This window comes from Spea bombifrons, chromosome 8, assembly GCF_027358695.1.
Source record: "Spea bombifrons isolate aSpeBom1 chromosome 8, aSpeBom1.2.pri, whole genome shotgun sequence".
NCBI classification, from domain to species: Eukaryota; Metazoa; Chordata; class Amphibia; order Anura; family Pelobatidae; genus Spea; species Spea bombifrons.
The window spans coordinates 34,124,176-34,229,619 of NC_071094.1; the positions used below are offsets into that span (position 1 = coordinate 34,124,176).

General features: G+C 40.9%; 4 protein-coding genes and 1 long non-coding RNA gene across 7 annotated transcripts; 2 read left to right on the top strand and 3 right to left on the bottom strand.

Moving 5' to 3' along the window:
- The first annotated feature begins 13,308 nt into the window (after positions 1-13,308).
- RAP2C (RAP2C, member of RAS oncogene family) lies at positions 13,309-19,853 on the top strand. 2 transcript variants are annotated; one of them, XM_053473953.1, is made up of 4 exons: positions 13,309-13,465; positions 14,295-14,846; positions 17,355-17,675; positions 18,613-19,853. In XM_053473953.1, the coding sequence occupies exons 2-3, from the start codon at positions 14,574-14,576 to the stop codon at positions 17,631-17,633; spliced, it is 552 nt and encodes a 183-aa protein (XP_053329928.1). In that variant the 5' UTR covers positions 13,309-13,465; positions 14,295-14,573; the 3' UTR covers positions 17,634-17,675; positions 18,613-19,853. The 2 variants fall into 2 exon arrangements, with proteins under 2 accessions (XP_053329928.1, XP_053329929.1); XM_053473954.1 differs by having other exon boundaries at positions 14,298-14,846.
- A 5,290-nt stretch (positions 19,854-25,143) lies between these two features.
- On the top strand, positions 25,144-38,705 carry FRMD7 (FERM domain containing 7). Its single transcript, XM_053473949.1, has 12 exons — positions 25,144-25,200; positions 28,848-28,952; positions 30,071-30,113; positions 30,680-30,758; positions 31,169-31,266; positions 32,584-32,698; positions 33,559-33,706; positions 34,899-34,994; positions 35,716-35,879; positions 36,536-36,604; positions 36,686-36,761; positions 37,596-38,705. Exons 1-12 carry the CDS (start codon positions 25,144-25,146, stop codon positions 38,676-38,678), a joined length of 2,133 nt encoding a protein of 710 aa, XP_053329924.1. The 3' UTR covers positions 38,679-38,705.
- Positions 38,706-43,189: 4,484 nt separating this feature from the next.
- Positions 43,190-66,693, bottom strand: STK26 (serine/threonine kinase 26). Its single transcript, XM_053473952.1, has 11 exons — positions 66,394-66,693; positions 51,521-51,751; positions 50,190-50,246; positions 48,263-48,371; positions 48,019-48,176; positions 46,619-46,804; positions 45,596-45,735; positions 44,984-45,077; positions 44,340-44,402; positions 43,959-44,095; positions 43,190-43,732 (listed from the first exon to the last, which is right to left on the bottom strand). The coding sequence occupies exons 1-11, from the start codon at positions 66,433-66,435 to the stop codon at positions 43,711-43,713; spliced, it is 1,239 nt and encodes a 412-aa protein (XP_053329927.1). The 5' UTR covers positions 66,436-66,693; the 3' UTR covers positions 43,190-43,710.
- Positions 66,694-75,300: 8,607 nt separating this feature from the next.
- On the bottom strand, positions 75,301-78,797 carry LOC128503772 (uncharacterized). The gene is made up of 2 exons (XR_008355297.1): positions 78,746-78,797; positions 75,301-75,615 (listed from the first exon to the last, which is right to left on the bottom strand). It is a non-coding gene; the product is annotated as an uncharacterized LOC128503772 (long non-coding RNA).
- A 7,327-nt stretch (positions 78,798-86,124) lies between these two features.
- Positions 86,125-105,068, bottom strand: IL13RA1 (interleukin 13 receptor subunit alpha 1). Of its 2 annotated transcripts, none has more exons than XM_053473951.1 (11): positions 104,862-105,068; positions 97,886-98,022; positions 97,136-97,283; positions 96,206-96,326; positions 95,519-95,569; positions 94,415-94,608; positions 93,925-94,073; positions 91,712-91,847; positions 91,538-91,634; positions 91,214-91,295; positions 86,125-86,563 (listed from the first exon to the last, which is right to left on the bottom strand). In XM_053473951.1, exons 1-11 carry the CDS (start codon positions 104,974-104,976, stop codon positions 86,450-86,452), a joined length of 1,344 nt encoding a protein of 447 aa, XP_053329926.1. In that variant the 5' UTR covers positions 104,977-105,068; the 3' UTR covers positions 86,125-86,449. The 2 variants fall into 2 exon arrangements, with proteins under 2 accessions (XP_053329926.1, XP_053329925.1); XM_053473950.1 differs by having other exon boundaries at positions 97,136-97,286; positions 104,862-105,067.
- Positions 105,069-105,444: the final 376 nt, after the last annotated feature.

The window sequence follows — 105,444 nt, forward strand, 5'->3', positions numbered from 1 at the left end:
AAGAAACAAACATTTAGGGCAATGAAAGCTGAACTTAAATGATTCATATAAATGTGGCAACCAGCACTTTTACAAAACAACGATGTTAGAAATAGTGTTTTTGGCTGCTTCCCCATAAAAACCCTTTTTTCTCTTACAAGTTTTTTTTTTTTCCCCCGATGCCATTCAGCTTCCTTTTTTCAGACTTTCGCACTTCCTACTGTGCACTTGAAAGAGCTCCGCATGTTGTGTTTGTTGATGTTCCTCATCGAACCACTCCTTTCAAGCAAAACCCATCCCTTTGACCCATTAAAGGCTGCCAGTGTATGCAGCGTGCATAGTGCCCGTGTCCCAAGGCCCTAATTGTCCTGTGGCCTCCAAGCTGAGCAGTCCACCGGGAACACTGTTTAAAAATGCATCTGGAGATCTACAAACTCGTTAACAGTTCCAGGGTTGGGATGCTCACATAAGCAAGTGCGTCTCTTAATTGCAACCCTTGGAAAGAATTGAATACCAGTCTTGCCTTTCTTTGTTATTACATTGAAGAGTTGTAAATATTTGTTGCATTTTTCTGTTTCTTGTACTCCTCCCTGCTTCCTTTTTCATTTGACTCCAACACATACCCCACAGCGTTTATATGGATGTATGCATTAGCCTTTCCATGCACATATTGACTATTACAGCTTCTATAAAAAGGGTAACTGAATCTGCCGGGTTCTCTGCTCTGATTGCCCAATGGTGTGAATCCCCCGTTTATTTAAGAAATGAATATGCCTTTTACAATCTTAACTATGTAATTGCTGGCCCGGTCCATGACTATTGTTTGCGACCCCTGGGGACGAGATAGTCTGAAGAATGATATGTTTCAACAGCACGTTACTAGCTCTGCATCAGAGGGATCCCCAATTGTCTGATGTAAACATAGAGAAACATAACTTGAATTACTTTCAAAGTTTATGAAGGCTTCATTTTCATCCACTTTGGCTCCTGTTTTCCAAAATGCTGCAACGATTTCTGTAAAAAGTGAACTGATTAGAGTGTTTTTCTGTTTAAATTGATGTGTTATCAAAATGAGTTTTGCACAGTGTGTGCCAGTGCCTCATTAAGAATGGGATGTAGTTTGTACGAGACCCGACGCATCCACACGGTATATGGCTTTATGAACTTAAAGGATGTTGGATCTTTTCTTTCAGTGCTAAAAAGTTGGGTTTTTTTGTATATTCTGACACATAATTGTAATCTTTTTATATATATAAATATACACATATATATTAAACATCTGTCAGAGATGTATATATAGAATGTAACGTAATGGGTTTATTCCACAATGGCTGTTAATGGTCTCCAGTTGATGTGACCAGGTATAGATTGATGAGTATTGTGAATATGCCTCTTATATTCCTGCTGTTTTAAAGGTGCATTCATTCATGGAAATATTTAATTCTGGAAGAGTTATGAATTAAGTGTATAGTTGTTGGCAATATAGATTAAAAAATGTGCTTTTAAGTGCATCATGTTGGGTCAAAAGAAGAATGGATATTTAAATTATTATATTTAAATGATTTAACCTAGAAAAAAATAATTTATTGAGAAGTGGCGGTGAAATGCTTCTTTCATGTTCCCACTTTGGTCTGCTTGAAGCACTGCCATTAAAATCGGCAGGAGCTGACTGTGTACACACAGGGGGGTTCTTAGCACAGCAAATAGCTGGAGGACAGGGAAAGGGGCAAATGCAAGGGGGTCACCAAAAAAATGAAAAAAAGGAACCACTCTGCGATTATATGCATTAAAGTGCATATGACGGCTGGAGTGTCGCCTTAAAGTACTGGCCTGATTTGCCACTACATACTGGAGGACATTTTTTGGGGGGGGTTGTCCCAATTTCAGTGGCAGCTGGCTGAGGCATGACTTATACATGATTGTGTGTATTCATCAACACATTTCGATTCCATTATTAGGTTAATTTGAATATCCCTGATACTTTTAGAGTCTATTGCAATAATGTATCAATTTCCAAATGAATGCACCTTTATAACAAAACAGACCCCCTAGGCCTGTTAAAGATTAAAACGGGGCTTTGACCTTCTTCAGGGGGCATTAACCTGCAAAAAACTACAACAATATTATGATTTCAAGAGATAATTTTAATGATGAACTTTCAGGGTAGCTGTGCTGGGAGCTTTACAGGAAATGTTTCCATAAATCTATATATATATTTCTGGCAGAATTATTTTTGATTTTTTTTTGAGATAAGAATCAAAAGCTCAAAGCACTAAATTATTCACCAAATCTGAAACTATTCGGGCAAAAGAAAATGCCTTGTTAGGGTAGCACTATAAATACAGGTTGTGTAATGGCTCAAACTTAAACAAAAATGGTGTCAAACACCGCTAACGAGCATTTATAGTCGCTTAATAGTCACAAAACCGGTGACTCTAAACGTATAGGTTTTCTGATGAAAGTGCTATGTGTTAAAAAAAAAATCTCCCGTGTTAATGAACCTATGTTGTCATGTTTTTATTTATCCAAAGTTATTTCTGTTTGTCCAGTTCTCTCAGCCTTACGCAAACATTATGCAATATAGCTGAAACATGGATAATAACGGGTCTTAAGGAGGGAAAAACTAAATGATTTTATAAGGATATAAGAAGTGTGGTTAAGATGTCTGCTTCTGGATGACGATATAGGTAAATAAGAGGGAGGGAGTAAAAAAAAAAATGTTTTGAAACAGTATTTTTTTTTAATTTGTGATATGTGATGTCATAATCAGCCATGTATTTTTTTTTTCTTGATTTCTACTTGTACCCATATGTTATTGTAAGGTATGAAGTTATGGTGAAAGTGTTTCCCTCCAGCTGTTAATGAACCGTGGACACTGTAATTTTCAAATGGCTACGAAAGCATCATGATACCACACTTACCAAATTTACAATGTACCACAACAGGACACTGAAGCGGATATGATGTCACACGAGGGCCCACGCCCAATATGCAGATGGTGGTGTGATGTCACATTATGTGAGCTGATGCGGCATTCTGCCCACAGAACACTCTTTATCATCATCATATCTTGTCATAAGCAGTGCACAATTCAATTGGCAGTCCCGGTAAATGTGACTTTTGTCACAGCCAGAACATAAGCCCAGTTATCAAGACTGTCCAGACAAATTTGGGATTGTCGGCGGCGGCCATAGGATATGTAATGCACCAACGGCTTCAGGGCGACACTTTCGCCATCACTATGCAAACAAAAAAGCAGTTTAAATAATTTTTGAAAAAACATTATTTTTTGCTATGACCAATAATAGTGATCGTGAGAGGAAAGAATGCTATTTTCTCTTAGATACCGAGATATGTTTTTTTGGAAGTGTTACGTGTATTGTACATTTCTAGTCTTAAATAATCATTTTCATTTTGTATACGTAGCTGAAAGCACTTAAAACATTTGAGTTACACAGCTGTTCTGGTATATCCACAGTACGTTCCCTTATATATAATTTAGCCTCCAGTGGATGGGACAAAAAAGTGGAAACTTTTATATTGAAGGTTATGCCGTGCTCCAACAGAAATCTGTTTGCCTTACAAACGAGACTCAGAGGCCTTAACGTACCTACCATATTTTAGGGTCTTTGAGGTAGAGATGAGCTTGATGACTGTGGCTCTGTTGACAACGCTTGACAACAGAGCCAAAGGTTTCCTAATTTGTATAACTTTTTACGAGAATTGTCTTGCTGTTTTGTATAAAAGAAAACACGTTCTGCAGGATATTTCACTGCTAGGAGTTTCCTTATCTCCGCTTCTCAGCACCGACACTCAGGATGTATTAGCAGTGATACCAAGATCTCCGATATTAAAACTGACTAGTCTTAAGCCTATTAACTATTTATTAGCAATTATTCTGGCATGCAAAAAAACCCCCACAGTGGCTGCATTATTGCTTAGTCACAGTTTATCGTATCCTGTATTTCTTACACAGGGATTTATTCTTTTAACCCTAACAATTCTCGCTTAAAATTTGGGGTGGCATAAGACAAAATCTTGGAGGTAGGTGATTTAACATCTCTTTACCCAGCCAAGGTTGATGCTCTTCTGGCCTCTCCCCAGTACTTCAACAATGAAATCCGAACAATGGACTGGGAGGATTTTCCCCGAGTTTAAGAAGTCAAAGGGGAATCTCAAGAATGGAGAATTTTGGAGCTAAACAAAAAAAAAAAGACAAGACAATTTCAGCAGACTTTGGTCCAATAACATGACGTTTAGCAAATTAAGCTTGCATATACAATATATCCATTATTTATTTTGGAATTTCTGCATTGTAAGTCAGTGCCAACTTTTCAGATACATTCTTTCCAGAAACAAGAGTTGTCACGCTATCGAGGCCCCCAGCCATACATACATATTTTTCAAATGGAAAAAAAACCGGTAAATATAAAGCATAATATATGAAAGTGATTTGGAAAAAAAATAGCTGGTCACCTTTTTAAACATACTATTTTATTCACTCAACACTAGTAGGTTTAATTATGCATGGTATGGGACCAACAGAGCCCTTCTTCAGGAGTATTCACAGATTGACCCCCTAAAATGCAAAATGATGTTGGGTGACTTAAAAAAAAATTCAAACTCACCGCAATTCATCACCACTCTCCCAGTTCCGTGAATGAACGCTGTATTTACTCCAAACTGGAAATGTATTTTTATTCAGAAATAAGCTGTATCTTTTACTTGAGAGCAGAATGTATTAATAAGTTGGTCAGTTAATACCTTAAGTGAAGTGTAAACATTAAATTTATATGTTAGGAATATAGTAATGGATATTTTTACTTGCATATTGTTAAGAATATATTTAATCATACTCCTTTTGGATACCTGTTTCATTAACCAATGAAATTCTTGAATTGTTGAAGAAGTGGCACTATCTTAAGGTTTAATAAGTAATTTCACACAAACTCCCTGTGTGTATACCGACAGATCCCCGCAGAAGCATGATGTAGATAACAGATCCTAAAGTAGATTATATTAAGAGTTTGAGAACAAAATCTAATGTTTATGTAAAATTCTACAAGGCTAGATTCATTGATACATAATTATAGTGAATGGTTGTTGCAATAGCAGTTGGACTACAACATGAGCTACCTTTTGTATGCACTAGCTGTGATTCTTTTAAGTGAGGTGTAACAGTATGAGCTTGGTGATGTGCAGTTCGAGAATATCAAAAAGATGACCTAGCTTTACTGTTTTAAAGATTCCTGCAGCTCCACGTCCACCTCTGATGGCTTTAACCAGTAGTATCTGTTGCGGGTGAACGGGTCATTTTGTTGTAGCCGACACCTCCATCTAGGTAGACTAACTCTGTGTTCTATAATGTATGATTCAATCAAGATTCACCAAGTTTGCTATTTTGAGGGCAGAAAAAATAGGGAAGAAAAGATTTTACGGAATTCTGAAGGTATATAGTTCACTGTGTAGCTAGTATTTTTGGATTTCTTTGGTTCCAACTATAGTCTTGTTTTGGATTTATTGGAATGCCCGCTTTTAGACCTCTAAGTTTCTATTAACAGAATGCTAACTTTTACTTTACAAAATATTGCCACTTTTGTCTCTGAATAAATTGTACTATTTTGTTGTATATTGAGGCACCCTGGGATTGGAGCCAAAAGGGAGGGAGACCACAATCAGGTTCACATAGCTAGGAACTCTCCAGACCCAGAGATCTCGTTTTAGTCCCACTGACCATGACCATGAACACAACTTATGCAGCTCACGTAAAAGGTTCTGTCTCAGAGCTCTTTACCTTAATTGTGTGGGTCGTATAGGAACAGGGCACTGGGTGTAATAAATGCAGAACATCCAGAAATGGGAGATCAAGTTACCTGGAGCAAGAAAATAGGATAGATTTGGCAAGGTTAGATGCATTATTTTAAGACCCACAATCCACCCCAGTGATATACCTATGAATGAAACAGAACATCACAGATATTAGATAATATGAGCGGATTACTTCCAAAATAAGGCTAGATGTAACCGAATGGTCTTTCTGTATTGAATAGTACATTTACAAAATATGGATGGCACTTTTTGCTCACTTTTTGCCTCGTGTTGGGCATATAAAGAATTGAATTGCTTCCGGTCAAAAACTCTGCACCAAACATGCAAACTGCAAGGTAGTCCATAACTATTCCCAGCCCTTCAACTCCTCATAAACATAGATTTTCACTGAGTTCGAGGCTTCAGTTTTCATGAACGGTTCAGCGAAAAGACCCTCTTTGTTCACACCTGGTGTTGACCTTCAAGTGATATTTCATTGAAGTCCTATTCAAGGGGTGTCTAGGGTAACAGTTTGTAGGGGCTGTTAAATTATGGGCCTTGAAGTCAGGGTCTAGAGCTTCTAGAACCATTTGACATGGTTAGGGTTGTTCCACAAATAGGCCTTAATTTTTCATGTAGGTTATCGTTACATTGGCTCGTGTGTATGTTCTAATCCTGTCTGGGGGAAAAAAAGAAAATATAAAGAAAACAAAATATTTTAATACTAATTTATTTGAGTGACGTGTGTAAACATGCTGATTGACCTCTCTAAAGCTTCATTTCATGTTTAGAACTCATCCTCCGTGAAGGGGAACTAGTTGAAGTACCATGAATTTACAAAAGTTTTTCCTAAATGAAGTCAACAAAAATACATCAATTGGAAAAAAAAAAAATCAATATAACAGATCTACAGATCTGACAAGGGGTTTTAGTTTTATTTTATTTTAAATGGGGTTTTGTAGAAGATTAATTATAATCTTAATGGGCCTTTATTTCTGTTTGAGGAAGAAAACATGGTATGCATTTTTCCTGTTAACAGGAGCAAATAAAAAAAATAATAATCTGATTTTTTTTTTTCTTTCTTTCTTCATAATTCCGGCCCTATAACTAATAGATGCTGCATGTATAATATGTATATTAGGGATATTTTTATTCCCTAAACATGAAATGGTGCTTCAACAGTGTTGAAGATACAATATGCTGCAGTTGAACTGATTCAGTTAGTGTACGAATGTGTGAGACACAACTCTTTTGCACTTATGTACATAGTCCATAAACGGTAAAAATATATATATATATATCTTGGAACATATTTTGAATATTAAAAATCCATAAAAACAGGAAATGTTTGTAAAGAGATAGGTATTACTAAAGCTTCGAAGAAGGCGTTTTACTATTAAAAAACGGAAAAAATATCAAAAAGCATGCTGTTGCTTTGCTGTTGCAAAAGCTTTGTAGCTCGCCATAGCTTACTATGCAGCGTCTGGTAAATCCAGGTTTGTTGCATAAAGGCCTTTTTAATGTCCTGTGTTGCAAAACTGTAGTTCTAAAATTGGGGAAGAATATCATCCTGTTTTCTAGAAAGGATATGTATATATAAATGCCAGGCATACCGAGGCGTGAAGAGCACTGTACCCTATGCTATAAAATAAAACAATGTTAAAATACTTTTGGTCGCGGCATGAAGAGTGGAGGTGCGGGTAAAACAGACACCGGTAGGGCTAACCTGAAGCGGTGCCTCTGCCTGGAGTAGATCTAAAAAGCTGGCGGTCTAAGCACATCTGCCATTACGCCAGACTTCTACCAAGGATCTTTAAAGGTCTCTAAACATACAGATGAGTATTACATTTAGTAAAAACCATTACCTGTAAGTGGGATCTGTTTCATTTACATGGATGATCTCTTCTCTATTGCTAGGAATACAGTTCCAGGTCATTCTGGGGATTTGTACAATGGAAGAACTAACGTGAAAATCTTTAGCAAATGTTTAACCTCCCAGCTGCTGTTTTTGTCTTGAAAGAATAGGATTTTGCCTGTTACATGCCAGAACTGTGAGCCCCCCCCATAAATACATGCCATCAATGTCCCTTGGTCTCTATGAAACAGCCAGTGACCGGTTATATAAAACCTTACTCTTGGGTCTTGTACAAAAGCCAAATCCCTCCACATTCCACCCTTAATATAGGAACACTTCAAATAGTATACTTCATGGATCCATTAAAAAAAACAATAGGAGTGATAACCCCTTAAGAACATTATTTACAAAAACATAGTTACAATAATGTGTATAGAAACAGGGAGAAATGTGTATAAATTACATGGTGTAAATACATTATTATTTTTCTAAATGCCTTACTCGGTTACATAAATAACTATAGAGACACAAAGTCGCATAAAAAGTCAAACCGCTGCCACTAGCCACATCCCCGAAAACAAAGGTGTCCGGCTAACCATTAAAAATGTCGGAGAAATGCTGAAGAATTATCCAGGAAATGTCTCTTTCTTAAGAAAATTAACTTATTGCCATAGCAAAAAAATTCACATGACTCCATTTATCAAGCCTCCACATGACAATCATTTTGCACTATTATTACCCAAAATGCTTTCTGGTTAACCCCCTTTGCTACTGATATTCACGGTCTGTCTTTCTGTGCTCAAAAAGACATCTCGCTGTGTTTCAGGACTCACAAAAACATCAATTGCTGAAAAAGCTTTGGCTTTTCTTTCTTTCAACCTCACACACAATAAAATGACATAATCTGACACAGATGTTCTAAGGTTCTAGCTATATTCTACTGTACACCAAAAAACAGCTCTACAATAGTGATGGAATCCATAAGCGTTTGTTGCCGCGGCTCTTTGTGTCCTAGCAGATGAGGGTTTGATTGGTCAGTTAGTATGGAACATATACCATAAAATGGGCAAAGCATGTAGTATTTAGGAGCATTGAAGTCAACAGAAGTATGATTCACTGCAGAAACAGAAGGGGATTATAAGCTTGTTTATCAAATCGCAGTAAAGCCATAAGTACATAGGGGGGTATGACAAGCCTGCAAACCTGCCTTAGTGTTTCAATATGGGACACTCAGCTAAAGTAGTGAAAAGTCACTGGCCATGTCCCACCACTCAATATGTAGTGGCTTTACTTTACCAAGGCGCATTGGTTGTGTGACTAAAGTTGGCTATTCTGTTTTTTAGGGTCATTTTACTAAGTGGTAATTGTAGACACATTAGTGCAAACTGGAGTGATTTCTATCAAAGACAACATTAAAACCAATTAACCGTTAGTAAACCTCCTCCACTGTGCATCTAAGTGACACAGCTGTAGAGTTGTGCAGCCATGCATTATTATAACCGATGCATCCATTGCTGCTTCCAGTATTATTAATTGGTGGTACAGCGGCCACTTATAAAAGATGCAATAGTGCGGTATACATTATTTATTGGTGTCTGCCAGTAAGAACTATAGGGTATATGTAAAATAATTATGGCGCAAAGCAATTTGCACCAGAATTGTTTTGTTTTTTTAATATATAACCCCCCACATGCCTTTAATGGAGTTTGGGTGTGAAGTGCCCTATTGATGCTATTAAGCATTACGGAGCTTCACAGCAGTAGAACGAGCCGTATGATGCTACTTTATAATCAGCCTGAGTGTTCAAGTGTGTAGACTGTCTGCGATATAAAGCAAGGCAAATAATAAAAAGCACCTTGTTCTAGGAAACAGACGGACAGTTCTTATGGGTTTGTATGCGGAGCCATTTCTTTATAACTTGCAGGGCTTCAGCAATCATGCTAGCAGTTCTGTGGGAGAATCAAAATAGTCAATTCACAAGAATTATCCTTTTTTATAGCAAGGCTCTGATCCTTACACTAGCATAGATGATAACATGGGCCCGTCTGACATGGAAAGGGTTTTCTAGTCACCAGCAAAATGCGCTTTACGGTTGACAGCCAGGGGTATTTATTGAAAGTGATAAAGAACCATTCACAAACAGCTCAATTGTGTACTTCAGATTTAGAATGTAATAACATTCATTCCCTCAACTGCTACCATCAGGATATACGCTTGTCAGTTTCTCTTTTTTGCCAGATTATATCGCTGTAGTGCTTGTATGTGCTTTAGAAATGTGCATAATGCTACTCATTTTAGTATGTTTCTTCTATATTGTTGTTTATTTTTTGATCTTTTAATAAAGTATATAAAATTCTTGGTTACTGTGTTACTTTTCTCTACTCATCTCTGTCTGAAGCATCCACGGTGTTTATGGTATTGTCTGTTAATATTATCCAGCAAAAGCCAGGTGCTTGTTACATACATGGCCACTCTCTACACGGCATATTACACAAGAGTGGTTCAAACGCATGTTCATGTTACGGGTTTGAGGATTTTTACTCAATTTTATAGTGACCAAGGACTGCCATTAACTTATTCTCCTAAGCCCATTTTACGAGTTGATTGGCTAGCAAAACAGTAATTGAATTTCAGTTCAGATGTGGCAGGTTTTTCACTGTCTTATGACCTGCTGACTCCACAATACATGGTGTTTGATTTGCGTGTTTGTTAACGCTGATTAAACACAGAATGAGTAGAGCTGCTGCCTCAGCCATTTACAAAATTGTCACCTATGAAATCAACTTGTTGCCGGTCAGCCTGGCCACTGCTGCCGGTAGTATGTAAAACACATATCCTTCACAAACCCTGAATGCAGTGAATAAATTCAACATACTGTGGGCAGCATTTGTCAGATTTACCTGCAGTTTATAAAATCCCCATAGTTGTTAGGTCCAGTAACATGCTTCTATCTATCTATATATATATATATATATAATATAAAACTCTTAAAATGTATTGCCCGTATATGCACCGTAATGAATATAATAGTTGGGTGTTATCTTGTAATTGCCATACATTTGGCATATTCCCTACCCACAGCTCATTTTTCCTATCCCAAAACCAGCTGTAACATTAAAGTAGGTAAAATTGATGTTTGGTGATGTTGTTTGGGGACATTAGACTGTCCATTTAAGTGTCTGTTAACCTGCCGAAGCTCACTTCCGCGTGTCCCTGGGCTTCTCCGTAGAAGCTGCTTTCTGATCATACAGGAGCTGGCTGTGTCCAAAAAGTGCAGTCACAGCGAGGATCCTTGGAAGACCTGAAAAAGGTAAGCAGGGTGAGCCCTGGCAGGCAAGTAGATTGGCTTTTTTCTTACAAACTCTTTAGAGGTTCTTAAAACTTTGCTTTTGATAAAAGCAATGTGTGCTTGATCATTTTTTTCTTGCCTCTTTAAGTCACAGCGTGACTCAAACCTACTTTAAAGCGTATATTGAGCAAGTTAAGTGAGATAATGCATGCCTTTGATGGAGTGATTTGATGAGCGTCAAAACCACACAGCTTTAAAGGCAAGAATGCACTCCTTTTAAACAGGGCGGATACAGACAAGTGATATATAAAACACCCGTATCGCTCTGAGTAGTAGCTGAAAGCCACCAGACTTGTTTGAACCTTCCATTCATACAAAAGGCCCATTAACCCCAAGCCATTACCAAACCTATTTAATTACTCGCACATCCAGTAATCCTATATTAGTGTATTTAGATAAAATCATATAAATGACTGTATTTTAATGTAATCTGCATTTCAGAGCAAGCAACAGAAGAGGGGAAAAATATTACCTTACTATCCAAGGTGTTTAATAAACTCCCAAGAAGATCAGCCAGCTAGCTGCATACGCTCAGGCGGCTTGTGTGTTGGTACAAGCTGGGTCTTGAGATTGTTATTTCCCATTGTGAATATAAGTGTTACACGTACTGCTCTGACATCTGCTGGCTAATCAATGTGTTGTAGCTGAACATACCTTTTGAGATTGCATTGCATTTCCCCATTTACATGGAATAGGATAATACAATAACATGATTTCTGCTCAGAAACATCTAGCTTTATTATGCTTTTGTCGTGTGGCTGGCTCTCTTGACTTTACTATTGATTGATGTGGGAGAAAGAAGCTCTGTGACAGATCGATATAAGGTTTGCTTCACATTAGCCCAAAAGAATAATTAAAGGTAATGGATTTTTGTGCAGTCACTTAGTGTATTAAATATGCATTAGCACTCTCCAGTCTTACTATGCATCGCGAGTAATAATCCTGCCATACAGTAACAGCGGAACAAACTCTGCTTTGGCGTTTACGGTTACATAAAGCATATAATAACAACGTGCGGCCGAAGCATTGGCAATAATGATCCTTAGTAATCCAGCACAGGTAGGGACAACGTAGAGCTGCGACAAGCAAAGAGAGGCGCTTTCTGGTCCGAAGCAATGCTTAGGCTTGGCTTTGTAAAGAGCCAAACACGCCTTACGTGGCACGGTCTGTAAAATGTATGAAATATCAAAGATCAATGGCAACAAATAACTGAAGAAAATGAATGATTACAGGCCGGGCATCATTATCGTAACCAGGACTGTGTATCTCTTGTTGACACCTGCAGGAAGCGATCTAGTGAGTAATCCACAAATACAGCACTCAGAAATTACAAAAGAACACAAAGTATTTGAGAATCTAGGCTTCTACCGTTTCATTGCCATAAATCTTTAAAGAATATCCGGGCAACAAAGTATTTTTTATGTGGAACCGGTAGCGTTAACTTGTTGCCAAAGATGGAGGAGCAAGACGGAAAATTCCATAACACTATATCGATGTTATGAGGTAATATATATGTGCGGCCAATTATTATTATTATTTTTTTTTTGTGGAAAAAGGTCTGCAGGTGGGCACTGCCAGAAAAAGACAGCGGGCACGAATATCACTGCCTCTGCACGTGAATACCGCTCCCTAATGTAAACAAACCTGAAGCAATGTATTGATTTATTCACTGCCACCATGTTTCATAGCACTGCACTATAAGGGTTTATTCACTAACAATGAGAAATGTCATCTCACTGGTGTTACGCTGCATTGTGGGGCCAGCAGTGCTGCTCATAGAGGTTTGTTCGCTAAAGGGGCAGCTGCCAGGAGTTTTTTCACCGTTCACTATGGAGGGCCGTCACCAGTATTAAGGGCTGAGCTGGCCGTGAATAATGCATAAGCCAATGGGCAAGGAGGCTGAAGAAATCTAAATCATTTAACTATACATGACACAGGGCTGGCCACGCTCTTCGTGCAGGAGGCGCTCACAGGATCATATTTATTAAAAGGAAGCGAAGGACTCCGCTGCTCCACGAACTCTCCCTTTAACGAATATGCCCTCATGGTAGAGGCGGTGCGTTTACCCTCTGAACGCATAGTGGATGAGGCGAGCCACCTCTCACCCCTGCCCGGGTTCTCTTTAGAACGGATGTATTTCTCTCCAGACACCGCTGTTTTAGTGAATCACACAACCCTGTCCGAAACCTTAATACTGTAACGCGTGCCCCTCCCTTACACACCCTCCCAGCGGGCCGGAAGCGTTTCTAACAACTTCCGGATGTGTATTTCCGCCGCCGGTTGTCTTCATCCGCTTTTAGAATTTTTCTTCTACTTCCTTCCGGAGGCTCCGGACTCGGTGGTGGATCCGGGAACCACCCTGAGCTGCAAGGTGAGGAAGAGGCAGGGAGGCGGCACGAAGCACAGTGTCCGGTATCGGAGGCGAAGGCTGAGGGAGAGGCGGCGAATTGGCAGATCGTGTCTTGGCTTCCCAGGTATAGCCGATAGCGGTTTAGTGATGTGTGGCCCTCCAGGAAAGCGCAGACGCTTCCGTCCGCAGACACCTCGGCTGAGGGTTATTGAGCTTTCATAGCGAATTCTGTGGGCGGTTTTGAGGTCTTTATTTGTGTCACCGGGCTGTGAGGCGGTAATGGCCTCCCTCCCAAGCTGAGTGTTTATGGGAATGAAGCGTTTTATTGCCCCCTTTGCTTTCTGCTGTGTTGTGAGCTGCTCACCTTATCCTGTCACATAACACACGGGCTCCGTGGCCTTTTGTAATGGTTTCACCTTTGGTATATTATTCCGGTGGCATTACTGCCCAGTCTCTTCCCTGTGGGAGCACTGACTTCTTAGTGTGTGCCCACTTGTGCCATGCTTGATGGCTTGCTAATATGCCCAGTGCCTGGTGACTTAATAATGTTATACTTTTGGCGGCGCTGTAAGGTGGATGCTTTTGTGGTGCCCGACGGCGCTCTGAGGTGGGTGATTTTGCAGTGCCTGGTGGTTTGATACTTCTATGGTGACTGCAGGAAAGTTCTAGGCCCATCTCTTTTCCAAAATACCTTGATGATAGAAATACTACTGTTTTGTTTCTTGTTGTTTAACCGAATTTTGAAATGGCCCTATGGGGAAAAACCAAAAAATAGAGCTGTGAATAAAATCAGGGAGACTGGGTCAAAGAGCAGTGCGTTCTCTTTCTAGAATCATAAATCCGATGGCATTTTGTCGATGTCGATTTGCGTTAATCAAACGTAAAGTGCGGTGTTCACCTTCTTGCATATTTCTAAGACATCCTCTTACTTGCCTTATCTTCTGTTTATTTAGTAGATCTTTTGGGGGTCTGGAGGACTCCTTGAAGGATTCCTGTGGACACATCTCCAAACCCTTTTACGGGACACAAAACAGCAGTACCTAGCCTGTCACTAGTGTATGAAACAGGCCTCCCGCGTTTCTCCCCTGCCACCAGATCCTCGAGAAACGTTGTCTTGCCAGCAGACCCTCGGAGGAGGATATGAACACGCTGAACTTCAAGCCTACGCTGTAACGACCTTCCACGCTCCATTCTGTTGTGCATGTTCTGTGTGAGCCCACGCTTCCGGGCCCATGAGGGAATACAAGGTGGTGGTGTTGGGCAGCGGTGGGGTTGGAAAGTCGGCTCTGACTGTACAGTTTGTCACAGGCACCTTCATAGAGAAGTATGACCCTACAATTGAGGATTTCTACCGTAAGGAGATTGAGGTGGACTCTTCACCCTCTGTCCTGGAGATCCTGGACACAGCGGGTACTGAACAATTTGCCTCCATGAGGGACCTGTACATCAAGAATGGCCAGGGGTTCATCCTAGTGTATAGTCTGGTGAATCAGCAGTCGTTCCAGGTGAGTCAGTCTGATGCCGCAAAGGATTGTGTAAGCTATTTTCAACAGCCTTTTTTTTTGAATGACACAAATACATGTTGCGTGTGCGTTGGAGCCATTGATGACAGCTGGAATCCGTGATTTATTTATTTACATACACACAAGAGCATTGATCCGCGGACAATATGTGTGGCACTGCCAGTGGGTTTTATCTCTGACTATTAAATTGTTAGTTATGCAAAAACAAGATTCTGGTACAAAGTTCTAAATGTTTTCAAATCACCTCTTCAGCCACCGGGAATGTTCCTAGTCGCTGCACCATCCCATTGGTTACTATGGTGGTAAGGCCATTGGGCATATTGCACTAATATTTCTTTTTATATGGAAAGCCTCTGATAAATGTGCTTTGGCATATCTTAATGTGGGCCATAAACTAGTCTCTAACTTCATTACATTACATTGCTTTATGTGTTGCTGGTTTCACAGGCTTAAAGAATATACAAAATACACAGCAGAATCTCCTCCTGATGTAACTTTCGAAACTCCCAATATACATTAGAGACAAACATTAAGGGTGTTATGGATACAGTGTAAGTCTGGTGCGGAACCCAAAGTGTGATGTAAATGAATGTAACTTTATGCCTCACATTTTGACTCCCAAGTAAAGCGACATTCTATCAGTAAATGTCAGTATACCTCACAAGGACCCCATAGCCACTGCAGACCTCCGTAGTTAACACAGATCTTTTTTTTTGGTATCGGCTCGGGTTCCAGTAGTGTTTTCAGTGAGATGCACTGCGTTGGCATACTCTGGCTACCGACTGACAGAAGGCAGGTAGGACCACCAGGTATCTGAAACATTCCCATTCTTGTTCCCTGTGCTTTGCCCCTTGTTTCTGGGTTAAATGCTCATCCCCACTGCAGCTCCCATATCACTGGAATGGAACCCAGTGAAACGGGACAGGGTACCGGCAGCAGTTAGGAGAGTCACTTGGATGCCGAATAGGGGTTTCTATTGCAAGCCATTCTTTGTTGTTTTAAATGGAATCAGACATTTAATATTTTATTACAGAATATATATACGTTGCTTGTTTCTAATGTACGTAATGAGGTTTAGATTATTAATACAGGTGCACATGTGTAGGCATCCACCTAAATTGGCTTATTTTTGGTGCGGTCTGTAGACACCCTTCTAAAACATGTTATCCGACAGAATGCGTGTAGGTGAATGGTGACTCACGTGGGGGAAGATATAGTAGTTTTAGGAGGTATGTGCTATGAGTTTGCCCAGTCAGTCCTTCCAAACAAAGGGTGAAGCATCTGGAATGAAGCCTCTAAGAAACCCGACACTAGGGCTCCTTCATAAAGTTTCCCTTTTTCCTGCTATAATTTTTTTTTCTCAGTGTTTTCCTTTACAGCCAAACAGGAAAAACATGTATGCAGATAATGCTAGGAGCTGTTATTGACCCACATGTTTTTTGCATGCATTTTAATCTGCTTTAATGCTATCCACTAAAATAGTAAGTGCATCGGGGTCCATAGAGATCCTTGAACTAATTGCTAATTACTGCAGATTTGAGATCGTACATTCAGCGCAGAAGACAAGGCATTGTATCAGCCTGCACATAAAATGCCCCCTGGACTTTAAGTAGCAAAATGTTGTTGACCGTAAGGGGCAAGGAACGTTAGGCTTTGTAGATGAATTAATGACATTTTAGGACTTGGAAGAAACTTTCTTGACGTTATAGGTGTGTCATGTTTGTACTGCATTATATTTACGGTACTTCTGTTCTAATTGTGTATCAGTAGGTTCGATAACCCAGTTCTTTCATTAGCTAAAATATATTCTTCCCACAAGGAGTGGTAGTATTCTTCTAATGTGTGATTGAGTTTGTCGGCCCGGTGTTAGAAATGAAGTCCCTGGCAATCTAAAAATGCCGTATCCTAGGCTGCATCTGTGTTGTGACTTGTGCCATTTAAACACAAATCTCAAGTTGAGGAAGCAGTTTTAAAGTTCTTATTTGGCACTACTGAAAATAGGTCATTTTTGTACTTATATTCATTAAAATTAAAAAAATGCGTCCTATAAATATGTAAGAATTTGGCTACAATGTGATAAAAGTCCAGCCTCAGTGAGCTTCTCATTTGACCTCAATGCTTAGTAAACAAGCGGAGGTCATTTTGCTAATTTAACTTTGCATTAAGCAGGGCTAAACGTTTACATACACATCTTTCCATTAAAGGACAATGAAAACAATGCATTTTGAGCCTGTACATGTACGGGCTTTGTCATTAAGGGGTTAATATTGAAGTTAAAAAAAAAAAAAAAAAACTGGTAATGAGGGTGGTGTCAATGAGTGATTCTTATAGAGGCAAAGTTCCATATTTAACGAAGGGGAAAGGTTTTTGTTTTTTTCTCTCCCATCAGCTTTTTCATCTCCAGCTATGTATATTGTATGTATAAATCAACATGGGTTTTGTATACTTGGCACTTACAATATTTATTTCCACTTTCTGATTTATTTCTAGGACATCAAGCCAATGCGGGACCAAATAGTCAGAGTCAAGCGGTATGAAAAGGTGCCACTCATTCTAGTTGGGAACAAGGTAGATCTGGAGTCTGAGAGAGAGGTCATGGCAGCAGAAGGCCGATCTCTAGCACAGGAGTGGGGCTGTCCGTTCATGGAGACCTCGGCCAAGAGCAAGACAATGGTGGATGAACTGTTTGCTGAGATCGTCAGGCAAATGAACTATGCATCTTTGCCTGAGAAGCAGGATCAGTGTTGTACAACGTGCACTGTTCAATGAGAATCTTAAAGGAGGACCTCAAACACGGCCATAAAGAAACAGGTCGGTTCTGTACAAAGTATGGGGGATCTTTTCATATAACTAGGGTGGACATGAGCTGCAGCATTAAAGCCAAAATTGATTACTTAAAATTAACTGAAAACCTGTGATATCACTTGATTGTGATAGATAAGGAAATCTAGATTTCATAGAGTCTAGAGTGAATTAGGATCTTATCTTTCTGTGTGTTTTTGGATTGTTGGTGTGTATAATATACACACAGGTAAGTGTTTTGATGCGTGTGATTCATGTGTTGATTCAGTGACTAACTGGCTGGGTGTTTGTATTGCATATCATATTGAATTCATAAGTTTTAATGGTGATTTGAAATAGACTGACATGGGATTGTTTTAAAGCTTTGTCACAAATAGAGTATAGAATCTCCTAGTTCTTTTAAAGGATCTAGTACAGTGCATCCCACACCCCCTGGCAAATAAATGCTTGGTGATGGACTCCCATAATCCTTTCATTTACAAACCATTAGACTACTGGGACATGTTGACCACATCCAACTGCTGAGTTTGCTTACCCTCTATGTAATCCGTCTGTGATTTGCATCATGGACATAACAGGAGTTTACAGAGCGTGTGGCGGTCCCAACAGACACGGAGTTTGCCGCTTGTTTTTAGCCTGAGCACTTCTGACAAAGATGTGGCTCACCTCCCTGGAGCAATCGTTATATTAATGTAGCCTTGGGAATTATGACGGTCAGGTATTACCATCTTGTGTCTCGCTGCTTTTTGCTAGGTCCTGATTTATTTATATTGATCTCACATGTGCTTTGATTCTTTAACATGCATCCTAATGAATCATAGGCTACATTGGCCAGGCATAGCATTTTCAAGGGAATATATTGCAGTTAAAGCAAAGCTTATTCCTGTAGATTTTTTTTTGTTAAGCCACAGCTAATAATGAATGCATTTCACCTTCCTTTCCGCAGATAACTCAGAGGACATTTGCACAGCGACCGCTTCAGAGGACTTAACAGCCCAGGTTGCAGATCTGAGCCTTGAAAAACCTGTCTGCACAACAGCACATTGCCATAACTGTCATAGAACGCTCATGGTGTGTGACCATCACATCGCCCTCCTATCGCAGCTGTGCTTAGCACGTTTACTATAAGTTAAAGAGATCCCCATTAGTTTCTCTCCTCCTTATAGAACCTTTTCTAGCATTCTAAGTTCCTATTAATAGCTAATATGCAACAGTTCCTCTTTTTAATATTTTATTTTGTTAATCAGTTTCTGAAACATGTATTTATTAAATACTTACTCAGTATTACCTATATAATGCCTTTTTAAAGACAGTTTTAACAGAGGATGATAGAGCCTTAATCACATGGTTATTCCTGTATATTACCTCACGTATGCTCTTTAAACCTTTCAGTGTCAGGTGGCCAGCGACACATTTGTGAATTTTTTTTTTTTTTTTACACTGAAGGGGTTAACTTGAGCATTTATTTTCCTTTTTGAAGTGATCGGTGAATACTTTTCAGATTGTTTACGTTTAACAGTGTCAAGCGAAGCTGCCCGAAGCAAAGTGGACCTGCTTAGTGCTCTAAAGTTGGCGCCACATGCCCTTCTGCTGACAATTTAACCGCTGTCGCCAAACGGCAAACTGAAATCTGTACAAGACAGTAGAAGTGTAGAAGCTGTCGTTCACCAGCTGTCAGTCAAGAGCAGCTTTTAGATTATACGTGTTGAAAGCTTCCTCCTTTTTTATACTTCCGGCTTGTCGGTGGGCAGCTGCCTTTCATCTCCAGAGTAAATTACAATGGAATACTGACCAACACACCACTCTGGCACTGAAAGGCTTAAACTTACTCCTGGAGTCGTCCCAACCCATGAAATGTTTTAACTAAAGCCTTTCTACTATTATTAATAATGGTTCTTTGTTTAAGTGGTAGGTGGGCTTGTGCAGGAATCCAGTGGTTAGAATACAAATGTATTTTTTATTTTAGAAACCCAACTCCCCATTCCCTGCTTGCTTTTTTGTTTAGTTTTGTTTTTTGCTATTTCCCTGTTCCGTTTTGTAGCCTGCGTTTGACCGTTCCTTAGGACAGGGAAGTTAAACTTATTTTGGGTATCTCAATAGTAATGAGACTCAAGTTGATATTTTTTCCCCAAGCTGTGCACAAATAAGTCTATTGCAAATAAAATGATTTTACTTTTTTCTAGTTCATGGTGGTTGTGTTTTTGAGTACACTTAATATTGCTTCCCAGTTGCTTACCGCTCCTGCATTCATAGAGGCACAGGGTACTAACAATTCACTTGTGCTTTAACAAGCTGATTGCTTGATGTTTACCGGATCTGCACGTTTCTTTTTCCAGAATACTTGAACATTTTCTTAGGTATTTACAGTTTTACATGTGTGACATGCATACAGACCATGAATTGTACTTTCCTGGCAGTAGTAAGGCTTTAACAAAAATGATACTCACATAATGTTACATGTATTATAGTAATTGCCAAGCTTTTTTTTTTTTTCCTCAATCACGTGCAAAGTTTTTGTGTTTTTTTTTGTTTTTTTTTGTTTGTTTTTTTAAAGCACACCTAAATTGTATAGCAAATCAGATAACCAAAGTTAAAAAGCAGCATGGCCAAACATTTATTAATCAGTAAACTCCTTCGATTGTCTGAGCATGATGGTAGAGGTATGGCATTGCTGAAGTCATCTGCTATAAAAAGCGTATGTTAAAATTAGTTGCCTGGTCTCCTGATCATCCTGGTGGCAGATAACTTTTAAAGCTAGCACGAGAATCATATTGCACCATTGGGTAAACTACTAAACGCCACAAGATCGTCATGTCCTCAATGCTATTTCCCTTTTTTCTGAATACATTTGCGCACAGTTTTGTGGCTTGCCTCAGTGTTGAATCCGCTGGCCCGTTTGTTGTGTGAAAATGAGAGGGATTATAACATCTGCAGATGATTTCCATGGCCCGGGACGTTGTCCTGTCTAGCAGGTTAAGGTTCCAGCAGCAAATACTCTTGTGTTAGTCCTGAACCCAGCAGTAGGGCGTTTTCACATTTTCAGCCTCAAAAATATTATGTTATAGCCAATCGTATTGGTAGACTTGAGTTGCTGCCTTTCTAAATCAAAAGGAGTTGCCACCCCATACTTGATACTCTGTAACCGAAAATCAGCAAAAGTGGAATGAATTTCATGGGGCTGAGATATTATTGCAAAGTGTGTCTTAATCTCTGGAATGATCATAATGATCAGACTTAAAATAAGCCCGTTTGCAATAAAGATTTTACTGTAAGGAACTATCCAGTTTTTACCAATGGTGCAATTTAAATTTTTTGATAGACTGTGTAATCTGTGTTGCAATAAGGGTTATTCTCTTCTGTAAACCGAGCAATATGCTATACAAAGTAGGATCAGATTCATAGTACTATTTTAGAATATAGTTTTCTTTAGTTGCATTTTCAGGTCAGCCTACACCATAATAATAGAGGTATGTATCTTATGTGTGTTTCTCTAGTATCCATCATGCTCAATAATTATCTATTAATTGAGGCAAAAATACTTTTAGCCTGCACTTTAAATTCGCCAAATCTTTTCTTTTTTTTTTTCTCTCGAAAGTCTTAATGATTGGTTATTGTAAATGTATAGTTACAGCACATAGTAATAACAAATACAACAAAAAAAATCAGACTCCCCCTTGTCCTTTTATATCACAAAAGTGAAATTGCTTCCAAATGGTTTGTTGGGGGGGAAAGCTTCAACGTAACGTGCAGTTCATTGACAGTGTGGTAATTCTGTTTTAGGCAACTATTTAAGGTTTGTTTAAATATTAGATTGAATATGTTTTGATATATAAATGGTTTATTCAGCACATTAGATGGGAGATTGGGACCAAATGTTTCACAGCCTCCTAATGAAACTGCATGTGGTATGGCTATTGGAGGCCAAGCTATAGTATTCAAACAAACTTACTGTCTTAATTATGACATCAGTAGGGGGTCAGATTACTTTGCACAAACTCTGCAAAGGTGTCTCATACATGGACATTGTACTGTACTCTTGGTCGTGTAAAAAGAAAATGAACTGAAAACAAACCTGTGATGGAAATTGATTCAGTTTTGTCATTTTGTAAAGAAACCCTACAGTTCACCGTTTGTAATTTTTTTTTATATATATGAAATAAATCTGTATTAATTACTTGAGTCAGTAGTTTTATTTCAGGCAGCACATGGGCAAAGCAAGTTCTGTGAAACCTACTTACCCTATACACCGATCAGCCATAGCAATCTGACCACCGACAGATGAAGTGAATAACACTGATAATCTTGGGGGGAATATATTAGGCAGCAAGTATATATTTTGTTCTCAAAGTGGATGTGTTAAAAGCAGGAAAAGCATAAGGATCTGAGCGACTTTGACAAGGGCCAAGCTGTGATGGCTTGACGCAAATGATTCAAGAACGTAAAAAGTGGTGACCTGGCGATGGGGTCATCGGTGGCCAAGTCTCATTGATGCAAATGGGGGGGGGGGTGAAGGCCTGCCCTTATGGTCAAATGCTGAAAACGTTAATGCTGGTTCTGATAGGAAGGTGTCATTGCATTTTGTTGCATATGGGGCTGTGTTGCTGACCCCTGTCTGCTGCTGAAAGCGCCTACAATGACCTTATGAGTAAAAGAACTGGACCACCGATCGATGGAAGAAGGTGGCCTGGTCTGATGAATCGCGTTTTCTTTTACATCACGTGGATGGCCGGGTGCGTCACTCACCTGGAGAACACGCGGCACCCGGACGCATCCATGGAGACCGCACCTCACAACTTACAGGATCTGCTGGTAACGTCTTGGTGCAGATACTACAGCGCAGCTTCAGAGGTCTAGTGGAGTCCATGCCTCGACAGATCAGGGCTCTTTTGGCAGCAAAAGGAGGACCTACACAATATTAGGCAGGTGGTCATAATGTTTTGGCTGATCTGTGTATATTGTGCTAGTAAAGGGCTGTTTTACCTGAGGCATTCTTGGCACTTTGTCCACTCTAGTTCAGGACATAACCTAAACAAAGGTTGATTGGGGTATTAAAGACACACTCCTGACATTAAATGCACTTTAATGCATAGGATAACGGAGTGGTCCTTTTAAATTTTAGGTGGTGCCTCCCTTGCAAATCCTGTTTGTCAGGAGATGTTTGGCCAATATATACACAAACGATATATGCACACGTCTTATTAAAAGCTTGGGTCCTTTAGAAATGTAATGGTAGTAAAGGGACAGTCCCTCTTTAAAATCCAGTTACAATTAAATTTAAATCAAAAACATCCTAAATGTTCCCCCATATACATAGATCACTAAGGCACTAAATCAAAATTCTTGGTAATGTTTGGTGAATTTAAGTACTGCATATAATGTTCCCCACCCTGCGTTAAAAAAACATAAATTCTGTTGTCTTATATCATTTTAATAAGTTGCCTCATTTCTTGCTGTCTGGTGTGTGATGGAAAGGAAAAGGTGGCAATTTTCCAGATTTCCATATTATGAAACCTATAAAATAAATGTTCAAACTGTTTACATTTAGCCACTGGCCACATCAGGGGCGTACCTAGAGTATTTGGCACCCTCCCACACACACTTTAAAAATGGATAGTTTATATCATAATTTACAGGCACAGACATTGACAGTGGTACAGCATAACTTATCATTATATACTGAGGCACACATTGATGGGGGTACAGCATAACACCTATCACTATATACTGAGGCACACATTGACGGTGGTACAGCATAACACCTATAAAAATACATTGAGCCGGACATTGACAATAATGCAGCATAACACTTATCACTATATACTAAGCCAAACGTTGATATGGTGTAGGCCTACCTTCAGTGTCTGGCTTAGTATATAGCGGGGATGCACGGAAATGAAAACTCTGGGCCGAAACCAAAAATTCAGCATTCACTTGGCCGAAAATGACCCTGCCCTGCCTTTTATTAACACAGCAAAATTGGACAAAAAAATTAAATAACAATATTAATATATATGAATATATTTGGGTTCATAGTTTCCAAATGCGAATGCCACACCTGGAATCAACCCCAGGCCTTTAGCCTGCTTTAATAACGAAGGAATAGCCCACACCTGTCCATGAAACAGCTTTTGAATTAAAGAGCTGTAATTCCTAAACCCTTCCTTCAATTTGGATGTAAATACCCTCAAATTAAAGCTGAGAGACTGCACTTTAACTGCATTTTTAATTGTAACTTGAATTTATTTTGTGTATGTGTATATGCATCTAAATCATGTATTTTTTTGTGTGGGGGTGTAGGGGCCCCAGTTGCTTTATCCAGGGCCTACTATTCTGTTAAGACGGCCCTGAGGCTACTGCCATGATCACTTCCTCCTTACAAGTTGTGAGAGCAACAACCGCCTCTCTGCTTCTTCTCACCTGGCTACAATGAGAGGAGTATCAGCTAAACTGATACTCCTATATTTCCATCAAAAATATTTCCATCATGTGATAGCCTTTTAGACTTTATGGATAAAACTTTTAAAAAACTGTCCCTATCACTTGGTTTCATTCATTAATAATAATAATTACAAGCATGCAATGCCTCATTTTAGTCACTAGGTGTCAGTCACACTTCACCTAGCCAATATAGAACTTCCAGCTCTGACATGAAGAGCTTTGAAGAATACCTGAGTTTAATATTCAAATATAGGCTCTATGTTCTTAGAGGGACATTACGGAGTCACCTTCAAAGAATGAATATTACAATACTGTGTAAGTACTTAAAAATGCAGTCGTTAAACCTGTTAATAATAAAGTGACATACTTTCAGGAGAAGCTGCAGCTCCAGAGCAGCAGCTCAACCCGCCACCCCCAGCCCCGCCTTCCCTTTTTCATTATCAGGATAAAGCGCCACTAAAACCAGCGGGAGTGCTTTCTGTGTCGCCCCCCGGAACGCTCTCTGAGCCTTTGTTAAAGCTGACTGGCACGTGGGTTTATCACACGGATGCATGCAACATGTTGGTCAAAGCTGGCGGAAAGGGGCTAATGCATATAGTGAGATTCTGCAGAATCATACAAAACCATACAAAAAATAAAGGAACCACTCAGCTATCATATCCATTAAAATGCATATGGTGGCTGGAGCGCCCTATGAAGCAAATCAAAGAGCTCAGGCCATCAATGAGTATGCATGTCGGAATACTTTCCAGGTCCAGTTCTTGGGAGCTTTAGACCCAGGCATGTAAATTTAATTTGCAACATACTGAACATACGTGTAAGAGAAAGTGTCCTACACCGGAAAGCAACCGAGCTTCATATCAATGAGCAATGATGTTAAAGGGGTAGTTTGCATTTAAAGGGTAATTGTGCTGAGGATAGTGAATTGTCTACACACAGATAGTGTCTTGCTGCTGGGGATGTGCCAAGCCTATGACACGACACACACTGGGATGCAGCTTCACTGCCAGCAGATCACACCGACTCTCACGAGCCAAGGATGCTGCACTTGAAAGTTCAATTTCTGGACGACTCTCAGAAGACCTTTGTTGTTGATGTAAGTAAATCAATGACCGCTTCTAAATACACATTTGATTTTACTCTTGCTGGCGTGTATTTAAACATATGATGGAACGGTGCGTTAAAACTGTTTATCCTGATGGTCGTTATTGAAATTAAGGCTAAAAGGCTTCAAATTCTAGTCCACCCCCTCCAAGACACTATAACAATTTATCAACAAATTATAACTAGAATTACACAAAACTCTCTATTTTTACATATACAAAGCATGGTTTTATTGTGGGCTGTTTAATTCTGGGAGAGAAGTGGCTGATGCATCAGAATGATGATTATTATTACATTATATGGATGATAGGGGTTGTTTTGGTGTTTAAAATAAAATGAAATATTATGAAACAGATAACTATTACTTGTAGGCAAATATTGTGTTATTCAGAAAAAAATTGTGATAAACGGTTACTTATAAAATATGGACTCATTGATTATATGTGATATTGAATCACTCACCGGCTCTTGAGATATAGATTTTAAAAATACTCCACTTTTACATTTGCATTAAAAGCAAAACTATGTTAGAACAGATTTAATCGTGTATGATAATGGTATATAATATTAATTTTACCAATTTAAAAAAATAGCCTGCATATAATTTAATTTAATATATTACAATTAAATATTTAAGTGTTGCGTTATTTATATTAAACAGAAATCTAAATTTAGCATTAAATCTAATCTAATGTAAAGGTATTATACCACCTAAAAAGATTTTTCTATATGGTGATACTCCAACAAACGATTATGATATAATAGTCAAGTTTTCATATCTATGTATGTTAACATAAATAAAGTATATTGTATCGGAATGTACCGTATGTAAACTATGCCTAGGAATTCAATAACATTATAAACGTTTTGTGGGTTTGATTTCGCCATGCTTAATTTTCACTTCAGTTATTACCAGGCATAAAGTGATATATATCAATATATATATATGATACATAATGGCAAGTGAATTTATTAAGGTATATAAACGTAGCAGCACTCTGTCCACATGCATGTTATTCTAACTAATGATTCCATTAACGTTTATCCACCTCTTCTGGTTGATGAGCAGATTTTTTTGTAAAAAATCCACTCCGAGGCAATCGTTCCATTTCCTGCTGCAGCGACGGCGAAGATGAATAGAGGGATGAGGCCGTTTTGGAAAATAGATATTATTCCTTACGGCGAAATGTGAGCTACAGACAATTAAAAAAATATACAGCATATGTTTTTCAGTCCAGCGAACTTCTTCAGTTTTTTTTAACCCTTAATAAAATATAGAACGCTAGAAATGACACGGGCGTGTACATCTATAAAAGGAGACAATAGATTCTGCTGTATGGAAAGGCGGAAGATGAGATTTTTGTTTGGCAGAGCTTACAATCTAAAGCATAGGTGGGAGCTATTTAATAAATGAAAAGGGAAATTATAAAGGTATCCATCATACTGTAGATAAATTTAACTGAAATACAGCCAAGTATATTTGTGATAATGTTGTATACACTGGTAATTACATTCTTTAAAAAGCGTGTGTGCGCGTGTGTGCGCGTGTGTGCATGTGTGTGCGTGTGTGTGTGTGCGTGCACTCTCATTTATCCTGCGGGAATAATATCTATAATATGCTCAGGTTGCCCCCAACCGCCCCCACATTGTCAGCAATAATTAAATGGCGATTTGTTTTTGTGAAGCCTTAAATTGTTAAATGCGCAGTGCAGATGGGGCAAGTGGATCAAATAATAATCTTTAAGGACCCAGATCTGTTACTTGTGCCTAGTGCATTTGTGAGGAGGCTGGTGGCCTGGTACCAGCTGGGCCGGGTTGAACCAAACCACTGATTTAAATAGATTGATGCGTTATTGGTTTTCCATCATGAAGAAGATACAAAGAACAGATGGGAAATCATCAGTGAAGGCATGAGTGCAACAAGTAACTGGGTCAAATAACAGATAGAAGGTTCTCCAGGTGTTAACAATAAGGTTATCGCTTCCTCCTGGACCAGGAGGCTGAGCAGACAGAGGTGCAAAGGTCCGGGACAGTCCCATCTGTGATAAAAACATAACTGAAGGATTTTTTACATTATTTTTTTATTATTAATGATTCTTTATCATTTATATTTCCCATCTATCATAGTCAGGGCATGTTACGCTAATATGTAAATATCCATTACTTTCCAACAATCCTGTAGTGAAGATTGCCTCGGAGTGTTTGTGTCAGCGCATGTAGGACGTTGCCATGTGCCCTTGGTACACGCACACACACAACTGCGATTTTGAGCAATTTGTAACAAAATGGTATAGTTTAATTGCTGCTTCTTTTCTGTGCTCTGGTTTCTTTTGCAGAACAAGTACATTCTTCTGCCAGTTTGTTCCCGACTGGTAGTCTTCAACGGAAACTTGTAGCTTCAACTTATTGTTTTAATTCTTAGTTCAATTTCTTTGACAACTTCTTAAAACGGGTGACTTTACAAAGATTTTCACTGAACTCTGCAAATGAAACAATCTGGTGCGGAAAAGATTATAATTGTTTTAATTACACAAGGCCTCTTAATTTAGACAGGCTCTAGGATGACTGCAGCGAGCAGGCTGCTATTACACTGTCACTATACGAGAAGCTGAGCACAAAAGCATAGTAATTTTCCCCAACAGCCCTTGATTTCTGGAAAGCTGTTTCGCACATTACAGCAACAAACAGTTTAGCTCTTCAGCAGCGATGGCTTTCCCTCTATCCCCATAGATTAAAGCATTCATTCATTTCCATGCTAATTTGGATCTAATTTTGTTACCAGAGCCTCCCATCATTAGCGAGAAGTACGTCTCATCAGCCTTTTCTTTTCCCCTGGAATACCAGGGACTGTCAGGTCTCATTACAGAAACATTTGGAGAGGGTATATAATATGAAAGCCATACATTCATAATCTGTAATTATGTTTTTCGCAACCACAAGGGAGGTAAACAATATATTTTAGAGGCAACATGGATCAGATCTTCCATATAGAAGAGACATGATACATATTCAAAATATAACTGGAACAAACTAGCAATGAGATTTAAAACATTATTTGTAGTGTAGAGACTCTTGACAAATAATACAGCATTTAGAAGTTTTTATTCACCATTTAATAAGTAAACTTGGCTATTAGTATCCATGTGATATATTTCATATTCTCTTTAATTTGTTTGATGTTCCTGTTCATACATTCTCTGATATAATCAATATTAATTTGGAAGCGAGTTCTTTATACTTTTAGAGCCATACTAGTTACATATTAAATTAAGACATATAATATCTTATTGATCAGTCTCTATGTTTATATCAGATGACATTTGAGATAGCTCATAAGATCCTCCATCATTCACTGACTTGGGTTTCCACGGAATCCTTTAACTTTCCTTCTAGTTGGAAAACTATTTATTTGACACCCTTAAATGAAAGTGCCCTTCTTGGGGACTCTCTTGGGGCACCATGACCTTTGCTGATTAGTCCTCTCTTGCGCGTTTGCATTGCCTAACTTTTTATACTAAAATGTGCTGATTTATGTTACTTGGTCCTTGCAATGACCAAAACAGAAACATAAAAAAGAAATATTGTAAAATATTTATGTAAATTTGTCTAATGCTTGTTTTTTTCTAATTACATTTATAGCAAAAAGCTCCTGGGAAGGAACTGTTTAACATGAGTTGCAGTCATCTAAGCCTAACTGAGAAAGAATACTTTGGCTTAGAATTCCGAAATCACTCAGGAAATGAAGTAAGTGAATGACCTTCAAATAGCTAAAGGGCAAATGTAGAATTTATTTCTGCTTTCATACTGAAATGGTCTACGTGACCTTAGGCTTTCAACTGCTTGATCACATGAGTTATTTATAGCATACGATGTCAACCTGTCACAAGTAAGACTTCTTTCCATCAAATAATTATATATATATATATATATATATATATATATGCTGTACGTTTTTAATGTGACATTTGAACATACATTGTAATTCCTTCTTCATCTGCTCTGCTATAAAACTATTTACAAAGATAAATATGGAACGATGAGGTTGGAAGCATTTTGATGAATATTATGTTTTAAACACAAGGTTAAACATGCACTAAAAGACCAGTTGGAGTCATTTGCTTTTTGGCCCTTTTCGTAAAGTTCTGCTGCAGATCTTGCATTAATACATAAAACACTAACAGTCAGATTAAGAGAGATTACCTCCATACTTCATATTCCCATATCCTACTCTACTGTAAAGGTAAACTGTCCCTCATAGCTTCACAAAAAAAAAATTTAAAGTGCTTATCTTTAACGAATATCTCCTTTTCCCACGACTTTACCTCAGCCACAAACAGAATGTAATGTCCCCAGCGGTTCTGTGGCTTCATGGCCTTTTGGTTAGATCACGTAAATCTTTATGAGAGAGGGAAAGCTTCTCTGAGGTACTCATTAGGTGCCCCCTGGTTCAGTCTGCCAGGGCATATATTTCACTAGCCATGTTTGCGCTTTTTTTTTTTTGACACAGTAGAGCTGGGTCTCATTTCGAGGAGTACCCTAGAAGATCCGGACCTCCTTAGGCTTTGTCTGAGGAGGACCGGCATTTCCCCTGTGGGTTGTGCAGCTCTATGAGTGGAAGACTGGGGGCCCTGCTTCCCACTGTGGCCCTAGCGCTTGGAGCACCGATCACCTTTCCTCCATTAGAGAGTACCTCAGGCTTTACAAAAGAATTACTAAATTATAAGAGGGGTAAATTACATTGTTTAAAACTATAAGCCTGCAACTTTCTGGTACCAAAAAAAATAAATTAGTGCATTAAGTTTAGATTAAGTGTTGATGATAATTGAAATTAAAATGTTTGATTTTATTCAAATTCTTTGCAGGTATGGCTAGGACTTTTGAAGCCTATCACCAAACAGGTTAAAAGTAAGTTACGCAAACATTTCATTTGCATTGCATGTCTTAAACTGTGACATACGCCTGAGAAAATATCTCCAAATACCATTACAAAGCAAAAAAAAATGAACGCAGATAACGAGTCTGCTCTATGGTATATCGCTCCTCGTGTTACTACAGGGGGAAAACACTCTACTGTATATCAGGAGCAAAAATAGAACCAACAAACCCAGAAATATATATTTTAGCTTTCATGGGAATAATCGGTAGGGTGGGGTTGGTGAGCAGGGAAGCCCACGTCTAGACTCACTGATGCATTTGGGGTAAACCCCATGAATGGGGTAGATTTCTTACGCGTGTGCCTCACTTTTTAGTGTTGTACCTCTTGGAGACATAAAATATAGAATTCTTAATATATATGAGTATCAGTAATAATATAGTTTAAAAAGGTTAATTTTATTCTTTTGTCAGAAGCTGTGCTTGCATGGGTGAAAAATCTAGTAGTCAGGCTGACTTTCTGCATAGTCTCGCACGTGCTTTGCCAAATGATTGTCCGCAGATTTAATGTGCCGTTTGAATCGTGTTATTCTTTTAAGATCCTAAGGAGACAATTTTCAAATTTATGGTGAAATTCTTTCTGGTGGATCCGGGTCTGTTGCAAGGAGAGTTGACCAGGTATTTTGTTTCATTTTCTTTTATGAACTTAAGTTCTCCAAACTAATTAGGCTTGTAGACACATTCAGGATTAATCGATTTATTGTTCAGTGATCATTTAACTGATTGGGCTACTAAATACAATAACACTTGTATTATCTCACTAGCAATAGATGGTCCCACGTGAATACACTGATCCTCGTGTATAAATCTTTATTAACCTCACGTAACCCGGTTGACTGTGGATAAGTATTTTTTTAATACAGCAACAATTGCTTTTCACTAAAGTTTTTTAAACACTGAATGGGCTAAATATTCTGTACAGCGCATGGTAATATAATTTGAAACATAGTAACTGTTTTAAATGATACTGCCATTTAACGCAGTAAATATTAGTGGTGCGTTGACTTTGCTCATCATTCATTTCACAGGTATCTATTTGCACTCCAGATTAAAAAGGACTTGGCATCCGGGAGATTACCGTGCAATGACAACAGTGCTGCCTTAATGGTGTCTTATATTCTGCAGTGTAAGTGAGAAAATTAGTGTCGTGATACACAGTTTTACATTTTAGATGAGACATTTTTTGAAGATTATTCTGGACTACCGTGCCCATCGTAACCAGGTGCATTTACCCCTACAGCCACACATTGTACAAAAAATAAAATATAAAGTTAGGCAATATTTGTTGGGTAGAGTACTATAAGTGTTGTTTCGGAATCATGGCGAGCCACAGAAAAAAAAACTTTGGCATATATTCACTAAATAGAGAGTTTGAAGGAGAGTTTTAACTGCCTGAGATTACTACATGTGATAACATGAGCTGGCCCTTAATATTGCATAGCTAAATCAGAAGATTTTTTTTAAATCAACGTTTTGAAAATGAAGGTGCTCCAGAACTACAAATGCCCCAGAAGAAGAAGATTGGAGACCTGGTTACCCTGTGGCCTTTACCCACTTGGAGCACCAGCACCTTCTTCTTTCTTCACTGTGACAGTGGAAGCGCGGTTTACTCTAGGCGTCAAACAAAAAAATAAATTCGAGGGTATCATGTGGAACATGATTGTTTTACCCACTATAGAAAAAAATAAGCAATTCCATGGAAAGTCTTCAGATGTAAAAGCAATGAATTTCAGTTTTATTCTAGTACTAAGACACATGTATATTTTTGTATGTGCTTATGATTGGCATGTCATACATATGGTGATATGTACTAGTCTGACTTTAAGGTGTGATGAGCACCTGTACAGGTAACTATCATACTGCATATATACACTAATCACTATACCTGGGAACTTTCAGAGCCCCCTTCATGGGATGTGGCCAGGACTACCCGCTGACATCAGTAGGTGGTCCCTCTGATGTCGTAGGCGGTTCCTGTGGGTGGGAGTTCCTGCTGATGTCAGTGGGAGTTCCTGCTGATGTCGGTGGGAGTTCCTGCTGATGTCAGTGGGAGTTCCTGCTGATGTCAGTGGGAGTTCCTGCTGATGTCAGTGGGAGTTCCTGCTGATGCCGGTGGGAGTTCCTGCTGATGTCTGTGGGAGTTCCTGATGACAGCGCCGGAGGAAATGGGCAGGCAGTGGGGCATGTCAGGACCCAGTTACCGCAACCCGTAGGATTCGGGTGTTGACCTGGAGAAGCAGCAATTCTCCTGGAGTCTCCAGGCGAAACCCACAGAGTTCCCAGGTAACTTGTTATCACCGGAAAGAAAACAGTTTCCTACTGAATGATGTGGCCACAGTTCCCATCAAACTCCTTGCCTTGCTGTAATATTCTATTGAATAATAACACATCTGGAGGGGATTCAGACCTAGCTAATGATTTTCTTGTTCTTGTTTTAATGCAGCAGAGCTGGGGGATTATGATGAGGACACAACCAGGAATCACCTAGAACAGAACCAATATTTACCAAACCAAGAATACTTAGACAACAAGATCGTAAAATATTACCAACGTCATATGTAAGTATGTCCATCTTATAGAAAGTAAATGTAAAAAGGGCGTTGTGAACATGAAGTTGATATGGCTAAAGACATGGCTGCTTCTACTAATGGACCAAGTTGACCTCCCTTTACTCTTTATTAGCTGGCAACCTGAGTCACATAAAGTAGGCTTGTCTAAATTCTTTACTTCTGTTACTTCCCAGACACACTGCATGTAATACCAGGATTGCAATGGAAGGAGTTTTGCGGTCCAGGTTCTTTCATGCTTGCCTAACCAGTGCCATCCCCCACATAGTTTTTAATCAATATTTTTTTTTAAAAAAAACAAAATTAGTTGCTATGGTTTTGAACATGGATAACTTGAATAACTCAAAATACAAGTAAAACAGCTAACAATAACCAAATAGTTCTGATGCGTTCCCATTTAACATACCCTCTCCTTCACTCAGAACGCTCTCATTGTCCCGGATTGAGGCTGACCGGGACATGCGGTCACCCTACTCCAAACAAACGGCAAAATACATGATCTTTTGTGTTAGGACATGGCTTTACTGTTACTTTTTAATGTGACTATGTAGTCTATATTTATGTAAACAGGTATTTAGAAGAAGTTATTTTTGCCTTTTTCATGCACATTATTGTGACTAACAATACTGTAGATCATTGCGATATACTCATATACCCACCAATCATTCTGAGATCCCTGGAATGAGGGGCAGAGGGGCTTGAGTCACAAAGAGAGAATTCCCCCCCTAAAGACTGTCACAGTGCAATTAACATTTTAAATTGGGTGACATGCAAAGAGAAGCCACAGAGGATCACCCGATTTTTTAGAAAGGTTCTTCAATGCTACAAATACATTTTTGTTTTCTCTCTAGAGGGAAGTCTCCGGCTGAATCAGATATGCAGTTACTAGACATAGCACGCAAACTGGATATGTATGGAATCCATCCTCATCCTGCTAATGATGGGGAAGATTTGCAAATCAACCTTGCCGTGGCACACATGGGAGTCCTGGTTCTGCGGGTCAGTAAAATAAATCAATGCTATCAAAGAATTTGGGATAAGAGCACTCACTGAGGTGGTCCACTTTAGTGGATTATATGGGGCCATGGTCAATGCTATCATGGAGGCCACACTCACCTCTCATATTATAGATTTAAACCTCTTTAGTTTTAACAGTTTTTTGGACTATTTTTGGTAAAGATGATGGTTGGAAAGTGATACATAATATTGATCACCTGGTTTGGTGAAGTTGTAAATAACTGTCAGGACCACACTTTACTCAGAACAACGTGCTTAACCATACACAACAGATTCAAGGAGCATGACCCCTCTTTAGATCATAGAAAACAAGTTTTATCCACATCTGTATTCACCTTTTCACTTGGGATGACCTCAAACAATCCTCTAAGGGCCAAACACCATACAAAACAAACCTGAGAAGAACTCACTAATAGCATGCATCCCCACTTTGGAGCATCTCAAGTCTTAGCTCTCCATTGACAGTCTGATTCTACAACAAGTCCGGACACTAAAAACAAGATACTTCTGTACAAGGAAACCAACAACACTAGACATGCATTTTTCCCTTCATAGGCCTCAATGGGGTTTGGTCAGCATCCCTCTAATTTCTCCGGACTCACCTTTTCACTTGGGATGGGCTCCAAAGGGTCCCAAGATGGGCCAACCCCATATGGTCCACCCTTGCTCTCCCTTGGGTCTAGAAGTATAAAAACTGGGGCTCGTGCAGGCTAACAACATGTACATCTGAGGTTGTTGGGTATCTTGTGCAGAGGAAACTTGCCATGCATTTCAGTTCTAGTCTGCCTTTTTGGCAGAATCAGACTGATACGTCAATGGATATTTCTCAGTACAAGGGAGCTAAAACTTGAGATGCTCCCAAACAGAGATGCACTGAAGGGCAGGCTATTAATCGTCTGTCTGTCCTCAGTGCATTTATCTCAGACTTGTTCTGGATGGTCCTCTTTAGATCATGCTCTGACCAGTGTTGATGATCTTATTACAAACCTTTTTCATGCATAAATAAAGCACAGCCATAATGAGATGAAACAATAGGCACAGTAATTCTGTGTAGCAGGTATGACAATTTTGAAGAAGGAACCCCCAACATTTTGGGAATCCAGACATTCCTGTATTGATGATTATTCCCAATGATCTATAATCAACATATATGTCGGTGTTTATTTTAATTCAGGGAAACACCAAGATTAACACTTTCAACTGGGCTAATATTAGGAAGCTGAGTTTCAAGAGAAAACATTTTCTCATCAAGCTTCATCCACATATCGATGTGAGTAGGATTTTTATGTTATTTTCCACTTTATGCATTGTTATACCGTCTAACGCGACAAAAATTATCTAAAAAAATCAATTTGTCTTTTGGTAAGAGCCAAGCTGGTCATTCACACAGCACAACTAATATAGCAAGATTAATAGTATTATTTTCTTTTATATATATATAGCACCATAATTTACGCAGTGCTTCTTACAAATCATACAAATTATTGAGTTTAGGGGTTTCAGTCTTACCCATTGCCAACTGATGTATAAAATCAAGAAGTGGACAGCCATTGGCAGTAGAATGGGTCTTAAAGAAGGCTGTTTTTTTCGTCGTGTAAGCTAGTGAGCTAGTTAATACAAAGAAAGTCTAACTTTCCAAATGTGTGGAATCAGTTTGAGGAAGGGTCTGTCTTGTTCCAGCATGCCCATAGTTTTGGAATGGTATGTCTAGTAAGCTCATAGAGGTGTCCCCCTAATTTTAGTCATATAGTGTATACAAAGCCTGCGCTCTTCCTCATCACAGGTACATAGTTCGGAAGCCCAATTTTTGTTTTTTGTTTGTTGACGCTGTATTTTATTAGGGCTCACCTCTCATGTTCACCACCTCTCTTACTGCCACCCAGTAAAGTGGGCATAGCCATAGACATAGAGTATTTCAGTTTTTATGTGTAACTGTAACATAATGGTGTTTCCCCTGGCGTCCCCAGCTGATTAAATGACTTCTTCTGCAGACTTTGTGCAAGGACACATTAGTGTTCACCATGGAAAGCCGAGATGCATGTAAGGCTTTCTGGAAGACTTGCGTGGAATATCATGCCTTTTTCCGACTGTCAGAAGAACCCAAGCGTAAGCCAAGGCCTTTCTTATGTAGTAAAGGCTCCAATTTCAGATACAGGTAAAAGGCAGACTGGTTTACCAAATGCTGGTAATTGTATAATAAAAATGACATTGATCCTGGAGTTATAGGGTTTAATGGTGCAACATCTACTCTGCTGGATATATATAAAAACAGATTATGTATGCTTGTGGTGAGAAAAAAGCACTAATGCCCTCCACCATACAGCAAAATAAATAACGTTGGGATAATGGATGAGAAATCAGTATTTAAGTTACAGTCATATCTCAGAAGAAAAAAATCTGTTGGCACGTCGTGGATTTAATTATTTTTATTCCACCAAATACAATCTATACTTCCTGTTACTTTGTCTATAACTTGGTGGAAACATAAAAAGGCATTGAAAATGCACTCATATCAAATTCTGGTAATCTGCAGATTAGTTATAAACATGGGATTTAGAATATTTACGGTGATGACTTTCAAGGTCCACCATGGGCCATGTACGGTAATAAATATTTAAATTATATATATATATATATATAAAGGGTCAAAGACAACATGTTTCCTGCAGGCCCCACATTATACCACTGGCATTACTGAATTTGCCCTTAGCTGCCCATGCCTACTGGTTGCCAAATTATAAACAACAATTTTTTGTCATACGCACTTGAAATTGTAGATAATTATGTTTCTCTCTATTTCTCCATCATTAGTGGGAGGACTCAAAAACAACTATTTGATTCATGGACTAAAGGAAAGGCAAAGAATCAACCCTTTGAAAGGTAATGATTTCTTTGCATCATACTAGTTACATGATCATGTTGCCAAAATTATTGTAACCAAATTTGCTTTTGAATTTTTAGAAAACTCTTTCAAGCCAATCTTCACGAGAGGCAATGCAGGTCATCTCCAGATCTTCTGACTGAAGTAGCAAAGCAGGTATTTGCTTTAAATGTCCTCTGTACAGAGATCTGCTTGGTAATTAGAACACAAATATGTCTCTCGTATTACCTTTGTACCCCTTTGCAGGCAGAATTCTCTCGGAAAATGAATAAAAAAATAACACGGTAAAAATGGCCACTGCAGTCTGGACTTTGTCTTACGTATTGCACAATCAGGGTTGACGGTTTTATATATTAAATGTTTAGGCTAAATATTAGATATATAATACAAATATGTTATTTTAATCCTGGCACAGGATGTGTAATGTCACCTCCTCTGGCTTTATACGAGCACGAAAAGATACAATTGCAGCTTTTATTCTAATATTGTTCATGGCCATAACTGTGAAATCTCCAGTTGAAGTCCTGCTTCCCAGTTTTCCGGGTCACGTTCCTCTCTCTGTGGGGTCATCTACATCCCCTCCTGCTCCCCGCTATCTGGGCTAGCCGGCCTCAATGTATGGCTAGCTTCACACCACTTGCTGCAAGCCCTGCCTTTTCCCCCAGAAGACAGAGAGCTGCAGGTGGCCTATCCATAGAAGCACCCACACATGCTCATGGTGCCATCTGTATTGTAGATAAAAACGGAGTTAAGAGCTCTAGTGCAATAATGCAATCTAAAATGCTGTAATTTAGGACAAGTTTAATGGATAGTCTGCAACAATTTAATTTAAAGCACTTTTTTGTGCACACAAGATACAGGGCAGAATGTCTCTATTGCTTATAGGTGCATGCAAAAGTTGTGTCTTAATTACCTTTACGGTAGAGATGCTGTTCAACATAATCCACAAAATTAATACATTTTTATTTTTTGCTTTGCTCTCTCCACCAGCCCAATGACTTAAGGCTGGTATATACCAGTAGACCATGCTCCAGAAGTGTTAACAGCGTGGGCTGGGATTCCTTTCTGGACAGGAACAGAAGAAATTCAGCGGTTGAAGTAATTTTCACAGCAGAACTCAATCGTTCCAAACCAGAAGCAGAGTCTGCACCTTTGCAACAATCAAGGAGCAGCGCTTCATTTCCGGGTTGTAGTTACAGTGATACGATACACGAGGCCCCACGCCAACGCTCCGAGAGGAGAGTGAGGTCTTGTTATGAAGACAGTAGTTACTGGATGGAAAATATCAATAGCACTTCTGAAGATATTAACAGGGGACGCACCTGTTCCCCAAGGACTTACACAGACGTCACTTATGAACCATCTCCAGAAAGGCACCAGCTGTACCAGGGTTCTCCCGGTTTCTGCAGCTATACAGATGGACCATCTTTACTTGCCCCTCAAGCATCAGCTATTGTTGAGGAAATAATGAGGCTCACCAATCAGCCAACTTTTCCTGGAAAATCACCCAACCGAAGTCCAAACGCCAGAAGATTAAAGGAATATCACCAACCAGTATATCCCAGAACAAGTTGCCGGAATAGTGCGGATTACAAAACAAACATTCAAATAACTAGCAGTGAATCTAATAAAGAACTTAATCCCACAAGGTCCTTGAGTCACTCGGACATGAAATCTGCTTGGCTTCCTTATGGTTCAGAATTTAAGCCTTTAGGACCTTGTCCTGTATTTAGAACATCCAGTGTATCAAGAAGAACCCCACCAGTGCTACCCATACCACCACCACCGCCACCACCACCGCCACCTCCTCCTCCACCCCCTTCATTATTAAAAAACACACCGAGAGCCACTGAGAGATATGTGTACAGTGGGACCGAATCCAGCGACTCTGAAACAGAAATTATGAACCCATATTACTATGCTGTGTTTGGCAAAAATATAAGCCATCCAATGGCAAGAGCGAGGCTGTCCTCGGGAAGCCTTCAGCTAGAGGACGAGGAAGATATTCCATTAAATGTGAGTGGCTGGAGAAATAGAAAGCCCAGAATGGAAGAGAAATGGTTTCACACTTAAATGTAAATATATTTATCTTGGTCAGATGTAATTACGCTTTCAGTTGATTTTGTACAGACGCTGTAGAATTTACAAAAAATAAAATGAAGTACAAATGGCTGCACCGTGTAGTTCTGCTCATGTTTATTTGTGAATCAATCCAATGTGGGAGGTTTCCTTTCTCCAGGGAGGGGAGAAGGGTTTGGCCACACCTACTCTGGAGCTAGCCTCGCCCCATGGCCAAACAGCTCCACCTACCAAATTGGTTTGCCTATTATGCTGTAATCAATATATGTCAAATTCAAATGGTTTACATTAAATGTATTTTAGCAATAAGCAACTGTATGCAGAATTCAACACTTGGGGCACTTTGGGCCTGGGGCTATCCCTACTGTTTGATTTACAGAAGATTAGCTGCTAATCAGCAAGAGATTTATCAGCAAGAGATCAGATGCAATTAGAGGGCAAAAGTGTGATTAAATATGGTGAAAGAGAAAAAAAAAGTGTTTGAACACCGTATTTATATCCTGCTGATCTGTTTCTCTTTCTACATAATAGCATTATCACAGGAGGAAGTGTTGGCCCCTCTGGACAGGCCCATGATTCATTCTGGTACCTGTCCCACTCTGTGTTAGAATTCCCACGCGAGAGCGGTTTCTCTGCTTGGTTCTGTAGAATGGCGGCATCTGTCAGGAAAAAGTATGACTCCAATAAACTTTAACAAGAGCAACCTGCCTGCTTGATGAAACCCAAGACGATCTGGGGCAGGCAGTTAAGGAGAGGAAGGGTAAGGAGAGGAAAATAATTAGAGAAGAGGAGAAAGACAAAGATTTTAAGACACGCTAATGACGGGCACATATGCTAGTGTGTGTGTGTGTGTGTGTGTGTGTGTGTGTGTGTGTGTGTGTGTGTGTGTGTGTGTGTGTGTGTGTGTGTAAAAACATGGAGAAGCCACCACAGGGAGATGGTCAGCAGAACTAGTCTTCCCGTATACCGCCTATAAGACACGAGTTGTGCACCGGCCGAAACCTCTCATGCTCTGCTCGATCATTTCTTGAACGTATAGATCCTGCAGGTTGAGCTGCCAATAATAAAATGATATGAATTGAACATTACCTTGTTATTATGCAAGGCATGCTCATCAATTCATGCAGAGACATTAGGACGACCCATTACAACGTACAACGAATTCAGAAAATTTAAACCCAAACTCTCCTGCAATTAACTCTTTAGTGAATAAGCCCCAAAGAACACATCGGGTCATTAATGGCTGATGGCGACACACAAAATAAACACACACAAATGCAAATGCAATCTTTAACAGAATTTAAATATTTATTCTTAAACCATTTAAAATCCCCTGAAATATCGAAATAAGCTTACTCTATTAACAGATTTACAGGAGTAATTAACTATGAAGGATATATGGGTACCACTGTTTTTGTCATTTTTTATTTTTTTTTCCTCTATCTGTGAAGTTATTTTATAAAGCTTTCTTGATCAACTGTATTTACAACTTTTACTCCTTATATATTTATAAAAATATTTTATTCATAACATTGTTTTTGAAAAACTATTTTCAGACTTTGAGATATAAATTTGAAGTGAGTTTCAGTTAGCAAGCAGATAACGCAAACAGAAACGGTCATTAAAATAAAAAAGCAGAAAAAAAATAATTAAAAAGTCAACTTAATTGTGTAGGCACCACTGATTCTCTCGCTCCTTGGCATTTGCCAGTCCTGTTATTTCAAGTGTCTTTTCTCTGTTAAAACAGCCATTTACGTTCCGGTTAGACTAACCCACAGTAGAAATAAGCATGCTGTAATTTGGAGTAATGTGTGACCACTGACTAATTATCGGCTCCAGAGGGAGAAGGGACACATATATTCGGCTGAGGTTAGTAGAAGAGCACCTTCAAGTCAACAAGAAAAACATCCCCGGATCTTATTAACTTTGTAATATGGACCACAACTTCCATGACCTTTGACCTATCCCTCAGGTTCAAGAGATGATGGGAAATGCAGTCCAACATCTTAAACTGAGCTGGGGGGCCGCTTTACATTTTCATAATGTCTATTTTGCAGTTTTTATTTTGGACGAATGCACATTAAAGTACTCGGTACTCATGATAGTACAGTGATATGCATTCTTCCGTAGAAGGGGTGTCTGGGACAATAGAGAGTGCAAAGACCCCCCCACCGCTAAACGAAGGAGGCTTTCTAACCTTAATAAAGGCTATAATTGATGGTACAGGAGCCAAAGAGTTATTCTCTTAAGGGTTCAAAATACATCTTGCCCTTTGCGGCCCCTGTGGGATGGAGGCACCAGTTACATAGTAATAGCCAACTGCACCATACTATGTGCCCAGCCAAGACAAAGCACCAGGTAGGGGGCAACACTGAACTACTGCAGGGCTACTGTTTTCTTGGGGTTAGGATGAACAGTATATATATATTTTTTAAATGCCAGAGCTATAGCCCTCTGCCACCTGTTTAATTCCAACACAAGAACCTCATAATCGGCATAAGGGACGGTAGGTGCATTTAAATGAAAACCAACGCCAAAATTCAAGTTGCTCCTAGCATAAAGGTAATATTTTAAACACAGACAAATATCGGTAAACGCTTCCAAATCCTGACAGCACATTAAAGAGCCTCGAATGTTTATTTTAGTTGCCCTTCTCAGGGTCTCAGGAGGTGGCGCACTCATTCAGCAAAGAAAACTCGATGCCTCTCTCATGCTGGACGTTTCTGATGCGCATTCATACAGGTCGGGGGGGGTTTGCTTGTTTTATTATTTTTCTACACGCATCCTCTTCTGCATTGCTTGGGAGGTTAGCAAAACATCAGGGCAACCGCTCCCCCTACTGGTTAAACACAAAACAGCATTTAAAGCACAGTTCTGGAAGATCATGGAAATGTTTACAGATATATTTGTGAATGTAAGAAAAAGGTTCATTTTGTACAAGAGCAATTTGTATTTTTGGCTTAGTTTTCATTTTGACAAAACACTACCAGTTCGTCACAACAAATGAAGGATTTACGCTGCAAGTGAGAAAGCGAATTGCCTTACGTGTCCTGACACTACAGCATGCTCATTCGCATCAGAAACTGGAGGTCATTTTCTCTTAACACCGAGAGAGAATTTAGTTTAACAAAAAATATATCCAACACTGTAATGGCAATTTGACAAAAAAAAAGCAGTATGCGCCTGTCACGCACCGTTACATTTTATAGATTTGGCAGATTGTTTTAGGTTGTAAATTCTTCAGTGCAAGAGACCGGCCACCACTGCAGGGGAGAAATAACTTGCCGAAAGCCCTGGCACGTTTAATTCCGTTAACTCTATATATAAACCATGGCTCAAACCATAAAATGAACACATCCTGGCAAATTATATGTCCGCGTAAGTGTAGAATATATATATTTCATATATATCCTACTTTAAAGAACAAAAAGTTTACGTTCATGCTCAAATCAACTGATTGCATTCTATATACATGGGACGAATCAGACAGAACACATCCCATTTAGCAGTACCATAAATATAGCACTTATTATTTACAGTTCTGCCTGCTGCTTAGAAAGGATTTTTTGTTTTACTGCCAAACAACAAGTTTGCATGTGTGTGAAAGAGTTATCTATAACTTAGTTGCTTGAATATTAAATGCTAAATACATATTTAAAATTCACTTTCACAGGAGTATAAATACGCAATGGCGCTTTTAAGCACAAGGAAAAAAAAAATGGAATATATTACATTGGAAATGTGGTACTGGGGAATGCTGGTGCAAACCATTGTCTCTGGACTCTTCGCATGATACCCTGCCTTGACTGTAGCATATATTGTACATTTTACCTCTTACCTCCCCCCCGACAGCTTAACTCTTAATTGCCAGAAAACTCCACCGGCAGTCCGAGTTTAATTCCTCGAGACAAATACTTTGTCTATGGAAAATAAAAAGTTAAAAAAAAAAAGTATTGCTTTAATTGCCCTTTAAGAAAGCAAAACTACATTGCTTGAAAGACCTCATGAGACAACACAGCGTTCGAACACAGCAACTGCATTTTACGAACAAGTACTGCTACCGGAATGGATGCTCGGTCCAGGTGTAAGGTATAAAAGGTCTAAGGGGACGCATTATTAAATGCAACAGATCTTACAATCCTACCTGCATCGTATTGCAAACCATAAGGAGGTATGGATGTAAAATGTTCCAGCAGTTGGATGTTAAAACGAAACAAACGGGAGGTGGGGGCTGCGCTCTGGAGGATACATAGAAGGTTGTGACAATGTATCACGAAGTTAACTGAATGAGAGCAGTGATGTGATATGTGTTCTGGGTATGTGGCACTTGGCATTTCAGTCAAGCCGGAAAGGGAGAGGAAATAAACTTTAACCCCTGTGAGGCCAGTGGGGTTTCTTGTAAGCCCTCTGGTCCCACTAAGTTACAAGTTATGGCAATTGCTGGAGTAGAGCAACTACAGTTAAGTACAGACGAGAGTCTGCTCATGGTCTACACGAGCCAGAGGTGTCACAAGTAAATGCTTTACTGTACAGCAGCAACAATATACCCCTGCTAAGGTGAGGCGCACACGCGCACTTCCTACCACTTCTTAAAGAAATGGCAAAAGATTTCAGAAAGAAAAAAAAAAAAAAAAAGGAAAAAAGACCAGTAGATTCCATCAGTGTACAGTGCAACACAACCACCACAACATACTGTTACTTGCACGTCACTTAACTGAGCAATTGTTACCCAAGAGCAAAACATATCAACATTTACAGAATTAAACAAAGGATGAAAACAGTAATAAAAGTCAGTCTTTACAAAATAATTTCCTGAAAATATAAAACCATTTACACCATCACGAGAAAAAAAAAAAAAAATGGAGTTTCCTTCCAAACTGTCGATCATGAACAATGTTGTGTTTTGCAGAGATCCAAAAAGGCACAAGGAGCTGAAAAAGCTAAGCACGGCCAAGGCTTGGAGTAGTTTTGGTGGGTATGCCTCTCCCTTTCCGCTAACAGTGGTGTCATGCTCATCAGAAGACACTTAGGAGTCGCTGACGGAGAACCTGTTAAAGTGACCAAAACATACGTTTTAAGTTAATAAAAGGAACTATAGAATCGCTAACTTCATTCATTGGCAGACTTCTGGGCAAAACTCTACAGAACAACATTGGAAAGTATTTATTACGGAAGGATGGGAGGAAGCAGATGAAGGCCGTGACGGAGCATAGCTAGTTACTAACTCTGTAGCACTCTATCGCTAGCACTCTAGTTAATTATAAGGGTACTTACTTTTGGAATTTTTCCATTAGTTTCTTTACCATCTTGTCAGTAATTCCCGGGTACGTGGCCTCAGCTAGATTCATACTTTTTTCTAGTTCTTCAATCGCATTTTTCCTCACTGTGTTATTCCGGTCCTGCTGTTTAAGCTGAAAGAAGACACGGTCAGCCACGCAATTCTGTATATCAGAACTTTCCAACTTTCTTATCTAGAGGTTGCCATATCGTGCAGAAGCAAACCTTAAATCAGTAACCCGGTGCAATAAAGCCTATGGGTTTATCTGAGATGATGTGCAGTACAAAAGCCTTTGATATCCACATATGGCCCGCGACCTCTTACGCCTACATAACGTCACGGACCAGACAGACATAAGCATGGAGGAGAAAGTTTACCTCAGCAAACACTGGTGCAATGATCACTGATAAAGAGCTCAAGGTCTTCACAAGATCTTGGTCCTAAGCAAGAGAGGAAAGAAACCCATTAAGTGTCAGCGCAGCAAAACAAAAGCATAACGTTAGAGGGAAACTCAACATTTTTCCTTATATGCGACATTTATAACGACAGTACAGTAGCCAGCAACGTTTTCAAGAAAAGTAACTGATTTTTCGGTGTCCTTGTTTTAAGTCAGTGGGATTTGCCGGTAATAAATGCAGTGTCTTGACTTTCTTTGCCCGTTATCAGACACTAAGGAGCCAAACCTGCTTAACCCAACATCTGTACGCATTTTATCATTTCTGCCACAATACGTTGCTAGTATAAGGATGTTCCACAGCGTTTGCACCGTAAATATTAATGTGATTTCAGAGATTTTCTGGTCCAGTTTCGCTAATAGTAGAGGATCATGGGTTGGCAAATAAGAACTAGAGACACACTTCGCCATCAGTCCCAACTAAATGTGACGTGTTAACAGGAAAAAAATAAATAGTTCTTATAAAAAACAAGTGAAAAAGGCAAAAATGGAACAAGACACACAACATGTCAAGGCTCATAACTAATTTGCACATCGACAGCAAGGGGGGGGGGAAGCAAGACGTACTGTTCCATTCTGCATCTTCTTTGTATCGGGCTTCTTCCGAACAGTAGTAAAATTCCACTCTGGGTGCGAATTATTTTCTTTATCATTTGGCTCACTGCAGAAGATGGGAAAAAAAAAAAACTTGCATTAAAGCTACAGTTTTTCTATTAAGACGGCAGAGGGAAAGTTTAATTGATCACCAACTAATGATCCAGGGAACTGATTTCATGCAATAGGTAGGAGCCGTAGGCATCAACCAACGCCCTACTGCCTGGAAAGTAACATTTACTTCATTTGGCTTGGTATTTAAACCCAGGCTAGGCTTCTTATTGGTCAAAGATCAAAACTAACTAACACTAGGATTTACGGTCAAACTAAACTATTGATCATTGCTGGCTGCTCCAACACTGTTCTCACTATGGAGGTTATACTTAAATAATACAGGTAAATACACAGGTAAAGTGATTTTATAAAATCAGCAGGAGCTTTCCATCGACTGCTATGGCCATTGCTCTATTGACTTGCTAAATGCTAGAGATCGGCAAGATCTGAAAATATAAATCGCTCCTTAAATAATTACTCCAGAGCTCATAACACCAGACGCAGCAGCACATTGATTATCGAGCCACTTACGGGTCTGAATCAGAGCCCGAGTCGCTGTGCCCTTCTGCCTTCCATCTCTTAAACCTGTCAATCAGCTCTGTCAGGTGAGATGTCCTTTTGGCATTCTTCACGATAAACTTGTGCTTCAGCAGTTCTTTCGCTGTGGGGCGCTAGACATGAAAATGCAAGATAGCAATACTGTTAGATGCTCATGACTAATAAAACACAATATTCCAATACATTATAAGTTTGAGAGCAGTGCCCTCTTTAATATACCAGTTTCTCATAACCCTTGAATAATAATATTCATAATAAATAATAATCATATTAATGCAACTGTTGAGATGCCTGGCACTTCAAGCGTTTAAACAAGTGTAGAAAGCGATAAGCCATTGATTTCTTCACTCAGCTGGTGATGCTGTAATGCCTCGACCTTGAGGCATCCAGCAACTCCAAAAAAAATGAGAAGTAGGGGCATACGATCGCTCCCATTCATCATATTGAAAGTCTATATATGCTTTTCAATGATGGCGGCGTCCAGGGGTTAAAAAAGTACTTAGGAGGCAATCAATGATCCTACGCTTAGCCAGTGTCGTTGCACAAAAAAAATTAAAAAAAGGGGAACGATGGTTAAGGAAACAATGTAATTGGCTGAAAATCTCAGGATTTTGGGCACAACACCTACAGTAAAGGCGGCTCTAAACACTATTTTCTTCTTTGAAAGAGCGGGGCAGATGCCATACATTCCCAAGAAAGTTCTAAGTGATTTTTAAACGTTCCTTTTAAAACCACGGCCTTATTATTGGCTTTTGGGGTGTTTCCCCCCAAAGCCAAATGTCTGTACACTTTCTACAATACAGGTTCTCAATACACACAATTTGTTCTTTGACCATTTCTTCCTCGCTCCAGACTAGACCTCAGCAAATTATAGTGTCATTAAACAAACCAAAAACCAGATTATAAATATACCCAAAATTTGCTTTAATAAAGTATTAGTGTCTTTTGGAATTCAGAAGTTAAAAATAAAGAAATGAAAACAGGTAAAATACTCACAAATGTTGGGTCCTTGTTTAAGCAGGCATCAATAAACTCTTTGAAAGGTTTGCTGAAATCTCCTGTTAAAGTGGGTGGATTGTTTTTAGGGATGAGAAATAATACCCTCATAGGATGCATGTCTGAATTGGGGGGCTCGCCTTTGGCTAGTTCAATCGCGGTAATCCCCAGAGACCAAATATCGGCCTAAAAACACAAAGAACGTTATATAGTTCCTACTGCAAGCATGCACACACACTTACGCCGTTATTTAGTCACAGCCCTAAACGCCTGTTTTGGTGGCTCTAGATGTATAGCCCCCTTTCTATCCCCTTCAGTATTTATCTTTATAAAGGGTAAAACGGGAGGTGCTGGCATTCAGCACACCGCTTACTGTCAGACGCGTGCACCAGGTTCACACGCCTTCGATTCATTCTCCCTAACGGCCGATACAAAAAGTTTCGACACAGGGGCCGTAGTAATTGAGTGTTTATTGAAAAGGCACTAAATTATAAAGCAGCAATATTAACAAGAAGAAATGGGTTGTTACTTTATAAGGATATAAGAAACAAATTCTTAAAATGCTTAAGTAAAAAAATCCATATGCCGACGAGCAAGTCGTGTGACAAGCAGCTGAAGTCAATGTTTCCAACAAAACAATCAGTGCGATGGCTTTCATATCACCCCATTTCCCTCTGGGAAAGCGCTAATCATGCCGCTTCTCTCTAAGCTACCTACAGAAGGGACAGCGATGCCATCTGTGTTTGCTTCTGCCTGTTGCTGACCTGCTACCAACATTCCCAGCAGGAGCGCTGGGTGGTCGTGAAAAACACTTTTCCAACTAGTCCGTAGGTATGGGGGCACTTTTAAAACGTGTCACAGATTAATAAAGTGTTAAAATGCTTTACTGCACGTCACGTACACTTATCAGCTACATGACTGGTTTATGACACGTAGTATTGACCTGCCAGTCAAAAGCTGTGCATTACAAGGTACATTACTTTACATACGATTATTCACAGGAGCAAGACTTAACAACTCAAGCGCTGACGCACGGCTTCTTTATGTGATTTTGGGAGCGGACTGATTATGAGACAAGCAGTATCAGGAGACCATTGCTCAGGATTATAGATGGTTAGTAAAAGGACACTTTCACATAATGCCCTGACACACACACACACACACACACACACACACACTACCCTTTCACGACCATGAAATATATAAAGATGAATGAATTGTGCCGGACTGCAGTGCGCTGTAAAAGCCATCCACATGATGGATCCAGCGTGTTTGCATGGCCCAGCCCTCAAAAACAAGATACTCCATTGGCCCTATTCAACCACATTGGAAGGTTAATGTCTGGTTGCCCGGTCTGCGCCCCTCCGTGGTATTTATCCTCCGGCGTTATAGGAGCTCACCTTAGAATCATAAGCAGATTGCTGTATGACCTCTGGAGCCATCCAGAAAGGGGTGCCTACAAATGTGTTTCTCTTAATTTGTGTATCTGTAAGCTGTCCGGCAACACCAAAATCGGCCAGTTTCACATCTCCCTGTTCAGATAGCAGCACATTGGCAGCTGTAAGACAGAAGAGAACAAGATGTGGAATGCGCTCTCGCTGTAGTCGGTGGGGTAAACAGATCAGAAAGCGTCTCCATTCAAACCTTTGATGTCCCTGTGAATTTTATTCTCAGAATGCAGATAATCGAGACCTTTCAAGATTTCTTTCAACATGGTAGCAATCTGGAATTCATCAAACGGACCAACACGCAGCTGAAAAAAAAGGGAGAAACATCAGTTTACAGCTCTGGAAGTGGAGAAATGGACTTAAAACGTGAACATCTTGCATTAAACGCACAGGCGTGTGAGATGCTTCCCCTACCCCTCAGGAAGACAAAAGGGTTAAAATACACAAACATTTAAACCAAGAGATTGCGCAAGCCTTTGACAAGCGTAGCAGGAGCTACTGAAACTTTGGGAAGTCTCATAATATCTGCCCTTTGCCCATCTTGTAGAATAACTCGCACAGCACCGGTACAATACCTACAATTACAGCTGAAACTTGTATAAGACCGGCTTTAAAAGAATTCAATGATTAACCCGTGCGCAGGTTGTTTCGTGTTCAGGGAGAGTTTGCTAATAAATACTAGCACTGCTGGACTTTGCTCGGAATTTTAGCCTGATCTATACATACCAGCACCTCTTTGTATGAACAATAGCATACATGCCGGTGATTCCATGAAGCCATGTACCAGACCGTTAAAAACGTGTTTTGTTTTTTTTACCAAACTGGGCATTGTATAATTACAGGAAAAAGGTGTTGGCTATTGGTAATGTGATTGGACACAGAGTTACGTGCGTCTTGGCCTCTTATGAATGATGTACACATGGCTAGAAGAAAGAGGGCATTCAATAAAGCCGTGTTTGGCTTCCGAGTACCGGTGTAAGAGAGACAGCCCTGTTCTTTAACCATCAGAGCCGCCGCATGAAAGGACCTCTTTATTCCACACAGGTATCTCACGCCCAGCCCGTGGAAATAAGAACTCTGTAAACAAACTGTAAACTCCATTTCATTTCTTTCCAGTCCTTAAATAGACAAAAAAACATTTTGGCAGGCCATTTGTGGAACAAAAGTGTAAGGGACTGGATTTCAGACCAAACAAACACACTTATGTTCAGCAGGCTTATGGCTTTTAGGTATGGAAATCAGGAAGCGCTGAAAAGCTGCTTTGTGTCTCTCGTTTTCCGACACCGCGAAGCAGAACGACGGCACCGTGACAGACCTACACCCATCAGGAAGCGATGCACACGGAATCCAGCGGTATACACAAGCGTTCTATATCGAGATCACAACCCTACTGCTCGGAAGGGAAAGCAGCTATTTCACCCCATGTTCTGTATATGGAAAGGCAACATTTTCCCCGCATGTTCGTGGTCTACGATTTTTTTTTTTCTACACAAACCAAAGTTATGGCATTACTCTACACAATATCTATGGAAGCACGAAGTGTTTCTAAAAGTAAAGGATGTTAATTGTTGCGCTGTTAACAGACAAAGCCATGGAGGTTTAGGTTAAAATAAAGTTAACGTAATACGACGTCCAGAAGGCAGCACTCGTGTTGTCTGCCCACACCGAAGGAAGCCTCCATCAGAACCGAGTATGCGCCGGCTTTCTGGCTACCCCTGAATTACAATACAAACGATTTGCATCGTCACTCGAGAGGCAGGAACGGCCCATTCGTGCAAAGAAAATAAGACTGCTGTTTGCGAGCAGGTGTTGGAAAGGTGCAGTCATTGTCCGCGGATTACAGCGTCTGCCGCTAGGCTGGAAACGCCACACGGACCTCTAAACGGATGCAAGCACACAAGGCCACCGACTAAATCACACCGACGAAGACGTCCATGCAATGAAGTTGCTTCTAGTCAGCATCATGCAGCAGACGCTTGATTTTCACATTATATAACATAGGGGAAAATCCGGACGTTGTTTAAAAGCTGCAATGATTCATTTAACACAATCTTCCCAGGAGACGCCGATGTAAGCAATCTTATAAAGACAGTACAGGAGGAGAAAAATAAAAAGTTACTTACTAGATCTAAGGCAGACCCGCCGCCTAAATATTCCATTATGATCCATAACTTAGTGCCCTGGAAGACAATATTAAAGTCATATCATAAATTACACTGAGCCTTTTCAATATCAGTGAAATTAAGATACCAGAATTGAGATCAGACGATGAATATTGGTGTTACATTGTTATTATTGTATTCTATACAAAAACCAAAATAAAATAAACTTTTAAAACATATAGGATGCCAAAGGCAGCCATTCACAGGGAACAAGATGATTTCTTATTCAACAAATAGTGCTTTTTTAGCAGAGCATTAGTAGGAAAAGTAAAAACACAAGGTAAAGGGAAAAAAGTCATCAGTTTATTTTCACATTTCAGAGCGACTATGTTACAAGTAATAAGGAAATCGAAAATCTCCACGTACTCTTAGATACTAAGTTTCCACAAACAAGCAGATTTTTTTTTTTTTTTTTTTTTTTTTAAATATAGGGACTTTTCGACAGCAGCTTAAAATACACTTGGTTTGTTGGAGAAGCCAAAATTATTTTTAGGGCTTAGTGGATAAAATGACAAATCAAATTAAGGCTACAAAATGAAATTCACATATGGCAAGCTTGCATGAAACCTGTACCTTAGGAGCTGATGCTAAAATAAATGAATATAATCGTAATCCTAAAAACACAAAATACTGTTTTTTGGATAATATATTCAGCAAACCAAATCGCAATTTTCAATGATAAAATATTGCAGTATTCCTCTTGACGCTTTGGTCACCGTGGATCATTTTAACTCCTATGTCCTGCTTTCCACAACCATTAAGATCTTTGATTGCAAATCCTTCCTTGAAAGATGCTTTGAACATTCTGTAAGGTGTATTCTGGTAAGTAAGTAGCTTCTATACCAGGGGTGTCCAACCTGCGGCCCTCCAGCTGCTGCAGGACTACATCTCCCATACTCCTCAGCCAGCCCCTTAGCTGAAAGAGAATGAGATGTAGTCCTGCAGCATCTGGAGGGCCACAGGTTACACACCCCCTGTTCTATACAGTAGACGGTTCAGTATTTTCTACCAAACTAGGTTTTAGTGAGGTCATAACCTTTTGACCAAAAACGGTCGACAAACAACTGAGGGCTCAATGAAATAACACAGAGCTTTCTCCAGCTGAATGAAGTAGAGAGAAGCCTACTGCGGGACAAACGTACGGTAGCTGGTGGACCTAATGAACCGATAGCCAAAACTGTGCAACACCTTACCAATAACCCTCTAAATATCTCACATTCTGTACAATGTAGTGAGTTTAGGGCCATCACTGTGTGCTTTTGTGTAGAATTTGTGTGTAACAGTGGTGGTACCTTCAAGTAGGATCCGTAGTATTTAGTCACATACGGGCTGTCGCACTGGCTAAGGACTGTTATTTCTTGTTGTATATCTTCTATCTCATCCTCTGCTTCTTCCAGATCAATAATTTTAATGGCAACCACATGCTGAGTCCGGTTATCAATCCCTTTAAAGACTTCGCCAAAGGAACCCTTGCCGATGCGTTCGAGTTTTGTGAATAACTCTTCTGGATCAGCTCGGTGGTTCTACAAAATGAATAAAAGAAAGTTAAAAAAGAAAGATAAATGGGGATTCATTGTAGGTGTGAATGGGTTTGTGAGTTTATAGGTATTTAAAGTTTGGTTCATGGTGAAATATACACAGGACCTCCGACTGCCAGAAAACCAATCCCCGTATCGCTAAACAGGTAGGTCCTGCTGGCCTTCGCAGCCACGCCGTCTAACACGGACTACACGCGAGAAGTCAGAGACTGATGTCCTTTCCACATAAAAAACAACAAGTCTCAACCAGAGAGAAAAGATGGTCAGGAGCCAGGAGCCTTCCAGTTCCATGAAGACAGTTACAGAAAGTAATGGGAATTTAGATCGCATTTCTGCCCTCTTCACTGGAAGAACAAAAAATAAAATTAAACTTGAGGATTTAACAAAAGGTCATGATGTTAGAAATAAGGTCTTCATAAAGAAAACGAGCTGAGCTTCAAGGGTTTGAAATCAGGTTGGTCATCGGTACAAGGGATTTGGAAGGAAGACTTGCAGGAGTTTGTTTTAGAAGCCAAGATGCACACAAAAAAATATATATATTTATATAAAAACACGCAATTTAGGTTCCATCAGTGACTACACGATTCCTGGATTGCCCCAATATGCTGCGAAAAACGTGGTTTTACCATATTTACCAGCCCCGAGAGCTTCCGTAAAATAATTAAACCATCTCGTGTTTTTCTAACCAAGAAAACAGAATTCTACCAATCCACATAAAAAAAAAGCTTTATTAATCTAGAATCCATACTTTGAGTGAACCTATTAATGAATTGGAGAAGCTGCAGCATTAGTGCAGGAAACACACTTTCTACGCTTCCTACTTTCAGCAGAGACAAGGAGGGCGAGGAGGAAAACGAGAGCCATCCTACTGCAAGAGAATGTATTACAAATGGACTAATATGCGGTTCACTCACATCAATGGCGGACTGTAGCCTACATTATACACTGAAGTGTTTGCTATAATGTTTACAGATTAAAAAAAGATATAGATTATATATATATATATATATATATATATATATATATATATATATATATATATATATATATATATACACACATATACATACATACAACTCCATATGTATGTATCATAGACGGAGCCATCCTAGCTTCTTGTTCTCAGCATTAGTGCGATTATTAAAACCCTGCTAACTCTGGCAGCCAAAACGAGCAAGAGAGTGCAATTCAGAACAGGACTTCTTTTCCCGCAGGTCACAGCTTTCCTATAAAGTTAGCCGCAAGTTTAAAACCCAATATATCCAAAAAGCAGAGAATGTAGTTCTAATTGTAGACAAAAGCTACCTAAAATTCTTCTCCGCTATCTCCCTGTTTAACTGCTTCTAATTAGGGCTGCAACTAACGATTATTTTAATAAAATTTACATTAACATTCTTATTTTGTTATGATGTAATAAAAAACAATATTTTCAAAGTACAAGAACCCAAACACAATATTTATGAAACAAAATAACCCCAAACATTCTGAAAAGAGGTGGACTATTACTGTTCAAGAAACTTTGCCCCAGCACTTTGCACTTTGCACCCAGCACTTTGCACCCAGCACTTTGCACCCAGCACTTTGCACCCAGCACTTTGCACCCAGCCCTGGCACTTTGCACCCAGCACTTTGCACCCAGCACTTTGCCCCAGCCCTGGCACTTTGCATCCAGCACTTTGCACCCAGCATTCAGCACTTTGCACCAGCACTTTGCACTTTGCACCCAGCCCTGGCACTTTGCACCCAGCACTTTGCACCCAGCCCTGGCACTTTGCACCCAGCACTGGCACTTTGCACCCAGCACTTTGCACTGTGCCCCTGCACCCAGTCTCTAACTCTGCCCTGCACCCAGCCCTGCCCCCACATTCTGCCCTGCCCCCACACTCACACTCTGCCCTGCACCCACTCTGCCCTGCACCCACACTCACACCCTGCCCTGCATCCCCACCCCCACTCTGCCCTGCACCCAGTCTCCCACTCTGCTCTGCACCCACACTCACACCCTGCATCCCCACCCCCACTCTGCCCTGCACCCAGTCTCCTGCCCTGCACCCCCCACCCCCACTCTGCCCTGCACCCCCACCCCCACTCTGCCCTGCACCCCCACCCCCACTCACGAACCGCTCTGTGCGAATGGAGCCACTCGCACAGAGCGAACCGCTCTGTGCGAATGGAGCCACTCGCACAGAGCGAACCGCTCTGTGCGAATGGAGCCACTCGCACAGAGCGAACCGCTCTGTGCGAATGGAGCCACTCGCACAGAGCGAACCGCTCTGTGCGAATGGAGCCACTCGCACAGAGCGAACCGCTCTGTGCGAATGGAGCCACTCGCACAGAGCGAACCGCTCTGTGCGAATGGAGCCACTCGCACAGAGCGAACCGCTCTGTGCGAATGGAGCCACTCGCACAGAGCGAACCGCTCTGTGCGAATGGAGCCACTCGCACAGAGCGAACCGCTCTGTGCGAGTGGAGCCACTCGCACAGAGCGAACCGCTCTGTGCGAGTGGAGCCACTCGCACAGAGCGAACCGCTCTGTGCGAGTGGAGCCACTCGCACAGAGCGAACCGCTCTGTGCGAGTGGCTCCATTCGCACAGAGCGATTCGCTCTGTGCGAGTGGCTCTGTGCGATCCGTGCACATAGACATGAAGAATACTTACCTCCGGAACGCGTCACATCCGTCACGTAGCTAAAAGAAGGCGGAGACTGCAGAGCGTGTAGCAGAAGCGGGGAACGCTCGCGGAGGTAAGTAAAAGGAGCCGAGTGCTCCAACAACGAATTGATCACTCGATTAATCGATAACGGAAATCGTTATCGATGATTTCCGTTATCGATTATTATCGATTTTATCGATTCGTTGTTTCAGCTCTACTTCTAATGCTGCCAATGCCAACCAGATTCAATACAAATATTCCTTCTATTATCTGGAGATATTGGGCAGATTTAGTAATTATAAAAAAAAATAAGAGGATCATCAGCGACTGCGTCACCCCCCACCCCACATACATGTTAGGGAGTATTCCTATATACCTGGGTAATAGAGGGACTATGGAGAAAAGAACGTGACCGTTTGCCCTGTTGAACACACACATGGAGTCTTATCTGTTGTTTGCAGGCTCAGTCACACCCTGCATCACCAATTACTGGAAACTGCTCTGAAACTAAAAGTATCTTCTGCCATGTGGCTAATTCTGCACCAAGAGATTTGTTTTGTCCCCAAGTTCCTTCGTTAAGTCCCGATCCTCCGTTACCAAACAGGAAGTCACAGAAGCGTTCTCAAGGTATTTTATCTTCCATGACACCCGACTGCTTAACACATTTACATATTGAGCAATACCAAGACTATTCATAACGCTCGTCCCTGCAGGTCAGCGTGAGGTCAGCGCGAGGTCAGATGAAGCCACTGAACTGCATTCTATGATGAGAACAGCGCACAATCATGTTGTGTGTACTCAGATATAAAGGGTCATTCATCATGAACATTGTTGGCTTGTGTTAAAGCAGGCCATGATAAGTCATGAGTCACGCCACCATTCTGTAAATGCAAATAACCATCCCGGCAATTACGCTGGCAAACGGCAGACAAACATCCAGACATCAACCCAGGGTGTGGGTTAAACGGGGCAGCCATGTGTCTACTTGTCTGAACAGCACTGCTTTGCACACAGAAAAGGTTAAGCATCTACATACATGCTTAATATATATTATATATACATATTATACATCCACTAATTTTAACTAGTGCCAATTTAACAAAGGTTTAAAAAAAAATCAAAGAGTTCAATAGAATATGAATTACACTGCAGAGTGGGTGGAAGTACGAGACCTTTACTGTTATAATTATAGTCTGTGATAATCCCGAGAACACAAGACAAGACAGGTTACTTAAGAAAATGAGACAAGGTTTCCACTCTGGGAAAATCTTTACCCCGACAACAAAACTCTGATCATTAAAGAGAGATCTCCAGTAACGCGGGCCCTAAGGGACACTCGGCTATAGACTGTATGCAAAATAAAAATGCCATGGTAATCAGGAAAGCCTAAGTGCAGGGTATTAAGGGGTTAAAAATTGCAGGAATCTGTAGGAGCCATAGCTACGTGTCCCTTAAACACAGTACGTGCAAAGGGACAACACAAGCAAATATAATAAGCAGACAGCGAGAATACAGAGCAGGTCACCGGCTAGATAGCAATATTGCATATAACAGTAACTGGCAGCTTAATATATTAACCCTTTTAGCTACACTAGCGGCATCTACCAAACAGAACACAGAGCCGAGAGCCAGGAAGTAGACATCGAGTGGAAACATCTTCTCACATACATGCAAACCATTTCCTAACTCTGTGCATCAGAGCGTTACTTCATCGCCCCTCTCCCTGCAGTCAGTAGCGGGGGGGGATGTTATATACACACACAATCTTTTATTTATATAGAGCCAGCAATTTACTCAAACCTTTTAAAATACATATTCTCAAGGGGTCTGACACTAGGACTGACAAAGACAAACTGATACATTAGGCAAAGAGAAGATATACATACACACACATACACATACACACCCCTAGTGATAACATAACTCATAACAGGACAAAAATAAATATTTTTGAACCGAGAATAAAGTGAGAGGTGGCAGTTTCAGTCGTCGTGCGCGGACCGAGTGCTCACAATGTTTCCTGATGACATTCTGCATACAGGTGTGGTGCTGTCATGTCAAAGGGCAACAGGCGCAAAGGAACCGGATAGACCACATTCTGTTGTACCGCGTCACTTGCTCTATTAACCCGAGTCGTGTAGAAGGTGGCATTAAACATTTATTCTTATGGCACAATTATGTGTGATAGCAAGAAACCACATTTTGTGAACCAGCAACCCCTGTTCTAAACAACCCTCATACTGAAACTAAGCATTCTTTTCCTAGAAGGAGGCACCCATTATATTATTTATATGGCGCCAACACTTTATGCAGAGCTTAATACGATACATATACTCAATGGAAAAACTGAATATTCTGGGTCCAAAACCCACCTCCACTTTGTACATAATTCACCAGAGAACATGAGACAGGTGTGATATTCATTTAGGATTTATATGCAGCATATGAGATCCAAGGATATGTTAAGGGAAGCTTTTAAGAATGACAACGGTCACTGCACCAAGCATGTTTGTTACCAAGATGTAGGAGGTCACCTAACATTATTGTGCTCCATACCATACTCTCGCCCTCAAAGCAAACTGTCTCAAAAACTCCTTCCTGGACTCCGCATGCTATATGTAGTGTCTAATACAAATTATCAAACCAGTAATAAAAACATAATGTGCTTCCTTAATTACACTCTCGACAACACATGAAGACAGCAGATCTTTTTTGTTGCTCAAGCGAGGGTAACAGGAGTCCAGCAGACGGGCAGCATTCGCATTTGCCGATTTGGCAGGCTATGACAATCTAGTACATGAAACCGGGTATTATGTTGAGCAAGTCCAAAAACCAAGGGTTTGCTCACAAACGTAGTGAGGGCTTACCACTAGGGAAGCAGATTTTGTACCCTCATAGATATGTGTGACGGGGCACGTGGGAGTAAAGTGCTCATTTCAATCATTGAAAGATCTCTTTCCAAGCCTGACACTCAAGGAACTGGAGAATGACAAATGGTAGATGGAGTTGCTTCAATAACCAAGCAGCCAGAGTAGCCAAGTACACACAGAATTATTCATAGAGAACCCTGCCCATGTATCAAACACATCAGGGTCTATTCACTAACGGGACAGTTTGCAGGAGAGTTGAGTTTCAGCTCCTTGACTTCATCGAGGTCCAACCCCAGTGATCTTCTGCTGCAGGCAGAACTTGGCCGGCTCATATAATGAAAAATCCGGGAGGTTTCTTGAACGCCTCCCCACCCATTGAATGATGCATTAATCAATCATGCCTTTCATACGTAATAGTGAAGTGACAGAGACCCCAAACTGCACCCAAATAGAGTCCTAGACCATTGATTCCCTAACCAGTTCTAAAACTCAATATTAAAGTCTGTGAAGCGGAGGAAGTAGGGTGCATTCCGGTGTTCCAAATACGACCGACATGAAGCAGAAGTACATAACATCTTAAAACTTTGGAACTAGTCTAACAGATATTTTTTAAGGTTTGTAAAAGCTTTTTAAGAATAGCGGTTTTCCCAAATGGACGCCAAAATCTGATATGCTTCTGATCAATGTGACAATTCCACTTAAAGCAGCCGCGCATTAATATAGTCAAGAGACTGTCGCGGCAGAGGAGCCCATAACTCTTATAGTTCTCATCAGGCCAGACCATTACTGTTAATATCAGATGTAAAACATTCGATGGTGCCACGGACCGGCCATTAATTACGTCACAAATACATGTTTTATGAAGAACACACAGTTCACGTGGGCAGGACACACACCGCATTAGATCCAAGTCTGGTCAATTTACAGAAGGCACACCCGGGACAGAAAGTCTTCCTGGACAAAATCATCAGGAAGAAAAGAGACAGGTAATTCAACTTGAACACGTCTGCGCTCTCGCCGTCTTTAAAAGGGATATTTTTTCACCACCGAGATAAGGTGTTCCTTTTAAAGTGGCTTTCCATGTAACAGAGCCGGAGATTGTGTTACTACGGCTGTTGGCACTTCTTATGACAGTCAACTAAAGAATGTTAATGAAACCGTAAAAGGACATCGACTTCTGACACGTAAATAGAACAGGTTAGGGCGGCGGTGACTTTTTAAATACCCAGAACACTAAAAGGAACCTTCAATAGAGCAGATTAGACTCCCGGTGTAACGGGCACTGATAGGATGCCTGACCGTTTAAATACAAAAAGAGACGATGCTGGCTTATTTGGAATTAGAAGGGGAAAAAACCCCAAACCCAGACAGCCTTTAGGATTAGATTCAACGAAGGCACGATTTAGTCCGGTTAGAATATACTACGTAATGGAGAATAACTCAGAGGAAAAAGCTAACCTGACCTGAACCGCTGAGGCTTTAGAGACTCTCCAGAAAGCTCTACAATAAGCAACGAACCATCAAGGGCTCTGGGGATGTTCCTAGTTCCCGAAAGGAATCGAGGAAACGCGCAGAATAGAGGCCAGCAAGACTTATTAATGTGAATCCAGCAAGGAGATAACAATGCTGGCAACCGACTAAAGGCAGCGCCGAATACAATAGAGCAAAACTATCCTGTGAGGACCCCCACAGTCCTGACCTTATTGTACCATTGAAATCACATTGCAGGGGGGCCATGTAACTTCCTAGCAGAAAAATATAAGTAATGTGGGACAGGCTGTAACAGCACACGACGGTTGCGGATGCTAGCTGGAAAACCTTTTCAGTGCAACATCGGTAGCAATATAAAGTAATGGGAAGGGTGGAGGGGGGTACGGCGGGGGCGCTGGGGTGTCAAAGTACACTAAAAATCTACAGATTAAAGGAACAGAAGCACTTTCCATGCATTGTTTAAAAATAGAGGCGTTTGAGCGAGGAGGAGCATGTATACCCTGCCAAGGGTAACAGGAGAGGGTCATTGTTATAAGGGGTAATTATATACAATTGGGATAGCAATATGCTTACCCCAATCATGTTTACAACGCCCTCACTGCATCAGCCTCTACCACTTCTACTGGAGAGCTGTTCTATTTATCTACCACCCACCTCAGTAAAACATCTTTACATTATAAGCAGGTATTTAATCAGCTAGTTGTAGATTATAACCTCTTCTTTGAAATGAACTTCCTTCCTGTGCTTTGTTAAATCCCTTTATGTGTTTATAGGTTTCTATCACCCCCCCCATCTCTCTTTTCACCCCCCAGCTGGGGACATTGAGATCCCTCAGTCTTTATTACACAAGCTCATTTTATACCACAGATGCAGACAACTTCCTTGACATTTTGCACTTTAACAGCCTTTTAAACCAAATACCACCAAAACAATCACAAAACAAGAAGTAAACACTACATTTATCCTAAATTTAGTTTTGGTAAAAAGTCATCAAGCGACAGCTCCTGGGGTTTTTAAACAAAGATGATACAATTTATTGGCAAAAAGATGTCGCTTAAGTGATCAGGACAGCAAAAGCCACTTTTCTCAAACAGAATGGTCCAGCCATACATCTTTTTCTATGTTGGCCTGAAAAAAAGCATATTTGGCTTTAAATACTATTAAGTGATATTTTAACAAATAAGACTTACTTAAAATAAAAAAAAAGTAGTTTATTAAAACATAAGATACACGCAGTCTTTCAGCAATTTTGTCTAGTATGGGAGGGGGGTTTACATTCTTCCCGCGTATCTATCTTCCCATCTTTTTCTCTCTCCATCCTTTTTTAGCTCTCTATACGCAATGCTATGGACGAGCCCTTGTCCTTGTTGCACAAAATACTAACGGGTGTGAATTCTTGGTCACGAGGGGCAGGGATACAGCTAAGATCAGACCATAAAGGCACTTTAAGCCCCACTGCATTACAGTCGATTTATCAATCTCCATGTTATTGCATGTGTGTAAGGAAAGAGACCTGCGCCTGGGGGAGGAGAAGCAGGGACGGCATGTTGAGACTTGTACCGAGCACAGTGTATAGAAACGTAGCAGACGTGACCACTTTTCAGTTTCGCTGCAAAAATGGCAGAAGCAAATACATGGGGTGCGTTGTATGACATCACATGGAGCGCAAAGGAAATTCTCATTTATACCCCAAATCACCAGCACCGTGTAGCGATCAGTTACGAGAACGCCGCCTCATGTATTACTTTAATGCATATAATGGTTTCTTTTAAATGTTTCCAGCTATATTTTTTTTGCAGATGTTTGTTGAATACATCTCCTTGTCTTCGATATACTTTTCCACCAGGCAGCTCCAGCGTTTGCCAAGCCAACACCGTCGTCTACCAAGACCCCCTCGCATGGAAAACGTTCCCAGGAACTGTACGATTACACCCCCTATTAACATATCTCTCTCATTGATTATTTTAGGCAGCCTTTGTGACAAATGAGGTAACTCCAGGGCAGGAAACTGACTACACGTGGTGGCTTGGGGCCAGTCCTTGGCCATATAGGGCCTTAGGCAAGAATTTGCTTTGTTGCCCCATACACGCCATGTTTAAATATATATATATATTTAGAAAGGCAATGTAGGCCTAGATCTCTTGCGTTTGCCGGCACCCCACCGAGGAGGCTTCCATTGCACCCATGCCACGTGCCAGACCAACTTGTGAGCCGTTTCTGGGGTGACTGCTGTGGTCTCTTCTGGTCGAGGTCTCCCAAATAACCGCCTGACCTGCCCAGCACTAAGACAAGCCATTGCTTTTGGACCATTTGACAGATCTCAGGTCCCACAGAGTTAAAGATTATACACTTTCAAACACAGAAATAACAATGTTGACTGACTGGGTTACAGGTAGTTTTAATGCATAAATGGCATGCTAAAGGCTGCTTCCCCTTTAAGAATCCATACTACGATGTTGCTACACAAACTGTGTTGGGGAACAGGTTTGTGTAATAATATATTAATTGTGCAACCGACTGTTGACATCACGGCTTTGATTCTATGCCAATGAACTAAAGAGCTCGAGGAGCTATTAACGCTACGGGCAGATTTACGTCTTCTCCCATAGCGGTTGCTACAGCTTGTGTATTTGTCACAGTGACCATTCCAACGCAGAGATGTACGAGCTGCCGACACGAACGCATTGCTTGGTCCCTGTAACCATTCCACATATATTCCAAGACAGATCCTAAATTCTGCACAGATCCATAAAGTATCAGCCTCTCGCAGCTCCGTACAAAGAAGCCGGCAAAGAGCGTCTGGGAAGCGCTGATTAGATACAGATCACCTCGACTCTGCATTTCAGAAACCGAGAAGCCGGCCGGGGACTGAAAGTCTCTGCAGCCACAGCTAAGGAGGTTAAGTAGCTTTTCTGGTCACCTTTTAGGAATGTGACTTGCTTGGCCTTAATCCTCTACATGATAAATACGTGGGGTACGACGTGGAGCCGGTCTGTTACACAGGAGCACCACTTTAAGTTTTTGGAGACAGAGAAATACTAGTCTTATTTCATATTCAGAAGTATACGTAGTGTTTACGGTCACTCTATATGCTTTATAGAACCATTTTAATGTCAAACGTCATTAATTCCAGGCATCGCTTCATATCCATCTTAACTTTTACCCCTTTTAGTCTCCATCCATCATAATCACTTTAATGCATATTAAAGAATACCCCCCATGCATTAGCTCTCTTTTCCACACCCTACCCCCAGATCATTGGCTTCTACCCCATTTTCTGTATGCCAGTCCGCAGACACGCAGGACATATGTACTCCTCTCCAACATATAAGTTGCATGCATGCGCAGAAAGCGCTCCCTCTGTGTCCAATGAGAATGATTTCCAGGCGGTTACTGGCTCCTTCAAGTAGCCAAAACCGGCACGAACAATTGATGGGTGATGTGCGCCAACTCACCCCAAAAGGTAACTGCGTGCGGCACTGGAGTCCTCCCTAACCCCAAAAACCCTATGTAACTTCGCACAGCATCTCACGTGGTGACCGAGTACCTTCTGTAAAAAAGTCCTATCCGGTAACTATTTCTGCATGGCATGAATAAAAACTGGCTGCGTAACATAAAACTTCAATTATAGCCCCAAAATCATTTAAGAATAATTTCACTTTTCTGATCATAAATCAGCTTGATTGCAATCAGTAATTTAGTCAACACATTTTTGGAGGAGGCCGGTCCCACCAGAGCTGATGAAGCATAATTACTTAGAACCCGTCAGGAATTGTTCGGAACACGTGTGTACGCCGTACACAATGACCACCAAGAAAATGACAACCTAGTGAATATACCAAAGTCAGGGGTCCTCAACTTGGCCAGCATTTTAAAGGACAGCTCCAACGTCTAGAGAATAAATAGTATTACAACTTATATCCTGGATGATGTTTATTTCCAAGCTTTTGAGGATATAACATTCATCACTTCAATATATATTGCTTTAATATACATTATACGCGTCTGCACATTAAAAAAGAAGCCAACCCAATCGTATTCCCAAATGAGCTGCCATCTTCATTACTGTTTTAATGACATGTATGATTACTCCTCCTCCTGTCTCTTGTCTCATTACGGATTGGCTGTGGCTGCCTTTGCTTAGAAGTTAATGGATACTCTAAATACGTTGTTAAAAGTTTTAAATGGGCAAAACGGGAATGACTTAACCCAATTTATGGGGATATAAGAGCTGCCGGGCAAAGACATGCAGCTAATATGGCGATTCGTACAAGACGTGGAAATATTAAGGCTGCAGGTGAAAATTTCCACATTTTTCTAAAGAAAAAACACAACATCCAAAGGAATGACACACAGGGACTTGGACTCATTTGTTGGGGGGGGGGAGGCTAGCATTACAGCCCACCTGGGTACACGGTGTATGAGGCAACAGCCACAAATAACACCCCTGCAGCACCTGGGAGCCGAAACAGGCCTCGGGTATAACAAGATATCCTGAAAAAGGTGAGAAAACCAGAATCCGAGGTTTGCGCAAATACAAAGCTCGTTGGCGCGCACTGATGTCACGCGCCTGCCGGAGACACACACACAATGATTTAAACTGTATTTACACATCCATGTGTAGCTCAGAGATTTGGGAGCCGCTATGGATAGAACGTCAGAAACGCGGCACAGCGGCTGAATGACACGTTACCATATTCTTTTATAGTGTCAGCGTGGGCAGAAAAGGATCAGGTTCAGACTGAATGGCACTTTTAAGTACAGTAAAAAAGTTCATCTTTGTATTGATAATTTTTTTTTTTTTTTTTTTTTTTATTGACAGGCCAAAACCTCTGACCGATGAGTATTCAGGCATAACAGGCAATATTTTACTTTAATTAATGAGGGATTATTCCTGCTACATGCGCTGACAGTACACTTTGGTACGGGAGACAGTGTAGCATTACATATTCATTATCAAGACCAGGGTTCAACAAACCCCAGGCACCAGGACGCCATGGCAACAAGAAATTGCCCCCTGTCCAGTATTGCCAATAATCCACCAACATACCACTGTAGCACGCACTGTTGTGTGTGTGTGTGTGTGTGTGTGTGTGTGTGTGTGTGTGTACATGCAAAAAGTCAACGATTCAATGAAGTTGCCAAGGGCTAAATCAGAAGAGATGGTGTTTTTTTCAAACAATAAAAACACTTTATTCCCAGTAACAAGCTGGCCCAGGAATATAAGAGCCACAAGCTAAGAGCACGCTGGTGCGTTCTGTCCAAACTGTCAGCAAACAAAGCTGCCCGAGGTAAAGAAACCTCACCATCCATACACCTGGGAAATATAAATTCATTGCAGTCCAGTCTTCTGGAATCAGCCAAACCCAGACTGCAGAACACAAAGCCCACATCGGAACCTTTACGCATCCGGAGATTTATCACCAATTATACACAAAACATACAAATATCTCATACAGACCTGGGCTCGTCACAGTATTATAGAGAACGGGGGTGAACCGTATGAGAATATTGCGATTACTGGGGCCTGAGCCAGCATAACACAAAAAACGACTGGATGGTGCAGTTTGGAACGCAACGAACAATTAATACAAACATTACAACTAGACCGGAAGGACGAAATCATACCCACATTGTCAAAGAAGCATTGGCACAAGTGACAAAACCGCTTCACAGAACTGTACTGCTGCAGAGTCACGGGTTCGCCAAATTAGCAGGACACACGAGATATTAAGCAGTCACGATTTAGCTGCTCCTCAAGGTACCTCTCGAGAATCTCAGCGCCAAGATCGAGCCAACGTATCTCCAGCCTACACCAAGACCAGACGTACTATCAACCCCAACGCTGGGGAAATATCTCACATGATAGACTTTACAAACCAAAGCTCCCTTAAGTTAAAAGTTGAGGCTCCTTATTAGGCACAAACAGAGCATCTTCACTACTGATTTTAGATCCGGCAGAAATAAAACATACTTCGTGTCACCCCTGCATGTACCCAATACCAATAACGGCCACCAGTGACATGACGTGCCTTTATCTGATCATAAATGAGAAAATCTCCATTGGTAGCCACTATTTTCCCACGGCTGGAAGCCGCACGCGTAAAAATAACCCATCATGATAAGCCCATCATCTATAACTATACCGGACACGACCAAGAACAATCTCATATGACTCAAGAACAAAAAATAAAAAGGTTATACGCTAGATCTATTTCATTTCTGAGTTATGACCTTGGAACACAAAGAATTCTGCTAATATTTGGTAATCCAACACCAGCGCCAACACCAGGGCTTTTTTGATCCCTAAGCCGTTTCAGCATTAAATCTGATTGCCTTTCAAAGCTTCACGTCACCTTGAAATAGCCAGGTTCCAGGTACGTCATTCTGTACAGCACAAACCCCGCTGTGACTAATTATTTCCAATGGTTTCATTGAAAATCCATGAATTCGCTGAATTGCAGGATTTGGAAACTTCATACACAAGCGTTACAAAATACAACAACAATTCTACATATTTCTATAAACAAACAAAAAAGTTGCAGTTATACACACACAATAGGCTATACTAACAACACAAAGCAATGCGGTGCTCAGACTTGGAAATCCGCATTTTCACCAATAAGAAGGAAAGCAAAGAAGCAGAAATACAATTCAAGGTTAGTTCAGAGCGACGACAGAGCGAGAACACAGGAATCCGGTACTGAGAAGATTCCAGGTAGTTGCAGATTAACTAGATCCACGCCAGGAGATCACTTTTAGATAAGAGAATACAAGGCATCTGTACCGATACGCGGCATTAGGGCACACGTATGTCACATATCTAACAAAAAAAGGATCAAAACAAGTACATTGAGGCCGAATTATTTCTAAGTTGTGTAAGAAATTGCACAATTTAAGATATAACACAAACGTTAAGACACAGAAGAGGAGGAGATGACGGAAGACAACGCAAATACTACAAAAAGTGTAAACGCTCTGGAAGACTACTTATAAAAGGTCTGCAAGACGGACCAAAAGAACATTTTTATAAACAAATATGCATTTAGGTACAAAGCGCCGAGTTTAAAGATGGAAAGAAAAGTAACTCATCACAGAGTTTCACTTGACTAACAATTATGAAGCACACACCAGAACTAATCATATAAGTAACAGCATAATACACATATAGCTACACGTATGAATACCCACACGCACATATAAGCAGTCCATGGAGAAAGTGTTATATATACACACTAATGCATATATATATATATATATATATACACACACACACAGCTCTACACTGTATGGAGATTAACTCTGAAGCATTCACCTGTAATACGCTGTGATATGAGACACAGCGTCAACAGAATTATAAACAGGCACCTATAGATTCCATTCTAAATATTAACCTGCTGCAAAGTTCTCATTGTGGAGCAATGGGCAGGAAAATTCTACTGGTTTCCATGGTGATTGCTCCAAATGTAACACTTTGCTCCAGCATTGCTCCGTATAGACAGGGCCCTGCGAGCGTTATGTTGGATGTGTCATAGGAGGCATTGCAAGGTGCGGGGCGGCTGACCCTATCCTGCCGCGGCCTGACAGCTACGACTCCCACTCCGTGCCTCTCACCTGCATCCCGGGGACTTGCACTGCTACCGGGGAGTGAGCCATGACGGCGGCTAGGCCTCCTGCTCCGGCTGTAGAAGAGAGAGGAGGACTGGCGGGGAGGGCTCCGGGGCTGGGCCCGCACTGCTACAGGCCCGAGTATCCGCGGCTCAGGAGCTGCACTGGCTGGTCAGGGGTATCCGGCTATCGGCCGGTGCTGTGAGCATGTCTCGGAGAACGGCAGGGACGGGGAGCTGGGAGAGCTCAGCAGGTTAGCGGCGCCATGTTGGGAGAGGACGGGAGGCTGCGGCAGCTGCTGATGCGCAGGGTGGAGCCGGAGGCCGACTAAACGCGATCATGTGGTGTGTTCGTGACGTCACGTAAGACCGCCCCGCTCCTGCTCTTTTCATAATTGTCATTAATATATGCAGATTGCAGGCATTGCGAAGGCGCAGAGCTCGGCACGCCTTCGGCGGCTCACTGCTTTCGCTTTGTAGAATGTATGTGATGTCTGCCTCTGTATAACAACAGCTATACCGCAAATAATGAAAGGGACAGTACAGCATTATATGCTATCCTCTTAACACTCTCTCCCCTGGCAAAGGCATGGATAGATTAGCAGGACCCCCCCCCCATGCATTTACCTCTTTCCTAACTCCCTATACCAGCCCCATGGCACACAGTATACTCAGTGCTGCGCGAGAATTCCTGGGCTTCTAACCACCATATGCAGAAATCACTCCCATTGGCTCCTGTGGGTGCGCTTTCCTGTCAGCGATTGGCTCCTTTCAAGGCACTAAAACGGATGCCAAAAAAAAGGTAAGTAGATTTTATCCCCCCCCCCCCCGCGCAACTAAATGAATTTATATTAAGGTGGTTTAAAGCGACAGGTTAGTGTCCCGTGCAGCCTCCTGGACAATCACATTTCAGTGCTTTGTAAGAAAATTAATAAATTAAACATGAAGAAGAGTTTGCTTACCTTTGGGAGAAGTTGCAGCTCCAGAGCTAAAGTGCAGCGGTCTGACGTTTCCGCAACGGGTGTCAGGAAAGCCCTCCGTTATAAATGAATGGGAACGCTAAACATGCACACAGAGTCCTGTTATACGGCCGGCGTGCTGACTGGAGGTGTATATACCATGTATATAAACCAAAACCTATTGCAAGGAGAGCACGTAAGGAAAAAAGGTATATACAAAGTAAATCTTTATTAAACAATATGATTTAAATACATATAAAAAACGTAAAAGAAACGTACGTTGGGGTTGGTACGTTTGGACTTGGCACCATTCATTACCAGGCTTTTTGCTGTTTTCAGCCTTGTTTCTAGGTTGGTTTGTAACTTTTGAGCACTGATGTACCGTTGCTGTATGTTATTTCATTTGTTCCTTTTCACTTTATCGCTGTGGTCATCCTTGTGTTTCTTATTTGTGCCTTCATATACATGCGTATTTCCATCCTAGTTCCTGTAGTCCTGTGCCTCTGTTCTTATGTACTTTCCTATATGTGTCGTGGTGCCGAGATGCTTTTATATTATATATAGTTTTTATATGTATTTAAATCATATTGTTTAATAAAGATTTACTTTGTATATACCTTTTTTCCTTACGTGCTCTCCTTGTATTAGGTGTTGGTGTTTATATATGTACAGTGCACGTACCTCTACCATTATTGGTAGTTTGTTCGTTTTTGGTGATTATTTTGATTTATATACCACGTATGTAGCAGACGGTACATTGGCCAACCGTCTCTTTCAAGCACACTAGTTGGTGGGCAGCGAAAGGGGCCAACGCATGTAGTGGGATTCTGCAGCGTCCCTCAATCCATTCCCAAGGGGACCTAACAAAAATGTAAAGGGACTTCTCTTCCATCTCCTCTCATTCCTCATTTCTCTTTTTCTCCCTCTCTTCTTCTTTCTGTCTTCTCTCCTTTCTCATTTTACCTGTTTTATTGCCTATTGTCTCCCTGTCTCCTCTGATACGTCTTTCATTAGAATCTTTTCTTTCTCCTTTCTCTCTGATGAACAAAAAAAACAAAATATGGAAAAAAAAATCTCTAAATTATACAAACACATCCCTGAGCAGCATAGGAGAGCTGGAGCAGCAGCCCGGAGAGTTCCCAGGTATGTTGTATGGGGCTTCGGACGTCGGCTCAGGCCGGTACACCCCATTAGTGTCCAAAGCATCACTCACCATAAATGCTTCATTCTTCGGTATATTGATGATATCTCCGGGTTCATATCGCTTGTTGATTTGCCTGCCCGCTTTATGTCAGCCACCTTAAGATACCGCAATTAATCCACTCTTTGTAGCTAACGCAGTTGCCACGTTGAGATAATTGGTATAATGTTCATCGCAGCTGTCTGCCTTCACTTACCCGATCTAACATATGTTTATTTGTAAGGAAGCACTGCTATGTGACATCATACAACCAACAAGCAATTAAGGATGCTTTGTGGGGGAGACGTTATAATGTTGAGTCACTAGTAATGGGATGATATTAAATATTTACAATTTTGTATACAAACTTGTGTTGCTAAAATGCATCTTCTGTTATTCAACTAAATCATCCATAAAGCAGAAATATGGTTCCTCATTAATTAAAAACTGGGCCATGTGTGTCGCAGTTATAATCGGTTATCTAACTGAGCAGACACTCAATATAATATCTAGTGGAAGAACAGTGCCATACATGTGTAGCTTAATACAAGACTCCTGGGAAGCTCCAGCCCTCGCACTCTTCTGGGAAGCCTTTCCCAAAGATTTTGGAGCATGTCTGTGGGAATCTTTGCCTACTCAGAAAAAGGGCATTTGTGAGGTCAGGCACTGATGTTGGACGAGAAGGCCCGGCTCGCAATCTCTGTTCCAGTTCATCCCAAAGGTGTTTGATGGGGTTGAGGTCAGGTCTCTGAAAGGCCGGTCAAGTTTTTCCACACCAAACTCATCCAACCGTGTCTTTATGGATGTTGTTTTGTGCGCTGGGACACAGTCATGCTAGAATAAAAAAGGGCCTTCCCCAAATCACAAAGTTGGGAGCAAACAATTGTCCAAAATGTCTGGGTATGTCCCTTTACTGGAAGTAAGGGCTCCAACCCATGAAAAGCAGCCCCAGACCATTATCCCTCCTGCACCAAAATTTACAGTTGGCACTGTGCATTCTAGTAGGTAGTGTTCTCCTAGCATCCCCCAAACCGAGACATATCCATCAGACTTCCAAATAGTTAAGCCTGATTTATCACTACAGAGAACACGTTTCCACTTCTCCAGAGTCCGGTGTTGGTGTGTCCACCTGTCCCATCCCATACCAGCTTCTTCTGCCTCCCCCTCTCACTGCTCTACCCCATATTTCCAATTGGGCCACCAAACCCCAAAGTCTGTAAAGGGGGCCCCAATCTCCAGATCACACAAGGGCCCAGACACATACCATACATGTTTAATGGGTGGCTAGGGGCAATGATATGGTCCATGACCGATCACGGAGGCCCCATACATGTGTATTGGTGTATCTCACTGATGGTGGCCCTGGTCTACAGTGACACTTTGTGAAAAGATACAGGCTGCCAGCAGACGACGTCACACCCCAGGGCTTTAGACTGCATGCACTAGACACCACAGAGGAACTCCTTATCATATAAACCAAACATAACCAAGATGCTTACTGTGACACTTTCCATACAAACTATTGATACACGGGGCAGGTTTGGACAATGAGAAGCCATCTAACTCCTATTGGGCCTCAGCCCACCAGATATAGTGTCATTGTCTGAGACAATATGTATTCACAAACATTGTGGTTTAGCTGACACTGTGCTATTACTGTGTATAAGCAGCAAAATTACAGATCCGAGCATCCTATTCTGCCAAAAAGGGATCAGTGAAGAGAACATAGACATTTTTGTGTTTTACAGAAACACCAGAACTGATTTTTTACATTTAGAAGAATAAAAAATAGGATACAAAATCTTTATCATTTTAATTTTTTTTTTATCCAGCATTACCATAAATATAAGTGCTGTATACACGTGTGTGAATTACCATTGTAAAAAACTAGTTTTATCATATTTTGCTACAAAAAAACCCTTTTCTTCCCTGCACGCCATTGCTGTCAGCCATGTGCTATTTGGGCCACTTTCATCAGTCAGATTGTCCAGTGTGTGTGATTAAGACTGAGCCATTCTACTGTTTACCACAGGCAGTATGATAAGGAGTCAGGGTGTTTGTCTAGTAGAATGGGGTAAGAGAACTGCTAGAACACATACAAATGGCTAATATGCAGCCTCCTGGAGACATTATATGATGCAAAAACGAGGAATTGTTCCAAAAAAACGTATTAAGTGTTTCAGTGAATAAGTCTTTTTTGGTAACTCTTTAACTCTACTGTGGAATTCTTAACACAGGGAGTACTTAGGACATGCAAACAATTGAGAAGCTCATTGTGTGTCTTCAGTGTTTTACTAAAATTGTTTAGCTTTAACTACTTTTTATATTTAAGGCCTGTCTAAGCACATTACATTTTTAGGCATACATTTTTATTGGGCATTTTCAAGGAACAACATTTTTAGCATTGCTTTGCATTTCATAATAGCATAATACATAATACTTTGGGTATACAAATGACATCAAAAAGGGCAGTAGCTCATTTTTGCCTCTTAAGTGTTTTTCTTCCCCCAAAAGCTGCAAACTTTCAGTGCCAGCCCACCCCCTGGCACCAAAAGGGTACTTCTGTGGATCTCGTCCTGCTTGCTTGGAGGACTTAGATTTAGGGGATAGGCAAAGTTTATTCTCCAATATATCATATTTTACATATTGCTGAAAAGGGCAGATAAAGCAATGCCTGTTATGTGCGATACATTCATTGAAGTCAGACTTCTACAAAATTCTATGTGTTCTAAAAACACGTCAGGTATGGCCTCCCTAACCTCTCTGGTTTAAACCCCAACCTAACTGGCAGAGCAACCTGGAAACTTTGAATTAATAGTGACGCTGACATAGTGGTAATACATGGCGTATTGGCACCTTTCTTTCAAAATTCCGATTAAACATAAGCAGTTTCCTGGGTAACCAAATGCCAAGGGGTATTTTGTGAGCATTAGCCATAATTCTTTGCACAGACTTGTCCAGATTATCCACCGCTTGGTCTTCTTAAACTTTGGTTTCTTTAGGTATGATACTTGCAAGAACTAAAAGACTCAGCTAATCATGTTTTGTACAATCCCCTTAATAAGATGCATAATTTTAATCGTTAAATAGATTTCCCACCCCAACCTCTCCCCGTCTTGCTTCTTGTAGGTTACAGGAGGGGACATGGTTTAGATAAGGGGTAGAGTTAACACCAAATAGACTTGAAAATGGTGGGAAGCGGGCAGAATCAAGATTAAACACTATGACCCCAAAGCCAGTAACCCCTTCTGATTTGCAGGAGCCTCTGGATGAAATCCGTTGAATTCCCATGTATGTTAGTAGTGTAAACACACATGACTCAGGAGAAAGAAAAGGCAAACAAGCCACAAGTCCTTGGAGCATGGGGGGCCTGAACTCCATTGTCTTGACGGCTTGGTCTGTTGTGAGATAACCTGCTCGCATTATAACTGATTAGATTCAGCCAGACAATGGAGAATAAGCTCTCCTTTCTGTCAGTGCCTCATTGTGGCATCATTATGGGCATCTGGGGTTAGTTGGTGCTGGTGAAGGTTGGCTCTAGCATGGATTGTCTCACACTTTTGTGAGTTAGCCTACCTCTTCTCTGTAGCGGTACATAATCATTGTTAAAGAAGTACAGCTCCGGTCCCCCATATTGCACGACATTTTATCTGTCCTCCGGGGGGATAACGGTGTGGGGGGAATAGACCAGTGTAGGACTATGTGGGCCCCAGCCAGGGTCCTTTAGAGGATGGGCCCCACACATTTGACCTAGCTGTACCTCCATGGTGTGTCCTGATCATTACGTAGAAAGTATGGTCTGCATATCATGTTAAACACATTGGTAAATTGCTATCTGTCTATTGTATTCTGTTCAATCCATCTGTACTGAAACCGTATATAATAGTGTACATTTATCATCTCTGGTGAGTCATCCCTGGAGGACACACCTAATGTTAGCTTTATTACTCTTTGTTAAACTTTGTGAAATTATTAAACAGCTGAGTCACGCTGCCATCTCTGCAGTTAACACCCAGTGTGTTAAAGACGTGCAATATCCATGTTGTCTTATGTGGCTCCACAGTCGCAGCCAAGACAACAAGGAACCCTGTTCTCTTCAGAACAATAAATTATTTTTCCTGACCGTGTATTGGTAAAACTGTGTGATCCTGCTTTTTAAAGTCACTAAGTCATTTTTCTGTAGCCCTAATGTAGCGCATGCTCAGTAAAAGTCTTTGAGACAGCAGCCACTCACATGTATGCTCTCAAAACATCAGTGTTCACAACCCCTGCGACCATGTGTCCATCTATTTAAAGCCATTAGGTGTGGGTAATACCCACAGCTAGTGGTACGGAGAGTGTAGAGATCATCCGATCGGATGATCACTCACACTTTCTATACTCACACTCACTTCCTGCATGCTGGATCAGTCTGTACACAGCATGGAGGAAGAGAGACACACCACTCCTACAGTTAAGTGCTGTGGGCAGGGACATAGGCAGGCTGTTTGGGAGCACTGACAAGCTGTTTGGTGGCAAAGATGGCACAGACAAACTTTGTGCCCAAACATCTTGTCAAAGTGCCCAAAGATAGCACAGATAATCTGGAGCATTGGTAAGCTGTTTGGGTACAGAGATGGCACAGACAAGCTGTTTGGGGCACTGACAAGTTATTTGGGAACAAAGATGGCACAGGCAAGGTGTTTAGTGACACAGGTAAGATGTTCGGAGGCAATGACAAGCTGTTCAGGACAAAGATGGCACAAACAAGCTGTTTGGGGACAAACAAGATGGCACAGGAACAGCTTCCACTGTTCTGGGAAGGATTTTCACAAGATTTTGGAGTGTTATAGCTGCAAAGGAGGGGGTAATGGACAAGTGTCGCAGTACCTTTGTCCATATAGTGTAGATATTTTATTGTTCCCTGTGAAGAAAACTTTTGATGTGCTTTATTGTCCACTGCTTTCTAATTTTGGGATAGAGTTCCATAGGAGACAGAGAGAAATGTTCTTTAACAACTTGTCTGCAAGTATGATTCCTGATTCCTTTTGTGTCTGGTTGAATTCCAAGAGGATTCGCTCTGAAGACAATGTATTGAAAGCCTATTATTGAAAAAGTGGTGTTCGTGCTGTTGTATTTCAGCATTCCCTAACCCACCCAAGGAAACCGCAGAGAATTGTGGCACTTTGCAATACTGTATTTTTCTTTTGCGGTGTTCTTTGCACTACATCTGCTTCTCCGGGAAGGCTAGCCTCAGGAAATATATTCTGTAATACAACAGGCTGCATTCTATTTACAGTGAGCATTACTGATCAGCAACAAGCTGAAAGAACTTGTAAAATCTGTGCTTTTCAGACCAAGAATTATTTTTGTCATTCCTCCATTTTTACTGGCAATGAAGAACATTGATTTTGCGGTCAGGTGATTCTCTGTTGGCTTGTGATGTGAAGCTGCTTTTTGACCCAGCAGACCATATTTCTGTCTGACCATTTAGGTGTAATCATGTATTTTATTTCATTAACATCTATACTGCTTGGATTGTCCAACTTTCCTGTTTGCCTTCCGATGGACTGACTACCCACGCATAACCAAGATGTGGATGCTTACAATCCATTACTCAGTTGTACGTTAATGGTGCACTATGGCGGCATATGGGAATTCATTAAAACCATCTCTAGACATTTCAGATGCCCCCTCCCTATAGTGTGTTCGATTGCAGATGGAGATATTTGCCACAAGCCAACTACAATTTGGCCCACCACGGCATGTGCATTCGATGCTCCCATTAACTCCACTGGGAGTGCTTTCCTGACAGTGATTGGCTACTTAAAGCAGCCAAGACCAGTGGGGGCATTATGCCACAGTTCTAGAGCTATACCATCTTAAAATGGTAAGTTTATTAATATATATTAAAGAACTTGATAAGTAAGTTATTCATGTATTTGAGGCCATTTGGATCAGTAAATTGTCCAAGCGTCTTTATCATTACCTGGAAACTTCCTGGGTCGGATGCCTGGAGCTCTCCCTCCTTTGGAGAGATGGGACTAAAGAGGACGAGGAACGGGCATGGTGAAACCCTGCTCCCCTGCCCAGAGAAAGAACTGACCCACAGACTATGGGCCGAACCTGGAAGGTTCCCTGGTACCCTCTTAACCCTTTTTAAATATACAAAATCTTCAGGCCCAATATTTATATCAAGGTGCTTTTTTTGCGGTGGGGGGGGCACGGCACACACATAAACACACATACACACATATGTATATATATCCTTTTTTGTAAGGCTTGCTCAATGGTTGGTGCTGTATGTGAAAGAAGTCTGACGAGATCACTCAAGCGGGTTCCCTGTGTGTGTGTGATCTTCTTATTGATTTATTAGGTTATTAGGTATTGATTTTAAAATATTTGATATAATCTTTATCTCCAGCAGTTCAGTACCTTGAGTGATAGAAACATTGGAATCATGTTTTTGTTACTGCAATATTCTTTGAAGCAACAGAATGGATGAAAATGTTATAAAAGCGTTTCCTGAACTGCGTAATATTTTTTTGAATATATTACAGGATATCCATTTTTTCCACTACAGGGAAGGGTTGATCAGAGGAAAGGAGTGAGACCTAAACGAGTCCTTCACAGTCTTCAATCCGATGCAAAGAACTGTGAAGGACTGCCTCATTTTTTCATAAACATGCAGTATAATTTTATTTAATGAATAAACTCTGTATTAAGCAACAATTGGAAATTATTCTAGCCTCGGTGCACGAATAATTATAATTTTAATAAAGACAGGAGGCGAGTATTTTGCATTACTTCCTTTACTCTCACAGTAGCAGCAAAGAAAGAGTTAACATAACAAGTGGAAACAACCAATAGAAATACATAACATAAGAGGTATATAAACCCCTAAGCCCTCCTCCTCTTCCTCTTTCGTCGCTGTGAACCGGACTGAAGAAAATGTCCATCAAAATCGGACGACCAACGCAGATCGATGAAAAACACCACCGGACTGAACAGTAACTAGCACTCGCCAGGAATCAGCGACAGCACCTCCAACGGAGCCAACGGAGCTCAAACACGGTGAGCTGAATCATCCACACCGGACGGTAAGTTCACGCTGAAATAAAGAGAGAAAACGTAACAGGACCAGATGCCAAATATACCTGAGAAAAGGCACCAACATGAAGACGAATCAACAGATCTATAACATCAGAAAATGAGCATACCCAAACACAGGGAAAACATGTACATCGAGCTATGAAAGCAATAAACACGTACCCACTTACCGGATAGGGAAGGGATGGGAGGGAAAATACTCGCCTCCTGTCTTTATTAAAATTATAATTATTCGTGCACCGAGGCTAGAATAATTTCCAATTTTAAGGCAAGACAGGAGGCTTCCTATTTTGCATTTTTAACGCCCGTAAGGAGAGCCACCGCTGCTGAAGATACAGGGCGAAAATAAAATTCCCGAAACGTGGAAGCCCGGGACCAATCCGCCGCCTTGAGGATATCATCCAGAGCAGCCCCAGACCGAAGGGCGCAAGATGCAGCAGCACCACGAACCGAATGAGCCCCAAAACCAGCATCCACGCCCGCTAGAACAAGGAGCCAACGGACCCAACGAGCTAAAGTCGGGGAAGAGACGGCTTTAAACGGCTTCACATAAGAAATGAGAAGCTGGGACACCGAAGGAGGACGTACCATAGCAGAACGCGACAAGTATGACTGAACACATCGGGCCACACAGATCCTAGGGTCATCCCTGAAATAGGGATAGGAAATTGACGAAGAAAAGGTCTTAGTTCTCCTATGAATCTGGAACACCAGACCCTCCGGGGAAAAAGAAATGGCGTGGGTATCAAGAGCCTTGACGTCTGAAACCCTACGAAAAGAAAGAAGACATAACAAGAGGGTAAGTTTTGCCGACAATTGGCGCAGAGAGAGAGACTCGTTGTCTGGCCAAGACCGCAGGAAATCGAGTACCACCGCCACATCCCACAGAGATGTATAGCGAGGTGCCGGGGGCCGAGATAACCGAATGCCGCGGAGTAAGCGGCAGACCAAAGGAGCCTTACCAACCGGCTCCCCCGACACACCGACATGACCGCCAGAAATGGCAGACCGAAAGACATTAATAGTACGATAGGATTTACCCGAAGAAAACAACTCAGCCAGAAAATTAAGGACAAAATCTAAAGAGGCTGAATGGGGATCCACTTGCCGTCCCACACACCAAGCAGCCCAATTTCGCCAAGCTGCGCGGTACGACTTTCGGGTACCTGGAGCCCAAGATTCTCGCAGCAAGGACTGAGCTGCGTCCGATAGGCCCGAGCCTGTTCCAGTTCCCCCGAGATCGTCCACGCCACAAGGAGAAGACGACCCTCCTGGATGAGGGGATGCAACTGACCTTCCGAACCCAACAGGAGAGAAGGAAAAGATGGAAGCGCCAGAGGATCCCGCACCGACAGTTGCAACAGAGCTGGGAACCACGGCTGCGCATGCCAGAGGGGGGTCACCAGGACCAGCGAGCCGCCGCCGCGCCGTAAGTGATGGACGACTCTCGGAATGAGGGCGAATGGGGGGAATGCATACGCACCCCGAGGGGGCCACACCTGCATAAAGGCGTCCGTCGCCAGGGCTTCTGGGTCCGGGAGCCAACTGAAAAAATCCCTCGTCTGACGGTTCGTCCTGGACGCGAACAAGTCTAGATGAAACGGTCCCCTCCGACGCTGGAGGTCCTGGAAGACCTGCCGGTGGAGTCTCCAGTCGCTCGCATCCCGCCAATGCCGAGAGAACCAATCTGCCAGAAGATTCTCGGTGCCCGGGAGATATTCCGCCTGGAGGGTGATATTGCGAGCTAGACAAAACTCGAAGATATCCTTCGTCACATCCGTGAGGCGCTTGGAGCGCGTGCCCCCCAGGCGATTGATGTACCGGACTGCTGAAAAGTTGTCCATCCGTAGAAGAAGACAGCAGTCTGAGCGGTCCCTGGCCAGGCTCCGGATCGCGAAGGACCCCGCAATCAACTCCAGACAGTTGATGTGGAGCGAACGCTCCTCCAGAGACCAGCGACCTCCGGTCGCCTCTGAGTCGGAGGCGGCACCCCATCCTAGAAGACTGGCGTCGGATTCGAGAACGAAGTCCGGTCGGGAACCGAAGATCGCCCGACCGTTCCACGCCTCCATGTGACGGAGCCACCAGAGAAGCTCGATGCGAACCTCCTGTGTAAGCCGAATCACCTGGTCGTAAGAGGGCAACTGTCGTAAGTGGTGGGCCTTGAGGCGTTGAAGCGCCCGATAGTGGAGAGGGGCGGGAAATATTGCCTGAATGGAGGACGAGAGGAGACCCACCACCCGAGCCAGGAGACGAAGGGAGCAAAAATCTCGGCGGAGAAGAGCCCGAATCTCCTTCCGAATGGAAACCACCTTGGACCGAGGAAGACGAAGCATAGCTGCTTGCGAGTCTATCTCGAAACCCAGAAACAAAATCCGTTGACTCGGGACCAGCTCTGACTTTAGGGTATTTACAATGAATCCGAGCTCGTGAAGTGTCCGAACGACAAAACCCGTCTGAGAGAGTAGAGTCTCTCGGCAGCTCGAAAATAACAGGATGTCGTCCAGATAAATTATGCACCTGACGCCCCTGGATCTGAAGAAAGCCATGACCGGCTTTAGGAGCTTGGTAAAGCACCATGGGGCTGAGCTGAGACCGAAAGGAAGAGCCCTGAACTGCCAAACCTGCGAGCCCCAGCGGAATTGGAGAAACCGCCTGTGATCCGGGTGTATAGGAACCGAAAGGTAAGCGTCTGTAAGGTCCAGCCTGGTGAACCAATCGCCCTCCGACATAAGGTCTCGGAGTAGATGAATGCCCTCCATCTTGAAGTGGCGATAGACTACGAAAGCATTTAGGGAACGCAGATTGATTACGGGACGAAAGTCGCCCGTGCGTTTGCGCACCAGGAAAATGGTGCTGAGGAAACCTACGGGACCGGGGGCTCGCTGAATGGCCCCTTTGTCGCGCAGGGCCCGGAGCTCCTTCGTTATGAGAGCCTGATTGGCCACGGATCGGAAGGCAGGGCGAGGTCTGCGAACCTGAAAGGGGGGAGAGACAAAGTCTATCTGGAAGCCCTGGACCGTTTGGAGGATCCAGGGGTCGGAAGAAATCCACGCCCAGTTGCGGAAAAAATGGGATATGCGACCCCCAACCCGCAGAGGAAAAGAAGGACAAGAAACAGTTTGACTTACCAAAGCTGGAGCGTCCTCTGGGAAATCCCTGAGCGCCTCTGCCTCTGTAACCTCCACGGGTGGAAAAGGGCCTCTGGTTGTAGGACGGTCGGAACGAAGACTGTGGCTGTGGGAAATTCCGGGGACCTTGTGCTGAAGTACGGCTGGCGACCCGGCCCCTCGGTCGTCCAGCCCTCCCGGAAAAACGAAGGTTCGGCTGAAACACCTTCTTCATGGACAGCTTCGCCTTGTTCCATGATGTCATAAGGGACACGTGGCGATTAAGCTCCTTCACGAAAGCGTCGCCAAAAAGCAAGCCGTTAGCAGCTGCTCCCAAATCCTTGGTGCCCAACTACGCTAGGCGAGGATCCATGCGTAGCAAGGCCGCCTTGCGACGCTCTGTGGCGATGGAAACATTGGCGTTCCCCAGGAGGCAGACCACGCGAAGGGCCCAATCGCGTATGACCTTGGGGTCTAGGGGAGTATTGTGCAGAAAAGCCCTGTCTGCTAGTGAAAGGATTTGGGTGACAGGTCCAACCATATCCAGGACTTTGTCCTGAGCGGACTTTAAGCCTTGTTCTAAACCCCGTCTAGGGTCTTTATTTTGTGCCGACAGGAGAGCGACCACATTGGGGTCAAATTCTGGAGTGAGGGCCACTTTATCCGGGATGGATGGGCGGGGACATTCCGCTCTAAGCTTATTACGCACCTCCTTAGGAAGAGGCTTCCGGAGCCATTTATGGAGGTAAAGGGCGATATGCTCGGGAGGAGCCCATTCTGTGGCCCTAGGGTGGCGCATAGTAGTGGGGTCGAACATAGAAGACCCAGTAGGGTCAAGGACCGGGAGGTCCGTGGACGTGGAGGCGGAATGGGATTGAGGGGGATCGGCACGGTGGGGCTCATCCACCAAATACTCACGGACGAACCCGGAGTCAACATCTCTGGACGAGGCCAGATTAATAGAAATATCAGACCCAATGGAGGAGTCTGCCCGCCATTCATCCACTATGGATAGTGGGTCATCAGGAGTGCCAGAAGTTTTAGGGCGTTTGGCTGGAGCCTTGCCCTTGCCCGCAGATATACTGTTGCCCTTCCAGGGTCGTTTAGAACCAGACGCTTCCCCATCTGATTTATCAGACTCAGAGTCTGAAGGGGCATTAGGGGGGCCGGATGGGACAGGGGGATGCCCTTGGGCAGGTAAACTAGCTGACATTTTATTAAAGAATGTCTCTACCGAAGTAGAGAATTTAGATTCCAGCCAGGCTAGAAAAGCGTCTTGTGAGGGCATGTTGTCCTGAGACATGACTGCGGGGAAAAAGAGAGGGCAGTGTAAGGGCAGATAACGTTAACCAAGGCACTCATATATATATATAAAATATAGCTGAATAAATCATCCACAGGTGCTCAGCCTGGGATAAATAGCCGATTGACAAAATCCCCAAAACAGCACTAAATAGTGTAACTATACCGCTAAACAGGTAACTGTTAAAGAAAAAACCTGTAAACAGAAAAAACGGAAAGAAATGAAAGAAAAATGGCGACCGGAGCCCACCAGAGGGCAGTGAAACCCGACCGCAATATAAGAAACGCTAGGGAGCAGTAATATGGCCGACGACCATAAGACAGAGGGAGAACCAAGATGGCGGCGGAAATCTCGTCACGCGAGACCTCGCCGCCATTGTGGCTTGGCGGCGAGGTCTCGCGTGACGAGATTTCCGCCGCCATCTTGGTTCTCCCTCTGTCTTATGGTCGTCGGCCATATTACTGCTCCCTAGCGCAAGAAGGCAGGAAAAAGCCCGCGAAACGCGGGTGCGCAGAAGGGAGGCACTAGGACGGAAGACGGAGAAGGCGGAAAGCGAAGAAAGGTAAGAGAGAAAAGACAGCGGAGAGAAAACGGGGAAAGAACCGGCAGATGCGAAAAAACGGAGGAAAGAAAGATATGGGGGGGGGGGGGGGGAAGGGACGGGACGACACCTCCGGGAAAAGGCCTGTAGGCCCGGGGTTCGGAAAACCCCGGGGAACCGAGGGTCCGGAGACCGAGGGAGAGGGGGGAGAAAAGGATAACCTGAAAATTAGAAACCAAAAAAGGTCCGTGGACCCGGACACTAAGACAACCCCAGTACTAAAACAGATAATACAACAGTGGAAAAATGAAATAATAATAATTAGGCAATAAATGCATAAAAGTATGTGAAAGAATACTTAATGTAGTATAAATTGGAGGAGGACTGACCTGCAGCTACGGTGAGCAGCAAAGAAAGAGGAAGAGGAGGAGGGCTTAGGGGTTTATATACCTCTTATGTTATGTATTTCTATTGGTTGTTTCCACTTGTTATGTTAACTCTTTCTTTGCTGCTACTGTGAGAGTAAAGGAAGTAATGCAAAATAGGAAGCCTCCTGTCTTGCCTTAAAATTAGTTTGCTCCTAATTAAACTCAGAAAATACTGGGGAGGAACATTATGGGTTTGTAGCAGGGTGAAACTAATGTTAAAATATATTATACTGCAAATCACCAGACCTGATAAATTACTCACTAAAAGGAATTGCCATGCCTTTCTGGAAAATTGCTTTATTTCATAATTTATACTCATTTATTGTTTACGGATCTAGATTGCAAGATCGTTTGAGCAGGGCCCTCCTCACTGTCTCTGTTAGTCAATTTGTTATGTTACATACTACTTGTTATGTCCTGTCTACCCATTGTACAGCGCTACGGAATATGATGGCACTATATAAAACAATAAATCATAATAAAAAGAGTTCCTACTCTTTGTTTTTACCTAAATCGCTAGCACCCCCTTGTGGTTATTGGAACAAAGTACACAAATGTAGTAATGTTTAAAAAAATGTTGAATACTTTTCCTGAATTTATTTTCCATAAAAAATAGTTGGAATGGGTTTTCTGCGGGTCCCGTTCGCCAGTTTACACCTCGCGGTTTTCTGGCCACCGTGGTAACTGATGGCTTCGGTTGTTTTGTTATTGAGTTGTATCTCAAGTTTTAAGCGATAACATTTTTGAGTTAGCATAAAGAAATATTGCGTAAGCTTCCACAAACTCAGGGCTCCCTTCTTCAGAGGGAATTCGTTTGTAGATGGAATCAATAAACATTCATGTAATTATTGATCTACGTCCCTGTTATATCATCAGTATAATTATGAAGGGTACTGGGCGCGACGGTCCGCTTACCAGCCCACTGCATCGTGTGTGAGAATGTGCCCTTGCACAACCAGCTCAGCGCCATGGCAGACCAAACCAGGGGGCTCTCTTGTATCCCTTGGGCTTGCAATCTTGATCTGGGGTCCCTGAAACTACTGACATAGGCATAGCCACATGCGTGCATTTGGCTGAATGCATCAGCTGCTCTGCAACGTGCAAGTAAATGCCTCCGTCTAGCTCAGGCAAGATTTTTGTTTGGTCTAACAAGACCCCCATGTGGATATGTATTAATATGGATATATATATATATATATATTGATTTCATGAGAGTGATTTAATGCATTGAAGTCAATATTAAAATAGATGAAATATATTTTTTACATTTTATATTGATTTTTATAGTGCCAATTTATTCCACTGTACAATGGGTTTAATAAAGTACTTACTAAATAATTTAATATGAAATCATTGCTGGTAAGGCTGTATGGGGCACAAGGCTTCCCCTTGCTGGAATGTAAAGATACATAATAATTAATACTATTACCCAACTTCATCTGTGTAATATCCTATCTGGCTGCATTGTTTTTTAAACTGACTAACAAATGGATTTATTCATATTCTTGGCTCCTGGTAAATAAAGAACAAGAAGTTGGGAAAGAGAGATAGTTGGATTTGACAAAGTTTTCACAATCAAATACATTTGCTTAACTACTTAGTTGTAGGTTGTTTTAGCCTTTTACCAGCAGAGGGAGACAAAGCACCTGATAATGCGATGAGCGCGAAAAAGAATGCATTAAATGTACTCACCGCAGACACATTTAGGTAATGTATCAGCTTGGGGTGCATAAAATGTTCTTTTGAAAATGTTATATTTTACAAAGGTCCTTGATTAAAGGGTCAGAACAATGACATTAGAAAAACGGTTCAAAATGTACTTTCCCAGATCCTACATTTTGCAGTTTAGCAAATGAATCTAATGAATCTATTTTATTTACTGACTAAATGACTGCATATGACAAATCCACCATAGACAAATGTATTTTAACCTCCCTTTCGCAGGATCTGCATGATTTAGCTATCTCTCTCTTTTCCTTTACCTTTCTTGTCAATTTAACTTTAGATTACATTAGGTTTATTTATATAGCGACAGCAGATTCCACAGTGGAAATATTTCACATTAATTTAAAATTACATTAGCTCAGGTTAAAGCACGCTGGTACAGAAGGAGAAGAGGGTCCTGCTTTTGCGAGCTTACAATTTATTTGATAGTTGAGAAGTAAGCAAGACAGCAGGAGAGGACTGCTTGGGTGAGGACGAGTTGTAGAGAGCGCAGTATGGTGAACTCTGTGTGGATCTTGCGGGTTCGTATAGTGAGCTGTTTGGGGGTATTAGGAGGGAAGGTTGTATGCTTCTCGGAATAGGTCTCGGAGTAAGATCCACTTCTGCTGGAATAGTTGACCTTCCCTCAGGGGCATTAGAAACATTCCAGTGATGGCGGTATTTGAGATAGTGGTGGCACCAGGGGTGGTTATGGTGGCCCCGCTAGCTTTTTATTCCGTGCCTCACAGTAGAATATCTTACAAGTAATTTTCACCGTTGATCCCACCGAGGCACCAGAACATGACCCCTCTGTGTGTCCTTTGCAGTGACTAACATTGAGCCTCACGTTGGTTGGTGGGGTGAAGAATATTTTACCATTACTACAGCCAGGATGGTTGCTAGTGCTGCTGCAGGCTTCTGCTTTTTTTTCTGACCCCAAGTAAGAAGGGTTCAGCCTACTTGGGACTGATATACCTGGGACCATCTGACGTTTTCATACAAGCCTGCTGCTGCCTCTCCCCCACTCAAGAAAACTGGAATCACTTGTCACAATGTTTACAAACATGATTTCTGGTAACAATAGGGTAGCTCCTAATTTCGGGGACAGATAATCACCCACGCAGGGTCAACCAATGTCACCTTAGGGCCAAAGGGTTAATTCATAAACTGGATCCAACATAAAAAGCCAGGTCAAGGAAGCCAGAGGTACACATAATCCAGGAGAACAAGCACAGGTTCACAGGTACACGTACAAAATTGAGAAATTTTGTTAAAAATAAACTTTTTCCAAATCCGAATGGTTCTTGGAAGATTAATGATCACTCATCTACTGATTCTATTACGCAGTTCTATTAGTTATGGTATCAATCTGGTGAAACACCAACGGGGATTATTGTTTTAAAAGAAAAAAAGAACACATTTAACACATTATTTATTTTTAATTATCACAAATAGTAAAAAAAAAAAAAAACACAAAACATTTAGACATTAAAAGTGTATAAAAGCAGAGATGAGTGAAATACTTGGAATTCAGTTGAATAAAAATGTTGTTAATTTCATTTTTGGCTCCCGCCAGTGTTTTAGGTACGTTAAGGATTTCCTAATATTTTGGAATTTGGACGAACACAACCCTTTTCATACTTGTGCAAACATGAATTACAGTAACTGATAAATAAAAGACATTGCCGAAGATAAAACGCTTATTGCAAGTCAAGATCCATTCATCTCCACGTACAATGATTTTCACCAAGTGCGATATTTGCATTTTTTTTTTACTGAGAAAAACATCATAATATTTATGTAAATGAGAAATGACGGGATAGTCTTTTTTTTATTGTTTATTACATTGTAGACAATAACAAACCATTCTCTCATTGTGCACGTTTTAATAATTCCCTTGTACCTGAAAAGTGAAATGTACTCGATCTGCATAGATGATTTCACTATACTACTTCATATGTTGAATCTGTATAAATAGCTGTTAAAATATAACATTCCATTATCCTATGTAGTAATTGAATTGAATTGAATTTATTATTGGATGGGGCAGGTTGCTATCAATTGTTTTCATTCTATAATGTGCCAAGCAACTATGGGAAGCAATTCGGTAAATTGTCTGTTAATACCAACGGGCGTAATTACCTCTGAGGATGCTCTGATTCTGAGATTTTGGGTAAATATCTGAAGCTTTTTTAACATTTTTTCTTACAGTTCCACATATGGCCACCAGGGTGTCCAGCATAAAAAAAGAGATTATTAATGTAAAAAGTAGTATTTACTCCCTGTTTGATGCTTTCTGTTCTCCGTACTTGATTTTGTGTGCTTTACCTTTCAATACATGTGTTTTGAACATGGTTAAATAATACACACTGTACCATCTGTAAATCTGCTATTGTTATCCCTACATCACTCAGCCGCACTTGAACCTTAACCTTAAATGTTGCCGGCCCATTGCGGCTTTTGTGATTCTTCTTCTATTCTCCGTAGCTTGTAAACGGTTTTATACACTTTATATTCAATTTAGATGGTTTGGTAGAAAGCAGGCGTTTCAGGGTCAAAAAGGGGTTAGCATTTTACCTTGTTTTTCTGTGACGAGACATTATTTTGTTATTACCTAATAATAGGTATTTTGGTGTGTAACATCTGGCAGTTGTTAGACATATGTGTATATATTGCGTATATATACACACATATACTATATATATATATATATATATATATATATATATATATATATAAAATCCAAAGTGCACAATTGCACACCAACCTTAATTACTCTGCCCGGTGCCTGGTAACTGAAGCAGTATTTTTGGAATCTCTCTATATATATAATATATAACAATATATAAATGCCCCTGAGGTGTGCAAAGTGTAAACAAGATTTAACTTAATATTTTGATAAAAAAATAACTCAATATCTATTTATACTAAGCCGAGATAACACAACTTTTAATGTGAACAATGTATCCAGACGCAATCTAGGGCTGGACACCGCCTTCTCTTGTACGCCTGTATGCAAGTTTGTATCTATTTAGCGCTAAACAGGTATTCTTTACAGTTCGCAGTATAACTGTAACGGTATAAGACGATGTACAAAAAGTGTCGTTACATAATAAGTACACCAGTCATACAGAGACCTTGATCGCAATACATTCAAAAAGATCAGGAGGGGGCATGCGCTCACATACTCTTGCCTAAAGCCTGGCTTGTACCCCGCTTGCACGCAATTCAAGCTACGGCACAGGTACTGTATAAGGTCGCATTACATGACCACGCTGTGCTTCACCACCCATTGTAGACTGGCACATGTTGGACTGGCCATGTTTGAAGAATGTGCCCCGTCCCTCCAAGGCCAGTCTGTCCCTGAGAAAAGCGGTCCGTGCCCCGTAGAGCTTGAGATTGGTACAAGTCTTTAGCGCTGCCATCACATTTTCTCACCATAGTTTATTACTCCTATTAGCTTGAATATTTTCCTAGTGCAAAAAACAAATAAGCAGCAGAACAGACCACGACTCGGACATCCGGCATCTTAACACAAACCAAAGCGTAATGTACGCTTGGTTACATGGTGGGTTAACCTTCTGTTGACCCACACAGCACAGGCCAATTGTTTAATTCATCAGGGTCTTCCGTAGTCGGATAGTCACGTAGTTCTGTTTATATTGCCGTGGAACAATATAAACCAGGGCCCAAGAATAGAAAACCCCCTCTTCACATTTTTCCACTTGACTCTGAGAGAGATTAAAGCGTCATTCTGTTTGGGATGAGCACGTGGTTGGTTCGACCGAAATAACCGAACAGACCTCTTCCTTTTGTGCCATGTTCCAAACATTAACTTTTTCATACCTACGTTTGATGAAGTGCTGTGGAAAAAAAACAAAGGCAAAATAAAATCAATCTCCAATATTAAGATGTGCTTAGTAGCGGCTTATTGTTAACGCGTAAACTTTTAAAGATGTTTACATTGTTGTTATAGCAGACTGATATAAAAATCACTTAAACTGCAAAAAAAAGCTTTTGAACAGCTATTTCAAAGAAGTAATATCCATCACTAAAGTGCATTAAAGTTCACGTAACATGCTTTACATAAAAACCATCACATACGTCCAAATTAATAAATACTTTGTTAACATTAAGTGACTTTGTTTACATTTAGTGAAAGACCATATTAGTTTTATGTCTCCTATGTCTGTAGCATTAATAAGTTGGATCTAGTTAGGGAGAAGGTTAATACAAACTGTGATTTAAAATTACAAAACAAAACAAAAAAGCAGGAAATTGGCATATTGTACACAGCACTCATTCTTACTTCCAAACTTCAAAAACTTTAAAAAGCATCATACCTTTCAAAACGGGAAGTGAAACTAAATACGTCTAAAACGTAGGTTAAGGAAAGGACGCTCACCCACTCAACCATTGATTTAAAGGAGCATAAATCATTTTTTAATTAAACAAGAAGGTTACATGATGCGGTACCAAGTTCCTAAATGTCCACAAAGAAAAGCGTCAACTTCTTGCTCTTCTTTATTTTTGGGGAGAGTTTGGGCAGGAGTGCTGCCTGTCAAATATCAATCTAGGAAACATGGTATTCATTCCATCGTTCTACAGAAAAGGCACTATTAGATATGATGGCACAAGACACCTTCATACGCAAAATGAAATGTCAATGTGTTCATTCTGGTGGAAAGTGGCCAGATGCGGAACTATGCTCCCAATTCCATCTTGGCAGATCATTAAATCTATAGAACATAACAAACTGTTTTAGCCACCACGTTGACCTCCATGATCCATCATAGGGTTTAGACATTGGGGATTTGGGCAGCCCTTTAATCTACTATAATACTTTTCTTATCATTTTTGTATTTGTCTTTGTCTTCTCCCATACCGTTTTCCCCAACCTGTAATTTTATTGTGTGTTTTATTAGGGTGTAGCCTATAAACTATAGCCTATAATCTAGGCTAACAATACAATGGCTTGGCTCTTTTACCCAAGAAGTTCCCTAAAGCTTCATTTTTTCAAAGTGTTATTTAACAAGGTAAAAACCAAAACCGAGATGTTACTAACACTAACTGATAACAGCTTGTTCTCCCACCCACCGTTTCCCTACGTACCCTCATTTTAATAAATCCATTCAATCGTGGTTAAAAAAATAAATAAATACAAAAAAGTATTAAAAAAGGAAGCAACGTACAATATCCAGGGGAGAAATGTCTGGCACAGCAAAGTTAGGTATATGAAAATGTTTTTATGTCCTAGGCAGTTTCTTTTGATTCTGTTAATAAAATGTGCTTTAGGTGTTAAATTCACTTTAGGTATTTACTCGGTGATACAATTATTTAAGAAATAGATTTCCTTTATCCTGATGCAACTATTTTTGAGAAACTGACAAACACATCATAGTTTCTCTAAGGACCCGATCTCCCCTCTCTTTAAAAACAACTTTTCCAGAAACTTCTTGAGGAACAGATGGTGAGTGCGCAGGGAAATAGCAGAAAATGCAAAATGTCACATACCCCCTCCCTAAATTATTTTGGCTAGAGTCTGGCTAATCAAAAGCAGCAATGGAGGGTTATTTTATTAAATGTAGCTTCTTGTAAAAGCTTACTGGTCTGTAAAATTGTATTTAATACACAAGGTCTCAGTAGAAATACTTAAATGTAGTCCTTTGTTTGTTCAAAATTCCTAAGTAATTCTTTTCTCATGCTGTTTATATTCTTTGGAAAGCACAATACCAGCATGGTATCTTTTTGTGCTCCGCTTCACCAAAATGATAACTTTGGTCCTTTTACAATATAGCGTCTCTCTCCAAGTGGGATTCCAAGTGCTTTCCAGGCCCACGTGCTCAGAATGAACTGAATTGGCAGCTGAATGATATATATATGTTACTATTACCCAATTCAGCAGACTCTGGAGTTAGGGCATTTACAAATCGAGCTATCCCACCACCAGCTGCTGCTGCTTCTTCTTTCTTCTTCCTCTTCTTCTTCTTACTATTACTACTACAATACCATTGGTATTATTATTACTATTACTATAATAGTAATAGTATTATTACAATATTATTATAACAATAATAATAATAATATTACTATTACTGTATTATTTAATGGGAAGGTTTAATATTCAATTTTGGCACCTTTCTGTAGGAAGTGGTTACAATATTTCCAAAGCGGACAGGAAAGCGATGTGCACATGTGAGTCTGTTACTTAACCTGCTTTCATACGGCTGGCATGTGAACTACTTCTAAGGAAATCAAGGTGTTCCTGTTACGCTACCACGTTCCGTTAAACCCAGCATTGATGTAGTTTAGCGTGGGTTTTATTTCTTTTGGTTCCTATAGCCTTTATCTGCAGGCCTGGAGGGTGCCAGCCCTGTCGGTTTCGCTATTATTGGTGACTTTCCCAAGATATAATCCCAGCTGCCGGTGTACCCACAGCACCTGCCTCCTGATGTCACTCAAATCTTTAATTACCAAAAAAATACGTATGACTTCCCATAACACGGGAGAGCTACCAGAACTACCAAAACAATGAGTCCAGGCCAGTGCTTTAATGAAGCATGCTCCAGGTGCTACAGATGGACATTTAAACTCCCTCAAGCCACACATTTAGAGAAATTGTTGAGGGGAGAGGAAGTTCCCCCGCGCTCCCTGGGTAATAAGCCATATACCATACCAACTAAGTGTCCTAACTTTCAAGAATTGTCCTGCTTTTGTAGGCAGTGGGGCTCATGGACTATTAGGGGTTGTTGTGTTGCAGCACGAGGCTTCCATGTGGCCTATGCTCACTCCAGGTCCCTGCTAACCCCCCCAGCACAGGTGTCCCCATTGGGATACGTAAAATGTTTGGGAAGGTATGCATACGCGCAAACAGAAGACTATCATATGGAGCAAGTGAAAAGGCTACATGTTGTATCTATTTTGAGAGCCTGTTGCCCCTGTATACAAACTGCCGGAGCAAACGCTAGATCTGTCGCATTTGCACTGTATGTAAGATCAAATACCCTCCCAGCCTGATCTTACCCCAATGAAACACACAGTGACCGCCTGGCTAGGAATTTACTCTTCTTTACCGACTTCCTTTATCTACCGCGAAGGTTGTGAAAGGGGAATTCTGTTCACATATTTTTGTGAACCAACGTGACATAATTTCCACAAAGTTGTTTCAACAAACTGTAACTAAACATAGATCAAAGTTCACACGAACGTGATGACTCCGTAACTTCCAGACACCCAACCACCCACCCATCTTATTTCGTTACACTAAATATTAATGCCAATTCTTACAATTGTAGCAACACCGCATTGCTAAATATACTCAGAATAGATACAAATAAAACGTAATAGTTGTGTAGTAGTAGTTCAGTTTGTATTACGCTTTATTTTCTAAAAGTGTGTTACTTAGTTATGTGTTCTGCGTATTTTCAGCTAAAAACTGAGGCTAGATCTTATTATGATGTTCCTCTTTTTTAATCAGATCCGTGAACTCGTCACATAAGCTTTTAGTGAGATAAAGAGACTAAAACGCCTATAAATTGTACAGAAAACCCTGAACAATTTTGATGACCTCTAATATCTATATTGATCTAAAAATGATTACACAATTTAGATCAGGCATAAAGAAATCATATTTTAATGGCGCTGTCCCTTTAAGGGCTGTTGTGTTTTTAAGTAAATATTTCTGTGCTGCAGACTAGAATATGATGTAAGAAGTCTAGATGGAGAGTCCGGCTGTTACTCATTTCCTCTACCAAAACTGTAAGTGTGCTTTGAGCACAGCCTGTATGTGTGTGAGAGAGTAATATATATATATATATATATATATATATATATATATATATATATATATATATATATATATACATACACACACATACACACATATATGGGGTAGTAGAAGCATTATTTATTACTCATCTACAGACACCAGACAAGCCAGAAGGCTTGTTTTTCCCTCAGAAATCTCATGGTGCTGCCACAACCACAAGGGATTCTGGGTAGGCGCATGCAAATAAGGCTAACAATTATCACCTTTTGCCTCTATATCCACAAGGCACAGCTAGTCCCCCCTGACGCATGGCTAGCCATGCCCCCAACTAAACTACTCCACCAGGAGAGGGAGAGCTCCAGCTAGTTCCCAGGCATGCATGTAACATAAGTGTTCGAAAACCCGGGGTGGAATATTTAAATTAAATACAGATTTTATTGGTTGTTGCACGCATTTATATATTATTTTTGTGTTAAGGATATTGTACTATATGTACATGACATTTATTATTGTCATTATTATTGTCATTTATTATTTAAGGCAAACACATTCAAGGATAAAAAAAATGTTAAAAATTAAATATACACAGATAAGCCTTAATATTATGACCACCTTTGTTATATGGTTGTAGGTCAGAGTTTTCACTCACATCATCACACTCTCACCTTAATTCAGGGATTTAATTTCCATATAATCACCTTTGACAGAGAATGTCATGTTCAAGAATGTAAGAATATTTTCTTACCTGGAAAGTGTTTGGATCCCCAAAGGACTTTTTAAGTACTTTTCCAGGGTCAGGTATTGGAGGACAAATAATGTATTTCAATCTGTGGAACACACAAAAAAAAGATTTATAAAAACACAACATTTATACATACATATTGTATCACCCGTTCATATGAGGTAACAATATTCTACATAGACAATTAATTCAATCCTAGATACCCATGGATCCCTGCTAGACAGATGTGGACAAGTTTTTTTTACCAATGGAGGAAAAATAACGGTCTGAATTCATCTAGCTGCCCCAGATATTGTATTTCTTTCAATATAACAAAAAAAAAAATACCTTTTCATACAAATGACAAGGAAGATTGCCAAAACGGTCAAGATAATGGGGATTAGGATTAGAAGGGTCAAACTGGTGGTCCGGCCACTGTCTTTGCCTACAAGACAACATGAGATGAAGTCGTACACATATGCCATAAAATTCTGCATGTGTTTTAAGAGGTTGTGATATTACCTTTGCATGTTTCTTCCTTGCTCCACTCGCTCCAGGGGTAAGACCCCAAGATTTCTCTTATTCTTCCACGTACTTTTACTGTGTAATCTGCATAGGGATAAATATCTGGAAATTCTTTGCTGTTGATGCCCGTCAACTGTTTTAAGAGAGGAAGATCCATCTTATTGTTAGAACAACGCAACAAACAGAGAGGAAGCCAAAGTGAATATCAGGTGGGTAATCACCACCTGCCGCCCCAGGCGGCACTTTTGAAGGGGCGGCACTTTGCCGCCCCAAGCGCTTTAGCGGTTTTTTTTTAAGCGGAGGAGAGAGAGGGGCGCCGAGTGGTTTTCGCTTACCCGCTCGGCGCTTCTCTCTCTCCTCTGCGGCGAGTCTCCCTGTTCGGTCCCGGTGCCGGTTTGTAATGCCGTCACTTCCGGCGCTCAGCATTACAAGCCGGCACCGTGGCAGAGCAGGGAGACTCGCCGCAGGACTGTTTAAAGTTAAGTACCTTTAAACAGGGGGGGGGTTAGGGTAGATAATGGCGTCGGCGAAGTTTAAAATGCCGCCCCCCCCGGCGTCGGGGGGGGGGGATTGCGGTATTTTAAACTTCGCCCCAGGCGGCATTAAGTCTTGGGCCGGCCCTGCCAACAACTGCCAACTCAGTTCAACTCCAAGGGAGTGAAACAAGGTCTTCACACCAGCACTCAAGTGCACAACCAGCCTGGTGTAACCAGCACCTTGCAGGTTTTATTTAAATACTGCAGGGCCAATGTCAGATGTCAGATTCATTTGGAATACAAAACATGGGTGTGGATGTCCCTTAAAAAGGGTTGAGTGCTTTGGAAAACCAAAATAAAATGACTTAAGCATTCTATAGAATGAAGCACCAACAAAAAGTGGGGTTTATTTCATATTGTTCCAATAAACTTCTGTAACCCCTTTGCCACTGCTCTCGTACTGGGTGGCCAAAAGTGTTGGGACACACCTCTTGGTTATTGAACTCAGGTGTTTCAATCAGACCCATTGCCACAGGTGTATAAAATCAAGCGCCTAGCCACGCAGTCTGCATTAACAAACATTTGTGACAAAAATGGGTCGTTCTGAAGAGCTCAGTGAATTCAAGCATGGTGCTGTGATAGGAGGCCACCTCTGCAATAAATCAGTTCATGAAGTTTCATCCCTGCTAGGTATTCCACGGCTAACTGGAAGCGGTAATATTGAAAAGTGGGAGCGTTTAGGGACAGCAGCAACTCAGCCATGAAGTGGAAGGTCACATAAAGTCATAGAGCGGGGTCACCGAGTGCTGAGGCTCATGGTGTGTAAAGGTCGCCAACCCTCTGTTGATTCTGTAGCTGAAGAGTTCCAAACTTCCACTCACATTAATATCAGCACAGTGAGAGCTTCACGGAATAGGTTTCCATGGCTGAGCAGCTGCATGCAAGCCTTTTTTTTATTCCAGCATGACTGTGCCCTAGCGCACAAAGCATGGTCCATAAAGTCATGGTTGGATGAGTTTGGTGTAGAGGAACTTGACTGGCCCACAAGGTTTGGACCAACCTTGTTTGCTGCCCCAGGTTAAACCACCCCTGAGCTGTTTTTGTAACATACACTATATGGACAAAAGTATTGAGACACCCGACCAATACACCAACAGGAACTTTTATGACACCGAATTTTAAATACGTAGACATTAATATGAAATTGGCTCCCCCTTTGCAGCTTTAACCTTCGGGTTGGTGGGCTTGGAAATATAAAGACAGCTCATGGGCTGCCAATGTATTTAGTTGTATGTTATTTCCTTACTCACCTCCATGGGCCAAAGTGTCACTCCTTTACATTAGTTCCCATTTTGGGGGTATGTGCTAACTATTGATGATGATAATAATAATAGCAAATTATGTCCAAATATGTATAAAAAGTGTTGCCAAGGTGGGCCATTGTTTATATTGCTTTATTACGTTAAAATTCTCCGCCACTCTGTCTCTAGTAAAAGCAATTTTTTTGCATTAAAAAAGCTGCAATAAGAATACAGGGTCACTGATGTTTTTTAGGTTCGCAGTCCGTTCATACATCTTTATTCATAGCACTTGAGAGCAGACGTAAATCTACCGTGCTCACAAGTGTATATATTATAGCGTAATACACTCAGTCCACCCTGATATTCCACCACGGTCGTTTGTCAGTTCACCACATACAGTACTTCCCTACAACATTATGAATACATTGCTTACCTTAAATTCTTTGTGTTTTCCATTAGTTATATCTGTAATGATCACTTCAAAGTTTAAGTCTTTGATTTTCCCTTTCGCTACAGTCCAGATGACACTCAGGGCGTTTTCAGTCCATGAAATATTGGTGATAGTCGGAGGACTCAGCTGCACTGGATGGAATTAATAAAATGTCTCTTTAGTTGAGCATGTAAAAATACACATTGTGCTAACCTAATCACTAGTAATGTATGGATCAACTGATATTACTTATATGCCATTGGGGTATCCCTCCAACATGACAAGTCATTTTGGATGTAATGCCCAACTGATGTATAGATCTTCTTTTATTTCCTTATCAAAACTATCTTTTTAGTCATTATAATCCACACATTATCCACAGGCGACTAGCTAAGGTAATGTAGCGTATAGGTAACCTCTTCAATATCAGATGAGATGAGGGTACAAATGATGACCACGTTTAAACCGGTATATTGATTTCAATCAAACATACCTATTTGGTAAACTTTCACATAGGAGACGAAGGGTCTGATGTGTTTTTGTAATCTGTCCGTAACCACAATTTGCATCTCTTCTGAATCTTCTAAATTATACAATTGTTGGTATTCAAAATAACATCCAATGGAAGTTCCATCCTTGTAGTTATAGTGATGACAAACCTTTCCAGTTTCTAAAAATTCCTCAAATCTGCAAACCAAATGAATTCAAATGCAGCTCTAATTATTATTAAACATCTCACGATAATAAATTAGCAATGAAAATTTATCCAGAATTGTAATTCTAATACATTGCTCTCTGGATTGCTAGAGATCTGGCTGGTGGCCTCACACTGTTAAATTAGCCTATTAGTAATAAAATCATATAGTAGAATAGTAATAATAGTCAGGTTTTATTTTATATTTCTCTTTTCAGATTTTAACAAAACAGACTAATTTCCTTAAGAAAATCAGGTAATGGTGCAAGAGCACACTGACTAATCAAAGTCTGCGGACAATTCCACTATGCTGCCTACTCAACAAAATAAGGGGAACTATTATTCCTTTATAGTCTACTCACAGATCATGTGAGACATGTGATTTCCCCATCGTAAGATCTGTCTGGCACTCTACGCTCACACAGACTGGGTATTAGGGTCTAGGGAATCCAGGTAGGATGTCACGTCCATGAGCTTCAACTTGGAACCAAAGAGATAAGTGACCCATAGGAGATCCAGCTCTCATGCTTCACTTGTGATCCTACCTGGGAACTTCCCGAACTAAGCTACCTGGAGCTCTCCAGGGGTGAGTCTAGCCACACACAGGGGTGAAGCTAGCCCCAGTTATCCTTTGGTGGAGAGAGTGGGAATGGGCACGGCCAAACATGGCTACCCTGCCTAGAGAGAGTGAACAAAACTGACTTGTCTGACTTGGGAAAGCATGGCTTTACCCAGAGAGTTCCCAGGCATGCCTGCGATCAGCCACTTTAAACCCAACAGAAGCTGAAATTAATTATGTGCAGACATCATGGAAATCTTAGGCAGACAACTGATTAAATAATAGGCCACTACAACCAAAGCAATTCTTCTATTATTTCAATCGCACACATATATGTTACTTACATCATGGGGTGGACTGGTTTTAGCGCCATATCAGAACTTTGGCTTTTCAGCCTGAAACAAATAGGAAAACACATATATATATATAAATATATATAACTGGGTAAGCCATATGTCCAGCCAAGGCCGTTGATATTCTTAGCCCTAGCTTGGCCATGCTAGCCAGTTTGTCCACCACTATGACATATTACTGTCCCTGATACCCCCACTGTAGAAGAATGCATGTTAACATACTCTGTGAATATGTTAATATGTATTATTTCAAATAAATAAAGCACTTGTCCGTCATAAAAGAGGCTGCCCTGAACAGACCCCCGTTGGCTGAATCTGTCTGGAGGTGAATACGTTCGGCCATTTAGCTGGAGGGTGGTAAACGGCCAAAATAAATATGGTGGTTTTGTGCAGAATCCTCTCATCCATTTGTAAGGAAGACAACACGAACATTTAATGGGATCACACAGCTATCATACACATTAAAGTGCGTACAATGGCTAGATTGTCCCTTCACCACATTAAAGATTACCTAGGTTCTAAAGCTAATCACAGTATGAAGATCTTTTAAACGACACCGTGCATCGCTGCGTGGGCTATGTGGTTTCATACAGTTCTTAACTCTTAGAAGGTCGCAGTAGTTTATGGTTAGAATGTTGCAGTATGACTGCACAATTACAAGAGATGCTTTATACTAACCAATAAAACAAGCTATAGTTAGCTTTGGGGGGCGCCTCTGTCCCAGGATGCCACGTACAATTTATGTACTCGTAATCGTACCAAACACAGCTGAAATCTCTCACGGCAGTTTTTGGATTACCTGTCAACAAAATATAACAAAACAAAGAACTGATATTGAAATTTCAATCTAGGTGGTGATCTGTACAAGTTTTAGACAATCATACAGTATTTTAGGCATGTTCTAGGTCCTAGTGTCAAAGAGTCTGAGTTCTGACTTAAGGCAGCAGCTCAGCTTCCCCCTCGCATCAGTCTGATGATGATGGCATATGATGACATCACATCTTGGCACTCCACCTCCTAGAGGGGCATAGTACTGGTACAGGGTGCTGGCTCAGCACATTCCTCTGTAGTGTAAATGAGACAGTTGGAGCGATCAGGGATCTCCCTTGTTTCTGGTTCATTGAGCCGCAGCACACAAGAGAGCCTGATCACCCCAAAGGGCAATCGTCTGCTCCCGGTTCTGCTCCATGGACCTCCAGCCCTAGACCAGAAAATGTCACTGGTTGCATAGTTATTGGCAAAGCTAGTAATTATAATAAAAATGTAACATATAGCGTAAGGAGGGATGAGAGAGAGAGAGGTTATGACACAAACGTTTAAATGCAAAGTACAGACATTTCAAAAGACAAATGTCTGTTTATTCTGTAGTTCCTAGCAGCATGTAAATACACGGATTAAGACATGAAACATCATCATTTGGCCACAGAAGCATACTAACTATTCCTCTGGAGAAAAATGACCAGGCTCTGTAATTGCCATATGTGTTTATGAATGAGAATAATCTCTGTTGTGAAGGAATTACTTTATGCAGCAACGCACAAGACCATCAAAAATGAACATCATATAGTATCACAAGAAAAGACATTTGAAGCCTACTTAAATATTTACCTGATAGCACCTCTACTGACATATTTACTAATTTAACTTGTGTTTTGTCCTTACATCCAGCTTCAACTTTAAAAGGAATGAAACCGTTCAAATCAATGTTTTCCACTTCATGAGTGCAATTCGGGTGAATATTCTTAAAAGAAAGCTCCTTCTGGAAAAATACAAAATAACTCTTAGGGACATTGGGCCTTTTAGAACACTGGTTAGATCATACAAGGTTACAAATAAGAGACACAGCTTGATCTTGTGATACATTGATATGTCTATGCATATATCATTCCTAAAGTCTTTGCTATTCTCTGCCTCGAAACAGCGAGTGCATTAGCAGAATTTGCGACAAGGCACAGCAGGGGGCGCAGGGTAGGGCTCTATTCGGGTTAAAAACTTTAAAAATTTAACGCCAGCAGAATAAATATAAGATTTGAATAATAAAAATATATGCGGACAGTCCAAGCGTGCAGTGTCCTAAATGACATTGTGTCCTACGCTCACCAACCTTCTCCAAAAAATTGGGGGAAAAATCCTGAGAACTGAATACACAATACGATATTTTGTTTATTGCCAACGCCAATAAAATCGGAATAGAACTGTATTTGCATACCTGGGAACTCTCTGGGTTTGGCCAAGAAAGTTCCCAGGTATGTGCATTTGTAAGCGGCAGAATATATTGCCTTAGGAGAGAATAGGGACAGGCATCAGCAGAAACATATAACAAACGTTCCAAATTCTTTTAAAAGCACAAACATTTACCATGTTACCCTTTCCTGCAGACATAATACTGGTATAAAACACGGTACAATTTGCCCCATCTATAAGCGGACTCCACTCCCACAGAACGTTAAACACGTTCATTTTCATGGTGATGTTGTATGGAGGAAAAACATCATCTAAAAAAAAAAAAGAAAGAAAGGTCAATATTAACCCCTTCTTTGCTGAGGGTGTTATGTGCCTCAAAACCTAAGACTTTTTACTCTTAACCACAAGTCTCCTTTGTATTTTTTAGTGCACCAACACAAATGATATATTGTTTTTTTTCAAGGACGGATAGACAGAACTATCTTTTTTTTCTAATATTATATTTTTTCAATGCTAATGGTCCTTAAACCAGTTCAGCTGGCACACATTATACTTTTTTAGTGGCTTTTTTGCACCAAGCTTTCCATGTTTTTTCTGGATTGTTTGCACAGCTTACATGTATCTGCAGAGAAGCCCACCGCAATGTGGGTTTCCCCACATTACAACACCCAAGTGGTGCACACACAATAGTGATTAAGGGTACTTTCCCTTTATCTCTTGCTAAATTTCAACGCATAATCTTCAGTTTTTTAAGGCAACCATCATATAGGAGAAAATACAGGAAAAAAATAGTTCCTAGTGAAGTAAACGCTTGATAAAATCCTTGAATAAATGTACAACCAGAAAGTAGCAGTAAGCAATATCTGCTTACATTATAAAAAGGAAACGTCTGAAAATGTCCTGGGTGCTCGATGTTCTTTGCATCTTCCAGAGATCCACAGCCGTATACACTCAATATTTCCTGGACACCCATACATTAAGGACTTAGTGACATCCAAAAAATGCACATAGTACATAGTTACATAGTTACATACATAAGGTTAGTACATAAGGTTGAAAAAAAGACCTAAGTCCATCAAGTTCAACCCTTCTACTTGATCCACATGAGCACTACACGTTTCGCTTCCAGAGCTTCTTCAAGGTGCCATGATCCAAGCACCTTGAAGAAGCTCTCGTAGCTGACGGAATACTTCTGATGTGGGGGAGCATGTTCCTAAAGACTGCCTCGGTGCTAGGAAGTGTACCGAGAACCGTCCTCACAGCGTGCTGCTGGATAACTTTGTTTAGTTTTATTATTATTATTATTATTATTACATTACTGAGGTTGCTGATCGGTCTCTGACACTACGAATATGACAGCCACTGAAAGACTTCCTTTTCAAGTGACAGATGACTAAGAGTCTTGCAGCCCTCTCTTAAGGTACAAACCTTGCCCCATCATTCCATTGCCAGCTTAAACAACTAGAAGATCATATCTCTCAAACCGTTCCCCTGTATGGAATAGCCCAATATGTAATACATATGTAGACGTTTCCAACCCATTTACATACAGGATAAAATAATAGTTATTTACTTTTTAAATAAATGCTGTAACAGCTGTCAAACACTCCTGCCGCCAAGCGAGGGCGGTTAATGCCAGCTGCAGGTTGGTAATGCCAAGCTGCTTGTACTTTGGAATCACCTGAAGTGAAAGATATTGTAATTCCGAAAAAGAAGCAGGTGCGATGATACCTTATAATCAACAGCGACATTACCCCGTACAAAGCAATAATTACCACAGGAAAGTGGTTAGCCAGCAACCATTTCTGGTCAGCGAAAAGGAAGGTGGCGATCGGGGGTTGGTCGGGGCGATCCTCTGATGGAGGTCTGTGTTGTTCCACCGCAGACATCCATTGCAGCTCCCATGCGGCTACCTTGCTTGTGCTTTGAAGCTGAGCGCCATTAGGTGGCTCGTCAGCATACCTGAGATCTCTCCTGGTTTGACCCGGAGATTGCCGGGCGAGCGCTGCTCCTCTGGTTCTCCGGGTTAAGACCCGAATCCTCCAGGTCAAAGCAAACCAAGAGACTTCATGGGGAAAGTACTGCATTTGCAGAAAACCACAGACTTATTATCGTAGATTCCATAGCAATTAAGGATTTTTAAAGCAAAAGTAGCTAGAACGAAATCTTTGTCCTAAGTGAACCCCCTTGTCTCTAATAATGGTTCTAAAATATGGTTACAACAAATACGCAATGAAAAATAACACTCTTCACAGACCCTTAACAGGCCTGTAAGGGGTCCTGCCAGAGACAGCGCGTAGATTTGGGGCTGAAAAATAAAATGGCGTACAAAACGGTATGAGAGGAACAAACGTAGATGTACATCTTGGCCTTCATGGGCCTCATCATTGCTCTGTACAAGTGGGCAGGAAGGTCCAAGTCTGGGGTCACCTTCACACATGGGTGAAACTCAAGAGATCCCCAAGAGCAGAGGTATAAGAAGAACTCAACCAAAAAATATAACAGGTTTTATCTTTAAACATTTTTCTTGGTTTTCAATATTAACATAGATGGCACATTCCTTGCAAAGCGATATACAATCTCAATCATGTTATATTTTGTGATGCACTAGATTGTAAGCTCACAAGAACAGGGCCCTCTTCTCCATTTGTCCCAGATTGTTATTCTGTGTGACTTTAAATTATCCCACTGATTGTAACAGCGCTACGGAATCTGCTGGCGCTATATAAATAAATGTAATGTGATTATACGAGCTTGAGCTTTCCGCCTCCATGTAGCCCAATTAAGATTATTCAAAGACATATACAAGGCATGTCGATAGTATTAAACACGGTACGCCTCTGACATCAAATCACTCATACATGTCTAAACACAGCTGGTTTAAATCTGGTTAGACAGAAGATAAATCATGTTTGTCTGGAATCCTAAGATTCTGCATGGTTACGGTGAGCAAGAAGTGACAAGAAGTGACGTGGCTGTAAGGGATACAGTGACAATAATAAATACATTTCTGAATAAAAACCCAAATACACATGCTTCGGAATGAGCGAGGACTTTTATTTAGCTTTAAACATAACAATTATTAACAAACTAATTTGAAACGGAATAATTTATCACAAAAACTCTTGGCCCAAACCCAGAGTTTCAACAACATTATAAATAAAACATTAAACAAAGCCAACGGCCTTAAAGCCAGAGGGCTATCAAACTGATTACCAGTTCACCCCCTGCATAGAGGATAACGTTAACCCCAATCATAGCCACGACAGATAATACATATTTATTAATCCTATTTTAAAAAAATACATGTACGTATTCTCCCTTTTTTGGGGGGGTGGGGGATGGTTGTTCACTAGACCCAAGGTCAAAGAAATGCAAACTTCCCGCCGCAAAAAACAACACAAAACAAAAAAAACCCCCAGTTAATCACCTTTGTTACTGCTGCCCTAAATGCGTCCTGGTGGGTTGTGTGTGTGTTTTTATACCAGTTCTTTCAATTCCATCTTTGTATTAACCTCTACCACCACTGGGAGGCTGTTCCACTTATGTACCACTCTCTAAGTATAGTGGAACATCGACGCAACTGAACCTCTAGTTTTAAACTATGACCTAGCTATGATATCGCTCTTATAGAGTTAATTAGATTGGAAGTGGCACAAGGAAACATATTAATGGAATTGCAATATTCATAAAGCTACCCCAAATAATACAGAAGAATAGTACTGGTTTGGAAAAGGTAGACTAACTGGTTCTATTCTGCCTGCAGTTCTAAATGTTAAGGTCTAGTGGTTTTATATAGGAGGGTGGGGAGAATTTTATGCACATTTATTGCGAAATCATTACATTTCAATACTTAAAATTCATAAAAAAAATTTGTGCTTTGACCATCATATTGGTGAAAAGTCAGATCTTTGCATTAGCGATGTTTCTTATATTCCTTAAAGTGGCGTTTTATACAGAAGCGGATATGTTTCAATGCAGAGGAACGTTATAAGTATAAGTTGGCTACAGTGTGCAGCGGCAAAGAGTAATCAGCATGAGTTTGCATCGTTGTGTTGAAGAGTGTTCATAGTGAATGTGCATCACTGGGGCCGAGTGTGTGTTAGTGGGACTGAGTGTACATCAATGGGTCAGTCTCATCAAATGGTCCTCCTTTTGGGGAAAATAATAATGAATTGTGTAGAAATAATTCTGGCTCCTTTAAAAGATCAGGCAGTAGGGTAAATAAATGTCACTGGGAGCTGGCATATACCTTGTAGCGCTCATTGCACTATTCATAGCCATCACAGTTAATTAGTGTATAATTTCCTTAGTTGATCACAGAATATTCAAAAATATATATATATATTAAATTGGCAAACTATAAAACAAATGACATTTTCTTTGTCACACAGGATATTTTCTGACAGATAAAGTTCAGTATCATTGGGAGTCCGCGGCGTGAAATAACTCCCTAGTGAATATTACTTATTCAGAATTGCCAAATCATCATGCACGAACGGCATGCTGATACGTGCTGATACAGACGGAAGAATATTCCGGCTAAAGATGTATCTGTGTGGCAGGGAACATGAGAATTTACAACTCAGCCGTAGTTCTTGATAACAAACAAACAACAAACAAACAGATATCCACAGGCTGATATAAACCGCTGCTCATATTATACAATAGTATATTTATTATATGTTTGTTTGATAAGTGCTACCTATTATTGTTACCATCTATATGGGTGGTAGAAAACACTCTTATTATTGTAAAACCACACCTGCCAAGCCATCCAAAGCTGTAATTCAAGGAAAAATCTGTTTATCTATACATAATGCCAATACAGAGATTAACGTGTTTCCAACGGTAATAGTTTAACGTGATATTATATGAAAACATATGCACTAACTATCTCATCGGCAACAGCGGGGCGGATTAATCTATCCATGTTGTTACCGGACATATATAAATTTGTCATGCCGCTGCTGACTGTTACTATAAAGAACCGCTTTGCAACATTATTATTGTTGTTATCTTTTATTTATATAGCGCCAACAATTTACGCAGCGCTTCTGACAATATGTAAGAACCATACAATCCTACGTACAACCATAAAAGCTTACAATCTAGAGCAATATGCTTACGAACATGCTTCAGTTAATGAATTGGGAAGAGATCTGGTAGGAACCCATTAATCAGTTCCCTTCTATGATCTAAGTTAATTGCTCGGAGTAACAGACATTTCACTGGCGTTTTCAGAATTCAATAAAAGAAATCTCCATTCCCTTCCTACACAGACAATAAGCATTCCTACAACATCTTTAAGAGATACGGAAAACCATTAAAAAAAAAAAACAAAAAAAAAAAAGAAAATTTAAGTCCTTAAAGTAAATCCATTATTTTTTAAAACAGCCCATTAATTTAAAAAAAAATTAATTGTTAAGAAGTCTTATTTTTTATTTTGTAATGTATTAAGTATTGGCATTAATGTTACTTCTGGGATGGCAGGTACGCTGTATAATAATTTAGCAATAAATATCCATATAGGGGCACATTAAGTGGAGTTGGAAATGGAATGAAAGCAAAAATGAAAATATAAATACATTATTCTTTTTATAAAGTACATTGAATTATTAATCACTGTGATCTACGTCTGGGATGAACTGTAATATTGTTTTAAATTCCACCTCTTGATAAACATGTAGGGTCAAAAAGTGGTACATTTAGTCCATTAATAATGTTTTTTGTAAATCTGACTTTGAATTTCTATCCGATGGCATTGATCAAAGTCAATATGAAACAGATAATTCTAAGATAAAATCTAAGCATCATATACAGTTATATATAAATATATAAATAAATATACACACACTGTATATCTGTATATGGTCCATGCCACGTGTAATATATTTTAGGACAGATTAAGGTCTTTACATCAGGAAAAATGGGCAGACTAGAAGAGCCGAGTGGTCCGACTGTGTATTCAGACACATCCAAAATAAGACGATATACTCATATAAGACACTTTCTATGTAATATAAACAAATTAAAAAAAAACAGATTCTTTATTACAAAAAGCTTACAATCTATGCCAGTCTAGCTTATCCTCTGTCATGGTGCATAACTATAGAGGTGACCTACGTGTTACCCGACAAAAGTAGGAGCTTATTCTGTAGGGTTCCTCCAACATTATCATTTAGACGATTCTCCAGCAACATTTTTCCAACAAATGACACAAATAGAATAATTTTGCGCCATAGTACCACAGCCCAATGTGTTGCAAATATTTGATATAAATTATCCAATGCCTGTCTAAATTTTACGTGGAATCATTTAAGCAATAAAGGTCCAAATGTGTTACAAGGCTTTCCTAAGTGGCAAGCATATTGTTGCAATAAACCCTAAAAAAGTCTACTAATAGCAGAGGCATCATTTAGCAGAGGGTTTAATAGCCTGTCCCCTTATCGCTAACCCTACCAGAATTTAGAGATACAGCAATGTGGGCATAAGTTATTATGATAGAGAGAAAAGTAACAATTTGCGGTGACACTTTACTCTGATCCCATAGTTGTAGTCCCCAATAATGGGGGGCGCTCAGTAAATATTCTTATTACATGAAGAATAAAGGGGGTTCTGCGTGCTAGACTTTATTATGTTTATATTATGTGTAACTGTTTTTGGATTTGATGATAGTTAATAGAGGCCAGCATGTTTAGTAAATTACTGGAAAGGCAGCGTGTAGCTTTAAATGGCCATGACCTTTATCTATAACATGGACAATACACAGTAATAGCCAGAGACATGAAGCAGGAAATCCAAGAGACTGCAGAGCAGAGCCAGGAAACCTTTAGCACAACAGATCTGATGCCAAAAATACCTGCAAACATCACCCTGCTTGTAGGTGGATGAGGCTGATGGGAGTCATAGGGTTTATGAAACAGTGAGATATCTGCTCTTTCAGCAGCAGCAGTAACTATGACTATAAGCGAATCAAACCATGAAAAAATAAACACTGCTTTCTGTAACCAAACAGGAGCCGGACTCATCCCAACCCCACATCCCAGAGAGAGAGGTGACAGTCTGAGCACAGCCAGTCTCTACAGGGTTAACAGCGGACTGCTGGATCTTCAGTGGTTTGGTTGGGTTAAGGAGTTCTTATACTCACTCCGCTCACTCGCTGCAGCTACAGATCCAGTAAGGAAGCCCACTGACAGCCAGAAGCCCAGGTCCATGCCAAGCTGCCAGCAGGTTCTTGCCCACATCTTTTTAGGGGAAATCATGGGACTCCCGAGCTGTGCCCTCCATAAGGTCTGCAGATCAGATGATGCCAGTGAGATCCTCCAAAGCTTTACTAGAAACAAACTAGTCTCTTTCCCAGAATACACACCCTCACTTACATCACAGCTCCCTCCCCTAGATCTAGTGCCTCCTCCACCTCCCACTCCACCTCCCACTCATCCTCATCTAACTCAGTGATATAGTGACAAATCCTAACATGTGGTTACCCTACCTCTGAAAGGCAGGCTTTTAGAATAATGCCCCTTCTTGCCCACACTCTGTGATTACTGTGTCACTCTAGATAGACTGCAAGCTGATCTAACTGCATACCTCCCAAGTGTCCCTTTTTGAGAGGGACAGTCCCTCTTTGTCCCTAAGCCCATCATTTCTCCGCTAATGTCCCCCTTTTCTGTTATCTCAGGATGTGTGCTGGGTATAAGTGTATCACGGTGTTCTAATGCCCTAAAGGT

Coding starts and splice junctions, on each gene's coding strand:
- RAP2C (XM_053473953.1), top strand. CDS start 14,574: ATGAGGGAATACAAGGTGGTGGTGTTGGGCAGCGGTGGGGTTGGAAAG. Junction 14,847..17,354: donor TGAATCAGCAGTCGTTCCAG/GTGAGTCAGTCT, acceptor ATTTATTTCTAG/GACATCAAGCCAATGCGGGA.
- FRMD7 (XM_053473949.1), top strand. CDS start 25,144: ATGCTGCACTTGAAAGTTCAATTTCTGGACGACTCTCAGAAGACCTTT. Junction 30,114..30,679: donor TATCACCAAACAGGTTAAAA/GTAAGTTACGCA, acceptor TATTCTTTTAAG/ATCCTAAGGAGACAATTTTC. Junction 30,759..31,168: donor TTGCAAGGAGAGTTGACCAG/GTATTTTGTTTC, acceptor TTCATTTCACAG/GTATCTATTTGCACTCCAGA.
- IL13RA1 (XM_053473950.1), bottom strand. CDS start 104,976: ATGATTTCCCCTAAAAAGATGTGGGCAAGAACCTGCTGGCAGCTTGGC. Junction 96,327..97,135: donor GTCAGTAGAGGTGCTATCAG/GTAAATATTTAA, acceptor TTTTGTTGACAG/GTAATCCAAAAACTGCCGTG. Junction 86,564..91,213: donor GGGATCCAAACACTTTCCAG/GTAAGAAAATAT, acceptor TTTTTTCCACAG/CACTTCATCAAACGTAGGTA.
- STK26 (XM_053473952.1), bottom strand. CDS start 66,435: ATGGCTCACTCCCCGGTAGCAGTGCAAGTCCCCGGGATGCAG. Junction 44,403..44,983: donor AGAAGATGCAGAATGGAACA/GTACGTCTTGCT, acceptor TCTCTTGCTTAG/GACCAAGATCTTGTGAAGAC. Junction 44,096..44,339: donor TTGCACCAGTGTTTGCTGAG/GTAAACTTTCTC, acceptor GTCTTCTTTCAG/CTTAAACAGCAGGACCGGAA.